The sequence below is a fragment of the Phlebotomus papatasi genome, chromosome 1 (assembly GCF_024763615.1).
Source record: "Phlebotomus papatasi isolate M1 chromosome 1, Ppap_2.1, whole genome shotgun sequence".
NCBI classification, from domain to species: Eukaryota; Metazoa; Arthropoda; class Insecta; order Diptera; family Psychodidae; genus Phlebotomus; species Phlebotomus papatasi.
The window spans coordinates 87,867,677-87,975,341 of record NC_077222.1 but is presented as its reverse complement, the minus strand read 5'-3'; the positions used below and the strand labels follow the sequence as shown (position 1 = coordinate 87,975,341).

General features: G+C 34.9%; 2 protein-coding genes and 1 non-coding gene across 3 annotated transcripts; 2 read left to right on the top strand and 1 right to left on the bottom strand.

Annotated features, from left to right (window-relative positions):
• The first annotated feature begins 2,859 nt into the window (after positions 1-2,859).
• Positions 2,860-8,071, top strand: LOC129797958 (UDP-glucose:glycoprotein glucosyltransferase). Its single transcript, XM_055840851.1, has 4 exons — positions 2,860-3,354; positions 3,422-6,939; positions 6,998-7,231; positions 7,309-8,071. Exons 1-4 carry the CDS (start codon positions 3,138-3,140, stop codon positions 7,879-7,881), a joined length of 4,542 nt encoding a protein of 1,513 aa, XP_055696826.1. The 5' UTR covers positions 2,860-3,137; the 3' UTR covers positions 7,882-8,071.
• Positions 8,072-8,399: 328 nt separating this feature from the next.
• Positions 8,400-77,511, top strand: LOC129797955 (glypican-4). Its single transcript, XM_055840850.1, has 7 exons — positions 8,400-9,119; positions 46,814-46,978; positions 57,222-57,456; positions 65,348-65,504; positions 65,566-66,272; positions 66,328-66,494; positions 71,068-77,511. Exons 1-7 carry the CDS (start codon positions 8,903-8,905, stop codon positions 71,463-71,465), a joined length of 2,046 nt encoding a protein of 681 aa, XP_055696825.1. The 5' UTR covers positions 8,400-8,902; the 3' UTR covers positions 71,466-77,511.
• On the bottom strand, positions 19,279-19,351 carry Trnaa-ugc (transfer RNA alanine (anticodon UGC)). The gene has a single exon. It is a non-coding gene; the product is annotated as a tRNA-Ala (tRNA).
• Positions 77,512-107,665: the final 30,154 nt, after the last annotated feature.

Here is a 107,665-nt window from a genome sequence, read left to right as displayed (position 1 = left end):
GAAAATTTTGCTTTGCCTCCAGCAAGCGCGGAGTGCAATCATGGGACTAAGTATGACACTTTTAGGAATTCGGAATTTCGGCCCTTTCGGGATTTTGGCTTTCAGGATTTTATTCGGGACCAATTCTACAGCAGTTTCAGGAATTACAAAAAAATAGTCTGATAATATATTATTTCTAGACTTTCGGGATGCGAGCTGAACCTCCATGGTACTAGAAATTTTGAAACCCGTTCTGTATATCAGAAATGTCGCCCAAAATATTCAGTATTTGAAGATTCGAAAGTCCTCGCAATCAACTTAAAAATCGAATACAGCTTCAATACGTTTATTACATTTATTGCAAATACGAATCAGCTTTTAAGACGATTGGTATATGAGCACTGAGCACTTGAACACAAGATTTCAGGATTTCACAGGATTTGAATCTTATTGATTAATGATTAGTGTCAAAATTCAGGGATAAAGTATTCATTGTCAAGAGCCAGAAAATAGTAAAAGATATATTCTTATAAATCTCAAGATCAAGGGAAAGATCAAGAATGAGATGAAATAAATTCAATTCAATTCAATTCAAATTATTCGGTAATTTTAAGCATTGATTCCATACAGCATTTATTTTCATTTTGAATTATTATGCCTTTTAAATTGTAAATCACAGACAAAGTGGTTAATATTGGGCGTGGATTATTTTTTTGTTGAATGATTTCATCTGGATCATAAATAATTTCAATTTGATATTTCACGAAATACTTATTAAATCTGTTGAAACTGATCCCTCAATTCTGAGATAAAGAGCTTAAAGATAATATAAATTAAGTATTTAGTGCCAAAATTGAAGATGTACGATTCTGAGCTAAAAGTTAATGACGCTTCACATATTTCAAGCTCATGTTATAATTTTCAGCATAGATGTTTAAAAAGTCTTCTTGATCGACTTTAAAATTAAAGAAATTTCAAAAGAGTTTGACGTTTTCAAATTTACATTTTTTTAAATGTTTGTTGCAGTATCCCTCAAAATTTTGCAACTTTAAAATTCAAGATTTTTATCACAGAATATGAATCGATTTTTATATGTATCTCAGAAAGTATATCTCAGAATTGAAGGGTTGAAGTAAAAAGATTGAAAAATATAAATTTTAGCTGGTTATCTTTCCTGGTTATGACGTGACCTAAAATTATTTTTAGACTGAACTTGTCCAGTTAGTATAAATTTACGTCACTACACTTAATGGGATATCTGACGTAGTACATATTCAATTTTCAGGTCAGTCTTGGTTAAAAATTCCTTTTCACCAAAATTTTGAATGTTATTCTAGGTCTTTGGACTGTTGCATTGCATTAAGTCTTTTGAATTTTTAAAGTACGTTTTTAATCTTTTCAATATTAAAAGTTAAAAATAATCACTAAAGACTATTTTGCATTAGTCGACTTTGTAGAGGAAATCCTTTGAATTCTTTTGAAATACCACTGAAATAGTACAATTTTATCGTATCTCTCATAAAGAGAGTGGACCGCCATCAAAGAGATTAGGGTAAGTGTGCCTAATTCCGGCCAGCTCGCAATTTCGGCCACCTTTTTTGTTCTTCGATTTTCCATGAACTTTTAGATTTTACGTACTCTAGAGATTATACAATGCAAAAGAATAACAAAAAATGTAGCTGCAACAAACGAGATGACGTGAAAAAGATATTGGAAGAATTCCCGAAGGACAAGGAACTATGAGAATGAAGGTGGCCGAAATAGGCACCAAAGCTATGTCTAAATTTTTATTCATTTTAAAATGTATTGAGAATGATTTTAGAGTAAATAAAGACGACAAACTGTCTACAAGGTTCCCAGCCTTCCCAGCAATACTGTTTCAGAAGAAAGAATAAAAAAAATCAATTTGTATTTAAAATATTACAATTTAAACTTTAGACTTTGACGCTTGCATGCAACTATGCCGAAATTTGGCACACTTACCCTATATAATGCAATATTAAATCAAATAAGAGAAAAAAGAAAAGTGAGTAGATATAATAATCAATAATAGAAAGATTGAAAACGAATTAATTAAATATTTAGGAAATTAAAAATAAATCATACTTAAAATTATAATTATAATAATTTATTATAAATAAAATTACTATTATTATTATACTAATCAAATAGTAATCATAATACAAATAAATGTTAAATAATATCAAAGTAAAACATGCATTAAAATATTTCTTTAGGATTACGAAACTATTCTTAAAGTATTTACCTAATAAGATTTTTACAATATGGAGTAATAATATCCAAATTCAGCAAGGAATCCCATTTTAGTCGTTAACCCTAAATTTTCACAAGATATAGTTTTTTTTTTAATTTATTCAACAATAAGACTACAGATTTACATTAAGAGTACAAGATTTGTGTTCAGTAGTAATACCTTTCAAACAGTATAAATAAAATTAGGAAATAGCTAAGGTTATTGGTAAGATTAAGTTAAGTTAAGATATATATTTTTAATTTACATAATTAGTATAAAATAGAAGGTAAACCTTTTAAAATATTCTCTATATATTTTTATTTGATGTAATTGACGAAATTGCATCATTTATTTTTTTAATGACCAATTAGTCAGTCATAGCGGTCATAGCTGTTACAGTGCCACCTCAATGTAATTTTTGAATTTTGTATAATTAATCCTTTAAAAATCTATTTCAACATATATTCAATAATTTAAAAGAATAAAACTCGGTTAGTTTTCATTGAAAATTTGTTCTAGCAATTTCAATTCCATCTTCAAAACCGTTACACTTGCTTTTTCAAATAGTATTTGGAGACTTTTCTCATGCCCAAACCACTTTAAGGTAAATCTCTTCCCGGAGACTCTGCACGTGATTGTGTTAGTTAATGTTTGGTGAAGTGAAATGTCATCGGTATACGTGTAATCTTTTCATTCCTCGCTGGAAAAAGGGTGAAAAGTGCGAAAAGTACATAGCTGAAGTTGACCAATTGCCTCCCACTTTGACCATTGTACGAAGTCGCGGGTGTTTGAGGTGAAGGAGTATTCGGAGATGTCGCGGGAGCGATAGAAGTCGTACGAGTTTAGTAACATAACCTCAAAGGAGATTATTTTTAAAACGCGAGAACAAAAGTGACTGCGAAAAATGCGTTATTTCGCAGTCATTTGGCTATTTTTAGTGGCTGCTGCGGGAAAGGTAGCAGCTTCCACTAGTCACCCAATAACAACATTCATCAATGCCAAGTGGAATATCACCCCCTACGCCCTGGAGGTGTCTGAGTACTTGGCTGATGAAAATGCCAACCTCTTCTGGGACTTTGTGGATGCAGTCAATGAATTGGACATGGAAGTTGCCCAAGCAGGTAATTTAATCAATGATGGTTAATTAAAATTACTTCTTTTGACCATTTTCTCTTTGGTCTTTTCCAGATGACTCCAAAAGCTATAAGCAGACAATTAAGGTGGCTGAAAAACTCCTAAGTGCTCCTCAAGTGAGTCTCTTGAAATTATCCCTGTCCCTGCACAGCCTATCTCCTCGCGTTGAAGCTCATCAGCAAATAGCTCAGGAAGTTCTGGAAGAGAGCGACTGCAAGGCATCAACTTTCGTGGTAATTGGAGATAAAGTGGCCTGTTCAGTTGCAGATGCCTCAAAGTTAATCAAAGCCCAAAATTCCGGATCGCTGGAACTCTTCCAGTTCGATCATGTATACCCTGGCTCTGAGATCAGCGAAAACACAGCGATACTCTACGGAGTTATCGGAACTCGAGAATTCAGGAAATTCCATGAGCTTTTGAAAGACCGAGCAATGTCCGGAGAGGTGAAATATGTCTTGAGGCATTACGTGAAAAATCGTTCGAAGAAGAAGGTCCGGCTATCAGGATATGGTGTTGAGCTCCATCTCAAATCAACAGAATACAAGAGTCAGGATGATTCCCCACGAACTCCTGGGGAAAATGTAGCTGATCAGGTGGACACTGGAGAAACCGAAGTCAATGGATTTGACTTCAAAATCCTCAAATCACGCTATCCTGAACTCTCCCAGTCACTGGAAACTCTGAGGCTGAGACTCCTGGAGAAGTCTCATGAAATAGCTCCACTCAAAGCTTGGGAGTTCCAGGAATTGGGACTCCAAGCAGCTCATCAAATTGCTGCGACACAGAGCGATGAAGCTCTCCATATTATTCAGTACACAGCCCAGAACTTCCCAGTCCAGGCCAAATCCTTGATCCATACCGCAGTTGATGATAGCTTCAAGAAGGAAATGAAGCATAACATTGATGTTCTTGGGAGGAATCTAAATCTTCAGCCTCCGGACGCAGCTCTCTTCATCAACGGATTGTTCTTTGATGCTGAGACCATCGACATGGAAAATCTACTGGAAACCCTGAAGAGCGAGATGCGTTCCCTGGATGGACTTCATTCAATTGGAGTCAAAGGAAAATCTGCAAAATCTCTGATTGCTCTGGACCTTCAATCCTCAGCTAAAGAATTCGCAATTGACTTCAGGGATTCTTCAATTGTCTGGATCAATGATATCGAACATGATTCTCAGTATCGGCGATGGTCATCGAGTGTTATGGAACTCTTGAGACCAACTTTCCCAGGAATGCTGAGGAACATCCGGAAGAACTTATTCAACCTCGTCCTGATTGTCGATCCTGTGACTTCCTCAGCTAGGGGAATCCTAAAACTGGCTGAGAGCTTTGTTGTCCACTCTGCTCCAGTTCGGCTGGGTATTGTCCTGGACTTCCAGAAAGCCGAAGGTGAAAGAAATACGATCTACAATGCCGTCTTGAGAGCTTTCAATTACGTCACTCAGAAGAAGAGTCCAAGGGAAGCCTTAGGATTTTTGACAGATATCTACTCATCGGTCAAGTCAGATAGAGACCTCACTTTGGAAGACATAAGGACTCAGCTCAAGAGAACAAGTTCCAGCTTAACTCCTGAACAAATAACCGATATCCTGGATGATGATTCAGACTACGACTACGGACGTCAACTCTCAATGGAATTTGTCCAGAGATTGGGATCGACTTCCTCGCCCAGTGCTCTTGTTAATGGAGTTCCTCTTCCCAGCACCGGTTTGACTTCTGATGATTTCGAGGAAACCGTTCTTACTGAAATCATGTCCCAAACTCCATCCCTGCAGAAGGCAGTCTACAAAGGAGAACTTTCAGACAATGATGATCTTGTGGACTATCTGATGGGACTGCCTCATGTAATGCCTCGGCTAAATGCTAAGATTCTCTCAACTGAAGATGTCCAGTATCTGGATGTCAGCGGAAAGCCTCACAAAGATCTCGAGAACATCAAGGCAATGGCTAAATTGTCCAACAGTGATATGACAGCAACTCTTCTGGACAATGTTAAATACTTTGCACCCAGGAATTCCTTCACCAAAGTCCAGGACAATGAAGTGCATTTCATCACGCTGCTCGTGATCGCTGATCTAACAACGAATGATGGATTGGAACTCTTCCGGAATGCTGTTGAATTCGTGAAGGCCACAAAAAGCGTGAGATTGACCTTTGTGCCCAATTCAGAGGCATCCTCAAAGCCTCCGAGGGAAAATCTCAACAATCTCGTTTGGGCAGCTAGTCACTCCTTGCCGCCAACTGATGCCTTAAACTTGGTTAGTCGACTAATCAGTGCATCTGATTTAGCGAAAACAGATGTCCCGAAAGCCACTAAGGATCTTCTCTCATCCACAACGCTCCATCTGAAGATGCTCAGAGTCTACTGTCAGCGAGTTCTGAAGCTCAAGAAATCAGAAAATGGCGTGATTATGAATGGAAGAATCCTGGCTCCACTTGCAACAAAAGAAATCTTCACTACTGAAGACTTTGGGCTCTTGGAGCGCTTCAGTTATCTGCAGTACGGAGAAAAAATCCGGAAGACCCTTAAGGAATCCTTAAGTGAAGAAACTACCCTTACCAGTGATATGATTGTCAAACTAGTGTCAATTCTCGTGCCCAGAACTCATACAAAGAGTCGATACCCCATGCCAACTGAGCTTAAAGATGATCACACTGTCGTCAATTTGGAGCCAAAAGTCACCAACGGACCCTTCTTCGATATAGTTGGTGTCCTGGACCCTGCCTCCAAGGGTGCACAGAAATTAGCTCCAATCCTCATTCTTCTCCGGAATGTACTCAATTGTCATATGAAAGTTTATCTCTGTGCAGTCGATAAGCACAGTGACATGCCCGTAAAGAACTTCTACAGATACGTCGTTGAACCAGAGATCCAATTCAGTCCAGATGGAAAATCCTCCAAAGGACCCATTGCTAAATTCACAGGACTCCCGGTGAATTCTTTGCTCACCCAAAATCTTCAAGTTCCAGAGAATTGGCTAGTTGAAGTCGTTAACTCAGTTTATGATCTGGACAACATTAAGTTGGTGGACATCAATGGTCCGGTTCATAGTGAATATGAGCTTGAATATCTACTTTTGGAAGGTCACTGCTTTGACTCTATGTCGGGAGCTCCACCAAGAGGACTTCAGTTCACCCTGGGCACAAATAGGCAGCCTATTATTGTCGATACGATCGTAATGGCGAACTTAGGATACTTCCAGCTCAAGGCAACTCCTGGAGCTTGGAATCTACGACTGAGGCATGGAAAGAGTTCTGACATCTACGATGTCACGAGTGCAGATGGGCCTAATACCGTCCATAGTGGAGACAACACCAGAGTCATTATTAGTTCACTGAAATCCCATGTACTAAAAGTCAAAGTCACCAAGAAACCAGATAAACAGGATGCTGATCTCTTGGGAGATGATTCAGAAGCACAATCTGGAATATGGGATTCTATTACGAGCTCATTTGGTGGCGGAACTGATTCCCAGGACTCTGAAGTCATCAATATCTTCTCTGTGGCTTCGGGACATCTTTACGAACGTCTTCTTAGAATAATGATGGTCTCCACAATAAAACATACAAAGGTATGTCTTTTCCCAGAAGTTAATTGCTGACTATTAAAAAAAAACTGTTTTTTTTCAGTCTCCAGTGAAGTTTTGGTTCCTGAAGAACTACCTATCGCCCCAGTTTATCGACTCCTTGCCCCATATGGCAAAAGAATACAATGTTCAGTACGAATTGGTGCAGTACAAATGGCCTAGATGGCTCCATCAGCAGACTGAGAAGCAGAGAATCATCTGGGGATATAAAATTCTCTTCCTGGATGTCCTGTTTCCCCTTGATGTCAAGAAGATCATCTTCGTAGATGCCGATGCGGTGAGTTAAATCTGTGAAAAATAAAATAACGGCTCGAAAGACCAAAAATGATCTTTAACAAAAAATAATCCTTGCAGATTGTCCGAGCGGACATCAAGGAGCTGCATACGATGGATCTCAATGGTGCTCCATACGCCTATACTCCCTTCTGCGATTCCCGGCGTGAGATGGAGGGTTTCAGGTTCTGGAAACAAGGCTACTGGCGAAATCACCTTCAGGGCAGGCGGTACCACATCTCAGCATTGTATGTGGTAGATCTCAAGCGTTTCCGCAAAATTGCAGCTGGTGATCGACTCAGAGGGCAATACCAGGCTCTAAGTCAGGATCCCAATAGTCTTTCAAATTTGGATCAGGATCTTCCCAACAATATGATCCACCAGGTGGCCATTAAGAGCTTGCCGCAGGATTGGCTGTGGTGCGAGACGTGGTGCAGCGATGAAGGGTTAAGATCAGCCAAAGTTATTGATCTCTGCAACAATCCTCAAACGAAGGAGGCCAAATTGACGGCAGCTCAGAGGATTGTGCCTGAGTGGATTAGCTATGATATGGAGATCAAGAATGTGCTCAATCGGGCCGATGCTGAGCTCCATGGAGAGATTGTGGAAAAGCCACAGACGGAGAAGGAGACTGCAGAGAAGGATGAACTGTAAGAAGCTTACCAGCATTCCTGAGTGACTGAAAACACCATAATTCCGATTTCTGCTGTGCTTACCACCAATTCTGTTGTTGCTGTCCTATCTTGTGTCCTGATTGGAGATCTTTAGAGTCTTTAGAGCAAATTTTTTGGTACTTTTAGGGAGGATGAAATGTGAATAAACAGGATTCAGCTGAGAAATAAAACAAGTGTTTCTTTTGTCAAATGTTGATTTGTGCTGACTTCACAGTGCAATAATTTAGCTGCATGAAGTTAGCTGATTGCAAATATTTGAAATTTAAATTACTGACCTTTTGTTTTTTCAGGATATCGCGGCCGGAAAAACGGAAGTTGTCTTCAGGGAAGAGTTGCAGGTATGCCACTGACTCACTGAATTTTTATTGAATGAACGTTGGTGACGCCATCTGTGTTTGGATGGATTCGTCACATTTGTTTATCTCAGGTGTCTCCCTTTCTCTTTCTCGTGCGCACACACAGTCTCTGTCTCGGCATTTGCAAGAGGAACTGGGAGTCCGGGAAAGAGATAAGAGAAGTGGCCTCAGTTAGTCGAGAACTCTGAACGGGTGATGACGTGCCTATCGCGTGAACTTCACTAGACAGTTCTGTTTTTTTCTCTTTCTTTTTTTCCAACATCAGGACATAGAGGAACTTGCGTGAAAAGGATTTTTCTTTATTGAGAGGGCTTGAAGAGAAGAACAAAAAAACGGTGTATACCTGTGTGTGTTAAGTGTGAGTGTGGGTGGCATATATATAGAGAATTTGTGAACTCTTGGAATGGTGTCTTTTCTCAATGGGCCACAATCCTAAGAGGGTAGCTAAGTAATTGTTAGCAAAGTGCCTTGTGACTATCTCATCATTGAATTCCGGGATGCAATTGCTGCTATAGTCCTTGCCTTGTTTTTTGAGTTTGTTGTTTTTTTTTTACTGAACACCTGGGGCATCAGAGGGATCAGAGTTTGTGAACTTGGAGGATTTACCTTGTTTATGCCAAGGGTTTAGTTTAGAAGCCTCACAAAATGTCGCCAATGTGCAGAAATTCACAGGCGGTGTCGAGAAAGTCCCTGAGAATGTCCTGGATGGGACCCAGTATCCTCTTCCTCCTCATCTGCCTGGTGACTCCATCAACACCAGCCCCATCCCTCAATACTGGCGTCTGTGCCGCCGTTACACATTTTTTCGAGACCAAGGGACTCAGAATTAATCCCAATGAGATCCCCAAGGAACCCATTAAAGGTACGTGTTAGCCTTAAACCGTTTTTTTTCCACAGATCCTTTCCCCGGATATGTATTTTGGGAGCTTAATGTGCGAAAGAGTAGCATTTTTTTGTTGGTTGGTGGTGTGTCACCGCAGAAAGGGGTGTCTCTGAGGGTGAAAAAGACAGAATATTGCCAATATGATGGTGAATAAAAGCTGACAGGCGGCTTTGTGTGTTCCGCTCGAGGGGGTGGATAAGTACCAGTGTTTCGGGTGCAGTGATTGCGTTTATTGTGAAATTCAAATGGGCGAGCAGGAAGAGCTCGTTTCTGCTTCATCAAACTTCAAAAGGTTCTCCCTAACGTATTTTTGTCTAATAGGGAAAAAATGTTGGAGGTGTTTGTTTTAAAATTACCACAATAATTAGAATGATGGGTAGGTCGGCAATTTTAATTCAGTACTACTTCATGTGAATGCCTAAAAATCTCAAAATCTCTTAAAAATATTTGAAAATTACAGGCTAGGGGCCAAACTTATTACAGTAGAGTCTCGCTATAGTCCATATTTGGTTCCAGATTTGACACTTGGGTCGCACTATAGTCCATGTCATTTTTTTTTTTAAATTATAAACGACTTTTAGTATTGAAATTGCTCGACGGCTTCCACTTTCTTTGCGATTGTGAATCATTAATCATTAATCATTCATTATGAATCACAATTATCACAACTACTCAATAAAGTTTGCCAAAAATATTAAAATAATTATGACAAAATTTCCTGTCGCGTATTAAAAAACATAACCTAACCTAAAATAAATGTTTTGAAATCAACAGTCGATAAATTGTGGACTATAGAGCGATGGCTTATAGCGGGACTCTACTGTAAGTAATAAGCAAACTAGCTGCCTTATAAGAACCTAGAATTTGACAAGTCTTTTAATGCACCTTTGAATGGATTATAATGAGAATTTTGTGTTGAATTTTCCTTAGAAGCTCCTTAATGGCCTCTACGGACTAGAGAAATTTATGTCCATATTGAAGAGTTTTTCCTACAGAAGCGTAGGGAATTTGCTTCAATATGGACGTAATTTTCTCTAGTGTGTAGAGGCCATAAGAGTGCGCCACTTTACCTTCAGTAGTCACAGAAACGGAATAAAGATTACTATAAAAATTTCACAATAGGAATTTGGATTCTATCAAGACGTATTTAGATAATTTTACAACATTATCGGGTCGAAGGAACACCTCTTCGACAGGGAATCCCTATTGATACTTTTGTCAAAATCTTGAAATTTATTTAAAGTATCTAATAATATATAAATAATATGACTTTTTTCTTAATCTACGTTTTCTGATAACGATAGGTGTTCAAATGTTGTATTCCAAGTGGTACAAAGTAGTGTGTCAATAGGTCCTGACACGAGTTCTTAAAGTGCCAATAGGCGTTCCTTTCACCCTATTAAGATAAAAATGCTTTTTAGGTGGAATCTGGCAAATTTTTAACGAATAAACTACATAAAATACGGGCGTACAACACTAGAGCCTTATTATCCACTGGCACCACATCGCCTGTGTAGGGCAAAATCCATGGCGCCTCGATTTAGATCAAGGAAGTTAGATAATCCAAGACTACATTCAATAGTACTGGACTCAGTCAGTGTCGAACTCTGATGTACTCTAACATACAACAAGATACTATTCAAAAGTATCTCCCGTTTCGAAATAATTACGTAGAAATTAGTACCTAAACCGTGTCCGAGGGATTAATAGCAATTATTCTACTGATTCTACTACATCCTAAGTCAAAATTTATTCTACATTCCCCAGATTCTAATCGCGTGACTAAGTCCAGCATCTGAAGAATCCTTAAGGTTCATAAATTGCAAAAGTAATACGAAAAACAGTAAAGTTTTAGAAATAAAAATTGAGTATATAAACTTTAAACAAGACTTTAAAGCTTTTAGCTCTGGAGCTAGTCTTCGTCTTTTATCTTGTGCTACTTGTGTTATCTTTATTCAAACTGACTAAGTTTAAAATTAACGAAAATTTTCAGATAGTGTAATTTGTTCATATAAGGTTACTTAAGCGAGGTTATTCGCAGAAATATAAAGAAACTTAAGATCAAATTAAAGACTCTTTCCAATAATTATTTCCTGAACGTGTTAAATGTTCGTGTCTTGATTAAGTTATTTTTAAATAATTCGTTCAATAACGACTTAAATAGGAAGGTAAACTAAATCTTAATTTTTGGTGTGTAAGTTTGGTCAAGCAAATCCTTCATCGATAGAAGAAAAAAATATATAAATTTCGTAAGGAACGTTTAGGATCACTTGAGACTTTATAAAGCGTTTTCTATATGCACTTTCAAAAAAATGTTTTTCAGAACTAATATGAAAGTTTAAATTACGATTTATTTAATGTAAGTCATTTTTAAAACTCTAAGGCACTAAGAGCATTTGACTAGCATTCGTGAGATCATAGTTTCTTATCCAAATTGAAAATATTACAACTGAATTCAAGGAACATAAGCGTGTATGTTTGACGTTCTACAGATCCAAGATTAAACCATATGACTCAACTTCTCTAACTTCTAATCAGAGAGGATTTTTTAGGAAATTGTAGAGCAAATTAAAGGAAATTGGAGTAGGTTGAAAGAAACACTTGTTGACAATTTAAGAACTCGTGTCAAGACTTATTGACCCCCTATTCTATACCATTTGAAATACGAAATTCGAACATTAATCCTTATCGAAAAACGCAGATTAATGAAAAAAATGTTATATTACACTTAGATTTTAGTGGATGCATTAAATAAATTTCAACATTTTGACAAAAGCATATATAGGGGTTCCCTGTCGAAAAAGTGTTCCTTCGACCCTAAATTGAAGAGTAAACCAGATGTGTGCAAGAACCGCTGAAACCGAACAAACGTCAAAATAAGTTTGTTCTGGTAGGGTTTTGACCATTGATGTACATGTTTCATTTGACGTTTATTCGGTTTCAACGGTTCTTGCACGCCTATGAGTAAACGATTCATTAGATTTTGAAAACCACTTAAACTGCAGGTTATAGGATTTCAAGACCTTCAAGATTTGGGCTATATTCCTAGTTTAAACCCGTATAGAACCAAGTATGGAATTTAAGCTTATTTTATTTTACATAAATTCCGTTAAAAATATTTAATTTATTCGTATTATCTTCTGGAAGCTTCAACAAATAATAGTTTTTTAATCTTAGTTTTATTCGGTTCTAAGGAAAAGAACTTAGAGACTAGGCAAAAACGAAAAAGTTCTGATTTAAGGCCTCTACACATTTGGACCAAATTTTATCAAAAATTACTCTTTTGAAGGAAATTGCCTGCAGTAGTAGGTGGAAACGTCAAAATTATGTCAAAAATGCAATTTTTGAGACTAGGTAAAAACGAAAAAGTTCTGATTTAAGGCCTCTACACATTTGGACCAAATTTTATCAGAAATTACTTTTCTGAAAGAAATTGCTTTCGGTGCTGTAGGTGGAAACGTTAAAATTACGTCAAAAATGCAATTTTTGACGTGAATTTCTCCCAATGTGCAGTGACCTTTGCTTAAAATTATATGCATTAAAAAAAATTTACTTAGGCCCCAAACAACGTTCAGTGTATGAATCTTGATAAAGTAGTCTGTAATTGGTATGGAAGCTTCTTAAAGTTAAACGGTATGTACATATTAAATGGTTTAGTCAAAAAATATTTTCACCTTCTTGAAGCAGGTTAAGTACTTAAATTCTGTACTATTTCTCATTATAAGTTCTCTTAGAATATTCTATGACCAGAAGAAACTATTTAAAAATCGAATTTAAGGTCATTGAGAAGCAAATTTTAAAAAATTCTGGTAGTCCTATTTCTTTGAAATTGCCTGTAATAAAACTCCAATGATAGCATTCCATTGGCCTATAAAAATCGCATGTTCTAAGAATTTTTCAATGTACACGTGAAATATAAAAAAACTGTAAAAGTCGTAAAAATTTCACTTGTCAGCCCCTCGGTCCTTTGCTGTGGCAACAAACGGACAAAAAGCGAGGACTCTACCCTCGAAATGCTGCCAAGCGGCAAGAGGTTCTCAACCCTCGTGCATATATTGATTGCTTGCAGGGATTGCAAAATGGCTCTGGGTGAAATTTTTGGCTCCGGGCGTGAGGGTGGAAAGTCCGCCAGAGGGTCCCTGAAACAGGAAAAGAGAGAGTGACGAGACGAAGAAATTAAATTGATGATAAATTTCCCATCTTTTCCCCATTAAGTTTTCCTTTTCCTTTCTACCAAACACTTTAGTGGCAGTCCCTTTTTGTGTGGTCTTTGGGATTTTTCTTTCCTGGCACTGTGTGTGTCCCTCTCTCTCTTTGGTCCCTTTGAAACCCTCCTGGTAGCTGGTGTGCAGCTAAGGTTTTAGAGCCTACCACCGAAGTGTTGTTTAATATTGCGCAATAATTTACCTGATGGAATCCACACCGGCCAATTTCCATGAGAATGGGAATTGAAGTTGGTGCACTGGAATTTCCTGGCGTGTTGGTGTTTGTGGAAACGAGTTGGAGAATGGGATCGAAGAATGGGTAGAGATGACTAATGGACCACACCGTGGCATCATGGAGATAAATTAGGACGAGTCAGAGAGGACGGTTGCAAGACAATGAATAACCAATTCTGGAATGCAGGAGGCAAGAGCACGATCATCAGTCAACGGGGAGAAATCACATGGCAGCAATCCCACGGTCGTCACAGACACTTTTGGGTATCGAAACTGTTCTCTCAGGAATTCCATCTACAAGTGTACTTATTCTGGGCGCAATTAGCCGGGAAATTTCAATGGGAAATTGCATTCAAAAGTTCTCTTTCTGGCGTGCGAAAACGTACAATTGGAATGGTCAGAAACAATAAGAGCGCACAATTGTTCTGTGGGTTAGGGCAGAGCCCTATGGAGACAGAGCGGTCCCTTTGCAATGATTGACAATAACATTTGCAATTTTCTTTATGAGATTAGTCGTAATAAGTCAGCAGTAGCTGCATCAAATGTGCATTTGTGATGAAACTAAATAGAAATGAAATAAAAGATCCTGCATAACGTGCTCCAATCAGCAAAAAAATTGCTAACACTCTTCTGTTTCATGCGCCATTCCACAATCACTGCACATTCATGTGAGATATTACACACTTTTTGCATGTGACCATAAAACCAACATTTCAAACAATCCTATCAGAAGCACTGTAATTATTTCAGTGATTAACTTACATCCATTATTTCTATAAAACTATCCTGCAAAAATGGTTCACACTGCAGAAATTGCAATTAGGACTATTTGCGCAGGAACGTTTAATCTCTAAAATGGAAACTGTTGTTCATACACACAAAAAAATTTTGACTCCAAATTTAAGAATATATAAGATCCTGGGAACTTAAATTGGACGTGAATCCCTGAGGCGTTTAAGTTTAGAAGCTCTGAGCGAAAGAAATGGGCTAGAATCCCTAGTTCTTTCAAGTTAAGAGATCGGGAACTTAAGTTCAGCATAAGCTGGAAAATGAAAAATGTCTACAGATTTGCAAATTGCAACTAAAACTAAATGATCAAGGATTTAGAATTAGGGCATTGGCATTCATTGGATGGGATTTGAAATTAAATTCCTGGGTGTTTCCGTTTAAGAATTTTCCATTTTTCTGTGTGTACTCTTTTTTAGTATTTCTGATATTTTTTTTAGATCAATTTAAAGATTCTAAGACTTAAACAATCCCCATGACAAGTTGTATTTCTGGATATTGTTTGTGATTGGTAAGGGTTACAAAGTATTCCAAGCTTATAGCAAATCATAGAACGATATGGGACTAAAATATTTAATATGGAATTAAATATTTAATGATATGTATATATTGTTTTAATTCAAAAACAGTAAAGTTTTCACTTGTTCAAAATATTTCAGCCGGTTTTTTTCATCCTCTATAATTTTGTATTGCAATAAAAAAGGAATTGTCAGTGCGATTGATTCTAAATTATTAGTAAATTTACGATAGTATTAATTGTCAACACAACTTCCACATAAAACACCCTAATTTCATGCTCGTCACCTCCATTTATGGCACATTTTATTGGATCGTATTTCCCACGAGAAATTTTTATTGCCACAAATTATTGGCTCGAGAGCATTCTGGAATTGTAAAATCATTTAAATTTTTTAAATTCGAGTCTCGAGGCGTGACATTCCGTGTTTACCAGAGGGAGGAATGCCTTGTAGGTGGACTGAGTATTTTTTTTTTTTTGGTAAATTGGGCATCCTGCAGAAAGCTGGACCCTGTGACTTTGCGAGATGACCAGAGAGAAGCCCTGGGTGCAGAAAAATAAGAATTAAAAAAAAAAAAAGAAAATTGTGTTTTGTCCTCAGTTCACATTTTTGGAGGCGAAAGAGATGGAATATGCACGACTGTAAAAAAAATGAGATCAAAGATATCAAAATCAAGTAATTTATATAATATGGGGCTTATGTATTTATAAGAGCAGCGGTTCCTTTTTATTTACAAAAGGAAAGGTACAACGTCTGGAATGCGACTCACCACTACGATTCAGCTTCTCCGGTCTTTTCTCTTTGGCCATCGTCTTTTGCCTGCGTTCCAACCAACATCCATTGGTATTACCTGGGCTATTGGAATCCTCTTCTTGGGAGTATGGATTGTGTGCTGTAGACAACTCTCGAAGTCTCTCAAAAGTTGTGTGCAGTGGCCGAGAGGGTCCAAGGGGGTGGATGGGAAGCTGGTGGAATGGTAAAAGATGAAGATGGAGGAAGCAAAAAAAGGCAAGGCGCTCCAACCTTCCAAGTTCTCGCTCGGACGCGATTGATACTTTCTCACACGTTTTCTTCTGGCCAGACCTTAAACACAATGAAGGCAAAGATAAACATACATGGATGCACGAGAGTGCGCAAAAGATCTCGAAAAATATGTGTGAATATATACTCATGGGCTGAAATACAATGCCTAAGACATTCCCCGATGAATATGAGGGATAGCGCCATTGACTGTTGGACAAAGGCGATTTTTCTGCAGCGAAAACAGCGACAAGTTCCTCATGAGAGGGCCAATTTTGGAGTGATTCACACGATTGTGTGTGAAAATACCAATATTGGGAATCACTGAGATTCCGCCCATTTCCAAGAACTTCTGCTCTTGTGAATCTCCAGCTTATATTCTAGATGTTAGCTCTTGACTGGATTTTTATGAGTCATTTGGCAACTCATTAAGACGATCCCTTTTCGCATTTTTTTTTCTCTTGCAAATTCAGCTCTTTGTCTGGCCAAATGGTTATTGGTTAAATTAGCCAGTGATCGTTAAAAATACTTGAACAGGATCATTTGATTTGGGAATGTCAGTTGCCAGTTTAATTGGCCAGTTTAATTATTTGGTTGACTTTAGACGGGGAGTTGCATTGCTTCTGCAAATTTTGCGATCTTATAATCGCGATGTTAAAGAGGTTCCTCACTATCAGGATGAGCCCATGCATTCTCTTCTGAACAGATATTGTGAATTGGTAGTTCGTTACTCTTTCCCAATATCCACATAAGAAAATGCCATATTAAAAGTCCTCAAAATGATATTTTATTGTACGATTCTTGATGTCATTAAAATTTTGTTGTATGAATATAGGGTGAAAGGAACATCTATTGACATTTTAAGAACTCGTGTCAGCACCTATTGACACCCTACTCTGTACCATTTGGGATATGAAATTTGCACATCTCTGTTTATAGTAAAAGGAATATTACAGAAAAAAGTTATATTACTTATATTTTACTAGATACATTAAATAATTTTCAACATTTTGACAAAAGTGTCAATAGCGGTTCCCTGTCGAGCAGACGCTCATCCGACCCTAGGGGAAGACCTGCAGGCTTCGCACGCAATCTGGCTTTAAACATTTCATATTTTCCCATGTTCCTTCAATGAATCTAACCTAAAATTTTCAGAAAATGTGTAACTTAATACTAGTTATTAAAATTATATTGCCATAGGTCAAATTAATTAAAAGAATACGGGAAAAAGTATAAAGTGTTCGAAGCCAGAGTGTGTCTTAAACCTAAAAGCCTTCCCCTACTACTTATGATCCAGTTTTTCTCTGTATCCTAATATTGGTAAGTCTGCGGAAGAAGTGACCGAAATTGCAAGCTGGGCGAAATTTGGTATATCCTATCGGTTTTGAATTAGTTTTACCGGTGCAGAACTCATTGGAACCAGTTAAGTATTTCGTATGTGGCCAGACGGACAGACGCGCAGTCGTAGAAATAGCTTGGTGTTAAAATACTTGAAACTTCAGATTTCCAAAATTCTACCAAAATACGATCCTTTAGGGTGTTCTTTCGTGGAGTTCGAGTAGGAAAATCAAGACCAAGGCAATAAATTTCTTGTTTTCCTGAAATAATTCCAAAGAATTTCATAGAATTCCTTATCAATTTGAAAATAAATTTAAATTAGTAAATTTTTAGAGTAAATATAAAGTAAATCAAAATTGTAATTGAAATATTTCTTAAGACACAATTCAAAAAGGAAAATATTATGAAAAATAGTATTGAACTGCATTGAGATACAAAATCCGTTTATTTGGAGTTAAAAATTCAGAGATTGGTTTCAAATTCTAAAGAAAAGATATTTTTACTTCTCGTTTCTTCCGTATGGTGGCCGAACTACTCTTTCTTCGAATTTCGAAGCGTCTCGAGTGTTTTAGTTTTATTGTGGAAAATATCAAAGAACAACGTTCATTTCATTGTTATGTCTTTTATAATTATTAAGATTTAAACTTTCAACACTTTCTTTTACTTATAGTGCGATATTAACAAGTTTTTCAAACCTTGACCGAAAATTTAGTATGAAAATTCGAAACTCTATTTAAATTATTCGAACATCAACGACTTTTTGTGCTAAATGATTTTATTTTTTTAATCTAAGACGTATTGTAGGATAAAACTACAACTGTGAATAGGATCTCAGTATGTACTATAAATACAGTACCTTGATTACTAAATAGTTTAATGACTATGGCTTTTAATATTGTAATATTATATATTTTTTTATATATGTCGATGTATCAGGTCATTTTGGATATTTTGTAGGGGAGACTGGGGCAAAACTTGTCAAAACGCATATTTAATTCTTTCATGAGCTTTGAGAAAACTTAAACGTTTTATAATGAGCGTATTCTTATAGGAAATTTACTGCTCTACAACATTGCAGAAGACTATTTTCCTCTATCTCGAAAGAAATGTGATTTTCGAATCATTTTCTAAAAGTCGATTTTGTGGACAATTTGTAATAATTTCGCATAATTTGTGACGTTTCACTCTCGCTAACATTAAAAATATCAAATAGACATATTTTTATAGAAAATTTATTCCTATACAACTTTGTCGAAGATAATTTGCTCTATCTTGACGATAGTCGTAACGATCAGTATTGATATATTCTGTAAGCCAAATATTCCAAAAATAGGGCTCAAAATTTCATTATTTTTTACTTTACATTATCCTTCCTCGAATCCCTTGAAACTTTGTAAGTTTAAGAAGGTTCAGGAAGGCTATCTGTAATAAAAATTTCGAGCCTCAGTCTCTTTTAGTTTAGAAAATAGTGAATATTGAAATTTTCGTTATATTAATATTGAAATTTTTATTTACTTTACAATGTATCGTGGAAAATTCCTCTTCTACCGGGCGGGATACAAACTCATAACTGTAATAGTCGAACCAGGAACAGTATATTGTGAATTGTCCTAATTCTTGTGGAGAAATTTTAATAAATTCTACAGGGTAATAATTATTTTTGACAAGATGATGTTATGCGTGAAATGTGTGGAAAACCTTGAAATCAAGGTTCTTGGCTAAGTGGATTTAGGTTGCATAAATGCATCGGATCCACCGAGTTATACCTTTGTGATATGTGATTTTACTCCTCATGGTTCTCTAAAAAACGTACTTAATCACCCCTTGGCGATTTTTTCACCATTCACTTTGAACTTGTATTAATTTTTTCAATTTTATGCAAAAGTTATTACCCAGAGTTTCTCTGGTTGACCAGATGGCCTAATTAATTGCAGCTGTCTGTTTTTCTTTATTATCAATATTGACAAAAATGCTAATAACTCTTCAAGAAATTTGTTTAAAAAAAATTTAATATGAAATAAAGAAAAAAAAAGATTGTGGAGATGCCGGGGATTGAACCCGGGACCTTTCACATGCAAAGCGAACGCTCTACCAGCTGAGCTACATCCCCTTGTGCTAGTGCTTATCAAAATTTTCTTCTTAAGGGTGATTCATATTTTAACAATGTGATTTTTTATAATTTTGGGATTATTAAGATTCCACTTTCTTCAAGATTCTTTTTTTGCCTCCTGTCATAACTCCGAATTCGACAAAATTTTATGATCTTTTATGAAATTTTTAGGTTCATAAGATCAACGGTAGTAGGGACATCTCGATTTTCAGTGAACCAATTTGGCTACTTTTCCTGTCGGTCTCAAGTCTCAATTCCAAATCGAATTTGAGATGATTCCGAATTGGCTCATATTAATAATCTGGACATTTTGACTGATTAATTAGGTCCTTAAAGCTCTTATGAACAGATTGATCATTGAGAACCTTTAAAGAACTTTTGGCTACCAAAGGGGCCGAAGGAATGTCTCTTGGGGAACTTTTCACACGCGTTCCCAACTGGAAAAAAATTCCCTGTGTAAATTTGCTGCAAATGTTACCCATGTTGGTCGATGGGTAAAATTTGCGGAATGTGATCAAATCCACGGTCTGCAGATCGCTTCTTATGGCCCAACACAGACACTCTTTTGGCGCTTGTGTGGCTTTGGAAACGTGTGCACAATAATAAAAAGTTAAATGGTCAGAGATGAGGGAATGGAACCGATTGCCCAGGAGAGAGAGAGATGAGGAAGGTGAAACAATAAATAAAAGCGTGTTGAATTCAAATTGCAAGAGGCATTTGGGGTCCCAACTAGTTGGTGATGCTTGGGTAGAAGGGGTAGATTGGGGATGAAGATAGGGAACCCAGGAATCTTGTTGCAAGCCAGTCGGAATCGGTGGATTTTTGATCAATGTTCAAGATTGAAATGGAGACTCTGGTCTTATCGAGATGGTAGATAGCGCCCAGCAAGATTCCTCAAATGGTTGTCAATAAAAAATTATAAAATGCCTCTTTTATTGTATGGGAGGATCGTGAATGGGACAATGGTATTTCGTTATTAATGAATGAACGGAGGCTTCAAAGGTGCCAAGAAAATTCCAACAACTCTTCCTACTTTTGACCTCAATCGGCTCAGGAGCTCTCTGAAAACATCCTGGAGGAAGATCTTCGATCTGCACAAAATGCAACTCTGCAAATCGAATTTTCCATCGTCAGAACACGGCGAGAAACTCGAGTTGATGAGTGTTTTATCTTTCTCGAAAATGCAAAGAGATGGAGAGAATAATGTGAAAAAAAGAGAATCCCCTCACAGTGTGGAGCTATTTTTGCAAAAATATTTATTTTCAAGAATGAGAGGAGATTTATTTATTTTCACTTGTTCGCCGGCAATTATTTTCAGATACTGACTTGTCGACTGGAAAGAAATTGAGAGCGATTCCCATTCTTACCCAGGCTATATACATAAAAAACTGCGCGCCTTTCTGTAAATGGAGAAGCTCAAGAGGTTTTTATTTTATTTTTCTTTTTTTTTTTTGTAAATAAGATCAGCAAGACAAAAAATACGCCAAGAGGCTCAATTTTGTGTATTAACAGTTAAAATATTTTGAGGGGTGCTCTCTTGGGAATGCACACAAAAGAGGGCACGAGGAGGAAACAGGAAGACTCAAGAACTGCCTCAATTCCGCTGCCTTTCATTGCCCGCCATGTGCCAACTAAATGCCCACATTTCTCGCCAAGTCGAGAGCCCTGAATTATTCAAGAGTCTTTCACACACAGAGGGTTGTCCCATTTGCCACCATTTCAAATCGACTCCAGCTAAAACCTCTCAATTTTCCCCATGAAATTCAACACAATTTGTCAACTCATTTGATTCTTCATTAGGGATTTATCACTGTGGGATTTCACTCAATAGCATCCTGGGATGATCCTCAAACACTCTGGGCTGCCACTCATTCACAATTCCGATCTCTTCTTTCAATCTTCTTGTCAGAGCCCGAGGCTAAAATGTGTCAACCATTGAGGGATAAGTTCAATAAAGCTCTTTGCTTTAGCCTCAAGGGATTATGGTTTTGATTTGAGAACTTCTCAGTTTGCAATAAAATTGCAATCATTGATATAGGGCTGTTATATAACGGCTGAGATTTGAAATTTGAATATTTAGACTACATCGTTTTAGGGAAAACTGGGGTACCATTAAACACGGGCTAGCATCAAATACTAATTTTTATTTCTAAACTACTTGGACTATCTCTAAAATTTCTTCAGTGAACAAGCATCCCAATAATGCCTATAAATTTTTGTTCTCTAAAGTCGAATATCTGATTAAAAAACCGCAGAGTTTGATGCTACCCCGTGTTTGGTGGTATCCTAGTTTCCCCTTTAGAGTTTTATAAAAAATTGTAGGAAAATTTAGTGATTATGCTTAGATTATTTCTCATCCAAGTACCTAAGAACAGTTCTAAGGTTTATTGATCGACATATTCACTTATTTTCTAAAAACGGATTGGTGCTGTTATTATCGAAACCCTAAGCATTATTATGAAGTTAGCTCAGTCTATTTATATCGGGAAATAATATTATTCTCTTGAAACGTACGTCAGCCTTTTTATAGTATAGCAATGTTTCGTATCAAAGCTGTGCTTTGCTTTTACTTGAAATCCTCATGTGGGCCTAAAGACCAAAAACAGTTAAGGACGCCGATCCGATCTGCAAGGGCAATAGATAAAATCTGGCGAGACTGTCAATTAGCATTACTACTGAGAACAATTTTTGAACTTGAACCACGCTCTTCTAAAACAAAAGAATCATAAAGGGCTATAAAGTTAGATCAAGTTCTGGGGAAGAGCAGTTGATTTGTCTAAAATCAGTGTTGCTGCCTCAGAAGAGTGTTATCCATGTGATGTAGTTTGCAAGGAGCAGAGAATACACCAAGGACCTGTTCACCTTCTGGTGGACACCTAAGAAGCATTTTTTCTGAATATGGTCTCGTAGAATTCTTACGCAAGTTATTAAAAAAAGCAAAATTCTTATAGTCTGCTTATACCGTTCTTGATGCCGTCTGTTTGACTACTTAAAGTAAGTGGCGTACTCTTAAGGGGCTTAAGAGCTTCTATAGTTCAACACTAAATTCTCATTATATGCTATTTAAATGTGCATTAAAACTCTTGCCAAAGTCCTGGTTCTAAATATAAGGCAGCTAATTTGCTTATTGGGTATTAGCAGTATAGTATCTGTACGTTTCCAAGATCACAGAAATATTCTTATCCGGTTCTGGCTTGCTCCTACATTGTTAACAATGTTACTGATAAAGTCAACCCGTTGACACTAAATAAAGTTAAGCAATTTTTACTAGGTTAAAGTGGTACAATTTGGACAGGGCGTTTTTGCTTGATAAATTTAGTACTTAATTTTTATTTTTATATTTTTAATGCTTTAGTTTTATAATTTGGATCATTGTGCTTAAAAACAAATTTTGTACTGTATTTATCAAGAAAAAAGCCATGTCCATCTAGTACCTTAGTAGTTCTTGTTGGAAGAAGGAACTTATTTTGGACTTGCGAATTATACGATTTTAGAAAAATAAGGTTACCACTTATTCTCTGATCGGTTAGTCGTTAACAAATATATAATATTAACACTAAACCTACCAAGACCGGTCAAATCGAACGATTCACAAGCTTTTTTTAATTCACACATATTTAAACGGTATAATGTCGCTATTAAATCAATTTTTCAAAATATGAATGTAATATTTTTTTCAGTATTCAAATTTTTATTTTTTATTTTTTTCCAAGAAAAAAATTGTTGTAGGGTAAGTTGCATAAGTTGGAACAATTTCCAGAGGCTCGAACTTTGATACAAGATTAAAGACATTATAAATACATTTTTCCCTGATGACATACATAAATTTGCTCCTTGATTCTTCTAGAATATTACCGCTTCATGGAAATTCTTGAAAAACAGTTTGAAAAGTTCTTAAATACAAGAAAAATACGTGAGTGCAAAACAATATAATTTGGACAGGGTGGGACAAGTTGGACGTGGGAATTTGGACAATGCGTAGGAGAAGGTTGTGCAAGTTTTAAGATTTTTTACTGAATGCCATACAAACTGAATCAATTATACCACTAGGGTAAAGTGTATAATTAAAAATTAAAAACATTAAGGCTTAGATATATATTATTTATTAAATCTTTTTCTTGGATATTTTAATTTTCTTGCTTTGCTCCTTTTCTTCTTTTATTTTGAGCCTTTCTTCCTGTTTCTGAAGTCTAATTCTTTTTTTTCTTGCATAACCTCTTCAAACATGAATTTAAAAACTCCATAGAATAATATTAGATACCTTTCCACCTTTGGGCGAAAGAATTACACCCGTTTCGTCAAGATTAAAGACGCTATCAGGAGGAAGTTCCAGAAGATCTTTGGATTTTAAATATTCATGAGTTTTCTCAAACCACTCAGTGGTAATACCAGCTCTTTGGGTTGTGTATGCTTCTGGTGTACGAAGTCTCAATTCTGGGTATCTGTTCAAAAAGCTCTTGAACCAAGAGTATCCTGGCCTTCCATCGGTGAACTCGTTGACAATCTTGAACTTCTTACAAATAATTTGCACAGTGTTGAGGACTTGATCTTTTGTTATAGGATGCCACTTGTCACTGCATCCTAAAATCCATTCAACGAGCTCATCTTCTATATCTTTTGGCAGCGTAAGAGGCCTTCCCCCAGAGCATTCTTCCGGACATTTAGCTTATTAAAAAGTGTTGTTCTTGGCACCCCAAATAATACTGACACCTGACTTAGTGACTTTCCTTGACGAAAAGCTTCCAGTGCTTTGTTCACTTGGTCTTGAGTATAGGATTTGTACTTTTTCAATTTATTTGCCTTTTTACCCATCTGAAATAAAAAGAAAACCCCTGCAATACAATCGTATCTCCGGATGTCCAACTTGTCACTTTTGCTCACGGTTCAAATAAGCACTTTTTCTTCATACAGTTAGTAATTATATCAATTAAAACCATTACGTACCGTTAACTATCGAGATTAAACACTTTATTCCACTAAAATTTGCCAGAAATATTGAGAAATGTCAACAGAACCGAAAAACCAAAGTCACTCTTCTTGTGTTTTTATTAGGAAAAAATGGCCGATCGATGTATTTTTTCGACGGTGAAAAGTTACACTGTCAATTGAGGTGAGAATTTTATACGTTAAATCTTATTCATATGAATGGATTTTCACTTTATTTGCAGCACAAGGAACCAAATAATTAAACTATAACATAGAAAAATATACTAATTAAAATTTAGTACTGTATTTATCAAGAAAAAATTGACTGTCCAACTTGTCCCAGCGCGATTTTCCAACTTTTGCCATTGTCCAACTTGTACCAATTTACCCTATATCCTACTTACCATGGTTTGTCTTTTGATGGAGCACGCTAGGAAAAACTACAAGAAACGGTCCGTTGGTTCAGTGTTAAATTGTATTTTATTTTAATTATTGGGGGTCTATTATGTTGCCTTTTCATCCATATTCGAAAATGCCCTTAATCATTCCTAATAACGATTTTTCAACGTTAAAGTTCAACAGGTATAGAAAGCGTATTTTTATAACCTTTTAAGACAAGATAGGATTTATTTAAATCTTGGATACTTTATTACACAGGTATTAAAAGAACACGTTCCAAAATATTCTAAACCGGTAATTAATTTCAGGTAATTAATTGTCGGTGATCTACAAATCGGTTTAAATCGGTTGTAAACGAACCAATAATAATCTTCTTCCTTTTCTTCTTGTTCGGTTTAAGTTTTAAGCCGGACATTCTGTCAACATCAATGGGTTTCGGTCAGTCTCGGAAGCCAAAATCCCGAAATCTCAAAAGTGTTATAGCTACTCTTACGGGGCAAGGGAAATTATCCTGTGTCTTGGGAAATTAATCTACATATTTTCCTCCGTATAAATCGCCCTTTTTAAGATTATGACTATTCGAAATTTTGGTTTTCGGGATTTTGGCTTTCATAATTTTGGCAGGCACTGATCTTCAACCCGCTAACCGAAGCATTAAGAAATGTTCCATTTGGGTTATGGCCTAAATAGAATCAGGCTGATCTTCGAGAATATTTTGCCTGTAAATTATGGCAATAAAGGATTAGATAAAAGAAATTTAAGTAAAAGACATCTAATACTGTATGAGTTTGTAACAGTTTTAGACAATTTTTTTACTGCCAAATTTTTCAGATTGGATATTCCCGAGGATTAGCCTGAATCTATATGGGCCCTTATGCTTTAACCAGACTTACGGCTAAGCCGAGAGAATTTCAAATTTTAAATGAATCCTAATTTGAAATTAAGTTTCTAATCAAACCGTTTCTAGTAAACATATAAGAATTGCATATTAAAGTCTCCTATACTTCTTAGACAACTTTATAGACATTTTCTTGGGTTCAAATGACTCCCTAATAACAGTATAAAATCAAATTTAAAATTTAAATTCCTACGTGCAACACTGAAGTGTTAATTGATCATTTCTTGTGAAGGGAGACTGGGAAATCCGAGACTGGAGAGATTTTCAAATTACCATAAAGCTCTTTGGGTTTCTCAAGGATGACCTCTTTCCGCAAAAGTTGCAGCTGCTTTTCCAAATCATTGCCCCAATGATTTACCGTAGTTTCTTCAAAATAATTTGTTATCTTTTCCCCAAATACTGATGATCACTCTGCATTATATTAACGTGCTTTTCAGCATGAATCCGAAGACTTTTATGGGCTCATTAGGTTTTCTTTGAGTGATTGTCAGACCAATTTTCATGAGCTTCTGCTGGGATCTGATGGGATGTGAATTTTCCCATAGCAGCTGGACGATGTCATAGAGATTAATTCATCTTAAGAGGCATCATTATGGGTTCTAATTTACTTTCACAAATTTTTACGAGTGATCATGGATATTTTGGTTGTGTCTCTTGCTGTGCTTGTACATGGGGAATAAATGGGTTTATATGGGCGAGAAGATAGAGAAAAAAATACATATTAGTTTGATCAGTCTGTGGGCACAATATCTGGCTTTTTTTTCCTCGCGTCTCTATCCCCAATCAATACATAAAATACCTTGGACTTTATCAATATTTATACAGTGTACCATGAGAATTCTCTTTCTATGTACACAAATGCACGCATACATTTCAGAAGTGGGGACGTTCCTCCTGTACCAAGGTATTTGTGCGGGAACACAGTTAAAGATGCCCACTATCACACCTGAGGAAGGTAGCATAGGAATATATATATTTAGGAGAAAAAAGGGGCAGAAGGAGGTTCAATAATGAAAAACACGATTAACGAAGAATTCTCCCATTTCACACATCTTTCATCGTTCATGCCATTAACTCTTGAGATGAGAGAATAAAGAACAGCACACACCATTCATTCACTGAATGATACTTGAGGTGAAATGGTCAGGCATTCTAGATAAACGATGCGGATGGCATAATGGGATGACGACCATGGAGAATTCTTCTTCTATTTTATATTTATAATGTAAAAGAGCATGAAAAGATCCATACAGTCAGTGTTGGGAAGTCCATAAGACTTTTCCCAATATCTTATGTATACAATATACAATACCCCCAAAGAATTATATTCTCCAAGAGATCTCACTCTGTCTCGTGGGTTCATCTGCAGCTTCCTTCCTTTTCTTTTCACTCACAGTCCTGGAACACCCAATGTCCAAAAGAATGCCATATCTTCCCAGCGAGGCAAGAAGCAAAAAAAAAGCGAAGCATAACGAAAGCACTTCTCCTGGGAAGACCACAGAAAATTGTTTAAACAAATCGGGAGCCATCAATTTGAATAAATGTTTGTAATAACTATTTATGTACGTGGTACACACCATTGAAGTCTATTTAGGTGCTTTGCATCTTTCATTACACTGAGAAATGAGCAAGAGATATTCTTCGGTGGATTTATGTACAAAACATTGGCGAGAGAATATTATTACATCTCTTGTGTCTCTGTAGATGAATTCCATATTCAACTCCAAGGGGTGGGTAATTTCTATAATTTTTCCTTGTAGAAATTGTGAGGGGATTGTATTGTCGGAGTGGTAAGGGTGTAGAGGAAATGAAACCAGTAATTACTCAAGAATGAATATATGATTATTTACAAGGGAAAACAGAAAATCGATTTTAAGGGCGTTTGTACTCTATTTTAAAAGTGTTTCTAAAATTGTTTCATTTTTTGTTATTCAGTAATATTAAGACATAATAAATTCTTTAAAGCTTACGTTAAATATATTAATATTAAGAGAAATACCGTTAAACTATTAAATTTCAAATGTTTGAAATTCGTTAAATTTAAGTTTATTTAGCTTGTTAAAGGCTCATAATTAATACACATTATTAGTACGAAAAGAAATGCGAATAGAGACACACGCTAGATACCTGCATTAAAAACGTCGGCAGCAAATTGGACAGAACTATTTCGGTAGAAATAGTTACTAGAGTAATTTGGTAAAATTCGGACAGCGTGAAATGTCGGACACATTGACAGTTGGGCTATGAAAGCTGGGTTCAGCACAGAAATACATAACGAAGTTGAGCTTCAGCTGTTCTTTAGCTGTCCGTCTTTCCAAAATCTTCCCTAATTATCCAATATGGTACGTTAACAAATAAAAAGATAATTATAATTTTTTAATGAAAAAATAGTAAAATAAGGGAACTCTAGCAAGTTCAAGACAGATTGCGCGGAAGCAATTATTATTAATCGTATCGGGACGAGATATATTTGTTACAATTCAATCGTGTTGTCGTATATCCCGTGGTAGAAGAACCTGCTGATAGTAGATCACCCATGAGCGCCTTCCCCGCAATGTGGATACTTCTTCCATGCTCCCGGAGTTTTTTGGGCAGAGGCGGTGCATTTTTTATTACGTTTTAACACAGTGAAAATATTCTTTTCTAGACATTCAGATCTTTGCACCGGGCGGGACTCGAACTCACAACACTGTGAGTCAAGCTATGGATCTATCCGCCCAAGAGCCAACAATAATTCTCTGAATTGAAAAAGTTATATTTTTAATACAAATTATTGTTTTTATAATTTCTTTTTCAGAAATATAGGATAACTGTATCAAATTTCGGCCAGCTTGCAATTTCGGCCACTTATTTTGTTCTTCAAATTTCCCTGATTTTTTTAGTTTTTGCATACTTTCGGGGTGACACAAAACAAAATAAAAACAAAAATGTCGTTAAAAGACTTAGGAGGGATTCCGGAAGAGCAAGGAACTATGAGAAACAAGATGGCCGAAATATCACGGAAAGCTAGGGGGAAGTGGGGCACTTTTGAAAGTGGGGCACTCTTGAAATTGGGATTTTTCTCCTATGTTTAAGTGGAACTGAGCCATATCATAATGTAACTTAGCTTCTCAATGTGTTTGTGCAGCTAAAATATATCACGATAATGCTCAATTTTATTTAAAAATAGGTGAAAAATTCCAATTTCAAAGGTACCCCACTTTCAAAGGTGCCCCACTTTCCCTTATGTCAATATTTTTATTCATTTTAAAATGTATTAATAATGGTTTTAGAGGACATAAAGACGATAAACTATCTACAAAGTTCCAAGCAACCTTGTTTCGAACTGTACCGGGTTGTTCCGAAACTCCCATTGCGGGAAGGCCTAAGGTCCTCTATGGCGGCTTCAGACTGGAGGTTTAGCCCAGTTCCCGAAGGTCTCAAAAATCTACATACCAAGCAATTTTATTGATTTTTCAAACTCTAATGAATCATTTGCTCTTATAATCCAATCCCAGAACAACAATTTCTTAAAAAAAATGTGACTGATTAGGAATTATAGGAGTTAAGCCAGATGACTAAGTCTTAGGTCTGAAGCCCGTACCACGGAACGTTGTGTCACCATTATTATTATTACTTTGAATAATACAAAATAACTAAGAATTTAAAATCACAGTCAATAAGTTCCTTAAATGCGAATGTTGGTTCAATTCAAAATGCAGAATTTGAGGTTATGTGGAGGAAGTTTTGTTCAGAGTCTGAATTAGAATCTTTGTTCTTTTATGCTTGCTAAATGAAATTTGTCATAACTTCCTTGACAAATTTCATATAGTAAACGAATTGTCTAAACTTATATTTGTCTTGATTTAAGGTAGGGTGAAATGGTACAAGTTGGACAATGGTACAATTTGGACAGGGCTTTTTTTCTTGATAAATTAGTACTTCATTTTTAATTGTATATTTTTAATGCTTTAGTTTTATAATTAAGTTCGTTGTGCTTAAAAATAAATTTTGTGCTGTATTTATCAAGAAAAAAGCCATGTCCAAATTGTACCGGCGAATTGTCCAACTTGTAACACTATGTCCAACTTATATCGCTTTACCCTAAGTGCATTTCACATGAATTCCTCTACCTTTTTGAAAATATTGTTTATATTTGAGGATTGAGAAATGTCTTCTACGTCTCGTAAATTCTTCATATTCCAGGTACCTAACTGTAATGTTCTAGACACATTTACGACTGAAGCCTAGAGACGCTTTAACATAATTACAATCAAAATATTCATTTGACTAGTTTTCTATAAGTTTCCTACTAGGCCGTTTCTTGGTTAAGGCCGAGAGCCGTGTTAGATATGTAATCTAATCATTATTTTGATTATAATTACGTCAAGGCGTTGCTAAGATTAAGTCGTAAGTGTGTCTAGGGCATAAACAATGTCTGTATTTTTTTTTAGTTAAAATACGGCTTAGATATAGCATTTTTAGATTCTATGCGATAATTTATTTTATAAAGGTAACTGTTATATCCCGATAGACGGCGTGACGGTAAGAGAAGTAGGTTGAATCTGTCATACATTTGAAATTGAAATTTAACGGCTAAAATTAACGTATTTGAATAATGTTCATCTTGCAATTGAGGAGCTCAGAGCAAAAAATGCTATTTTAATAGGGAAATGCATACGACTTAGAGTTTTTTTGCTCCGAGCGCCTCAATTATACATTGCGAAATAATTAATGAAGAAATGTTGTAGATACATATAGGGCAAGTGTGCCAAATTCCGGCCAGCTTGCAATTCCGGTCACCTTTTTTGTTCCTCGAATTTCCATGAATTTTTAGTTTTTACATACTCTAGAGATTATACAATGCAAGAGAATAACAAAAAATGTAACTTCAACAAACGATATGACGTAAAAAAGACATTGGAAGAATTCCTGAAGGGCAAGGAACTATGAGAATAAAGGTGGCCGAAATAGGGCACCAAAGCTATGTTTACATTTTTATTCATTTCAAAATGTATTTTAAGAATGATTTTAAAGTAAATAAAGACGATAAACTGTCTACAATGTTCTAAGCAACACTCCTAAAGTAGAAGGAATGAAAAAATCAATTTCTATTAAAGATATTACATTTCAAAGTTGAGACTTTGGCGCTTGCATGCAACTATACCGAAATTTGGCACACTTACCCTAACTGGTAATGGCATTTTAGTGTAGATAATGGAGTAATTTGATACTGGCTTTATATTAACAGTAAAAGCAAAAGAGACTTCGGCAGATACTGCAATTTCTTGAGTATCGAAAACCAGATAAATATAAGAAAGGTTTAACCTTTTTTCTGAAGACCGTTTTAAATTGATCATGAAATCTTTCATTCATACACCTCTTTGAATTTTCATTTTGAATTTTACAAAGCAAAAAGCTTAAGAACAACTTAAGATCAAGTTTAGTTCAGTTCCCTTCCGTTTCTGCTTCTGCTCTCGAAGGGTTACACAAAAAAGTGGTAGTGGTCACCCCCTCAGAATAGTGAGAGGAGAGTCAGTGGCAGGGAGCAATTTGATCTACCTCAGTCGGAGACTCATTATTGCTGAGTTCGTCTCATATTCATTCTCACCAGCAGAGAAATGAGCTCCAATATGCCACTAATATGTATATTAAGTTATAAATTATCATGTAGAGCCACAACCAGAGAAAATGGGGCTTTATCTAATTGTTGGTGGTGTGGTGAGATAAAAAAAGAAGAAGCCTAGAGACTGGAATTCAATAATAATTAAATGAAGATGATTTTTCAGACCATGCCATAAGAAACGGTGTAATTTATTTTGTAAATGAAATGGATTTATCAGTTTTTCGTCCAAAATAGAAAAAAAAGCATGAGAAATTTCTAATTTTATGCTTCAGAATTTTTTCGGAAGAGCTTATGGAACTATTGCTTGTCTGGTGGCATCTTGTTGTTGCTTTTGTAGCGATCCTTTGGGCCCTCTTTCACTCTGGTCTATGAGTGCACAATGAGCCCTCTTATTTGTCGAGTAATCCGGATAAAATCACATCCTTGAACGGTTAACAGGGCATAAAGTACTTTACAATTATTAGACATTTTCTTAGGATTCTCTCTTTGGTCTGCATCTTCTTCCCTTCTTGCACTTGTTCCTTGCCATTCCTCAAGTGGTAAAACGAGGGAGGTTTCTTTAAAAAAAGGGATGGTGCAATTATTGACACTGAAACGACAATTTTTACCATCTCTGGAGAAGCACTTTTTTCAACAACTTCAAGGACCATTAAACACAAGAAGAAACTCCCAGAAAAAATGTCGAAATTCGCTGTATTTCCATTTTATCACAAAGTTAATATTTTAGATTAGATTGAGAAGCCAAACAAAAAATAATATCGCCAAAAAACTTCGCAGAAATCGCGATGGAAAAGGGGTCAAGAAACGCCAAAAATTTGCTAATAAAAAAACTATCAAAGAATTCCAGCCTTTGTTAACTTCAAAGCCCCAAAGAGTCAATTTATTGAGCTATCTTGTGCGATTTTTATTGCCGTTCTTTCATGCTTTAGAGCTTATTGGGATTCCTTACATTTGAAATTTACAGCATGGTCGAGTGCATATAAGAAGCTGATAAGAAATCGGAACTGTACTTGCATTGATAAGGATTTTAATTACCCAGCTTATGTTTTTTGCGGAGCTTAGAAGTGTTTCTTTCATGTGAAATCGACAGTGATAGAGACTCAGCTTATCAGCTATTTTTATGACTTTTTCATTTTAATGATCTCTCTTGAGTGTTTTGGCGTCTGGATTTGCAAAATAGCTCCTTAAGGTTCTATCACAAATTAGCGATGCGATACGATACGATGCGATGTAATGCAAAAAGTGCAAACTTGCTCTCACGGCCTCAATACCGATTAGCCAACAAAAAAATTGACAAACTTTCCATCCATTTCTGGTGATTGAGCTGACAGTGGAATGATCCCGAAGAAGTCTTCATGGAAGTTGATGGGTATCTTTTTTTGTCCAGAGCATCCCCCACCAAAAAAGGCCATTGGAATTTTGGTGTAAATCTTCCCAGGTGATTTAATTGAACCAAATGGAGGAGGTTGAATTTCTGCACGGTCAATCGGACAAGAAGATGGCCCTGGGGTCATCCCCATGGTTGCGTCTCTTGGGTGAAAGAGCCGGCCGGAGCACAGGCCAAAACCTGACTGACCAAACTGGTCGATCTCAATGCCTGAATTCCTTAATTTTCCCTCTGTATTTGTGAAATTCCTTCGTTTTGCTTAGTTCTCTTCCTCTTCATTTTCAGGTTTGCTAATGTGTGCAACGATATATATAACACCCAGCAATCTTCGACACATTCATGCATCTTTTTTCTCAACAAGATTGTTGCAAGTAGAGTTTTTTATACTCCTGTAGTCTTGTCCATTTTACTACCGTAGCGGCATCTCAATATTCTACACGGAAGAGGAATTTTAATAGCGTTCTTGTTAGGCTCATTGATGAGTTGTTATGCCGGATCGTGTGGCTTGACCTCAGTGTCTATCAAAAGTTGTAAGAATTTCAAGAGCACTTTGAGAGATTAGGGTTTTGTCGCTACTTTGAAAGATTCACCTTATGTAATGGCCTCTACACTCTAGGAGAAATTTCTTTAAAAAATGCCTTTTTTAAAGAAAATTTCCGCCATCCTTGTAGGCAGAAACGTCAGATTTTTTTTTAAAAAACGTAATTTTTTATGAACATTACTTCTAGTGTGTAGACACTATAAGGCGAAAGACGATATTATGGCTGAGTTTCAGCTTTTAAGTAATTTAGATGATATGTGATAAACCTTCTTTCCAGGGTGCACCGCCCTCTAGCGGGAAGGCGTACTATATCTTCTGAATAAAATTACTTGAATGATAGCAATACAGTGTAGCAGAAGGGACCAGGGCAGCCAGGGGTAGAATTTCACAGTGGGATATTATAGTTTGCCTTAGATAGGTATACTGTTACGATTCTGGGGGTAGGGTATAATCTTCTAACTTTTCACAACCAATCTCAATGGCAAGATGAGCTTCTAGGTGCATGAAAAACAACATAATTCCACTCGTAGACTTTAATTTACTTCACAAATAAATTTCCGTCTAATTTTTCTCTAATTTTCGGGAGCCAGATGAGCCCTTTAGATACCGGTTTTAAGGGGGTTCTCCCCCCTCAAGATTACTTTCAGACCGACCGAGGTGTACCTTTCAGAGTTTGCCTACGGACAAATCTCGCAAGCCACAACTCTTCAGAGTAAAATACTGTATTTTTTTATTTTAATTGTATATGCGTTGCTCGCAAGAATTATATCCCAAAAGCAAAAAATCTCCCTGTTGCGAAAAATCGCATGTAAGATCGCAATAATACATAAAGCATAAGAACCAGGGGCTCCACTACTCTCGGAATCTCAAGATCCTATGCGAGATGCTACGTAACTAACTGATCTGTTGTCCACTAGCGCCACAAAGCGGCAATACCCATAAACAGGAGCTTTTGAGCAATTTTTTTTTTTAAAATAATAACCGTTGCTGATAATGCGTTCATTAGTACACAATTACTGAAGTATTTGTCAATCTAATTGAAGCATTTTTTTTTTCAAAGTTTTACGTAAATAATTTTTTCTTACTGTCTAATCTGCTCCGGTCTCCCCTAATGACTACAGACCCACGAGGATTTCATACATAATCCTAAAATCGAGTCCTTGTTTATTTTTTGCATGGTCATGGAGTTGTTTAGTCTGACACAAAAGTTAATTCTGAGTTCCTGAGTACAAATTTACAAGGGAAACCACGCAAAACTAGCTATTGACTATTTGAAGTTATGTTTATAAATTGAAGTACAAATAATACCAATTACCACCTATAACACAAAATTTTGCCTTAATCAGAGATATTTTTCTTTCTTCGATACACTTAGGCGAAATAAGATTAATGAGAGTATCCAGGCAAAACGTTATCTGCTTACGTAGGTCAATTTTGACCTCTGGGCTTAGGAATTGAGATAATCTAAGATTTTCTTTAAATTCTTTTTTTTATCCGTTTAGTGGATTAAGATGTTGAAAAAGATTTGAGGACATTATAAAAATAGCCCACTTACTAAAACCTACTAAAATTTACTCACTTAATGTTTTAGAATTAATAAGTTTATGTAGGGATGATTAAATAATTTCAAATAAACTAGATAAAACTTGCACAAGCGTTACCATGCTATAAGATTATTATAAAACATTGAAAGAACCGAAAAATTAAGTTATAAGGGGATTTAGGAACAGGTTCTAGTAGTAAAATTTTTATTCATATTTTTCGTCTTAAAATTTTAGAAATATGTCTGTATAAAAACCAAAAAAACATTTTGATTGAAAAAAGAATAAAAAATAGTGAGTTTGCAGTTTCGAATGCAAAAATTTAAATTGGTTTTAAATAAAACTAAAAATTCTCATTTTAAAGCAAAATGAGAAAAAGGTATTTCGTAATTTTATTATTATTATTTTTTTTAATATTAGCGATTTGTTTTTTTGTATGTTGAACAATATTTCATCTTCAAAAAGTTTAAAGAATTCTCTAAGACTATGCCAATATCCTTGAAAATTACAAACATATATTTTATCGATTTTAAAAATGTCTATTGCATAATATTTTTATCATATATAAGAGGTGTATGTTTCTCTTTTTTTTAAGAATACTTTTACTCTTCCATACACTCTTGTTTATACTCATTTATAAAATGTTTCTTAATGTTTTTTTATAAGTTGTTCAATCAAACTGCGATTTTAAGATTTTTATTTCTTTTACATTTTGTACAAAACAAATTATCACTCCTATAAGAATTTTATAAGTTTTATCTGAAGAGGTAGTATAAAAGAACAAATATTGTATTTTTTAATGAAAACTACTTACTGGAGCCTATTCCATAAAACATTTATGTTAAATCAGCAATTGTTCTGAATGCCTTATCGCCTATATAAGCAATTATTGTAACGATATGATAAAAGAGACTATACAAGAATTGTTAATCAGTTACAACAACTGCCGATCTACCTATATCTGTATAAATAGCACATTTTCTTTATTACTTTTTTTCGGTTTAACACAATTTTTCATAATTTTTTAACCCGTGAAGAACAAAATTTAGATTTTATTGGTTTTAGCACGGCACCTTTGATCTTAAACTTTATTATGGTACAAATTCTTTTGTTTAGAATTAAGTAATTATAACTTAGTTAAATTTTATCTTGACGGAATCGGTTTAGACAGTTCAGACATACGTAGAAGTCGTAAAATCAGATATTAATTTGCATGTTATAGGCCACATAGATTTGTCAACAATGCTTATAGTGCAACATAAGAAGACTTTTTAATATGAGTTGTAGTTTCCAACGTCCACCGCCATCTTATCATAAACCATTTACAGACTTAAAACAGTTACATTTCTGAATCGTTCAATAACCAAAGTAGTAAACTTTCAACATATTACTCAAAATTCTCTTTTATATTTTTAGTTGAGTAATATAACTTTTTTCATTGTTACCATATTTTGGTTCCTTAACTTTTAGAGAAAAAAATAGAAATGCTTAAAAACTGGCAATAAGTTAACCTTAATTTATAATAAATTAGAAAGGAGATGCTTTAAGCATCTTAAGGTGTAAAAAAATATTTTCTCAAGAAACTCTGTTGTAATTTAGAAATTGTGTTCTATAGTACATTAAAGACATTAAATGTGAAATATCATTACCATCATTTTCAACCGGCTATTCTTATTGGAGTCGCGGGCCCATGATATCCAGTTTAGCAGACCCTGTCTTTCGATCCTCCGCCACTTTAGGAAGATGTTCGGGTTTGATCTCAAGACGTTCCAAGGCAAGATTCTGAATTTGATTCAGCTATTTTGTCCTAGGTCTGTGCCGAGGTCGACGCCTCCTCACAATAGTCTGTACAGCTTTTCTGAAGAATCATTTAGACGTGAAATATATAAGAGCCTATGGGGACACCTCCGGTAATCGCCAGTGGAAATTTATTTTACCTCAAGAAGAAAAACACATTTTCTGTCTTGCCTAGAGCTTTCGGTCCGGATGTGGACGAATGTGGGTCCACATTCGGACCGAAAGCTCTGGACAACACAGAAAATATGTTTTTCTTCTTGAGGTGAAATAAATTTCTACTGACGATTACCGGAGGTGTCCCTAAAGAATATCCATCACGCCAGCTCATTATCCAACAATATATAAGAGCCTATTAATTTGAGTTTACAGTTAAAAGATAGGAAAACTCTAAAGATAAAGATAAAGAAACTGTTTAATACTACTCCCATTTCCCTTTACTTTAGAAGAAACCCACTACAACTTTCCATAAAAGAACTAGGCTTTCCTCTAAGCGGTATTTTTGACACGCATTATTATTATTATTTTTTTAGTGCAAAGATATCAATCACATGCTCCATGGAATCAAGTGCGTATAAGATGTACAGGGGGAAGTGCCTATGCTTCGTTTCGTACGATCCCAAGCTTCGTAATGACTAAACTTTTCTTATTTCTGTATAAATTATTATTAATCGTATTGAGAAATTTATAACACAAGGTAGATAATCATTTTGCAATGTCATATCCAGTGATGGAAAAATTTGCAAGTCCATTGCAGATCGTCCCGTCCGGAGCGCCGCTCTTAGTTCCTTACTCTCAATTTTGTTAGGCGAAGACGGTACATTACGTTTTTGTTATATGTAAAAATTGTCTAAATCAATTTAGATCCTTGCACCGGGCGGAACTGGAACATCCTGATGGGAAGATGCCCGGTGGTTAAACCGGAAATCTAACCACCCAAGAGCCAAAGCTTTTGCCTATTGCGCCACTGAGATCCCTATGGGGGCGTTGAGTCACATTTATTGAGAAATATATAGGAAAAGTTTAGACATTACGAAGTTTAGGATCGCACAAGGCATGGGTACTTTCCCCTACATGTCAACAAAAACTTTTAATGCAAGATAGAACGCTGAAATAAGTTTTTTCTAATGGGTCAGAGCAAATCAGTTTCACTATTTTCTAAGCAATCTGCTGTACTCCACATACCTTTCCAAATGCACCTTCTAATGCTTCTCACAAAATTCACCTTTCGTCCTAAGTGATTTACCGTCATACTTGAGATGTTTGCTCTCCTAAAAGATTTCGAGAGGCATTTCTGATGGATCTCGAGAGCCATCTTACAATATTGCTGGAGGAATCTCTCTTTTTCATTACATTTAATTACACTTGGGCATCTCAATGGGTAGAATTTTATCGATTTTCGTGTCATTTATCACCATTTACCGAAGTCGGGGCCCAAGGAGGGTATTAAGAAGTCTCGTGGGATGCAGCTCCCAAGATGCCAGAGCGATTGTGTGTGTGCAAAAAGTGCACCAAGTGGAAGAGCGATGAAGATGAAACAAGTAATAAAATAGCTTTGGATGAAGGCGGGAGGGTTATTGGCAAAAAGGGGGAAAATGAAATAAATACTGCATTATATGTGTAACGCAAAAACGAGGTGGAAAAGGGAATTCTTTGCCGATTCTCCCAAGAAACTTGCAGGGGGAGACTCATACTGTTTTTTTTTTTATTATTATTATTTGCTCCTGCCCCGGACTTTCTGGCGGTGAGAAATATTCCGTGAGGAAGAGAATCCCACGCGTCTTCTTATACCTTCATAACTTGGATCTTCTTCCAGCCAAGTGCCGAATTCTCAAATTTAAAAAAAAAGCCACTGAAAGAACTGCGCGGAGTGACTGAAACATTTCTTGAGCCATTTGCATATTCTGTGAATAAATTCTTTTCGATGGTGTGGCTGGTTTTTACCATGGTCTGTAGATGGCAATATGAGTGACTTTTAGCGGTTGGACAGGTACAAAAAGACCGCATTTGAAATCCACTAATTATCATTTTATTGTCAATTGGCGGGTTGGTTATTAGTCAAGTGTTTCTTGTTTCTTTGAGACACCCCTCAATTCCCTGGCACTTCCACTCCTCCCACATCCTCAACATTCCACAGACGAACCATTCTGCAGGCATGTTAAATTACCCGATTTTTAAATTAACACTATTATTTACGTGAACAAATTGGTTTTTTGTGTAAATAATTCGAATAATTTTACTCCTTTGTCTACTCTTGCATATCTATACCGGCTTAATGAGAATTTACACTAAGCATTAGGAAAAAATCGTTGGGCCTATGCCGCTTTAAATTTCTGAACTTAACCTTAAAAATTTAAATGAATGTGAATTTAAATGACTCATATAAAAGTATTTTGATAGCTCTGTAGTAATAGAATTATTTGGAACATGCGAATTGAAAACCTTATCAAAAACTAAAAGTTTTAAAGGCTTAATCACTTTTTGATAAGGAAAGCTTCTTTTTTAAAAATTTGAGGTTATGTATAGCATCTTCAAATATTAAGTCATCTTCGGTTATCATTCCAGTGCTTACCGATCTCTTCAACCATCTTATTGTTATTTCGACCTACCCTGCTCTATCTGATTTTAGACTTACTAGCTTTCTTCCTGTTATTTCAAAGCATTCAAATTCTTACTACATGATCATATTTCTCAGGTTTTGGATGACTATGGCTTCCAGTCTAGTTTCAGAAAGGGTCACAGCACTATGTCCGCCTTTCTTAGAGTAAATTACGACATTTCCACGGCCCTAGATCGAGATCGTTTTGAGATACTACTTCTTCTAGATTTCATGATGAAGGCCTTTGATAGTCTTCCGCATGAACACCTTTGCTATAAGTTATGCACGCTTTTCAAATTTCTATCTTTAACAGTTGCCCTCGTGGCCCTCATTCGGTCGTACTTTGCAGGACGATCATAGATTGTCAAATTTGATGAGAATATTTCACTACCTTCTCCCTTAAGTATGAGCATTGGTTAAGGTTCAATTCTTGGTCCTGTGCTATTCTCTTTCTTTATTAATGATTTACCATCTTAGTTACTTACTTAACCGGCGCTACAACCAATTACTGGTCTTGGCCTGATTCAGGACCCGTCGCCACTCGAGCCTGTTACGCGCCACTGTTCTTTAATTCCGCACCCCTAATGAGCTGTCGTCCTGGTCCACGTCGTCGGTCCATCTGAGGCTGGGTCGGCCTCGTGTCCTCGAAGCATAGAGTCTGTTCCTAAAGACTTTCCAGGCTGGGTCGTCCTCATCCTTGCGAACTAGATGACCGGCCCACCGGAGCCGATTGAGACGTATTTGCTTGACGACATTTACCTCTCGGTAGCCCTTATATACTTCATGGTTGTATAGGCTCCGGTATCGTCTCTCCTCACATATAGGGCCAAAAATCCGTCGTAGGATCCTCCTCTCAAACGAGGCTAAGAGTTTGCAATTCTGTTTGCTAAGGACCCATGTCTCAGATCTGATTAAGTTTCTGGATCGGAAAACTCTTGATAGACTGAAATAGGCCTTGTTGGCTTTCAGCAGCCGTGCGCAGACTTCTGTTGAGATGTTGTTGTCGGCTGTGATTGTTGACCCAAGGTACACGAAGGAGTTGACAACTTCAAAGTTGTAGTCCCCCATTGGGAACCTTGTTTGACCGATGCTCTCCGTAGATGTTGCCGGAGTTGCTGCTGACGAGGCCACCATATACTTCGTTTTGCCTTCTTTTGTCTGTAGCCCGAGATTTCGTGCCGCATGCTCAATCTGGACTGGATGAAGGCCTCTTGTACAGCTCTGGGATTGTGTCCCATAATGTCAATATCGTAGGCATAGGCTAGACGCTGCGTGGACTTATTGAACACGACCCCCCTCATGCTCACGCCGGAATCACGAATTGCTCTCTCCAGTGCCAGGTTAAAGAGGACACGCGATAGGTCCGTCCCCCTGTCTGAGTCCGTTGCTCACGCGAAACTCTCGTGACAGCGATTCATTCGCCATAACTTTGCTACACCGGTCATAGTCATCCTAGTCAGTCTAATCAATTTGTATTGAGCACTCTGGGCGTCATTATATGGACTAGTATTAAATCCTAAAAAATCCTAAGCTATCGTATTCTCTAAAAAACAGTCTCGATTGATTTCTATCCACTGTACCTGCACGGTGAAATAATCCCATTCGTAGATTAAGTGAAAAACCTTGGTATAATTTTCAACACAAAAATCTCATGGTCTGATTATGCCACGTCCTGTCCGTAAGGTCAACTATTTCCTCTATACTTTTAGACGTTTCCGGGGCATCACGCCGCACGCCCTATGATACTCGCTTGATCCTTGCGCGAGCGCTTCTTCCTCTTTTTTTAACTAAGGTAAAGTACCCTTACTCGACCGGGTTTCTCTATTCGACCGGTGGGTCAATTTTTGAATATTTGATGGTGAATTTCATCAATTTCTATGAATTTGTCACTGATCCGTATTATTTAAAGAATAATTGACCTATTAATGTTAGATCATACACAAAATATTATAGCAAATATAATTAAATTGAATATATAAATCTACCGGTCGAATAGAGGAACCGGTCGAATAAAGGGTACTTTACCTTACGTAGCTAAGCTTTTTTTTATGTGGATAGTGACACAATCCGTCGTCTGGCAGTTTCTTTAAATGATTGTGTTAGGTTCAAGTATATCTGCGGCTTAAGTTGCGGGGACCACATAACCCCTCATATAGAAACATCTTCATTGGCTGTGATCTTGTATCCCTCATGAAGATGAGAACTGTTCTATTCCTGATTCATTTGTTGATATCTAGATGTCCCGAGTATCTGTCGATACTTCTAGTTACGGAAGGTTCGGCCAGAGTTCGAGGACTCATAGTGCCTAAAGATCAAGGTGACTGTCTCTATCTATCGTTCCTTGTAAAGAAAGTTACTTTATTTAATTCTATTCCTGGTAGTGACTGTATTTCAAAAATTAAAATATACTGATCTGTTGTTTTGCTAATACGATAAGTTTTACTAATCCTAAATAAGATACTTGAATAAATACTTACAACTCTCTAAATACTTTTAGTTTTACTCTTTTTAAATATTTTATGACATTGAATCATTGAATAAATTACTTGTAAATTTGTATAAAAATATGAGAAGAGTATTTTACACGGAGCCCATTGAGCAATTTACGAACCGTGACGGCTCAGAAAATTCAAATGACATCTTCAACTCTTTTACGCCTCAATGTGCATTTGCCAGCAATTTTCTCGAGAACATTGAATGTTACCATGTTACCTTACAGCTCGATGGCGCTCCGACCATTAAAGTCAACTCCTACCAGCTTCCTTTTGCATCAAAGATCTGCCAACTTAATAGGACATAAATATTGCAATTTAATGTCTAAATTTTTCGTTCCAGCCTCTCGATGAAAAATCAATTAAACTTTCAATTACTTGGTAACTGGATGGTGCACTTTAGAGCCCACACTCTTTAATAAACGCCAAGTTGCCGCGAAATTGCTGAGGCTTGCAAACCTCAAGGGAATTTGGTGGCTTTTGGAATTGATGTGGAAAATTTGTCTCAAGAATCCCTTGCGGTTCTTCATGCAACTTTCTCAATTTTCTTCCCTGGAAATTGACTTGAAACACTCAAAAGACTTTACTCAGGTGTTGTAATTAAATTCTGGGGTTTCCTATATAAATTAAGAAAGCTCGCAAAGTAACATTTTCTATCTAGAAATATGGTTTATGATATTTTTGAGGACGAGCACCTCAAATGACCTGGTTGATTGGTCGTACATTTTGCATTTTTGTGGCTGTAATGTGAAGTTTTTGCACAACATCGTAAAATCGATCGTCACCGGCATCTGAAGATATTAAAATATTTTTAGCATCTCTGTCTTCAAGCATCTTGTGTAAATAAGTAAAACAGTTGGAGAAGTGGTGAGTCAGAGTTTTATTAAATTGGAGATGGAGATTTCTCTCTGTGCATTGAATTAATTGAGATGCTAATAACAATGGATTGACTGTTTGGAGGCATTTCTCTCTGGCCCTTTCAGTCACTGGACTTGACACAGTGTGAGATTCTTGGGTTAGCAGGGAAAAAAAATCTCACTGGACACCTATTCACACCTCCATTTGTGGCAATCTCGATCCATCTTTCTCTCATTCTCCAACATTTCACGGTGGTGCTCCTCGGCCCTCATCATTCCTAACTCTAATGCTATTATGTGGATAAATTTCTGATAGTTTCTCAGTGAAGGACAGAGCCTTTAAGAATTTTACGGACATGAGCCTAATTGATTTGTTGAGAAATTTTCATTTGATTGCATTTCAAATGGAGGCGCCTGGTCAAAGCTTCTGATTCATTCTATAAATTGTTTAGGAAATATTTTTTAAATCATGAAAAATAAAATATTTTAATAGGAAAATATTTATTCACGTAATTCGTTAATTCGTAATTGATGTGATAATTTTTTGTACCTGGGTGTAGTTTTTACGGTGAAAATAAGGCGCACGTAGGTGGACAAATGTTGTACGAAGCTGAGCAAACCAGGGCAGCTTCGTAAAAATGGCCTCTAAAATTTCATTTTTCTACAGAGGAAAATCCAGGGATTTCTAGTAGTTGTGTAAGGTGGGATTACGAACCCACTTGAAAGAGAATTTTGAATTATAACCTCATTTCATAAATCATTGAAAATACTTGTTATTTTTCTTAAATTTTGAAATGATAATTTATTTCTTAAACTGTCATGTCTGTGTTTTTTAATGTGACATTGTTTGTTATTAAAGTCGTTCAAGTAGAGCGAGGTATATATGTTTCCTTCACGAAAAACTATGACCATAACTTCAATTTGTATGTACGATATGGAAAATTTGGTAATAAAGCATGTGCAGGTTAAGATTGCACCCAAGAATAATGCTTTAAAAATGAAGCTTACATAATATTAAAGAAAGAAAAATATTTTTTGAAACTTTAATTCATTGTAGATTTATTAGATATAGGGGAAAGTGCCCATGCATGATACCATTGGAAGCTTCGTAAAGATTAAATTTTTCTTATGTTTCTCAATAAACATGACTTTGCAATATCTTTTGAACACTGGCCACTTTCCCATAGTTTTTAAAATATGGTTGCAATGAGCCATATATATATTGTAAAACATAGAAAATTTAGTCACTACGAAGCTTTCATTGGTATCAAGCATGGGCACTTTCTCTTATTAGTGTTTTTATTCAAGTATTTGAATGGCAAAATCTCGAATCTTCTTCTTAAGTCCTCCCATCAAGGTCTGTACAAGATCATCACCACGGTTCTTGGTTGATTCATTCCATTTTTTCTTAAAGTCTTGCTGTGGTTTTACTGTCGAGGAATCGAAGAATCACCCTCCGGACGGTCTAGCGTGAGGTATTTGTGAGTTTTCGGAGGTCCGCGTAATTGATTTCAGGATTTTTTAGAAACGTGTACACGATCAGTTACCTTCTCTTTTCCATTATTATTTCGTATCTCAGTGAAAAATGAACAGAATTTGATGAGAGTTCCACCAAAAGAAAGACAAAAACACGTGTTGCAATGTTTACATGCAACGAAAATGCGGAACTAGTGACATCTGTCATAAAAATATCAAATCATTTGGAACAATTTTACCGTGGACACGCTTTATAATCCCAGTTTTTTGAAATATTTTTCTATTATTAGGCCTAATTGTTTTTTTCTATTTAAAGTAAGAAAATTCTAACCTAATTTAAATCTAATTCTAAGAAAACGTATATTTCAATGTAATATCCTGCGTGTTTTAAAGTGAGTTATTTATAAACTTTAAAGAAAAGCGAACTGACGTAACCTTACTTTCTACAAAACTCTTGTATTTTCATTCAAAAGTATGTGCTTTAGAAGACCTGGCAAACTTGGTAAATACTTTTAGTATGAGTTATTTCTTACAACCATTTCTCATTGATTAGAAAATATTTTTATTCTATATGTGTAGCTCAGAGGCAAAATGGCACATATCCTATGCTTTAGCCATAGGATATGTGCCATTTTGCCTCTGAGCTCCACATATAAGGTTACGTTAAATTCTTTAAATTAAGAAAATTAAACCGTCTTCAAACTAGAGGTTTAACCTAGTTTCCGAAGGTCTCAAAATCCTAAAAAGCAACCAATTTATTTTGTTCTTCTGACTCAAATACACTCTTAGAAAAAATTAGTTCATACAAGCTCATATGCAGTTATTAGAACTATAAAATATAGTAAATATAGACCCAACTATATATTTAGTTTGGGTAACTAAATGAAATAGTTGACCACAGTTAGTTAAAGTATCCTTTTCATTTAGTTATCATAACTAAATCAAAATAGTAATGGGTACTATTACATATTAGTTCCAATTACTAAATAAATAGGGTTGATACCCATATTATTGGCTGTAATAACTATATCATATTAGTTGTGGTTACTATATAGCATTCATTGTGATGCATATTTCTTATTAGTTGCTTTCAATTCGAAAGAGCTTCAACGCATTATTAAAATAAAAACCACTCTTTACTATTGGAAAAGTAGTCATAACTTTATGAAAATATAGGCTCATCTATTTACATTGGTTGTGAGAACTAAAAGGAATTAGTGACCAATATTAGTTGGGATTATGATTTCATTTAATTAACACAAGCAAATATAATTGTATGAAAGCATTATGAAATAATTGCCGCAACTTATCCACGTAAATATTGTCTTATATTCTCACTACTAATAAATTTATTATGAGTATAATGTTTTAAGAATATAAGAACTATTTTAAATAGATTTAATAATAATCGCCCGAACAACTAATTTTCATTAGTAATCACGTCTAAACTTTTCTAAGAGTGTAGATTAATTTCCCTTAATAGTCCATTTCTAAGTGAAAATTTTCCAAAAATTTTCGACTGACAAGAATTTAGATAAGTTAAGCCTTATGGCTAAGCCTCAGTTCTGAAGCCCATATTAGTTAAAGATGATTTTTCAAGTTTTGGCATCAAGAAACATAAACTTTCCTAATTTAATTTTTCACTGTTTGCGTTTTGGATTTACAAAATCTCAAAGAAACCAAATGACGTTCTAAAAATCCCTTGTGGCTCCGAAAACTATCTCGGTACTGTAAAAGAATAGTGCGGTGTGGAGGAAACGGGATAGAATGGAGTGAAAAAGAGAGTGTGAGATAAAAAGCCGGAATGTTCTCAGTGGCGGTCTAATTGAAATTAATTCCTTCGCGTCTGCAAAGAAAAACTTCTTCCTCCGCAACTTTTTGATAGGGAAATAACACTGGCAGAGATCTTCATTTGTCTAACCAAATGGGATGAATAGATGTCTTAAGGCACTGGCAGAGGGGGAGAGTTCAATGGGAGATAAGGCAACTTGCAGCGTCATTTTGCGTTTTCTTCCGTGCGGCCACCAGCCGCAACAACAAAAAAGAAGCCCAGAAAACTGAGAGGGAATTGGTGCCTGAGAATAAAGTGCCAGATGATGGAATTTCAGTGCAGACAAGTCGAGTGCACCAGGCAAAAAGCCCCCATAATTGTGTGACTGAACTGCCATGTGGATTAAATCGAGATTACGGCATTAATTGGAATTTATGGGCATGAAATATGAGTGCGGTTTTTTGATATACAAGAACTTGCGGAGGTGACCAAGATGTTGAGGTGTTGGAAGGGAAGAAAGGTGTTTCATTAGTGTCTTGAGTCAATATTAAATCTTCTTTGTCGTTCCACCCGCAATAGCAGTGTCACTGGCATGGTATTTTACTCTCACCTGGTCCCTTTTGTTCATCTGCCAGACAGATAAAGGTGTTTTCCGAGGGATTTTCTCAAGTGATGCCGACACGCTTGAGAAATTTCTCTGATGCTGCGCATTTGATTGAGAGCGAAAGTTTGTTGAATTGACTAAATACTTGTTACTTTTAGTTAAAAATGGTGAATTAAAATTAGTAACTTTAGTAAGCAGAATTTGAAGAACCATTTCTATCGGTTTTCTGAGTCTGACTGTTTGGGTTTACAAACATTAGTCACATTGACAAAAGAATTGTTAGAATAAATTAAGCAATTTTTCACGGGACTAATACTTTTGTTAACCGGACAAATTATTGAAATAAATTTAGAAATGTTGGTGATCCTTAATATCTTGCATCAATATATCCTGGATACAAATAAAATTAAAAAACTAACTGAAAATAGACTAAAGAACAGATTGAACTTTCCAAATCAGTTTCAACTAAACATTAGTCATTTTTACAAATTTTCCTTTTTTCGTTTCATTAATGTCGCGAAGTTGAAGAGTGTTCCTCCTATCTTATGCCTCTCTTTTCTTCTATCTTCCAGATCTGCCCCTCAAGTACTGCTCAGTTCCAGCCGCTGGCACGTGTTGCTCCTACAACATGGAGATGCGCCTCGCTGACGTCTCCAGGGTTCACATGGAGAGACAGACCAAAGATTTAATTGGAAAATTAGCCTCAGTACTCCACAATCGTGCACAGAAGTTCAATGGTAAGTGTTTCAATTGGGGCCATTGCTGATGGCCTCAATTCTAATCTAATTATTCGCACACCGTGCGACATGCGGAAGATGGTTTTAGGATCTTACCTGTAGATTAGAGAGTGCAATACCTCCAGCAGAAACCGCCCAAGAGAGAAAGGAATTTGCGATGTGCAGATTTGACCTTTCTCGAGCTACTTCTTCTTGTGTGCTCGAGAGCTTTTGATATTCTCTCCAATTTCAATTTATTTTATTTAAAATCCAACAATCTCGAGGGTTCACTTGGCTCGAGTTTTCAAGTGGGTACAAGATGAGATTTATGTGATTGATCAAGAGCTTTTGCCAAGTTTGATTCAAGAGTCTCTATCTGCTTTCATTGGGGCTTCCTAATTGAAAATCTTGGCCACGTTGGCCACAGTTCTTGGCAATAAAAGCTTCCAAATTGGGATATAAAGATACACTTTCGATATATTACAAAAATTTTTCAGACAGGAAGCGTAGATTTTTTTTGCTCGTAAAGCACGAAAAGTGCAATATATCACTTATTGATGTTGCCAGGACATAACTCTAGCCAAAAATTTACTTTGTATGAAGCATTTTTAAAACTCCTCTCCACTTTGGGAAAAGCCCGAATAAAGAAAGCAAAAGAATAACAACAAATATTGGAAAGAGATTAAAGGTATTCAGAAAAAAAATATTTCGTAAAATTGTTCGTAAATGTTTGTGACTTCCTACTGGGAACTTACAAAATTCTCGTAAATCGTACAACCCACTAAAAAGGTCTTGAATGCTTGTAATTTTTTTCACAAACATTGTTCGTCCCATGATCAATTGACTAGCGTTTTTGTTCTTCTATAAATAATTGTTCGTAAATGTTTGTAGACACACAAAACAATGTTCGTAAAAATTTGTCTTTTGCTCGTGAAGTTTTGTCAGATAAACAAAAACGTACGAACAAATGTTTGCAAAAGAATAATAAATGTTAGGCAATTGATCATGTTACGAAGAATGTTTGTGAAAAAGTACAAAATTTTACAAACTTTTTGTGGATTATACAATTTACTAGCATTTCGTAAGTCCCCAGTCGGAATTCACAAATATTTACGAACAATTTTACAAAATATTTGTTTTCAATTACAGTAAAGTTGTGCAAATACGAACATATGAGGGGTATAAATGACATTTCTCAATTCGCTCACAAATGGACTGGCACAAATAATTTCAGAAGGATATCTCCGGTGATTGCCTGTAAAAAGGTAGTAAACCTAAGATGAAAACACTTTTTTGGTATTGCCCAGAGCTTTCGATCCTGATGAGTATCTTCTTCAGTGACAGTTTCTAAAAGAAAAAAAAACTGCCCCACATTGACATCTTGCTGGTGATTATCTATAACCCCATGAGCTACACGATTTTTGAGAAAGACTCTGGAAACACAATTTAGTTGAGTGAGTTTTAAAAAATTGTCCAAAAAACGACCTTCATTATATCAAAAGTTAAAAAAATTGTTGGAAATAAATAACTTTAATACCCTTCCAGCAACTGAAGAAGATCCCCATTAGGATCGAAAGCTCTAGGGTAGAAACCAAAAAATAGTTTTCATCTTAGGCTGATTACCTTTTCGCCTGGAAATCATCGGAGATATCCCTCTGAAATCATTTCTCAATTCTCAAATTTGAACGCCATTTAAAAAAAATAAAAACTTCCATGTGATATTATTTACTTTGAATTAAAGAAGCATACATATCATCAGTTTAATCACCAACTATGCTAACTACATTTTCTTTGCGTTTGCATTGGTTACAAATTCCACGCAACAATGTGTCGTTTGCAATGAATTCAGACACTAAGCAAATGCAATTAGCACAGTTGTTAATTTAAATGATGATATTTAGAGATTAATAGACTGCTAGTTCAGGTACGTCTGTTATCTGCGAGATTTTTCAATTTTTCCATTCCGTTTAAAGAGCTTATTATTGTTGATTTTACAACAGTTAATTACATTGTTTTCATTGTCACTGTTTTCAAGGATTTTGCTTATTCTTTAGAAGCTTATGTGCCCGGATTTTCTCCCAAATTCTCGTTCTGACCGTTATGAAGATTGGTTTCTATCAACAAATCGAAATTAAGGAACTTGGCTTACTTTCAGATAATCCCTAACGGTCGTCAATCTAATTTGAAGAGTTTGTATTTAAGGAACTTGATTGTAATAAAACTCTATAACTTTTGCAAACGACGAAATTTGCATATATTGTATATCACATACAGCAACCGTTTCACCGTTTTCCGCTGAGACGACGGTGGACGCAAATATTGTTTTCTGACTTAAAAATATAATTTGTACGCAAAGTTAATTTTGCTTTCAAGAGCACCTTTTAAAAAGTATAATTATTTTAATTATTGAGCGATATATTTTCTTGCTACTGAACTGTTATTCTTACTATCCAAAGTCGGGGAAATCGTTCTACCTTCGGACGATTCAAGCTTCGAACGGCTCTTTTTTTTCAATATGTTTTTAATTAATTTGACCCATATAATAATATAATTACTAGCTAGTTCCATGCCTATAATTTTCGGAAAAGAACCATGATGAAGCCGGGCTTATGCCCTGAAAGATTCCTCATGGAGACCAAGGCTTATCGCGGCCAATTGCCCGGCAGCGACCCAGCTCTGTGCCCCCATCCGAACTCTTCCAGGCCATGTTACCGACTGACTGACAGTGTCGCCTGTCAGCCAATCTCCCCCACACGGCGGGCAACAGAACTATACCGCCAGTAAAAGGCCTTGCTTGGAGCGAGAGGCGGGAAATATGAATTTCCCGCGAACAGGGAAGGGAATCCACCAGCCGGGCTCTATTTCGCTATCAGGTGGAAAATCTCGACTACAATGAGAAAATCTATTAAGAACACAAAAAACAAATTGAGTTGTCCGAAACTTGAGTCGCCCGAAGGTAGCGATGGGTAGCGCGCTTTCCCTTAATGTATTATATTTGATAGATATTTTTTACTTAAAAAATTGTCTGTTTAGCCGTTACTAGAGCGGTTAACCAGAAAAGCTTCACGACCTCGTCCCCTTGATTTATCTTCAAAATGCCTTGCGCGTTTTTTTAATTTTTGAAATATACATTATATTATCGAGCTTGAACTCGTTAAAATTTATTTCGAATTATAAAATTTGACATTGGAGTCTTTCCAATGTGGAGCGTAGGTCCTATTCGACACATCGTCGGTTGCGGCTACCTCTGTCGTATCTGCATTTATTTTGTGTCAGCATTTCACGCAAAAGGGGATGTCTGTATTGTAGTTGCTCCGAATGCAGATACAAAACAAATGCAGATACGACAGAGGTAGCCGCAACCGACGACATATCAACCCAGTCGACGGCAGTAACCCACCAATCCTAATCCTTTATTCCTTTGACACGCCCAACCTCTACCATCCCTGGGTGCTGAAAGGTTGCTTTGGGACTCTTATTGTTAGGTAACTGTCCTTAGTCTTCAGTGAGTGAGCATCAGACGCCGTTAACCGTTCAATCTCATGAAGTCAAAAATGGGTGGCACCTTCTGTTCTCCAATTTCCTTCTACAAGTTCGTAATTTTATCTAGTTGAGCCCCCATTAAGCCTTACTTACTTAGGTAGCTACAACGTCTCTTGAAGCGACCGAGTCTCTTGCACAAACCTTCTCCAGTTCTGACGACTCTCCGTCAGCTCGTTTCAGAAACGTAGCAAAGGTCGATATCGAAAAGTTCGTTCTTATCGGAGGCTCCTTGCTAGTTTTCGTAACAATCTTGTTTTTTACGGGGAGGGTTTGCTAGCCCCTCGCCCAACCTTCTCAAGAAGGACCAGATCCCCTGTTCGTTAGCATCAGGTTCGGGACTTCGCACAGGGGTTGGGTACCCAATCTTCTATTACTTCCCTTGAGTATACCGGAGCTTACTAGGCATTTAGCCCGCTTGTAGGTGAATATAGGAATTGAAGGGAATAAGCTATGTGTAGTACTACCATTCCCTCTCCCCATTTGGCCTTCATTAGATTTAGATCAGGGCTTACATATAGAAATAATTCTGTTTTTTTAACGTTTAATTTGACTAATTTTCTGAATTTTCTTCTAAAGCAATACCAAATTTGCTTTATTTCATATTCTTTGGTTCAATCTTGTTTTATAGGCTACTTAAGTAGGGATTTTTTCCATATAAAGAAACGACATGTAATAAGTTATTCTTGTACTTTCTCAAGGTCATAGGTTAAAGTATACTAAATAGCTTATCTCTTAACCGATAGAAATAAGTTAAGCTTAATCGGAGCGGTCTTTGTTTAAAGATCAATTCTCAATTATTTCATCTTGGTCCTAACTGTTTACATACCGACTATTGCAAGGAAATTCTTAAAAAGTTGAGAGGTGATTTATGAAGTGATTGAAATAAGAAGTATCATGACGTAGACCGCTATACAATCTCAATAATGCAAAGGGGTAAGTTATTGCGGAAAACTTGAACCAGGCATATCAAAAAAAATCTACGATTGATAACATAATGATTTACTTTACAGGAATCCATAATTTTTTTCGGAAAACCGAGATCTCAAACCACTTTTAAGATTGCATTCGAATCACCCCTTAGATTACTCCAGTAATTAAAACGTTATCTCTTTTTAGGCAAGCAAAAGTATGCTCTTGAATTTGAGTACTATACAAAGTTTGGGTCACTTTACCAACCCCTTAATTTAGGGACTAGACGTTTATCACAGTCTTTGGGGAAATTAGAAAGGGCGCCTCTAGAATTCACTTTACTAACATAGTTGAACAAAGTTTCCCACCAAACGCTACCATTGCTCTTTCTCTTTGAAATTCTATCCGACAAATTGCACAGCATAAATCTCCAAAGTGCGACATTCTTCTCTGACGGATACTGTGAAGTTTATTAAGTGGTTTTTGTAAGTTTAAGCTTCACCAGCAAAACTCGAGTGTCGGTTTCAAACGGATTTTCTAACACAATTGATCCACTGAAGCACAAATTGGAATAAATAGTAATAGTTAGTAAAATGAGTACACTTTGTCTTCAGAAATCTCGCAATGGTCTCGGATAATCTTCCAGGAAAATTAGACTAATCTTCCAATTAGTCCAATTGACGCAGAGAGGTTTTGTGAATGAGATTTCCCAATTCTTCGGGAGATCTCTCTGGGTTGTATTTTTTTTTCTTTAGCTTTTTGTGGTATCGAATGGGGGGCCTCGAAGACAAGAAATCCTCCTGTGTTTATATTTGTGATGATAATAATGTTCGTTGGAGAAAATAAACAGACATCTCTCTCTCCATTGGAATATTGTACCTCACACAGGCTCTATCATTTAATTTTATTCCAATTGCATCTCCGGCGATGTGAGCTGGTGTCTGTGAGGGAATAATAAGAGAATGATCTCAAGTTTACAAGTATAATTTCAAAACTAAACGTACAATTATAAAATGTTGTACACAAATCTCCTCCTCCGCCTCTTTGGCTCGTTCTTCTTCTTCAACGAGCCATTTTTCGAGTTGCGATGGTAAATTACACGGTTGTTCATTTAATACAATTATTTACATTATGCAAAGAAAATTGCTAGAATGCAAAATTCAATTTATTTTATTAAGCTGCGAACATGCATAAGAATTTGCAAAACAATTATAGACTTCGTCGGTGTATCGTAGATGGAGCTGGAGTCATTAAGATTTTATTAAACACCCTACAAGTTAGAAATTTAGTGTTTTTGGGTGAAATGAGATGTCTTGGAAAATGTTATTTCATGTCTTTATCACACCTAGACCACAGATGCTGCAGTCAATGAGGCGTTTTAAATCTATGGCAGCCAAAAACCCTAATTTTACCAAAATCCTAAAGTTGATGAAATTAAACGTTTTTGTGAAGACCGCCTGGAGGCGGTCTTACCCGTTAGAGGGTTAAAGGTAAAAATTTAAATTGATTAAACCTACATGGTTAAAATTTAATATGGTTTAAAATTTTTAAGCTTTCTTAATTTTTCATAGTTAATGTTTTATTTAAAATTAAATTTGCTTAAAAGGACCCATTCTAAAATTCCTTCTGTTTTTTTTTTATTTTGAATGTATTTTAAAATTTTAAATATGTTCAGTCACCTAACATTCTAAGTAACTTAACCCTCTAAGGGGTAAGACCGCCTCCAGACGGTCTTCACAAAAATCACATTTACTGCGACAATAAAGGTTTATTTATTTAAAAGTGCTATACCCAAGAAGCAAAATAGCTGCCTTATAGAACCAAGTGTTAGACAAGTCTTATAGAGCACTTTTAAAAGACTTAAAGTGAAAATTTTCTGTTGAAATTCCCATAGCAGCTCTTAAGATCCTTAAGAGTGCGCCACTTTACTCATAGTAATCTCAGTGATGGAACCAAGAGCGTTATAAGTAAATAAATAGATTTTTAGTTCTATAGTGAATTTCTTAGGGAATTCTACAAGACCATTTTAAGAAAAAATTGCTGCTTGGGTAGTGTCCTCGATAATAGTCTTATAAACATCTCTTGAAAGTTTTAACTCATTTTGACTCTTCGTTTTGTTGCTATTGCCAGTTTTGTGTGACAGGTCAGAGAAAAAGCAACAAAAAATATTTGTGCAAAAAAACTCATTTTCAATTTCCATAAAAATACCTATTTAAAATTATCTGACTAAAATAAATTTATTTTTTACTCAAAGATATGTCATTCTACTTTGTATATTTTATTTAAAAAAATTGAAAAAACTAAAAATGTGAATTTTAGAAGCAAAAAGAGTTTCAAAAAATTTTTAAATTTTCTCACCTAACGCCTAAACTAAAAAGATAATGAAGAATGGATGGTTTTTTCGGCTTTATTGGATCATAATTATCCTAGAAAACATTGTTTTAGAACTTTTTTTCGCATATTAAAGAAAACAACGTTAGAGGGTTAACTAACTTTAAAGCAAAAATTAATCTAAAGTACTGAAATTGCTTAAGTATTTTATAGGTTATGTCTTCGAAACAAACTGCCTGATCTCACAATTTCAAAATTTTATTTAAAAAAAATCCCTTGTCTAAATAACAAGATATTTAGGCTAATTGTATAGCTTTTTTTGACCTCATGAAAATTCTTTGTTAAAATTTTCCTTACTTTGTGTAAAATTTTGAACATAACCTCAAAAAGTAAGCATTGCGGTTAGTCAGAAATGGCAAATAGATTTGTTTGTAAAAAAAATGTTTTGGATTGATTTAGTGTCTTGCTTTTCATTTCTTTAAAATGAATAAGAATTTTAATATTATGTTATATCAAATGAATAACCTCCAATTACAACTTTATTAATACAGATTCAATATTTTTCAACATAACCTTTAAGATTAATAACATTGACAAATATTTCTACATGTTAATCTTATGGATTTTTACGTAGTTGTAGCAGAAACAAGGGGTATTTATGAATATGTGCTGTAGGCGGTAGAATTTAAACATAACCTCAAAAAGTTGAATCTGCCATACAACATATTCAATTTTCCCGATTTCCTTTCGTTTGATCTGAATTGGAAAGTTTGGGAAGTGCTACAATAATATGTATCCCACATATAACTCGCATGTAAATAACTCTGTATATATACACGTGTAATATATTCGACGATTATTTATATTGAGGCACTAAGCCCAGTGCCTGAAGTATAAACTGTTAATGTATTTATGTGCAGTTCAATGGAGTTCAGGACTAGATTGTATTTAAGTTCATTTGAAACCACGGTGAAAATGTGTCTCAATTGAACTCACGCTTTATCTCTTTTTTTCGGCCATTTCCTGGGATGCTCAATATATAACAACTTCATCCTCGTTTATCATCAAGACATCTCCTCCAACTCTTGTCGATGCATTTGGAGTGAATCAAGCCATGGAACTTTTTCTTATACCATATTCTTTCCATTCCTCTTCAACTTTAAATGTTTAAAAATAGACAATGAACTCTCTTTCTCTCTTGTTATAATTTCAATTTCAATTGATGCAATTTGTAAATGATATTGGGAGATGAACTGGATGAGGTTTCACTGTCTTCCCATGAATGAACTCTGTGTTCTTCTTCCTCTTCATTCTCACAATCTTCGTGCTCTTTTTTTTTTGCTTCAATCCTGAACAATGAAATTGCCTCGATATTTTTAGACATTCTGTACAATCCCAAGAAAAAAAAAATAAACTCGCATTGTCAATTGCGTGCTCTATAAAATACACCAAATGCCACTCTTCTACCTCAAACACCGTTCTTGGATGATTAAAAGTCTATGCACATATTGGAAGAGAGATTAGATAAAGCTCAATGTGACGAATCGACCGAACTCAACCACTATTCCAGTGTGACCCACAAAAAAGTAGCTAAAAAGTTAATCAGAAAAATTTACGAGGAAATTGCCTCAAATCTATCATTTCTCTGAGCTCACTACCACTTGATTGATAATGCGAGTACATAAGGTGTCACTTTTTGGTGTAAATGTACTGAAAGTTTCAGCCGGAAAGATAAAAGAACAGTTTTTATTTGAAATATTCTTCAATAACCAGAATATGACTAAAATATGACTGCAGTTTACAAGTTATTTTAGACATATTACTTTAATCTGTATTTAAATTTATGGAATTCTTTCTTACATTGAAGCCGCAATTAAAAAATAATAAAACAGTTTTTATTTGAATAATTGACTAAAATATTACTAAAATGACTGACATATCACTCGAATGTGACAATCATGTTGTAGAGCACTAAGTTGTTTTTTTTTTTAACTTAAAATTTCCTTGAATTTACTTACAGAAGTACATGATTACAAATGGAACATTAAGTGCTCGGCTTTTATTAGAATTTAGTGAGATAAATATAATATGACTTGAAAATAACTCAGTAATAACTATATTATTATAAAAGATAGGAGTAATTTCATCAAATCGACATTTCGAAAATTAATTTGATTATGAAATTAACGTCTTTATTAGTTTTGGATTTGAAAAGTAAATTGTTTTTGTTACAACCATGAAGTAATAAATCTAATCCGATTTATTAAAGAACTATTCTAGTTATATTTAAGTCATTTAGTATATCAATTACATTTAAATATCTTTAAAGTGTATATTCAGAGGCTTTAGAGTGTATATTCGGGGGCTTCAGTGTCTTTAGAATTGTTTTTGGGTAGATATTTAGTAATAACATGGTCATAAGTTAGTAATTCATCAAACTTCATTATGTTATATAGGATCTTCAGCTAGATCTATATTAGTTTTGATCACTTATCGAGAAAAAGAAAAAAAAGTGAATTTTAATTTCAGGAAACTTTCCTGGTCTAATAGATGTACCGTAGCCATTAATTTTTGAAATTTGAGGAGAATTTTGGTAACGAACTTATTATGAGTTAGTCATGTAACATAATTTTAATTTATATAAACTATTCTAAATTAAGAATTATTTTTTTGATGAATTTTTAAAACAATTAGAATGAAATATAAGTACCTAATTCTTGAAGATTCTGAAACTCATTTTTTTTACTTTTGAGTAACATGTTGGTTATATTTTAGTCATATATCAGTCATAAAGCACACTATGTCACTTTATAACAACTTTTTTAATGAAATTTTAAATTTACAATGAAATTCTAAAAGAAATTGAAGCCTTAGACAACTTTGAGAAGTCCCCAAGTGGCTAAAGTGCAACTTTGACGGATTTCTAAAGTGATTCTCCGCCTGTGACATGCGATGATGAAGAGCCAAATGAGTGGCTTCTCGCGTTACGGTGACACTAATTAATTTTCCCAGCAAGTGTGCATTCCAATCAATTTACTTTTCTTACACTGTGAGAGCTACCGATAAGGAAACTGTGACGCATGTTCGAAAATCACATTCGATTTTTTTTCCCACAATGAGCAATTAATTGAATCACAATGAGGTAATATCGTAAGCGTCAATAACCGCAAAATATCTCGAAGGCGAACCACTTTTCTGTGCTCAGGAGAGAGACAACGGCCGGCGAATTGTCCGGAGGAGGTTTGAGCAGACGACGAGGCAAGTGGACATCGTCTGAGATAAGACAATTTCCAGGGGCTTTCAGTGGGTGTGAGAATGTTGAGCTAATCGTTTATTTATTTTTTCTTCGTGCGATTGGGACAGAGAAACTCGCGATGGGAATTGATTGGCAATTCTTGCAATATGAAGTCATCATTTGCAAAACGGCAAGAACCTGATATGTTAAATTAATGATCACTTGCCAAATTCCAATCTCTTCCAGATTACTTCAAAGATCTGCTGTCGGAGTCCAAGAAGGAATTTCATGCCATGTTCAAGAGAACCTACGGGGCCATCTACGAGCAGAATTCCTATGTCTTCTCGGATCTCTTCACGGAACTCGAAGGATACTACGCCAGAGGCAAGGTTGACCTGTCTGAGGCTATGGATTCCTTCTTCAACACTCTCTACCAGAAGATGTTCACAGTTCTCAATTCCCAGTTCACCTTCGATGACAAGTAAGTTCTCCTTTGGTGGCCAAATACAAAACGAGAGATGCCCAAGATTGGTATCTAATGAGATTCGATACATGCTAATTGGTGCAAATAAATGCCTAAGAGGAGCTAATGAATGGACCAAAATAAATCCAAATAAACACTTTGGGAGGTAGATGATCCAGACATATTCACAAGAGCCGAAAATCCTCACACTCCAATCGACTAAAAATAGCACTCAAGTCACTTGTTGTGATTCATGAAATGATGATGATAATTTTGTCTGCACAAAAGAAATAACTATCGTTCCTGTCTGCTGGAAATCAAATTTGATATCACGATTTCTGAATATTGATTTAAAAGGGTAGTGGAAAGTACTCTCCCTTCGAACGTTCATGCCTTCTAATAATGTGAATTTCTTTTACTTTTCCTAACAGACTTACACATAATTATCACATAATTATCAATAATTGATAATAAGCTAACTAAAATTTAATACACAGAGAAAATTTTTCAAGTATCCAGATTCAATACCCATGGTATTGATTTTAATCCCACCATTTCAATACCAAAATTATCCCAAATTTTCTTGAAAATAGGTGCATATTGGGATTGATTTTAATTTCTAGAACAAAGTTAAGAAATATTGGGATTACTTTTAGGACATATTGGTATTAAAGTTATGAAATTAATTTTTTGAGGAGGAAATGGTATTGTTTCTATCTCAATTTGAGATTGAATTTTAGAATTCGTGGGATTAATTTAATCCCATTGCAGCATTGATTTTTGAAAGTCATTATTTATTAGGAAACAGTATTAATTCTATCCCATTCTGGTATTGATTCTATCCTATTTTGGTATTGATTCTATCCCATTTTGATATCGATTCTATCCCATTCTGGGATTGATTCTATCCCATTTTGGGATTGATTCTATCCCACTCTGGGATTGATTCTATCCCATTTTGGGATTGATTCTATCCCACTCTGGGATTAATTCTATCCCACTCTGGGATTGATTCTATCCCACTTTGGGATTGATTCTATCCCATTCTGGGATTGATTCTATCCCATTTTGGGATTGATTCTATCCCGCTCTGGGATTGATTCTATCCCATTCTGGGATTGATTCTATCCCATTCTGGGATTAATTCTATCCCATTCTGGGATTGATTCTATCCCATTTTGGGATTGATTCTATCCCACTCTGGGATTGATTCTATCCCACTCTGGGATTGATTCTATCCCACTCTGGGATTGATTCTATCCCATTTTGGGATTGATTCTATCCCACTCTGGGATTGATTCTATCCCATTCTAGGATTGATTCTATCCCATTCTGGGATTGATTCTATCCCATTCTGGGATTGATTCTATCCCACTGTGGGATTAATTCTATCCCATTCTGGGATTGATTCTATCCCACTCTGGGATTGATTCTATCCCATTTTGGGATTGATTCTATCCCATTTTGGGATTGATTCTATCCCACTCTGGGATTGATTCTATCCCATTTTGGGATTGATTCTATCCCACTCTGGGATTGATTCTATCCCACTCTGGGATTGATTCTATCCCACTCTGGGATTGATTCTATCTGGGATTGATTCTATCCCACTCTGGGATTGATTCTATCCCATTTTGGGACTGATTCTATCCCACTCTGGGATTGATTCTATCCCATTTTGGTATTGACTACCCCATTTTGGTATTTTGTTGTGTACACTGTATCCACTGCAGCCCTTTTGCACTAATAACCAGGCAAAAGACAGCATACACTCAGACTTCACTTTAAATACAAAACACTCGCACAAGACACGTCATTACCATCTTCCTTCCCAAACCGATTCCAAAAGGACTATAGGGTATTAATTTTATCCCACTGAGGTATATATTCTACGATACTATGGTATCAGTTTTATATTATTAAGGTATCATTCTCATTCCCGATGGGATAGAATCAATCCCAGAGTGGGATTGAATCAATCTCAGAGTGGCATAAAATCAATCCCAAAATGGTATAGAATCAATCCCAAAATGGGATAGAATCAATCCCAGAGTGGGATAGATTCAATCCCAGAGTGGGATAGAATTAATCCCAGAGTGGGATAAAATCAATACCAAAATGGGATAGAATGAATCCCAGAGTGGGATAGATTCAATCCCAGAGTGGGATAGAATTAATCCCAGAGTGGGATAGATTCAATCCCAGAGTGGGATAGAATCAATCCCAAAGTGGGATAGAATCAATCCCAGAGTGGGATAGAATTGATCCCAGAGTGGGATAAAATCAATCCCAGAGTGGGATAGAATCAATCCCAAAATGGGATAGAATTAATCCCAGAGTGGGATAGAATCAATCCCAGAGTGGGATAGAATCAATCCCAAAATGGGATAGAATCAATCCCAGAGTGGGATAGAATCAATCCCAGAGTGGGATAGAATTAATCCCACAGTGGGATAGAATCAATCCCAAAATGGGATAGAATCAATCCCAGAGTGGGATAGAATCAATCCCAGAGTGGGATAGAATTAATCCCAGAGTGGGATAGAATCAATCCCAGAGTGGGATAGAATCAATCCCAAAATGGGATAGAATCAATCCCAGAGTGGGATAAAATCAATCCCAGAGTGGGATAGAATCAATCCCAGAGTGGGATAGAATCAATCCCAGAGTGGGATAGAATCAATCCCAAAATGGGATAGAATCAATCCCAGAGTGGGATAGAATCAATCCCAGAGTGGGATAGAATTAATCCCACAGTGGGATAGAATCAATCCCCAATCCCAGAGTGGGATAGAATCAATCCCAAAATGGGATAGAATCAATCCCAAAGTGGGATAAAATCAATCCCAGAGTGGGATAGAATCAATCCCAGAGTGATAGAATCAATACTGGAGGTAAAGTCAATACTGAAATTATATGAAATTAATCCCACAATGGGATGAAATTAGAAACTCATTGTGCTGTAATAAAGGAAATTCAAAGTCCCGTGGCGCAACTGGCTAAGGCGTCGACTCTCAAGTGAAGATTTGCTGAAAAGTTGTGAGATCGAATCTCGGCCGATGCAAAAAAATGGATTCTTGGTTGGACTTTGCGAAAATCAATACTACATTGGAATGAAATTAATACCAAAATGGGATGAAAAAATCAATACTTGGAGTACTCCAAAATCAATACCAAATGGGGATGAAAATCAATACAAAAAATAGGATGAAAATACCCTAAAATCAATACGAAAATTGGGATAAAAATATCCTGAAATCAATACGGAAAATGGGATAAAAACACCCTAAAATCAATACCAAGATGGGATAAAATTAATACCACAATACCCTAAAATCAATACTAACGAGGTATTGATTCCAAGGAATATTTTTTTAATCAATACCTAAATACCCTAAAATCAATCCCAGAATGGGATAGAATCAATCCCAAAATGGGATAGAATCAATCCCAGAGTGGGATAGAATCAATCCCAGAGTGGGATAGAATCAATCCCAAAATGGGATAGAATCAATCCCAAAATGGGATAGAATCAATCCCAAAATGGGATAGAATCAATCCCAGAGTGGGATAGAATCAATCCCAAAGTGGGATAGAATCGATCCCAAAATGGGATTAAAATCAATACCAGAATGGGATAGAATCAATACCAAAATGGGATAGAATCAATACCAGAATGGGATAGAATCAATACCAAAATGGGATAGAATCAATACTCATTGCGATTGAAATTTAATGATTTTATGGTATTAAATCAATGACAGAGATTTTCTTGAATTTAATCCCAAAATACCCTAGAATTTAATACCACGAGGTATTGGAGCCCTTTTAATACCAAAAGTATCCCAAAAAAGTATTGATTCTAGGGTATTTTTTTTCTCTGTGATAGAAATGTGTAAGTCTCTTAGGAAAACTGAAAGAAAATTCACATTATTCGAAGGGTGAGTACTTTCCCCTAATGTCTTTTCCTTCGGTAAAACAATTACATGTGAATCACGATTGTATTTGTCGGATTGAATAAAAATTAGTTCCGGTTAAGGAAATTTAATAAATTGATTACTTTCTGACAATTCATCCTTTAGTCAGAATAATCGTAAATTTTGAATCGTCGATTGAAATTGTGTTAAAGAATCGATTTTTTATCGGTCTAGAGAAGTCAAGAGGTAAGAGATTTCGGTCCTCATTCAACAAGATGTTTTAATATTTTTCCTCCAGTTTTTATACTTTTCAGAGATTGTTTTTTATTATTTCTTCAAAGAGGTGGCAAAGCATATTAGCTTTGCGGAATGCTCGAAATCACGAAAAAGATCTCTCCTTGAATAATATTTTCCTGTGATTTTTTTTTTATCTAGTTTACTTCCGTTTTACTCTCCGTTTATTTTCCAAATTTAAACAAAGCGATTGGGAAATAGGCTTTTGAAAGTGGTTTAATATTAACCTTCGAAAATTCGATGTCGACAATTTTTCGGTTATAGGTGTCCTTTCGGTAAGCGGTGGTGCTATTAAGTTTACAAAGAATTTCGGTTCGACAGAATGTAGCAGGAAATAGACGGAGACCCTGAACCTTTCTTGATTTTCACAATTTTATTCTCTACGACGTTTCTTACGACGAAGAGGACATCCATCCTCGAAACGTCGTAGAGATTAAAATTGTGAAAACCAAGAAAGGTTTAGTGTTTCCGTCTATTTCCTGCTATTAAGTTTAATAAAAAATGTTCATCGAAAAGACATTCTGCCATAAAAAAAACGAGATTATCATCCTCAGTCGACCCATTATCGAATTGCTCAAATAGACTACCTCCAGAACATATTCGAAAATGTAAATCACTGGAGCTGTTATCGAGATAACCCGAAAAATATGTTTTTGGAGGGGTGATGGGAAGAAAATAGGAAGAATTCCTCTAAAATATAGACTTCTGGAGAACTACCGAAGACCATAAATTGATATCTCTTACCGTTTAACTCCTATTGAAAGCATATATACAACCCATGAATACGAATTTCTAAGAAAATAAGTAATTTACAGGTACTTTACAGTTTTATTATCGATTGGATCCGATGATGTCGGGCTTGGAATTTCAAGACCTTTCCAAAAAATCTAAATTTAAGCAAATCGGATGAGAAATAGGCCCTTCAAAATGCTTTTACTCTGACAAAATAAAAACACTATTTTGAGCTGATTCTTTATTTTTCTATTTTGAAAACCGTTAAAAGCGAATTACAGTAGACTCTCGGTCAATCGGCTCTTTTTCAATCGGGCGAAAAATTTTGTTGACAATTTTCACGTTGAATTATAAGGCTAATTTGCTCAAATTCGCTGCAGTTCTTCCTATTTTATCGTGATTCTTTATAATTGAGCGCTTTTTGTGAAATTGACAAAGCCTTTGATGCCCAAATCTGTCGATAAACCGGATGACATTTCGCCCCAAATGCCCAATTGAGAGAGAGAGTCAACTGTATTTTACTTGACTAAATTCTCGCTTTCTTTAACTTTTATTCGCTACAATATTTTAGGAATACGATGTCCTCTTCCCCCGTATTATAATCAGGAATCGATAAAGCTTTTGTAGTAATGAGGGAGCTCGGCAAAAGCGTTATTAGGGAGGTCGAGCTTAGTCGTTCGGCTAAATTATCGGTTTTCAAAGCTGTATTCATTCCTATTCTCACCTATGGTCATGAGATTTGGGTAATGATCGAAAAAGTAAGATCGCGAGTACGAGCTGCCGAGATGAGATATCTCCGGGCGGTTAAGCGAATCACTCGAATCACTCGTTGAGAGGTCATCGGGGCAGACCTAGGACAAGGTGACTGATTCAAATTCAGGATCTTGCCTTGGAGCGCTTGGAGATTGACTGTGAACATTTTCCTAAAGTGTCGGAGGATCGGCTGGCGTGGACTGTTAATCTTGATATTCTAAGCTCGCAACACCAATAGGGATATGCGGTTGAAAATGATGATGATGATCATGATGATATTTTCTTAATCCTGTTTACAATATATTTAAACAAGCATGTAAACAAGCATGTAACCAAAATTTGTCAAAAACGTCCTGTAGGCCTGATGAAGTGAACATTGTATTTCCGAAACGTTGTAGTGGATAAGGATTTAAAGAAGCGAAAAAGGTCTTCAGCTATTTTTTTTGTTGTCGGATTTGTTATGAATGTAGTCCAGTAGGGGAATTCTGTAATTTTCGTGGCATTGTCAAGCGTGAGTTCGAAACCTGACAATGCCATTCGAGCTTTTTTGTCATATTATATGAGTTCGAAAATTCAATTAATTGAATTTTTAATGAAATCCCTTTACTTGATGATTTTATGAAAATACAGTACGTCTTGGTTGATTTGTTTAACTAAATTTATTGTCATTTGAATTGCCAGAAATCTCAAATATGTGACTTCCTGCAATGTCACGTGAGCTGAAATGCCAATATCACGGCTACAGAATCGCATTTTCGAAAAAGCTCTCCTAAGATTCGAAATCAATTTGTCATATGGCATTGCCAGAGCGTTACAGAATTCCCTTCCAGATGAACATATTGTTCATACCTACTGATAACCTATAACCTATTTAGTACTCAAAACTCTCATAACTACCTATCACCGAAAATATTTCAATATCGAATTTTTCAAAGACAAATTTAAATCACTTTATAGGGTTTATCCTTAGCCGATTTGGTCGAATTGTGATTTATTTTTAGAAGATCTTTAAACTTCCAATTCTATTGCATCAGTCCCATGTTGTAGTGAATTGGTAAAGTACATACGTGATTGATTTTTTCAAATGCTTTTTATTTATTAATCATTATATTTTTAGAACAAGGGCAAACGGTAAGAGGTGTAGACTTCTGGACTTTGATGACCCATAATAGCTCATAAAATTTGGAAAATACTTTTCCATATCAATGTTTTCTTCATATCAATGTTTTTGGATAATTTCGAAAACTAGTCATGCGATGTATTTTATTTTCGGATATCAATTCAATAGTCATTACATCGATCTTTCAATGTTAAATGTTAAAGCCCTATAAAATTATTTCGCAATCAATATGATTAAGATTGCTTCAAATATGAAGGTCAAATCGGTTCTATAATATAAAAATTCGCACTCCCTTACCCATCTTCGACTTTAGATCGATTTTATGATAACTTATGAAACAGTTTAATTTATAATAAACCGCTATGGATCCAAAGTAGTGCACGAAGAGGTCTATTTGATGAGTTCAAGCATTCTGCAAAGGTGAAAGGCCTCGCTATCGCTTTTTTATCCAGCTTATAGTGATATTCCCATATCATACGAAATATCGTTAGTACACATTGCGTACTAATTTCTTAGAGCGATTGCCGCCCAGTTTATTCATTTTCCTTGGGGAATTTTCTAATTTAGCAGACCATCAAACATAATTCACGAGATTAAATTAATTTAATCCTCAAACTGAGTTTTCTGGCTTATTGAAATCGAGGTTAATCGCAATGTTACACTAATTTATTGATGTTGGAAATTTTGCCAAAAACTTATTCAATAGCAATTTTGTCAGCTTTGCAACTTGATCTTTTAAAATATGTTCTCTTAAGCCATCTTTTTTTTCTTACTAAGTACTCTAATTGATATTTCACACCACATCTTATTAAGTTTTATTGAAACAAAAATGGTCCGACAACCAATAACATTTAATCATTTCTTAATGCTTCTGTTTGCTTCTCACTTGCACCAAATTGGGCATCTGTAAATACGTTAATAATATAGGAAAAAAAAGCGACAATTGTGTGAGGCATCAAAACAGAATGATTAAGAAAAATGCAGTCGCGGTAATTGAAGAAATTCACCACGCCACTTAATTGAAGGAGTGGGCAAAATTGAAATTCTCGCCCGGAGGCAAGATGAATCAATTGGATTGTATTTGATTTTGCAGATACTTGGGCTGTGTCAGTGAACACATGAAGCAATTGAAGCCATTTGGGGATGTTCCTGATAAATTGTCAGTTCAGATCAAACGTTCCTTTGTGGCAACAAGAACCTACGCCCAATCTCTAGCCACAGCGGCGGACATCGTGAAGAATATGATGAATGTGAGTTCTGTGTGTGTGGAAATATGTGGGATGGTGCAATAATCACCGGCTCTATTTGCAGATCAAGCCAAATGTCGACTGCGTGGTAGCACTCACGAAGATGCAGTGCAATGTTTGCAGTGGACAGACAGCCAAGCCGTGTGCAAACTACTGTGTCAATGTCATGAAGGGCTGCCTACAGCATCACACAGAGATGGACCATGAGTGGGACAACTTCCTCACTTCCATGGAGAAATTATCTGATCGCCTCCTCGGCCCTTTCAATGTCGTAATGGTCGTGGAGCCGATCAACATCAAGATCTCAGAGGCCATCATGAATTTCCAGGAGACAAACAAAGACATCTCAAATCAGGTGTTCCAGGGCTGTGGACGACCCACGCTTGGTCGACGAAGACGTCGGGATACAGATCCTGAAGGATTCACATTCGATGACGAAGAAACCACACGACAGAGTAGATCAGCTGAACCTGCAAGCCAAGAACTGAGCAAGTTTGAACCGTTGCGTTTTAGTAACGGCGACAACTACAGCGAAAACGGACGCAGGAAAAACAAAAACAAGAATCGTAACAAGGCAAGAAAGGGCGACAATTACGACGATGACTACAGCAAGGAACCAGTTTTAGACAAACTCATCAAGGACATCCGGCAGAAGGTCAAAGACACCAAGAACTTCTGGTCCAATCTGCCCTACCAGATTTGCAACAATGAAGATCTGGCTGCGGCACCTTCAATGGAGGACTACTGCTGGAACGGTCGTGCTGTCGACAGGTAACACTAACGCTTCCGTAAACCTCTTTTTAGGCTAAAGTTTGGTGTTTTTCAGATATCCTCATTCTGTTGTTTCGGACAACAAGCTGAATCCGGAATTCCCTAATAACATGCCCGTTCGACGGAGCACCATCTTAGATGCTCAACTCTATAGTCTGAGGACGTCCATTAGTCAACTTAAGAACGCTTACAACGGTCTGGATGTGGAGTGGAGCGATCAAGGTAAGTTTTCACTGTTTATCATTTTCTTAGGCTTTAAGCTGCGATCCTGAGTTGATCTAGGCATTAGACTTTACAGAAATTTAACTTTGATTGTCCAGAAATTTAAAGGCCTCCTGACATGATACCACCTTTTTAGGTTATGATACCTTTATGAAACAATCTATTAATAATTTGAATTCGTTTTCACTGTCTTGTCGAGATTTTCCACATGACAGCGAAATAAAGCCCGACTGGTCGATTCCTTTCCCTGTTTGCCGGAAATTTATATTTCCCACTTCTCGGTCCAAGCAAGGTTTTTCACTGGCGGTATGGTTCTGTTGTCCGCCGTTTGGGAAACTGGCTGACAGGCGACACTATCAGTCAGTCGATAACATGGCCTGGCCTAAGGGATCTTTGAGAGCAGACGCCCGACTACAAACGGGTTAAACATAATCTTTGTCATTTGAATTTGTTAAACGTAACAAGTTAAATTTAACAAAGGTAGTTCGACGTAAGATTCTCATTTGGTTTTGCCAGTAATGGATACTTCAAACGTTTCAAATTGGTGCTCTGATCTAATATCTCTAATCTTCGATTTGTTTCATTTGCCTTGGTTGCTGTCATCGCCTTCAATGACTTCTATCTATCACTAGCGATGTATTTAGATTGAGATAATGTCCACAAATCCGGGATGTGTTTAAGATGGGTGGTCTGATATTTCAGCGTTGAAACGGGATATAGAAGGCCCGAAATACTTCTCATTCATTCAGGAATATAGTCCATTGCTGGTTGAACCATTTGCAGCTTAATGGCACAGCAATTGTGAACTATGCCACGTCCTAGAAGCCAAGATTAAATTAAGATACCTCCCTTTGAGTCTGTCCCGAGACTGAACCTCCTCCATAAAGATTTCTAGGGCATTTCTGAATGAGCAATATTTGCTCAATGTGTTGCACATGATCTTATTGGAGTTACGACCTATTAGTAAAAAAGAAACAGAACTTTGACCGTTCCGCAGTTCGTCATCAACGGCAACGTTCCTTAAGCGATCCCTTCGAGTTAATCTCTTATTCGCTTGAACGAACTTCGCCTCGGTAACTTTCACTGATAAGGATGGAAGTGCTAACAGTTTAAAAAAAAACAGTACTTCTAGACTTGGACTTATTCATCGCGCTTCTGAAACGACGTAAGTACTGCATAAGCCTTACCAATGTACGTAGAGAGTCCAGAAATTGTAAATCTTGGTCACGTTCCCATCGTTCTTATTTCGGTTATAAACATCCGTTCGTTGACCTTTCTTGAAAAGTTGTTGTCAACCTAAGCATCTTAAGTACCTATCACTGCAATTTCTTTATATCAACTGTGAACGACTGTAATTAAACTTGATGGTTTACAAAGTGGTTACAACTTGTCGGTTTTAAAAATTATATAGGACTTGCTCAATACCGGATCACGTATATGGCAAGTGGATTTCCCGACATCAAATTTCCTACTTTATATGAAGCAGGGGACAATGGATAAGCACATGATTTGGGGACGGTGAGGTTTGGATTACACAGATACAGGACGTCACATTCGGAGAACCCCCATCGCCGTCTATTGTCTCTCGAATGCGCTATGTCGCTTCTCAAACGATTGAGAGACTTCCCCGTCGTCCAGTTTCGGTTATCACCAGGAGGAAGGCTTTCTCTTAAGATAGATAAGATTTTACCAGGGATCAGTTCTTTATATCAGATTATCGCTGCATCCTGGCCGCAGTTGGGCTCCTTATGCTTCCCCACTTCCATTCTATCTTATCCCTCGATACGGAGAACCACTCCATAGCACAGCTCTCTATGCACTCAATGCCGCTACTATATCACAGCACAGCAGCCCATCTCGATGTGTATTTGGATCAGTGAAAGTGAATATTTGTATCGACTGAAATACCATTATCATGCCGGGACTCGTTCTGATGCCATCCTCTATCTTTTTAAAAAGTATTTTTCTGCCGCTGCTCAGCTGTGAACCCGAGACCTCAAGTCATAGACACACTACTATGTCCACTGATCCACTTGAGGTTCTAAGGCTTTCCATTACTTCAACAAAATCCGGTGTAAAGACTTCTTTCCTCAGATTGAGTCAGGCCTGCTCTGGAGATTGGTCAAGTGGTTTCACAGAGTGACAAGAGGTCTAACAAGACTTCAGCCGTACTCTTTGTTTCTGTGACCATATCTCCTCCCTCCTGGTAAAGCAATCCCTGCTAAAGGATAGATCTTGCCTACCGGAGTGTTCTTTAAGCAGCCTGTTATAACGTCGGTTGCGTCTACCTCTGTCGTATTTGCATTTCTTTTGTGTCAGCATTTCACGCAACAAGGGACATCTGTATTGTAGCTTGCAGCGAATGCAGATACAGGACAAATGCAGATACGATAGAGGTAGACACAACCGACGATAATACGAGCGGTATCCGCGGTATCGTTAGGAACGACGTCAGCTTGTTGAACGTTTTCAGATCTTTCCCATACCACAGTTACGTACTCTGCAACGGGAAATTGTAGGGCAGGAGCAGATGTACGCATCAGTTTCGAATGAGCTCTCCATTGAGCGTTAACATGTTTCGCAGTAAGTTATTTCATGTTTTGACCTTGCAGTTGGTAAGGGGTTCAGTCAGTTGTGTGGTGGAGAGATCATTGACTTGGCTCTCGAAGTTGTGATTTCGACTTCTTCCCGGTGCAAAAATTCCTAGAAACTAACATACTTATCTCTTTCTTCTCGACTGAGCTCTTCATGCTGAAAAGATCATCTTTTTAAATGTTTGCAAACTTCCGTCAAAGAGCAGTGTACCCTAGAAAGGAGGCGTATCGTATCTCAATTACATTCCTTATCGGTTGGAGTATTACCATATATTCTAATACAAAGAATTCCGGTTTAAGTATAAACAGACTAAAAATTGTTGGTACTGAAAATATGGTGAAAGATTGGAGTCGATAATGTTTGTATACATTAAAACGTTTCCGTAACATATTCCAAAGATATCTCTTACGGGTAGGGGAAAGTGCCCATGCTTGATACTGTAAAATGATTTTCAAGGTTTGTGATTATTTTCTGATTAACACACAAACCGAAGCGATTTTTCCACTATGACAAAAAAATGTCTCACTTATTAGGTTCACAATCCCACCTCAAATAATTCCTGAAAAACCTTAGATTTTCCTCAAGAAGAAAATGGAAATTCAGTGGCGATTTTTATACATGTTGGGTTCGGGGCCTTCTTGTATAATTATTGATTCGACAATTCGGAGGCCCATTTTCACTGTAAAAATTTTACCGGATACAAAAAATGCACATCAATATTTAGACGGAACTCTAAAGTATCTGCTTAAATCATTTGTACGACTGGCTATTAGTTTTAAAATCTCTTTTATGTAATTTTTCTAAGCCGTGTTTTTATGACATTAGGGCACTAGCGAAAACCATTTTTTCACTTTGAGTCCATGAAAATGTCAATCTGCAACCTTAAAATTCAGGCAACAGAGTTGAAGGTTATGTCAATTGTCGATAAAATTTGAGGATTACAATAGGTGTAATTATGAAAGAATCACATCTAAAGATAGAGTTGCCACATTTAAATTATCATTCATGGACACTTCTTAAAATATAGGATGGACACAGGTAGAATTTATGAATTTGTCACTACCCTCAAAAACAGTGTCCCCAAGTAAAAATATTTTTACATAAATATTAATACTGATGAATCCTCTATGTGCCTATGATAGTAGTTTTCCTGAACAGCGGCATTATTTAAGAAAAAACTTATTAAATATAATGTATCGAAATTACAGTTTTGGACCCATTTTTTGATTTTTGCTTCCTGAAACTAGGAAAAAAGAGCTAGGATCCTAATGTTTTTAGGAAATGTGAGTCTGAGGACCAGCTATTAAAATATATTGCTATGAGTCACAATTATTGATTAACGTAGGAAAAAATAGTTATTATCAAGCTTGAATCGTATCACGCATGGTCACTTTCCCCTATGCAATTTTCTTTGTCATAAATTCACGATCATTACGGCCCCTAGAATTTCCTTCAAAGCGGAACATTCTGTATTCGTCTTATGCCCTCCCTTGACAAAAAAATCAAAATAATGATTTGCCTAAATTCCCATGAGTTTTCCACTAACTAAGCCGTTTTTCGGATTAAGTCGAGAGCTGGATTAATCAAAAACTGAAGTAACGGTAATCTGATCATAAGTGATCGTTTGTCTACACTGAGAAAAAACGGGGTGCGATTAACTTTTTTTTCCTTATATCTTTAACACTTTTTAGGTGTAAAAATATATCAACATTTTTTTAATGTTAATATTACACTTTTTAAAGATAGAAATAACATGAAAAAGGGTAACTTTAACCATTAATACTCCTAAAAAGGGTAATATTTACACCGATTTCGGATCAATACTGCAGGGTAAAATTAACATTTCCGAAATGTTATTTTAACTTTTTCGGATTTCCCTCAGTGTAGAACATTATAATAATATGGAGAATCATTTGAAAGTGGCTTAATTAGGCCATTCAAATATTCTAAGCCCTGTACCATTTTTGCTCATTTGCAGAGGAAGGTGAGTACGGCAGTGGGTCCGGAAGCGGAGTTGACAATGACGATGAAGACTCCGGTGGATCAGGAATGGGCGGGTATGACTTCGAAGCGCACATTCCGCCTCACATCACTCACAATGAGATCTCTCCGGGCCGCGGAGGCATCGACCAGCTGCCCGGGAACACCTCCCATCCATCCGGTGCTTATCCGGAAGATCCGGTTGTCCGGAAAGGCGAAGAGGGTGTGCGGGAACACGAGGACACACACCTCAATGAGCTGGAGCCAAAGGGGGGCACAGAAAGTGGGGGAACGGCCACACGGATCCCTGAGATGTCCATTGGACGAGCCCTGGTCACATACATGTTCCCCATCGTTATGGCCTGGTTTGGAGGCATGTTCTCTGAATTGCTGTGATAAACTTTTTTATTTTTATTTTTTGATACACTCGATAGGCGTTTTTATTTTAATGAATTTTTTTTTTGAATGGGCGGAAAGAGCAGGAAGTTCTCTGCTTATTTCCTGCCCCGAAGAAACCGGACATTGGAGCGTGAAATTGTTGTTTGTTTTTGAACCTCGTGAGGTAGAAATGAAGTGAATTTAGAAGAAGAAAAATCTTGACGATAAAAGAATGAAAGATGAAGAAAATATATATTTAAAATAGACACACCCTCTGTCAACATAAACCAATTGTAGAATGGCTTTGGAGAAAGCACCTCTTGCAGGTGCTTTACTTGCCGATGCTGAAAATGGTGAGAGAATTAACCGCGAAAGAATGGAGAGAAAAGAAAAAAAAACTAATTTTTTGTGTTGTTGTATGAGTGTGGTAATAGAGATACAATTTTTAATAGGAATAAATTTTTACAATTATTTAATTTTTAAATTATGAATTATTTATAACATTTAAAAATTGAGCAAATTAGGTCGATAGAAGAAATAATTTTTTTTCATTCACTGTAATTTAAATGCAAAGAGATGAGATGAACAAAAAGAATGATAAATTTAACAAATCAATATTAGATAAAAAAAAAATAAAGTGTTTTTAAGAGATATTGTAGCACAGTGTTTTAGAAGAGATGTCCTCAGAAATGCTAAAAATATTTTGGTTAGCAATTAAATGACGTTTGAACTAAAATTTAGAAAAACTTAATGTTGCATCCGGAGATGTTGCAGTGCAGGATTTTTAAGGCTATATTCGATTTATATAAAGATTTGCAACGCTGTTTATTTATTCATTTATTTTCAACCGGTTATGCCTATCGGGGTTGTGGACTTTAGAAAGATGTTTGAGATCGATCCCAAGGCGTTCTAAGGCAAGATACTAAATATCTCAAAGAACAAATCCGTAAATCGTCGGATGAAAGGAGGTGCAGCCCATAATAAAAATTTCTTATCCCAGAGCTTTCGGTACTCTACGCATCTTCTTCAGTGGCCGAAAAGCCCCCGAATGCTCTGGGAAAAAAGAAAATTTTAATTCTGGGCTAAATCGTCTCCCATGGGACGATTACCGGTTTTGTTCTTTGAGTTAATATCAACATCGGTTCCCTACATTCTGATACTAAATATGTTTCATTCCCCTTGTTTTAAGATTGTTCCAAGGTGGAGGTTCTTCCACAATGGCACACAAAGCTTTTCTGGGAATCTTGATTTGCAGCGTCTGTAGAGTAAATTTTATAAAGTATAAATATACTACAACGCAGCAATATACTTAATACAATCTTAAAATTTAGTCCAAATATTAAAAAAAGCAATTTCGTGCGACCATATATCAGAACAGGGCGTAGGCAGAGCTACCCACCCGGCAAATTCTGCAGAATTCTGCAGAAATTCGTCAGATTTGAATTACTAACTGCCGAAAAATCAGCAGAATTTCTGCAGAATCTAAGATGGATCCGACCGTTGTATGAAAATTCTGCAGAATTTTCTGCAGAATTTCTTTAGAGTATTTAGATGATTTCTACATTTCTAATGTTTCTAAACATTATTTTAACTACATAAAAATATGTATTTCAACTTATTTAAAATTCAATTTCAATTCAACAATTTTACGTGAATACTCTCTTTTTTACAATATTATTATAATGTTATAACACAATACAATATTATTAAATCATCCATAAAATAGAAGGGGAAGGAAATGGTTAGAAAACACGAAAGAAATTCGCGATGCTCACGAAGTCGCACGACTGTCCCGAAGCCACACGAAGTATCCGATTGAATGACAAGAAACGTTAAAATTTCAAAAGTGCAGAATTGCAGATCGAAGTTTTGCTGGGTAATTTCTGATTATAGAAGACAAACTTAATTTTTAAACGGTATCAACAAAAGAGAAGTTAATGGATTCTAAAGATATCTGTAGTATCAAAATCAGGAAAATTCAAATTTTAATAACATCCTTAATCCTGGGATAAATATTAAACTTAAATTTATAAAAATTTCAAATATTTCAGCCTCAATTCAGAAATCTGTTAAAAGATTCTAAAGAGCGTATTTCTTGACCGATTTGGATAAGTTTGGGTTCTTTAAAAATATATTAGGATTCCTGACAAGTTTAATAAAAATGTCTAACTTATAAGCCATTAACTTGCCGAATACCAAACCCGATGGGCTTATGTCCTTTTGGCATTCTTTGACGCTAACGAATCACAAACCGAGAAACGGGAGGCAGGTTTATATATCGTCCTTCAACCCCTTCTGACCTTTTAAATACGATTGCCTTTGACATAAAGACTATTCCACCTAAAGTTTATAAACTGAAATCCGAGAAATTGGGCCCTATTAAACTTGCGATCGAGCCAGCAACTCGTTTATTCTAGAACTCGCTGGAGAATTGTCTTTACCTATGGAGGGCTAAGCCTTGCACATGACAAATATACTCGATAACTTATTCACGAAAAACTGAAAAGTATAACGCATAGCCCTACTCAAGACGTCACACCTAAAGTAACGTCTTCTATCCCAGTGAACATAATTACGACGGTGGCTATAATATTACTATATAGGGGTCTATACGCAATTCCAAATAGAGACCTTGAGCACTGCTCAAGCAACTGGTTATAAACCAATTAATAAGTTTTATCATTAATTTAAACAAAGAAATACTGAAAATTCTAATCAACTTTAAAGGCCAATTAAAGCTAAATGATTAATCTGAGAATTGATTAGTTTGATCTTTATCTATAGGCTCTACTAGGGGAAAGTAGCCTGCTTTTGAATACGGCAGCCTTTGAATGCTTCAATTTCCCTCTTAAGTCTCAAAGCTAAAGTTCCATTTTGTTTATCGAACTTAACACTAAACCTACTAACTGTTTTTGATCGTTTTTCGACCAAATGACAAACCGTGGTAGGGTTGAATACTCAACAAATTTGCCTTGGAAAAGAGCAAAAAAGAATAAAATTTAAACACTGAAAAATATATTACATGCATATTTTAAGACATTGTACCGTTTAAACATGTGTTAATTTTAAATCGGTCAATTTTATCGGGCCTTGGTAGTTTTAGTGTTAATACAAAATAGTTAATAGAATTTTTGCTTCGAGAAATAATAAGAGAAAATTTGAAACATTCACAGGCTGCCGCATTTAAAGGCAGACCACTTTCCCCTAGTCTTTACTGAAAAAAGTATTTCAATATTATCGATAAGAAAATTAAAAATTAGGCAATAGATTTTTTAAAAAATAAATCTAATATCTTAAGTACAAGCTTCTTCGTTTTCTTAAAAAATAATTTTGATTTTCGTTCTAGAATTTTGGAAAAGCTTGTTATAGCAATTGAATAAAAATTAGGAAAATAACCCAAAAACTTTCGTATTACATGAAACAAAATGAAGGTATTTTAAATTTTTAAATTGAAAGTAATTTTTAAAAATTGTCTTGAGAGTAGCAAAGTCTATATTTATTAACAATAATTTTTATATTGATTTTCAGTTTGATCTTTGATATTAATTTTCAGTTTGTCCGTTATCCCTTGCCTCATGCGAAGTAGGGGATTTGATGATGTCAAGTCCATTTGCCATTGACGTGGCCCGTATTTGGGTTAGACAAATTTAATTTTTAAGCCTCTACTCGATTAATAATAGTTTGATTTTGGTCTGAATAATTAGTTCGGCCACATTAGGCAGTAGCAAATTAAGCCGAAGTATACAGATTTTAAAAAGGTATTTTAATTAATATTTATTTTTTGATAGTTCCATCAACAGTCTGGAATTGGGGCTTATATTTTGGTGAACAAAACTACGTAAGGACTTCCCGAAATGTTCTCACTAAGCTGAATAAAATTATCATTTTTCAAAACATTATGATTTCAAAAGATTTTCCTTTTTTGATTTGGAAATGAGTTAATCTTAATTTCTTTTTTAATTAGGCTTTCACCTTGAGCTAATAAAGAAAATATAGAAAAACAAGAATTTCAAAAATCTTCAAATTAAAAGCAACAGGATTATTTTTTTGATATTTTTTTCATGTTTTGATATTTTGATTCATGATAGATTTTTGATATTTGAATGACTTTTAATTTTGATTTTTTCTTGATTTCAAAATTAAAATCTTCACCCTTTTACGACGAAACACTTTTTACTGACCGAAAATCAGTAATAAAAATTTAACCGATAAACAAAATCAATGAAACGTCTTACATCTGACTTTGGAAAATCCAACAGAGTCTGATTAGATGCATTTTTTTTACCTCTACGAGCGATAGGGACAAAAACAGCTCAAAAATTTAAATCAATTTTCTGACAATACCAATGAATAATAATATTCAGTCTAATGAAAAATATTATGTAAAGGTATTGTAGTTTCCTTTTCCAAAACAATTTTGCTTAAAAAAAATTAGAAGTATTAAAAATAATTAAAATCAATTTTCAATATGAGAATTTAAAAATTCGTAATTTTTAAGCTTAAATATTTACAATGTAGCAAATACCTGGAGACTTGCAAAAAATATTCTAGATTCCTACAACCTTCTACTTTACAATTGCGTACAAACATAAGGAAAAAATAACTTTAAGTAGTCAGGAAAAATTATTTTCTTTATGGGACAATGATGTTCCAATCGTCCTTAAAAGGTTAATTAGATGAGAGAGCTCTAAAAATGATGATTTAAACTTGGATTATGATCGGGGTTCGGATTTATTTGTTTTTTACTTCAAACCGAATATATTAAAATTCTATTTTTCCCAAGTACAATTTATTTATTAATTTACCTCGGGAATAAACCTATTAAAAATCCTACGCTCTTACACCTCCGGATTTCCAAAATCTAAAAAAAAACATATTTTTTCGAAGGTATGAAACCAAAGATTTTTTTTTAATCTATTGACAAAATTATTATTTTAAGGAAAAGGGGAAAACTTACAATCTGAAAAATTAAGACATTGAAAAATTAAGGTTTCACTTGTAGGACATCTCATCTTAAACACTTTGTTAAACCTGTGCCAGATATTTAAAGAGATTTTTTTCTCAACAAATTAAACGTATTTTTAATGCAATTCTTTCCTTATAACAAAAGGTGTATAATTTTTAAATAAACAAAATGCCCATAGCTCATTCAAGAATAAGTAATTGTTCAAAACGTGTCATTTAAAACAAATTAAAAATAATTAATTCATTTACTACTTAATGTCTCTGTAACACTGCTTATCTGTTTACTACTTTTTCTTTGGAGAATTTCCATAAAACAACGCTTAATTTTATTTTCCGAAAAGAAAGAAAAACAAGAAAATTTGAAAAATGAAATAAAAAGAAATATAGAAGGGAAAAAATTTGTAAATAATCTCAAGAATACGTACAGGGAGATGAATTGAGGAATGTGGGAAGGAAAATACTAAAAAAAAAATAAAATTTGTGTATAAATTTTTAAAATTCAACGGCACAATTGACGTCCTCTTTCCAGCAACAATAAAGTCCTTTTCTCATTAAATATTTTCCATTTAATGTCATTGTCTTTTTAACTAAGTAGATGAGAAAAAAATAAGAGAGAGAAGAAAAAAACAAGATGAAAATTAATGTGATTGAAAACTCTTCTTTTTAACTGATTTAACATTTAGTGAAGAAAATCGTGAAAAAGATAGACTGTACACTAATCTAGAAGTATGAATATTTTTTGTGTAAAAAAAATCCCAATGAGTTTAAACATATAAAAATTGAATTTTTTCTCTCGAACATTGCAAAAAGAAATATGCATGATTCGAGAAGAAAGCAATATTTGAGAGATCAAAAGTCTTTTTTTCTGCCCACTTTATCGTCGAAAGAATTCATTTTCACAGACGAAAAGTTAATCTAAAAGGAAATTTCGAGTCAAAAGGAAAATGCGTGAGAAAATCAATGGCTCAAGCATTGAGTCTCAGTTGATATTTTAGTGAAAATGAGAGAAAATGTGGCTAAAAAAATGTGTTTTTTACAGGATCTATTGTATACCTTCTACCCTAATTGATGAAAAATAAAGAGAAAAGATTTATGTAAATACACATGGTCTTTTAACCTCCCCTTTAGCACCCATTTAGTCACTCTGAGAAGGAAATTGGAGCTTTTTCCACGCAATCCCTGCAGTGGTTGTCGTGCGTGAAAGAATCAGCAATTAGCAATTGTAATTGACGTTCTTTATGAGGTGAAGAAAATAGCTTTTGTACAAAATAATCAAGTGAGGAATTTTCCTTTAAGAAATTCCACAGTTTCCGCTAATACTTTTCCTGTTCGAAAATTCCTTCAAACTTTGGCCATGCGCGCCTTTTTCGAAATTTTCATCGAACATGGTTGATATCTATGCTGCTTTTCTGGAGACTTTCTGACTTAGTACCATTTTCAAGAGATGTCCATGGGTGCACAGAAATCGGTTGTTGTTTGAATTTTTATTTGAAATTGGATGTTTTAACGGTCAGGAGGAGTTTCAAGATGTAAAGTTGATCATTGTGGTCATAGTTGCATTCAATGGATCAGTTTCAGGGACCATTGAAGCATCAAATTGGATTAAAATCACCAGGTAGGTTGTAGAGGCCCCACAGAGCTGGAAAGAGATACATAAAATCGGATCAGAATCAACTGTCATAGAATCAATTACAATAAACATCCTAATCAGAGGTAAAAGTACGACAGGTTATGGAAAGGGCAATTTCATCTTTGTGAAAAATATTACTAAACCGGAAGGAAGATAAGGTTTATTATAACGAGTGTCCCAAAAATCGCGGAAGATTTTAATTTAGCGGTATTTATGAAATAAACGTCTCCAACGAATAAAAAAATACAGCGTGACAGTTTATAGATTAGGATTATATGACAGATTAACGCGTTTCTGTTCTTCAAAAATATTACAAAAATAATCAAATAATTTGGTTTGAAAATTGGTCAAGAATTATTCAATATTCAAGAATATTGAATTAACTTTGTCAACTATGAAGAGTGTAATTTAAAAATTCGGAAATGAATCAATTGGGGAGGATAACCACACTTGCCATCCATAAGAACAAGCCCTTCAAATGATTAATAATATCGGAGCAGGTGTATTATCTAAAAAAAAAAAAAAAAAACCGATCAATCCGTAACTCTTGCTGGCGCTCAATATCGCGACATAATAAGCGACTTTGTCAAACCTAAATTGGAGAATTTGTTCATTAATAAATAATTAATTATGACATGATTGACATTAGGACATGATTTATTAATAATAAATAATTGACATATTAAAGTACAAATGTGGCTAAATTTCGATAATTCAGTGTTATAAAACTCCTCTTTTAATGCACAGAAATAGATGTAGGCCTGTTAACTTAGGTTTGTGACTTCGAATTACCGATTTAAAAAAAAACGTAAAGGTCTAAAATTATATGATCTAGGGCGCCAAGTCTGATCACCATAAGATCACGACCAGGAAATCTCTTATGCAGCAGGAATTGCATTATTTCGTAGGCTATATAACATGTCACACAATCATGCACGAAAACGTCCAGGAAACCTTCGACGAAAGGATTAATACGCCAGCAAAGCTATGCAGATTAATTACTGGATGTGATATTCTTTACATAAATCCTACGTTATGTAATTGGAGAAAATGTGTTTTTATGTAATTTAAATAAATATAAATTTAAATTAAAAAAAAATTATTTAACTATCATTAACCCAGTACCAATTGTAGTTTAAGTTCTGCAATCAATTTCAAAAAATTGCTTAGAAATGAAATTACCTAGAACAATTAATTTTCTTTAATTTATAAATCATTGTAGTTATATACATTTAAGTGCAACGTGGTATAATCGCACATTTAATGCCACCTTCCTAAAATTTAATATTTAATATTTAATTAATAATAATCCTAAAATTTAGTATTTTTAAAATATTACGGCTCATAAAAATTTCAAAGTCCGAAAAAGTTGTTCCCTGTTTTTTAACTCAGTTCTAAAATATTGCAATAATATTGACAAACACATTATACTGGCTTCATATCTAAGTTTAGACATATGGGTTAACTAAAGTAATATCTTTTCAAAAGAATTATAAAAAAAACTTAACATAGGATTGAACATTAAGAGCATTAGATTTAGAAAAAGTAATAATTTAATAATATTATAGTTCAATAAGTTTCAATGATAGTGGAGTCTGAAAGTTGTCTTATACCGGTTTCAGACCTAATACGGGCTTCAGACTTAAAGCTTAACCATATAGCTTAACTGTTATATTTTCTGGTCAGTCAAGATATTTTGGAAAATTTAACTTAGAATTAGATTATTAAGAACGAATGACCTATTAAATAGATTCTGAAAAAGTAATAAAACAGGTTACCATAGGATTCTGAGACCTACGGGAACTAGGTTAAACCTCTAGTCTAAGGCCCTATGATTTACCTTTTCCATTTTTTGATTACCCAAGTTTTTTTCGAAATTTTTAGCTTAGAATTGTATGTTAAGAGTAAATTATTTATTAGAGTTTGAATACCTAATTAAATTATTATTATTATATTTAATTATTATTTAGGATTTAAAGATCTTTGGAAACTAGCCTATGCTTGAAGACCGCTATAGGGGTTCAAGCTGCAGTCTAGGCTTCATTAAAATCATATTTAAGACTAGGCTAGTCCTAAGATTATTCTGAAAATAGTATTTTAAATTATGAAAGAAAATGAGGTGATCGAGAGGAACCTTTATAGTTGCACATTGCGCAGTATCAATGCCCAATAAAATTAACTTTAGCACCACTATAAAATAATTTAGAATAATATAGAACATAATAATTTGAGAATAGTATACTATTTTCGTGAAAGAAAATAAGATTCATTTTATGGCTCTGGGCACACCTTTTCAATTTAGTAAAACTCAATCAATTAAAATCACATCTTGCTCTTTCGGACTGAAATCTGGTACAATTGTCACTTTCAATAAATTGCAAATTTAAATTTAAATACTGCTTTTCACTTTATAGAAAAAGTGTGGTATATAGAATTAAATTTAAATTTCTCTAAACGATTCTACATTAAGTAATAAAGGAAACATCAATGCACTTACCGAGTAGAAGAGTGTCCAATCGAACAAAAACAGTCCGCAGGTAATGACTGGAGGTCTGTGATTAATCTGATTTGCCATTTGCTTCAGTTTGTCTATACTCCGGGTATTTGTGGTCAAATTAATGGCTTTGTGAGCGAGAATCGCGGTATATTTTCCCTGTAAGGATTCACAATCATGAGTATTTTCTCAATGTTACTTGCTGAATTTTATTACCAGTTTCGTGACTTTGTGTGCCACGTGAATTTCTCCCAGGACAAATCCGTATGTGATAAAGGACCATTGCATATTGTTCAGGAGTATTGCGATAAATCCCTCATTGTGATGCAACCAAACGCGAAATATTGAGAAAATTAAGAAGACATTGTAGACAAAACAGAGTCCTGTGAATATCATGGCCTGAAAGACAAATTTGCAAGTCCAAAAATGTTACTGTGATATATATGGACGCACCTGAAAGGAATAGCATAGGCTTGTAAGTTCTGCTGCGTCGGAAATATTATCGTGGAGAATGGCAAATTTCGTGACCAAAAGAGAAGGATCCTCTTCTTCCTTGGGCTCAAGGCTCTTGACAAATTTCACGGAATTTTTGCTGCAGCAGAAATTCCTGTCGAAGCACCGATTGAGCACCTGAAAGCGAATCCTCAGCGAGACCAGGAAAAAAATGAAAGTTCCTTTGGTGACCACGAAGCTCATAATTGGTGATACGAGGCTAACAAAACTATAAATTGTCATTCCTCCGCCGATAACTTCCGAGAAAGTGAACATAAACACGAGAATTGGAACACCAATCGCGGTGGCATTTAGCATCAAATAGTGCTTCTGATGATTGATTCGACCACCAACTGCCACAATCTGAAAATATCACAAAGTCAATCGGGTTTTGTGGTCACAGATATCCCAGCAAAATTCCCCAAATTTGACTATTACTCAAATTTAACGCATGTTAACAGCGCTAGAGAACGAGTTCACCCAATTTGATTGGAGGGAAAAAACATATTATTGGTGATATTCAATGAAACACTAAATATACAGTGGGAGTTGATAAAATGACTGAAAATTTACATATGACTTTACTTTTAATTGTATAAATTAGTATATTGATATTTTATACACATCAAAATTAAGCTATTTGATTATTTTACCAAATTGGCTCAGATAAATTTCATTTAGATTTTGCACAAACTAAATTTAAAAAAAAATTGGTGATTGTTTTTAAAATATAAACGGATATTATTATGTTTAATTTTCATATTTATTTAATATTGAATGAACAAATAAATATTTATTTAAATGCAAACTATTTTATTTTTGATTTGGAAAATGAATCAAAAACCAGAATAATATTGATTTTGCCTCTCATACGCAAAAAAAATAAAATAAAATAGATTGCATTTAATTTCATTATTTTAAATAATTAGGAAAATTTGTTGATTTTTTTAAGTTGCAATTTTAAACAATTTTTGAAATGATTAAAGAAAAATACATTAGTATAGTGATAAAGAAGATTGCACTACCTTCGGACGACTCAATGCTTTTCTGTCCTTTATAGATTTCACTCATAGCTTTTTTATGGGGATTTGAGGCATTATTGAACCAGCTACATAATTATGTGTAATATTATAATGGGTCAAATTAATTTAAAACACATTGAAAAAATCATTTCGAAATAATAAAATTGTTTGTGAAAAGTAGGTTTAAGAATATTTTAGCAGGAGTAGCAAGCATATGAACAAATAAAAAAGTAAATTCATGTAAAAATGAAAGGATTCCCGGGGATTTTTTGGAAGGATCACCGTTTTGACACCTATTTAACTCCGGAATAAACGAATAAGAATATTGAAAAAGTCATCTTTGGTGTTCACTCAGTCAGATGAGGGAAATATGTTATAAGTTCACAATAAAACATAATCTACCGTGATAAATGTGCATACAAAATTTCTAGAGATATAAGAACCTTTCAAAGAATCAAATATGATCCACTTTTTCGGAAAGGGGTAAATTTGACCCTTTTATTTTTACCAGTGTATATTACCGATTCATAACCGAAAAAGTCCGATAAGCCAGGTTGAAAATTTCAAGATCTTTCAAAAAAATCCAAATTTAAGAAAGTCGGTTAAAAAAGCCCTCCAAAGTACCCAGCAAAACTTCGATCTGCAATTCTGCACTTTTGAAATTTTAACGTTTCTTGTCATTCAATCGGATACTTCGTGTGGCTTCGGGATAGTCGTGCGACTTCGTGAGCATCGCGAATTTCTTTCGTGTTTTCTAACCATTTCCTTCCCCTTCGTATTTTCTATTACGGCTGATTTAATAATATTGTATTGTAACATTATAATAATATTGTAAAAAAAGAGAGTATTCACGTAAAATTGTTGAATAAAAATTGAATTTTAAATAAATTGAAATACATATTTTTATGTAGTTAAAATAATGTTTAGAAACATTAGAAAGGGTAGAAGAAATGTAGAAATCATCTAAATACTCTAAAGAAATTCTGCCGATAATTTTAAAATTTTCTATAGAAATTCTGCAAAAAATTCTGCAGAATTTTCATACAACGATCGGATCCACCTTAGAACAAAATTCTGCAGAAATTCTGCTGATTTTTCGGCATTTAGTAATTCAATTCTGACGAATTTCTGCAGAATTTGCCGGGTGGGTAGTTAAACTGTGATCGTCGAAAATTCGATATCGATAGTTATTCGAACATAGATATTTAAGGACGAAATATTAGAAAAAAATATATAATAGAAAAAATTGTTATTTTAAATGTTTGTTTTTGCAAATCAACTCCTTGTAGTCCGTAGATCTTATTCATACAGTGAGTGTCAATAGTTTGTTGCCTAATGCATATTTGAGAAAACAAGTGAAAATAATGATAGAAAAAAATACTTTTTAAAATTTTTCTTTTTGCAGATGAGTTCCCTGTAATCCGTAGATATTATTTATATTTTTCAAAAAAGTTCATATAAAAATAAAGTTTCATATAAAAAATATTTGTTATCCAAAAGTTGGTCATTTTTGAAAAATCAAAAGTTTGTTGCCTCATTTAAAAAACTAATTTAAAATGGTCAAAACATGCAACCAACTTAATGTAAACCGGTTACATTTTGAGTTTATGTCATTTTGAGAGACAAATGGTGGGCTTATACATTTCTAAAGCTGTCAATGGTAAATATATGTATATAAAAGTAATGATAAATAACAAGATATAATCTGTTTTATGATAATTTGTAATTTAGGTTGAAAATTGCAAATTACAAAAAGTTAAAATATGGGAAATCATTTAGAGATGCTGTCAGAAAGAATCTGCGTTGTCAATTATTTAATTTTATGGAAAATCACGTAAGTGCATACATAAAATATTCACAATTTATGATGAAGAGATACGAGTACATTCGCAGATAGACCCAAGGATTCAACTGAAAGGGTTGATTACCACATTATAAATATCTCTAATAGTAACTTTATTGCACCTGCCGCAAAAATTCAGAATTAGTTGGTTACCTAGGAACACATGCCCCAAATGTTTCCACAATCAACCGGAAATTGAAAGAAAATGTAAGAATGGTTATTGGCTCGCAAGATCCCATTGGTAAGCAAGACCAATCTGGGTAACAGGTTGTATTTTTACTTTTTAGCACGTTTCAAGTAAATCTACAACCTGTTACCGAGATTCATGTTGTTTACCAATGGAAACCTGGAAACCAAGTAATTATTTGTACCACTTTCTTTCATTTGGGGTTCGTTTTGAAGCCTGCATTCCTTCTGTAACCAACTGACTCTTGATTTTTGGGGCAGACATCATGGGGTTGCCATCAGAAATACTTGCAATGTGGTTATCAACTCTCTGAGTCGAAACCCTGGGTCAAATATTCATCTATTTTATGTATAGGGTTTCGTGAGTTTCAATAATAAGATTTGGAAATTAGCGACTCAGATTCATTCCGGCAAATTCTCTGAAGAATTTCCCATTGTAAATTAACAAAGAAACACGTTATTTATTATTATTTATCATCATATTTATATGAATCTATTGACCATTGAAAATTTAAGAAATGAAAAAATCCACCATATGCCTCACAAATGACATAAACTCGAAATGCAACCGGTTTGAATTAAATCGGTTGCATTTTTTGACCATTTTGAATTAGTTTTTCAAATGAGGCAACAAACTTTTGACGTATCTAAAGTGATCAACTTTTGAAAAACAATTATTTTTTGTATGAAATAAAATTATTATTATTATTTTCAAATATGTAACTAAGATCTACGGATTGCAGGGAACTCATTTACAAAAAGAAAAAATTGGAAAAAGTAGTTTTTTTCTATTATTTTTTCCACGTGGTTTCTCAAATATGCATTAGACAACAAACTATTGAGACCCACTTTTTTTAAAATTAAGTATTGGCTTCATAATCCCACCTCACAAAATCACAGGAAATCCTCAGATTTTTCTCTAGTGGAAAATGAAAATTTAGTAGTGATTTGTGTGAAGGTTCAGTGAAGTTTCTGCCTTCGCACACGATTCACTTCACCAAAGAACAGTCCACTTTTACCGTAAATCTTGCATCGGACACTGAAAGTTTCACATCGTTTTTAGACGAAACTCTAATCTAGGGGAAAGTGCTCATACTTAGTACGATCCCAACCTTTGTGATGACTAAATTTTTCTAATGTTTCTCAATAAATGTGACTCATTGCACCCATATTTTAAACCTAGGGGAAAAGTGTCCTCTTTTAAAATATATTATGGCGTCACATTTATTCAGAAACACAGGAAAAATTTGTCATTATAAAGATTGGAACCGTGCAAAGTATGGGCACTTCCCAAGAAGCAAAATAGCTGCCTTATAGGACCAAGTATTAGACAAGTCTTTTAGTGCACTTTTAAAAGACTTAAAGTGAAAATTTTCTATGGAAATTCCTATAGCAGCTCTTGAGATCCTTAAGAGTGCACCACTTTACTTATAGTAATCTCAGTAATGGAAGCAAGAGCGGTATAGGGTGGAATAACCAGTTATCGCCACTTTTAGGAAAAAATGTAATTAATTAAATTATATCTTTTAAACCCTTTTTGCAAAGTAACTCAAATTTGACCCAAAGTTACTCAGATGTATTGACTACAGATTCGTTAAACCAGTAATCCTCGAAAATAATTCTAAGGTATTTAAAAAAATGACTTTTCTTAATAATGCAAAATTAACCACTTCGTCGCCACTTTTTACCACTTTTCGCCATCTTTTTAACCACTTCTCGCCAATTGTTTCAAAAGGAATTTAGAAACAAATATATCTGAATTATTTACAAGAATAATAAAAAAATATATTTTTTGAATGTATTTTTCATTTATTCATTTTTTTTGCCTTTTAGTCATCTTCTTTTTAATCAACATTTCCTTTTTCTCCATGGCTTTTTTGTCTCTCAATAGTTTCTTCTGCTCCTTTTCTTTAATCAGTTTTAACTTGTCTTCTTCTTTTTTCTCAAAAAAGTTTACCCACTTTTCGGTAGTTATTACTGTGGGGGTATCTTGTTTGCTCCTTCGCGTTCTCTTACTTTCTGGCCATCTCTTTATCTGTTGAAATGCTCCTTTCATCACACATTCCAGTGGCGGATTCACTTCAATTTGAGGATGAAGCTCAGTCTTTACAGCTTCAGCCTCTTGAATTCCGTCCCCAGAATTTTCAATCATATTATTCAAGGATTCTGCTTCGTCGAAATCACGCAATATGGCTCTCCAGACCTGATAAAGCTTTTCAGCCTTAATATCGCCCGACCAGTCACCTCCTTCTTCTTTCTGAATCCTAAATTTACTTAGAAGCTTTTCTTCAATTTTCGACTCAAAATAATGAACAAAGTTCTCCTGATTTCCCTGATCTGCAATATCTGAGTCAATGTTCTGGTCTGAAGTTGTATCTTTCAGTCCTGTTCTCTGAATGATTTTCGAGTAATCAACTGCGTCTGCATTAAATGGGTACAATCCAGTTGCGCGAAAGCCTGAGACCACATTTTTGGACATGTTATCTTGTGATATGATTTTTTGTAGAGCTGTCGGAATATCAAATTTGCGAATCTCTCTTCCATCATTCTCAATCCTCCATTCCCTCTTAATTAAGTTCCATTTTGTTTTTAGTGGCTTAAAAACAGCCACATCCAATGGTTGCAAAATTTGGGTAGAATTGGGATACAATGCTACCAGTACAATTCCGTTTTCTCTACAAAACTTGCTTAAGTGGAGAGTAAGATGTGAGCTATGACCATCAATGAAAACAATCACTGGTCTCTGAATGTTTTGTTGAACGAGGAATTCCAAGAAAACATTTGCTATATACTCGAAGAACGCTGCTCCAGTCATCCATCCTGATTCAGTCTTACCAATTCCCCAATTTGGAGGAGCAGACTGGACAGCAGAAATAGGCATCCGCTCATATTTATATAGGGTGAGAGGAGGAGCAAAAGTGCCAATTGCATTTACTGCAAAGAGAGTGGTAATATTTTCCTTGTCCGAGTTACCGGATTCCACATAGACATGGTGATTCTTTCTCCCAAGAACCAATTCTCCTCTTGGGGCAAGATTGAATCCAGTCTCATCCATGTTAAATACGCGTTTCGGCTCATTTAGAATTCCAATATTGTCTCCTAGCTGCTCCACGACGTCCTGAAACCATGCTCTTATTTTTTCCTCCGTTACACTACCTCTCGCTCTGTTAACATACTCAGCCTTTTTCTGTGAAATTTGCGGATTTCTCTTCAAGAAGCCATAGTACCATTTGTTGCTTGGCCTGTTTCTTTTGAAACCTGATCGTTGGCGTTGTGGAAGATTGGAGATTATTTTTTCCGCCGTGGAAAGAAGGCCCTCTTTGGTTACAGGGAATCCACAGTCGGCCGAAGTGATCACCCAATCAACAATTCTCTTCTCAATCTCCTTTCCGAGACCACTGTGTATTCCTGAACGACCACAATTATCAATAGCACTTCGCCCACTTAATTTGTCTCGTAGAGAAGTTCTCGGGATTTTGTATAGATGAGAAGCTCTGTTGATTGACAATCCATTTCGAACTGCTTGTATAGCTCGCAGTACTGTGTGTGGTGAATAGGTTTGCTTTTTTTTAAGTTTATTGCGCCCCATTTTGCATCAATGCTGAATCCTAAGTACATTAAAATAACAAAACTATAAAAAGAACTGTTGGTAATGTAATATAACTCATGTTAGTAAAATCTGTTTTAATATAAAATAAGGATTATTTCAGTAAGGAAACATTGAGATGAACATTTTGTAGCAGACAAGGAAAACAGAAAAGTAAGGTTAGAAAGATAAAAAACTGTCTCTCCAAGAGAAATTCGATTATTTTGAACAATATTATTGAAAGAATATATTCATCGTTACTTTTTCCTTCTGTTCACCTTTTTATTACTCACCTTAATATGATTTTTTCTCCTTTTTTATTTGAAAACTCAATTAATTACACTACTCCCGAAAATAAACAATGCGAATTTGACAACTGATAATCTATGCAATGAATATAGCTCCGCTTCTTTAAAAGCATGGCGACAGTTGGTAAAATCAATTTCAGAACATTACCACCTTCCGCCATGCTTCAATTTTACTTAATAATTATATAAAATAAAATATTTAGTACATAAACACAAATTTTACTTATTCTACAAATGTACTTTTATAGTCAATAGACAAATTAGTTTTCCAAAAACATACATTTTGTTGGATAAAAATTCGATGACACTAAGTATATTTATTAAGAAATATTGAATTCTATGCACTGGATTAAAATATTGTTTTAAAAAACGCCCAAATTCTTAAGTACAAAACAAATAAACATATTTTTCGCTTTCATAAGTAGCAACAGTAGAAATACAAATGACTTTGTAGGTCATTTATTTCATAAATAATGAAAAAATAGTGAATTTAATATAGGTGGCGACAAGTGGGTCACTGGCGAGAACTGGTGAATCCACCCTATGTAAATAAAAAGATTTTTAGTTCTATAGTGCCTCACTTAGGGAATTCTACAAGACCATTTTAAGAAAAAATTGCTGCTTGGGTTTCTTTATTGAAAGCAGTGCATGCCTGAAACTATTACACCCTCTCTTATTTACCGTTTGTGTATTCCAATAACCTCTTACCTGTGAATCAAACTCCCTGAAACATTTCAGAAGGTCAAAGATCCTCTTTCGAAAGACAATATTCAAAAGTGAGGAGATAATCCCAATAGCAGTCAACGAAATAAGAACAAAATTAATGCCAAAGTTGTAAACGACAGAGATTTCTGTTTCATCGGTATCAGGTCTTCCGTAGAAGAGGTAGCAGTGGATGGTCAGATTCAGGATGCAGAGAAATATATCCAGAAGGGTCAACTTAACACTTATTTTAGGCCATTCTCCTTTGAATGAAAAGCACATGTAACCGAAGAACTTGAGAAACTTCTGAGCTGTTGAGATGGTGTCAAAGATATTGGTCTTTCTACCAAAGAAACGCTCAAAGCTACTGATAGACTTCATCTCTGTACAGGATACCTTCTTCAACTGAACCTCCCCTAAGGTTTTAATGACACAGGAACTCTCCATAATGAAAGTATTGTTTGGGATCAATAATTCAGCATCAATTCAATGGGGGCTCATGTGAAACTCATTAAAAATGCATGAGATGAAGACACCTCACTTAATGGTCAATGAAATTAATTAAATTGATGGGAAATATCAATAGGGTAAATTTTGTTTATTTTATAAAAATTATTCTACTGGAAAAATTGTTATCATATTTTTGTAAATACATTCTGCAGTGAAAATTTCTCAATTGGGCCTTTGTGTAAAATTTGTTTGGACAGCAAGTGAGTTTTCCTGATTGATTTCATCACACAAAAACATTTTGTATGAGAAACTGCATTGCTGAAAGTTTTCTACTGCAAATCAATAGAGACAAACCGTAGATCTATCGAAAAACTAAATGGACATTCACTTAACATCAAACTTATTGAACAATTCTCTGCTCTATTTGCTCCCTAGACCGTGGTTGTGGTGCTCTTTTTCCGAGACAGAAGGTTTATTAAGAACTGAATTGAGAACTTTCTAAGATTTTTTTCCGTGGAGATGCCTGGTGGAAATTTTAAAATTTTAGAGATTTTCAGAGCAATAATTTCTCTCCAGCAGCAATTCATTACTCTAATGAAGTTTTATCGCGAAACAATGAGAGATTAATCTCATTTCTAGAGATGGAAACTGGGGGTTCGTGGCTCAAGGGCTGTTTCCGCCACAAGGCGTCAATTCTTAGGTGGTACGTGTTTTGGTGTAAATTGATAGGTATAGTGAAACCGCACCACGCAGCGTTAATTGCAAAATAAAATTACCCACTTTATCTAGATAAATTCCAAACAGGACTCCCACAACATGAGCCACATATTCAATTAATTACTCAATATGTATGCTGAATAGGCTCATTCAAGAGAACTTCAATATCAAAGGTAAATCATTTTCGTGTGATAATATTTGAATTATTTCACATAAGCACATAAGTATTACTTATTCATTTGTTAAATATATAAGGCAGCAAAATTTTGAATAAATGTATCATGTTTTACTTCGCTTCATAATCCAATAACTTTACTATTCATATGAGAACCAGTGAGCGTGGGGATTGCAGGGTAAGATCAGAAAAAACACAGATTCTTCCCAAAGCTTTCAGCTCGGATTCAAAGCCTTCCTCAGTGGCTGGGAGAGAAAGAGACTGTACTAATTTTGTTCTGTATCATATCTCATTTTTACAACTTACTCAAATCTGGAGATTTTCTAGCATTGTCGGGAGGTCTGGGGATTCACTGAACATGGGATTTAGGGACTACACTTTAAAATATTTTTTTTTCTGATTTTTTGAGAGTAACTACTTAAATCCTAAATCTCAAAACTAAGTAATTAAACCCCCCAAAATTAAGTAATTTGGTCTGATTAATTTTAAGTACATTTTGAAATTTTGAAATCATTTGTTGTTATTTTCTCAAATAATTGGTTCAAGAGACATACTCCAAGATTTAAATTTCCACTAGTAGGATGGCGACATTACTAATGGCCAGTCTATACCTCGCAGATATCTTCATTTATTTCCCACAAATTAATTTTGAAGAACCAAAAAAATTAGGAATATTTAATGTACTATCATTAAACGAAAATTTTAAATTGATTTACTTTAATATTTCGCTACAATACTAATCAATTTATGTGAAATATTTCACTGATGTGTATGACGAATAAAAAGACGTCAAATTGTTAAGAAATTTACTAGCGATCTCAAAATTTTTAACAACTAAATTTTGTATCTTCAATCGAAAATATTTAGTACTATTTTTCAAAACTTCTTTCTTTAATAGCTATATGTCCTTTTACTATTAAATTTTATTAAAATTTTTAACAGTAAATATAAAATTTAGATGAGGCCATAAGTTATGACGAAATTGATAGGATTACGGACTTGTGGCCACGGTATTTGACGTGTGGCGCCCTCACACCATAAGTGTAACTACAGTAGACTCTCACTCAATCGACTCTTTTTCAATCGGGCGACAAATTTTGTTGACAATTTTCACGTTTAATTATGAAGCTAATTTGCTTAAATTCGTTGTAGTTCTTCCTATTTTATCGTGATTCTTTATAATTGAGCGCTTTTTGTGGAATTTACAAAGGCTTTGACGCTCAATTCTATCGCTAAACCGGATGACATTTCGCCCCATATTCCCGATTGAGAAAGAGTCTACTGTATATTGATTTGGAGAGTTGTCAATTGTATTGTTTTTATTCAATAGTTCAGTGTTTTCTGGCAAACATCTGATGAAATTTAAAGTAAGTGATGAAATTGTAATATAAAATTGTTTAAAACTAAATGTGGGGTATAATTTGTTTTCAATATCACTCGAGAATTGTACATTTATCTCATGAATTTGTATTTTGTTACAGACAACCTAACTTTACTTTTTTTCTCTCTTTTAGGATAAAGGTATCAGTAAAAAATAAATAAAAAGAAACCACAAAGAGCCTCAATATTCAACTTACAGTTATTGAGAGGCATTGATAATAGAATGACCGCGACCAGAGTATTTCAGGTGTATCAGATTCCTCTCACAACAGTCCTCAAAAAAGTCTCCGGGAAGAGTCCGGAAGAAACAACAGACCACAGAGGCTTTCACAATGCCCTTAGAAAAGGATACAGAGAGAATTATGGGGTGGGTTTTTCATGTAGTCAAATGTTGATTTTTCGTCATGAAAAACAGATTGTTGGTCTCAGTGAAAAGAAGAGAAAAAAGCAATTAATAGTGCAATGATACAATGATAAATAAAAACTATAAAAACTTAACAAAAGAATAATAAAAACCTTTCAAACTATTTAAAACCCTTTTCTTTTCTTTTGCACTTAAAATATTTTATTTCTAGGATTATTTTGCATCATTTTACATTATGGCCATAAGTCATTCCACGAGCGGCCATTTGTTCGTAAAAGTGGCCACAAGTTATGAAAGTTATTGTTGGAAAAATCACATTTTTTTTGGGTTTAAAGGAATTTTCTACTAAATTCACCTAGATATATCGGAAGAAGGTACTTTAAAGAAAGTACAGTTGAAATTTTATCTTATTTGGCGAAAAAGAAAAGAAGCTGTGAGCAAATATGTCCTTAATGTGCCCATAAGTAATGTCATGTCGTTAGTCACATTTATTAAGAAACATAAGAAAAAATTAGTGATTATGAAGCTTAGGATCGTATGAAGCATGGGCATTTTCTCCTACATGAATTTTTGTGAGGATTATTGTAGGTAATATTTCTGTAAATACCACCTAATACGAGGGCAAAACTTTGGAGTATGTTTGTAAAGCTCCCAACAATATACCCCAAAAGCAAATTTCAATGGAATGTTCAATAAATTCTCGGGTAACACAAAGCTCTACTATTTGTGCAACCAACAAATTATATATTAGGCGCACAAACTAATCTGGAATCTGAGGAATCTCATTGCATTTCCGAGGAGACAAGAGAAGGGAAGAAATTCTGTCACTATCGTCAGATTTTGGGGTGGATGGGTGCTAGTGTAAAAGGGGAATTAGGCGACATGTTCGTATTTAACAACATGCATCTCTAAGATCGCACATGCATGAAATTATGGAATTTACATTCATTCAACCCTTGGTAGCGTGAAAATGATCCTCTGGGGGATTCTCAATTTGCGATTTATAGATAAGATAATAGAGTGAGAAATTAGTGTTATCCGTTGTTATGTTAATAAACCACCCCCATCGGTTCCCATCCCTTAATCCAGCATTGCTGGATTCGAAGATTCATATTGGAATGTGATTAAATTTCTCAGTTATACAATGTGATTCAACTGCAGAAGAGACCCTTCTGCTGGTCAAATCCGGGTCATTTCTGCAATATCGCTCTTTGGAAATCCCAGTGAACTATTCAATTTCTTGCGATATAGAGATTTTAATCAATTTATTAAAAAAAAATCAGTTCAATCAGAAACTAAACTTCTTTGTTAGAAATCTTGCTAACTGAATGTGTTTAATTTAAAGATGCACAAAATATACAAAATGGATTAAATTTAAGTAAAGTACAAGACTTAACTCATGTTGATCTTCTGTCTTCCTTATTCCAAAAAAGTTTACTCATCAATTAGAACTACAAATGATCGAATTTGTCTTTTTGCAGAAGAAAACAATATTATAAATAATAAGATGTAAAACTTTCTATGTTTTTATTAGTATTCACAGTTTTCGTTCAGACAATTGCGTAAGATACAACAAGTTGACTCTTTAATGCAGGCTTCCGAAAAAATTTCTGAAATTATGTTGGTCCAGTGTAATTTCCCAAGAGCGTTTCACAATACGAGGGGTTGTCCAGCACAGAAACTTCCTGTACAGAAGACCATTTTGACTGTCCAAGAGTAAAATTACATTTTTGCCTCAATTTAATTAAATTACTACTCACTGGATTTGCTTTCACGTCCATTCCTAAACTTTCTGTTTTACTTCCATTGGAGAGCAGTTTTATATCACTGCAACAGAGGGTACAGTCTAAGAGGACAAAACTTCTATTTGAGTAACATATTTTGAATAAAACTTTCAGCTACAACTAAAGTTGCCCTTTGAGAAACTTTCACCAGGCGCTTCCACAAAACGTTTCTTCAATCAAAGCTCAATGGTTGTCTAGAGTTTTTATTTCTGTTAGAAAAAAGCTTAAAGATTTTTTAAAATAACTTTTGTATAAAGAAATTAAAGAAATTTTTTTTTTGTGTTTTGATGGCAGTTTCTTGAAAACATATTTCTTTTTTCCAATCTACATTCACAGTGGGATTTTGTGGACTACATATTTATTTTTTTTTTATTTTTTAAGCTCTAACCAATAAGTAAACATGAATTCACCAAATAATTTTATAGGATCAAATATTTAATTAGTCGCTACTTTGAAAGATGTAACCTAAAATTATTTGCAAGTGGAATTTTCTAAAATGTCAATTGCAAATTGTTTGATAATAAACCAATCAAAATTCCTGTAAAGTGTAGGGGTATAACGTTTCAGGGAATGATAAGGGGTATCGAGTTACAATTTGTGACAACGGACATCGACTAATTATAAGATGATAGAAATATGATATTCTCCATGTTTGGAACTTAAACAAATATTCAGTCGCAATTGCTTTTATTCACACTTGAGAAATTTATGTTCATAATGAAGCAAATTACCTACGTTTGTGTAGGAAAAACTCTTCAATATGGACATAAATGGAAACCAAACCAAAGGTCAAAATGAGTTTTGCTTCGGAAAATATGTTAGTGAGACTATAACTGAGGACACTGTAGATATCTTAACTTCGAATGAGTAATATTAGCACAGTAAATGCGATTTATAGAATGACCGTCTTGAGACGGTCTTACCTGATAGAGGGTTAAATTAAGAATATAGAAAAAGCGAAAACAAAGCAGGATGTTCAACAGGAAAAGCGCTATTATAACCCGAAAGCACCCAAATCGTCAGGATTCAAAACTTCAAACGCTAGGACCCACTTCCCAGACTCGGAGAACAACCAGAGTTACAAGGTTCTCTCAAAGAAATAATTACTAAAAGCCTTAAAAGCAATGTTAGTAGGGTCCTCAGAAAAACAGCAACCCACCAACACAAGTACACTCGAGGAACAACACCTTCCAAGAAGATATCTACTCTAAAGACTACAACAACTCACGCGGGTATGATAAAACCGTGTTACGAAACGCAGAGGTTCTGGTGGCTTCTCTTATGTTTTTAGGGAGAGCATTAAATAAAGGAGAGGCATAAAATGCAAAAAATTTCTTATATCATTTTTTTAAACAAGGGCCAATACGGCTTAATAATAAAGCGTGGAATCTTTTGAATTTCCCCAACACTTGATATGATTTTGATTTTGATTTTGTTGATTTTGAAACAAGGTCAAGAAAGCTGAATGATCACCTTCCTAAAGGTTTTGAAAGATGTGTTTTAATGGACGACGAAACCATCGTGAAAGTTGGCTTCCACCAATTGCCTGGACAACAATACTAACTATACAGCAAAGACTCGCACAAGTGTACACAGCAAGTATCGATATAAGAACTAGGGGAGACCGGGGAGGTTTGGGACAGGGGTAGTGTGGGACAAGGCGATTTTTTCAATTAATTTTTGAAATAAATGGGATTTAACCATTACTGTATCATAGGCAATATTAAGATGTATCTTGACTAAAAGAATGTATATCCTCAGTTTTATTGTTTTAATTCCATGAAAATTTTTTTTAAAAATTTATAAAAATCGTATATTTTGACGTCTCAGTTTTCCTCTTTGTTTTTTATATCAACCATATATAATCAAAACTTTTTTTTATCTCATTAGGTAGCAGTGTAATCTGGGAACACATTTTTATAAAAGTTTCAGAGACTAAAACTACACGTGGGGATGTTTGGGACACCTGAAAGGGGATGAATGGGACATTGATTTTCGACAAGATCAGGAAAGAAAGAAAGGTGGTATGCATTTGTTTATTGCTAAAATGAAGAGTAATGCCCAGTTTCTATTGGAAATCTCCCTCTTGTGCAAAGTTTATCAATGCAGCAGATTTCTCTAACTACAGGGACAATTAAACCATCATTGTCTTGGGAATCAATAATTCCTTCTCAGAGGATATTCGATCTTAGCCCAATCTAGTTAAAAACTATTTTTTCGAAAATTTCTCGAACAAGTTCTCCAGAAAAGGCAAGGCGAGAGCTAATTCCGAGAAATAATGAGAAAACAAGGTACAATGCAGTTGTCGTAAAATAAAACAGGAATCTATGAGTTCAAAACTAAGAGTTGCAAGAAAATCTACTGAAAATCTACTACGCCTGAGGAATTTGATGATTATGATTGCAATATTTAGAATAAAAAAGCAAAGAAAGGTAGATGGAAAATAAGAAGAAGATACTTTAAGTAATTGATTGACAATAAATGACTGTACTGTACAAATATAATTGATATTAATTTCTAAGTGTAAATAAAAGATGAAACGTTTTTTTTTTTCTATCAGAAATATTTTCAATTTAGTATTTAAAATTAATTAACGTGTTCCAGTGATACAAATTATGCGAGAAAAAACGCGTCCCAAACATCACCTTTTGCGTCCCATACTGCCCCACATCGGGGAGGTTTGGGACAAAACGTCAAGTAAAATGTTTTATCTTCTCCAAGAAAACTCAGTTGTTTTCCAAGTTCTATCGAGTACTTTTTATAAAGTCAATACCCATAAGTATCCTATAGACCGCATAAAATTGTAATACACTATCGTGGTTTTTTGGAATAGTGTCTCAAAGTCAAAACATGAAAAAGTGTCCCAAATCTCCCCGGTCTCCCCTACACCAAATTTTTCGGAAAAATACTTGGTTTGGATGGCAATTTGCTCGTGTGGTCTTCGAAGTCAAGAATTTTTCATGACCAGGATCATGAACAAAGAGATGTACATCGAAGAGTGTCTCAAGAAACGTCTTCTGCCGCTCTATCGAAGCCATTATGTTCTACCATTATTTTCTCCAGATCTAGCATCAAGCCACTACGCTACGACAATAGAGTCATTTACGTGCAGAAATAGTTTAATCCGCCCAACACACAGGAACTGCGTCGTATTGAAAACTATTAGGGAATTTTGAAGGAGGATCTCAAGAAAAAGGTTAAACCAGCCAAAAGTTTGCCTGATTTCAAGCAAAAATGGAAAAACGTCGTCAGAGCCCGTGGAGAAGAGCTTGCCAAGAACCTGATGAGGGGAATTAAGAAGAAGGTGCGCGAGTTTGCTAACCAACCATTGGAATAAAGCAAAGAAATGGTTTAAAAAAATCACAATAAAGTGACCTTTCCAAATCTGCATTAGGCTTTTTTTATCTAATGCGACTAAGGGATGAGAGCCATTTTTCCATGGGAAAATTCATTCAATTCCACGCTTTAAATAAATAACTCGATTGAATTTTCAGCTTTCACCAGGCGTCTCCACGTGCAATCAACTACCTTCAATATTACACAAGTTCATCACTGGAATATTAATTATTTGTGTTGAAATATAAAGTCGTATTGATACATATAATGCAAATTTAATCAGAAATCAATTCGTTTCATATTTCCACATTTTTTATATCTTTTATAATTATTTAATTTGCTTTATAATTGCTATTTAAAGTATTTATTTTTGATTTTTTCAAAATGCTACAAAATCTGTTCCAATTTATCCACTCCACAAAATTACAGTTTTCAATATCAAACCCTGCAGCAAAATTTAAATTTGACTAGGGGAGGTCCTTCAGGCTTCGCACAAAATCTGATTTCGAATACTAATTATTTTTTCCATATTCCTTTAATGAATCTGACCTGATTGTTTAAGAATTGTGTGACATAATACCAGCTATTAAAATATTATTATTTTTAAGTCACATCAATTTAAGGAATATGGGAAAAATATTAAGTGTTTGAAGGCAGAGTGTGTGCGAAATCTGAAAGACTTCCCCTATGCAACAAAAATTCACTTTTTGCTTTCGAATACCATGAAAGTTTGGCTGAGTGAAAGCTTGTCATAGGATTGAATGAGAGTGTTGGGGAGTAAAATGGTTCTGCCAGGTGCAGAGAGGAAGGATTTGCAAGCCCTTTTGACCAACAATGTTGTCCCATCATACGCAGTTTACCCAACACCTTTCACGTAGAATTTCCCATGAATTTGCTAACTTTTGCAACTCTTTGATTACTTTGAGGTGGTAATTGTTTCACATGCATCATGGCATATATCACACTAATGCACAAGTCACATGCAGTTATTGTCTCAATTTTATTTATAGAAACTTCCGAATGACTTTAACCCCATTAATTGGTTTTTGCACTAAATTTAATAATTTGAAATACATTTAAATGTAAATTTCATAATTACTATTCATCATAATTTGATGTTATGTTTTCGTTCTATTAATGTTGCTGATGCATACAATAGCAAAAAGCAATTTAGCTATGAAATTGATTTTTTTATTTGTCGAAAAGAGACGAGCTTTGGAGTTGTTTCCTGGTGTTAAAATGAGCTCTCTATGCTTGCAATACAATATTTTGGCAATATTCTTTTAACACAATTTTATAACTAGAAAATAATACAAATTCAATAGCTGTATTAAAACAATAGCAAATCCTTAATATAGGCGCTATTGAATTGTTTTTCAGCGCCCTGAATTGCAACAGTTTCTCTCATAAGTGAAAAAAATATCATCATTGATTTTTATGATATCACCAGGGGAATTTGATTGAAGTTTATCTGGCATTTTATTTCATGATTCAGGTTGGGAGAGGTATAATGTATAATTTTCAATTGCCATTGAAATGTGCTCTACGGATGAAATTCAATATCGCAAAAAAAAATTCGCGATAGAAGATAAATAAAGGCAATGTTAGGGGGGAAGTGCTCAAATTCCGTTAGAAAATTGACAGAGAAATGCTGAATGAAAATTTTCTCATATGGAATTACTGAAGGATTTTCATTTTAGAATTGATTTGGAGAGGGTATTTTTTTTCTTGCCTCTATGCTTGCGAGGAAGTCAGTAAATTTTCCTGCAATTTCATAGCGACAGCATTTCTCATGAATTTCAATAAAGGCATGAAATTCAACTATGCATATACTAAATAGGGCATACTTTTTGCGCCTCTGCGTCAAACAATAAGCTTCACAGGAAATTCTTACAAAGGGCGAATTTTTCCAAGGTGAATTTCTTTTGACTAAATCTATTAAATATAGTGATTTTTAGTTAATTTTCTCATATGCTATACATTTTCACATTAATTTAATTTAGGATTTAATCAGCAATCAGAACTGTTGGAATAATATCAATTTAAAATAACACACTAATGCATTCAATTATTATTATATACCTGGCAGTTAATTTTCATTTCATTTGTTGTGTAAATTGTAATTAGATAATTTAATTGTTTAAGCGACGTCAGAAATCAAACCCAATCAGTATAGCAATATGGTGCTTAATTTAATTGTTTTGCATTAAAGCTGCAAGCTTATTCTAGTATTTAAGTGTGTCACAGCAAAAGATGGCCATAGTACTAGTAATGTACTGGTAAGGGTTCAGCATGGCATAGCTTTGTCACTTGACAATCGCAAATTTATTACGCTGATACTATTGGATTGCTTCAAAGCACTTGAGAGCATCTTCCATGAGCTCCTGTACTTCGTACATCAATCTTTATAATCAGGGACCTATCAAGCCCAATAAAAAGTGAAGCTATTTTTCACTTTTCCTTGTAAAAATTTTGAGGATATTGCTCCGCGACTTAAACAAATTTGCTCGTAGTTCTTGCATTATTTCGGCGAGTATTATGAAATATGTATTTTTAGATAGCTTTTAATGCACGATTTCGAAATATATTAAACTGATAAGTCAATTCTCTTTAGGAAAAAACTTGCCAATAGTCTTCAGTGCCTCTATGCAAAAACGTATGGAAAAATGAAATATCGAGAGGCTCCTGTTATAAGTTTGTTCTGGTTTTCGTCTTTTGCGGTTTTATCAATCAAGTCGTATCTTAATGGTCGTACACCCGGGGATTTGCTCACGCTACCGGGGAGCGGGGTCCGTAAGTGTGGGATCACTGAACGATGTTGACACTACATCGAAAAACATCGTTAAACATAAACTAAGTGGTCTATGTATGAGTGCATGAAGAACCTCAGACAACCATTTGAAGAGCGTACGACTTATTCAACACTTGTCAACCCAGTCGACAGCTATAACTCACCAATCCCAATCCAATTTATTGATAAATAAATAAAAGATTCCCCAGAAAAGCTATCCAAGCCATTGTGAGAAGGCGTCGACTTCGAGGCAGACCTAGGACGAGGTGGCTGAATCAAATTCAGAATCTTGCCTTGGAGAGCCTTGGGATGGATCTCGAACATCTTCCTGAAGTGGCGGAGGATCGACAAGCGTGGGTTGCTAATTTGGATGTCATGGGCCCGCGACCCTAATAGGGATAAGCGGTTGAAAATGAATGAATGAATGAATGAATGAATGAATGGTAAATAAATAAGACAATCTGTCCTCTGTACAAAATTGTTCCCTAAAAAATTGGTTGTGTGGGATTTAAGGAATGCGTGATCCTCACAAATTTGTGGATAAGTTTCTCTTCTACTCACGAGGTGAGCTATTCCATAAAATAATTCCTTCAACGAAAAAAAAGGTCAATAGCACGAGTCTCCAAATAAGGGATAAGAGGAAAACAAAGGATAGTGTTATCCCAAGGAGAAATATGAACGTGCATACTAATCTTTATCCTTTATTCCTTTAATACGCAAAACCTTTACCATCCTTATGGCTGCTGAAAGGTTGATGCCACAATGCTCAAAAATTTGTTTCCAGAATGCTCTGAAATTGATGCCATAATGCTCTAAAATTGATGTCATAATGCTCTAAAATTAATGCCACAAAATGCTCTAAAATTTGATGCCACAATGCTCTAAAATGTATGCCACAATGCTCTAAAATTGATGCCATAATTCTCTAAAATTAATGCCACAATGCTCTAAAATTGATGCCATAATGCTCTAAAATTCATGCCATAATGCTCCAAAAATCAATACCACAATACTCTAAAAATCAATGCCACAATGCTCTAAAATCAATGCACCAGTGTGCAAAAATTAATACCACAGTATATTGGAAAGTTACTAAAAAGTAAGACATTTATGGCATTGTGTTAATGCCATAGAGTTACTTGATTTTGATGCCAAGAACGTACCAAAATCAATCACAAAAGGTATAGGAGCCTTTTTGATGCCATAAATAGCGCACAAATGCATTGATTTTAGTGCATTTCTTCTCTCTGTGTATGAAATTTAAAAATTTAAATATATATATTGAGAATAAACGTTAAAAAAATGTTTTGAGTTTTGATTGTTTTTTATAAAAAAAAAATCTAAGGTAATTAGGGGAAGTGTGCCAAATTTCGGCCAGCTTCTAATTTCGGCCAATTTGAGTGTAATTTCGGCCATGGAAATAAATTAATTAAAATTATGTATGTAATCTCCGAATAGTCAATGAATTCATTTTGCTTTTAAATATTTATACATTTTAGGATGTATTAACACAAAGACCGTTAAATTTTAGGTATAATTTGAATTTAAATTGCGTTGTAAAAACTCAGTGTGGAAAGAGTCTTACAAAAAATGTGACAGATCGATTGTGTTTCTAGCAGTCTTACGGTTTGTGGTGAAGTGCAAGAGGTTTTCCTTCGGTGTTTTTTCATGAAAATTGATTAATTTTCATTAAAGATTGTTTCTGTTCATGTGAATAATGAATCAATCTTTAAATTTCGGGTGAAATTTCCCAGCTGAATTCTGCATTTCGCATAAAAAATTGTATACTTTGTGAGTGTCTCTCCTGGGAGGTAGTGTTGCCTATTCCGGCAACATCTTTTGCTTTACTACATTTTTTACTTATTTTGTGTTTTTTTTTTCAATTTCTGAGTTCTACAATGTCCATCCAGAGAAAAAAAAACCATCGCTTCTACGAAAATGATGATGTGGAAAAGGCCTTGGAAGAGTTCAGGAAGGGCAAATTGCTACGGGAATCTGCGCGTAAATTTGAGATGCTACTCTTCAGGTCTTCAGGACAAATTACGCGGATGATCTCTGGGCTTGTGGGTCATCTAAACGTATTAAACTAAATATTAAACTCGTTCCGTTTGACGTTTTGAAATTTTCTATCCATTGGGTTACAAAAGGTGGTCAGAAAAAGGGTGGTCGGAATTTCACTCAAAGTGGCCGGAATACTACCCAAAGCAATGTCCATATTATTAATTTTTCAATATTTTAGGAAGTGATTTAAAGAAAACAAAGATGATAAACTAGTTTTCAAGGTTCCACACAACCCCCCCCCCCCCCCCCGAAAAGGAAGTAACTAAAAATAACAACATGAATTAAAAATATTGCATTTCAAACTTGGGACTTCGGTGCTTATATGCAACTATGGCGAAATTTCGCACACTTACCCTACCTGGGAGCTTTTTAGGGTTGAAAATTTTTTGACAAGGTATGAAAAAAACTTATACAATCGAGTGCAGATCAAATTATATGGCCTTATCATCCTCCTCGAAATACTAGATCTCATATTGTAGTATTTCATTCATTCATTCATTTATTTATCATTCATTTATTTATCATCTCTCTCATATGCCATAGTGATATATAATAATAATTGAATACAGGATTGAAGAATCAATTGGCCAGACCATTTGGGAGAGAGAGAGAGAGAGAGAAAATCTCCTGTCAAGCCAAAGTGGTTGTTCGACAGAAAGAAACTTATTTAAAAAAAAAAGAAAAAAACAAAATTTAAAAATTATTAATCATTAAGTATTAAGTATGAAAAGAAACAAAAAGAAAATCTGAGTATTCGCTTTTGTCTTTCATAACTTTAGCGCGAATAATAGATTTACAAAGTTATTCTATATTCGTTCTTCAATTTAGCGTTATTCGGATATTTAAGTTTAGTATGTCATAGCTTGCACTTTATTTTAGCGATCATAGCCAAAGCATTTCGAAGAGAAAAGACGTTTGAAAATCAGTTTATAGATCCAAAGATAAGACATTTTTACTTTTCGCCACAAACAGAAATCCGGTGATCGTTGTATGGGTTGTATGGGAAAGTTCAGCCCAGAATAAAAGCTTTTTCTTCCCAGAGCTTTCAGTGCCCGAAGCATCTTTTTAGAGGTCAAAACTGGTATTAGAGAAGCAAAATATTTTTATGTGAGTATCTCGCACTCTGGGGATTTCGAGTTAGTCGTTATAGCACTCCAAAGTTACCACCCCAACTGATACTGGTAAAAATAAAAGGATCAAATTGATCCAAATTTTATCCTTTTACAAAGGGTGAATCAAATTTCGAACTTTGAATGCATATTTATCATAATAGAACATATTAATTTGATCCATCCTTTGCAAAAGTATCAAATTTGGATCAATTTGATGTTTTTATTTTTACCAGTGGAATTGTGATTGATACCGTTGGCAGAGTCTTTGTCAGGATGGGTTTTCTCCCTCCGACTCCTCTAGACTCAACAGTTCTACTGCAAACATACGTTTCCTCGTGCGTATTAGGCATTTCTTCAAAGGATTTCAGTTATTTATCTTTTACCTCGATTATCGTTCATTTGGCATTCATTAACCTTTTTTCGTATTATTTGCTAATTTAATTAATATTTCTTTGGACTCCATTCGTTTGGTTTTTTTTTAAATAGTTTGTCGCTCGTTTTGCTTTTGTCGATTCAGTTGTAGTTTAATTAGTTATCTCACAATTGGCTTTCGTTCATTTGATTTACGTTCATTTTAGTTTTGTTTCTTTTGACAAGGTATTTTACATTCATTTAGTTTTCATTCATTTGTAATTCACTAAATTGTTTTCTCTGTTCATTTATTTTCACAACTTGAAAGATTCCACCCCCTTCACATCCAATTAACTGTTTTAGACTTCACGTAATATTTTCCTCTGTATAGTTCTCTTTTGTGTTCAATTTTATTTTAAGGAGAGAAAAGTGTTGAACATTGAATAAAATTCAAAAGACATTATGTCCGAGATTTGTGAATTTGTCAAACTTGTTTATTTCGTCAAGAAAAACCATCAACGATTTCTGTTAATCCTATGGATGTATATTGGGAGGTACCCAGAAGAAGTTTTCCTTGTTGTTACAAAACATTTCTTTTCTGCACCAAAACTCGCGAAAAGTCATTGTTTCTAAACTTTTCAGTGTTTCTTAGTAAATAAAATTGCCATTCTCAAGTAAAACTTTCTGTTACATTTCCCACTTTAGCAGAAAGTTTTTCCTCCGACATCCCCTTCAGCGATTTCTACACTAAATATGGTGTGAATGTCGAAACAAGGGAGATTTTAATTCCATCTTATTTGTTAGTAGAGTCCATTGAAAATGAATTAGGGGACTTTTTCATCCGAGGGAGCATAAATCTGTTGGTAGTTTTTTTTTGTTGTTGAGATCGGACACGGAAGTCAAGAGGGGTCAAGAGTCAAAAGAGGAAACAATGACCAGGGGAATAAGGCAATATTTTGCAGCTTATCAGTTAACACTTGACCTACAAATATGTGATGTAAATCGAGATAAAATTGAGATAAAATTTCAGATAGAATTGAACATACAGAATTAAGATTAAAATTCCATGTGTTAGCTTAAATGAGACATCTGAACCCTGAGTGTTCCAAATGGATAAAAGCTTTCTCTTCGTCATGATGACACAATGCCATCTCTGAAACTGAATTTTGTCATCAAAGAGAATTCTCAAATACAAACTTCACAGTTGAAAACTTTATTTGGACAACGAGAAGGGAGATGGTGCATTTCAAAGAGAAATTTTCAAAAGAAATTTTCTGCATATTTTACATCAGAAAATTCCATCAGTTTCTCATAAAAGATATTCCATATCTCTCACACCTTTTGCCATTTTTTTTCTCAATGCACCCTTCCCCTCAAAAAATAGAATTTTTATCTGCATGACAAAATTGAATAAAAACTAGTAATTTTTCGATATTTCCATGCAAATTACTTCCATGAATTTGAACACATTATTCTGTGAATCAGCAATAATAAAAATGTGAAGGACGTTGAGGTAAAATTTTTGCAATAATTTAAAAAAATCCCCATTTCTGGTATTAACAAAAAAACCAACCCCAACAATTACGATAATTTCCCCCCAAAAAATCAGTGAAAAGATTTTTAATGTACTTTTGGTGCAATTCTTTTTTTTATATCATAATAAAACCAATTGAATGAACATTTTGCAAAATGATGAAGCAAACATTTTTGCAATTGTCCAATCACATTCTCAATGATGTGAAAAATTTGTTAGTCCAGCGGAAAAAAAAACGATTCCCATTTAACCAAATCTCAGTTAAATATTTACATTTGAATGTTACATCCATTTATAGCAGCTTTTCCCCACCAATGCCAGGGTCTTTGTAGCAAAACTTATCCTCCTGAGACTCTACTTTGCACACAAGCCATTCCCCACTTTAAACAAGAAGAAACTTTTGAATTAAATTTAGAAATTGTTAAATGCAAGACTGTAAATTTAATTTTCAGAAATTTCCTCCACACAACTCTTATTCACTTTCCTGGCAGAGAAAATTCTAACACGAAAAAAATTATCTTGGAGAATTTACTTTGAGATAAATTTTGAACAATAACTTGAGGTATTCCTTGTGACTTTTGCCAAAATTAAGAGAAAATTTAGTGAAAGTATTCTGACAATCTACTAAATATTCTACAATGAAGAAGAGCACAAAGAGCTTTTCGTGACAAAGTTCGCCTATTCTGCACTGGAGCAAGCTCCAATTTAACATTCTTGCACAACCTGCAAATGCAACATTAAACCCTCCAAGAAAAATCAACACAGAGATCACAGGGGTTGAAAATTAATGCAAAATTATATGGAAACTTGACACAAAACAGCTCAATGTAATACTGTGGTTATTGTTTATATTCCCATATATAAATGAAATGTGTGGTCCTTTACTTTAATCAGTGCCATACATTTTTGCAGTGAATAATATCAAAAGGTAATAAACAAATATGCAGTAAAAAAATTGAGTTTACTCAGTAAAATATATCAAATTTCGTTCAGTAAGGCATCTAAATCCTTATTACATTATTAAAATCGCATAACAATACAGCTATTAAAATTCTAAATTAAAAAACAAATTTTACAATCAATTATTTGGCTAAACAGAATTTCGATTTTTACTCCTCATTCGTACAGAATTACATCAAAATTCATTAAATGAATTATTGATGCATTCCCATGAATAATTAGTTCAAACTCAGATACCCCGAAGTTATAGAATATCTGAAATTATCTGGTAATTGACCCAAAGCAAACATATACTGCATATCTGATTTTAAAAGAAGATTAATTAATTTAAATGTATCATATGGTGCCCCAATTTCCATCATTATATCAATGATATCCAATGAATTTAAGACCATATTAACAGGAAAATGTATGCACAAATTTGATTGATTTGTTTGTGCATTTTGCAAACATTTAAAATACAGTAAATAATGTGCATGGAAATTAAATTAAACTTTAAATGAACAGCACATTTCAGTAGGGGAATTCTGTAATAGCATGACAATGTCATATGACAAATTTTCGTGGTAAAAATTCGGAAGCAGGACAAAATTAAAGTGCAGTGAGAATAGAACGACCGTTAGAAGGAGCTCTCTGACTAGTAAAAATAAAATATCAAATTGATCCAAATTTGATCATTTTGCAAGGGATGGATCAAATTTCGAACTCTGAATGCACATTTATCATAATAGAAAATATTAAGTTGATCCATCCTTTGCAAAAGTATCAAATTAGGATCGGGTTGATCCTCTTATTTTTACTAGTGAAGCATTTAACTGATGTGAATCGAATTTTGTTTATTATTCCCAATTGACCATTTAACATTTTTTTAAATTTATCAATTTGAAAGACACACCGGTATACTCTAGTGTTAGGCCTATAGTTTTCGTGCTACATTGGTACAATCCAAGTTGCATCCGCGAATTTCCCTAGCAAAAAGCTTTATAGCGCAGCTACCGACAATGTCCAAACGCTTTCGACAGGGTTTCGCCAGAGACTGACTCAACCCTCCCCTTACGAACTCGAGGTAACCATATAGGCGCACAACCATAGCCTCCTCTTATGACGTAGTAGCTCGCTCCTAATCCGCTATATAGCCACAAGAGGAGTAAGATGATGCAACAACATATTGAACAAGTGAGATCCAATTAACTACAATGAACAAAGAGCTAATTTAACGAAAGTTGAATCAAGGAGTAGCGCTAAGTAAAAGATACGGAAAACCTTATAAGCGTGAAACAAGAATAAGGAAAAAGGAACGATATGTTACGGCGCGAAATATCTCTAGTTCTAAACCGCGGAGCAGATGCTATAGGGCAACACCAACCATCACACGTTGTCGAATCTCCCATGTGTCTTATTTGGTAATTTCCCTCTTTCCTATAAAACCCATTGAGTACCGCTTATTAATCTTCAGAGAAAAGATCATTTAATACGACAAAATACTATACAGCCTGAGAAAAAGTATTTCTCAGGCTGTATATTCTCTCGCGTTTAGCTTTGGAGGCTGGTCATCAATGCTAAGACGGCGGCGGACGCATGATATAGTATGGATAGTCTATTGGAAAGGCACATGTTGGTAGTAAAATACAATACAAAAAAAACAGAAATACATTAAAATAAATCCGCCATCGTCTTTCATTATTTCGCAAGTCTTCGAAGAGAAGTCACGCCAGATTGCATCAGCCAAAAGAAAAGAGAATTTTAAAGTCAATTTATAACTTATTAATCCAATCGCTTCATTCCGGATCTTCAAAGATTCTTCCTTCCACAGGAACGTGATATCATAGAAATATTGTGTTGTATTGTATTTATTATCTCATTACCATCAACATGTACTCAAGAACAATCAATCTTACCATGCGGCCATCGCCGTCTTAGCGTTAATTATCAACCTCCAGGGTAAAACGATGGAAAACCCCTTCTCAGATTATAT

Excerpts from the sequence above, each read along its gene's own strand:
- LOC129797958 (XM_055840851.1), top strand. The coding sequence starts at position 3,138 with ATGCGTTATTTCGCAGTCATTTGGCTATTTTTAGTGGCTGCTGCGGGA. Across the intron at positions 3,355-3,421 it reads CATGGAAGTTGCCCAAGCAG|ATGACTCCAAAAGCTATAAG; the intron begins GTAATTTAATCA and ends GGTCTTTTCCAG. Across the intron at positions 7,232-7,308 it reads TCTTCGTAGATGCCGATGCG|ATTGTCCGAGCGGACATCAA; the intron begins GTGAGTTAAATC and ends TAATCCTTGCAG.
- LOC129797955 (XM_055840850.1), top strand. The coding sequence starts at position 8,903 with ATGTCGCCAATGTGCAGAAATTCACAGGCGGTGTCGAGAAAGTCCCTG. Across the intron at positions 65,505-65,565 it reads TCGTGAAGAATATGATGAAT|ATCAAGCCAAATGTCGACTG; the intron begins GTGAGTTCTGTG and ends CTCTATTTGCAG. Across the intron at positions 66,495-71,067 it reads TGTGGAGTGGAGCGATCAAG|AGGAAGGTGAGTACGGCAGT; the intron begins GTAAGTTTTCAC and ends GCTCATTTGCAG.